The sequence below is a fragment of the Microcaecilia unicolor genome, chromosome 8 (assembly GCF_901765095.1).
Source record: "Microcaecilia unicolor chromosome 8, aMicUni1.1, whole genome shotgun sequence".
Classification (NCBI taxonomy): Eukaryota; Metazoa; Chordata; class Amphibia; order Gymnophiona; family Siphonopidae; genus Microcaecilia; species Microcaecilia unicolor.
In genome coordinates this window covers 28,701,560-28,845,738 of record NC_044038.1, presented here as the reverse complement: position 1 = coordinate 28,845,738, position 144,179 = coordinate 28,701,560, and the positions used below count along the sequence as shown (strand labels likewise).

General features: G+C 43.0%; 3 protein-coding genes across 4 annotated transcripts; all 3 read right to left on the bottom strand.

Moving 5' to 3' along the window:
- Positions 1–9,607: 9,607 nt before the first annotated feature.
- Positions 9,608–44,903, bottom strand: UMOD (uromodulin). Its single transcript, XM_030212067.1, has 15 exons — positions 44,789–44,903; positions 38,691–38,929; positions 38,476–38,598; positions 35,959–36,139; positions 34,790–34,927; positions 34,367–34,381; positions 31,667–32,455; positions 28,955–29,059; positions 26,973–27,181; positions 24,943–25,100; positions 21,016–21,261; positions 16,797–16,959; positions 16,609–16,687; positions 15,745–15,786; positions 9,608–9,915 (listed from the first exon to the last, which is right to left on the bottom strand). The coding sequence occupies exons 1-15, from the start codon at positions 44,901–44,903 to the stop codon at positions 9,848–9,850; spliced, it is 2,670 nt and encodes an 889-aa protein (XP_030067927.1). The 3' UTR covers positions 9,608–9,847.
- Positions 44,904–67,071: 22,168 nt separating this feature from the next.
- Positions 67,072–121,118, bottom strand: PDILT (protein disulfide isomerase like, testis expressed). The gene is made up of 11 exons (XM_030212057.1): positions 120,840–121,118; positions 106,019–106,225; positions 102,915–103,048; positions 98,139–98,276; positions 94,683–94,793; positions 91,446–91,571; positions 83,614–83,811; positions 79,487–79,607; positions 73,050–73,231; positions 71,288–71,377; positions 67,072–67,218 (listed from the first exon to the last, which is right to left on the bottom strand). Exons 1-11 carry the CDS (start codon positions 121,036–121,038, stop codon positions 67,153–67,155), a joined length of 1,572 nt encoding a protein of 523 aa, XP_030067917.1. The 5' UTR covers positions 121,039–121,118; the 3' UTR covers positions 67,072–67,152.
- A 9,285-nt stretch (positions 121,119–130,403) lies between these two features.
- On the bottom strand, positions 130,404–140,476 carry THUMPD1 (THUMP domain containing 1). 2 transcript variants are annotated; one of them, XM_030212782.1, is made up of 4 exons: positions 140,107–140,476; positions 138,782–138,944; positions 136,841–137,089; positions 130,404–131,729 (listed from the first exon to the last, which is right to left on the bottom strand). In XM_030212782.1, the coding sequence occupies exons 1-4, from the start codon at positions 140,320–140,322 to the stop codon at positions 131,452–131,454; spliced, it is 906 nt and encodes a 301-aa protein (XP_030068642.1). In that variant the 5' UTR covers positions 140,323–140,476; the 3' UTR covers positions 130,404–131,451. The 2 variants fall into 2 exon arrangements, with proteins under 2 accessions (XP_030068642.1, XP_030068643.1); XM_030212783.1 differs by having other exon boundaries at positions 140,218–140,476.
- Positions 140,477–144,179: the final 3,703 nt, after the last annotated feature.

The window sequence follows — 144,179 nt, the reverse complement described above, 5'->3', positions numbered from 1 at the left end:
CACATACTCTGAAATTGTAACTGTATGTGTACCAAGAGGATGTTCTATGCAATGTGGAGGCTGCGGCGTATCAGATTCTGTCTCACCACAGAGCTCTTCCGCACTCTCGTTCACTGGCTAGTTCTGCCTCACCTAGACTACTGTAGTGGGATATATGCGGGCTGTCAGGAGCACCTACTGAGAAAGTTCCAGACTGCCCAGAATACTGCTGCCAGACTCATCTTGGGAAAACCGCGCATGGTCCATGCGCAGCCTCTGCGTTTCAATCTACACTGGCTACCCATAAAAGAACATATCGCTTTCAAGGTCTGCAAGTCAACGCATAAAATAATTATGGATTAGCTCCGGAATACATGATTCCTTTAATAGCTCTACCCCCAAGAAATGCCGTAAAATCAGCTCGCTCCTATCTCCAGCTACGTTACCCTACTTGTAGGGGTGTCAAATACAAGCTTCTTGTTGCCTCGTCTTTCCACTACACCAGCCCGAAGACTTGGAATTCTCTACCTTTGGCCTTAAAATCGCAAGCCGGTCACCATCTTTTCAAGAAGCTGCTGAAAACGTTCCTCTCTGAAACTACATACCCCACCAGTAACTCTGCTGTTTAGTTCTTATTGCTGTTGTTAGCGTTACATCCTTATTCTTCAGTAGCGCTCATGTATTGTGCTTTTCTTCTTTTTTATAATTCATGTAAGCCACATTGTGTCTGCATTTGTGAGAAAATGTGGGGTAAAAATGAACCTTCAATAAATAAATATTTAATAAAATGTGAATATATATTTCAGCTCTTCCCTGTTCACTTTGGTCTATGCTAAAACTTATATTAATAAGTTTAATGTCCAAGTCAGTAAACATTTAACATGCACCTTATAATGTCAATGAACAAGCGATACAATTAGATTTAAAATCCACAGTCAAAAAAAAAAAAGTTCCCTGTAGCATCATCATGCAAAACTATAAAAAATGAATTGGTATTTCAGTGTCGAGGGAAGGAGTAACCAGTTTAATTTAATTTAGTTATATGCTTGATATACAGCCATCCAATAATATTGCAATCAAACAGGTTACATAAAATAAATCTCCCACAGATTTGCAGGGTATAGATCTAAGTATTTCCTTATATGGGAATATGACCTCCAGTAGTAGGCAAGCAGACTACCACTAGGGGCACCATTTTGATTGTGGCTCAGGACTGACCAGGAGTTGCTCCTGGTCTAATACTTCCCTCTGGACCCCCAAGGACGCCCCCCCCCCCAGACCCTCCTCCAGGCCACCAATGAGATAAGGTAGCCCTATGGACTGTATGTGTGTGTGGGGAGGGGGCTTATTCTTGTGGGGGACCCTGTACTGCTGGCACAGAAGCATTGGACCATAAAAATAACAATGTTTGCAAGTTGGCTCACAAGCAGCGTTATTCGTCCAACCTTAGATTCAGCAACCTACAATACCGGGATTCTGCACGTTGCTAAATACCACGGGGCCTCAAGGTGCAGTTAAGGGCTATCTTTTACCACACCTTGACAAATTAATTATTGCATTAAGGAATTTTTTTTCCCTTAATGCAATAATTAATTCTTCTTTGAGATCTGCTGAAAGGGGCGACCATTTGACCTTTACTGAAGAAGAACACCTTAGATCTAAAAATTCTTTGAAATTATCATCCAGTGTCTATCATAGCTAAGTTGATTGAGAAGGTTGTGTTAAATCAACTATGTTGGCTTTTAGGAAAAATGAATATTCTTGACCTATACCAATATGGCTTTCACAGTTGACATAACACTGAATCTCTTTTGATTTCCTCTGTTGATGTTGTTTGTCAACATCATGGTATTGATTACTGCAATAATTTTTTTTTTTGTATTTCTAGACATTTCTGCAGCATTCAATACTATGGATCATAAGATTCTATTGAATTCTTTGTAGGCATTTGCTGATCAAGTTTTTAAATGGTTTGTCTTTTTTGGAAGATGAGACACAGGAAGTATGCATAGTTGACTCTTTTTCAAAGCCAATTATACATAGAACTTCTGTAGCTCGGAGCTATGATTTTGTTTAATATCTATATGGTTCCTCTATGTTGGTTGTTAAAATCTTTGAATGTTCATTATAGATGATTTCCAGTTCTTTTTTTCCTTCATTTGATCGAACTTTTGCTGAAGTATATAATACTCTGTGTTCTCACATGAATACTATTTTGATATGGCTATGTCAGAATAAATTCTCAATATTGGGGAGACAGAAGTGATGGTAATTCATGGTTCCCCACTATTGATTGTACCAGACCAGATTAAATTAGGTGATTAGGAAATATGAGTTATAGATCAAATTAGGAGTTTGGGAGTTATTATTGATACAATTGACTTTTAAACCACCAATTCATGCCATGGTAAAAGCTGCCTTCTTCAAATTTAAGGTTTAAGTAAATTGAAGCCCATGATTCTTATGGAAGATTTTCGATGAGTCATTCAAAGAATTGTTTTATTTAAATGATATTGTAATTCTTTATTTTTATGACTTCCACAATCGAGTGTAAGACCACTTCAGATTGTTGTGAGGTTACTTCTGGGAATTTGATCTTAACTGAGCAGAATGGATGGGCCATTTTTACTAGGCTAAACCCAAGAATCTAAAGTCATGGGCACTGAAAAGGCAACAGCATGTATTATTGTGTGGGATTTTTCTTTTGTCAGACACCTTTAATCCAGGCACTGTCTTGGTCAAAGAATAAATGCTAAGATTTCAACCAAGTTCATAGAGGGAGATCAGATTGCACTGGAGTTATTTATGTGGGTGTTTCTTTATTAATTGTACAATTAAAGTTATGATACAAACCAAACTAAATCTGCTTAAGTAACTTATGACAACAACACTAAGTAAGTAAGCTGGTTTAATTTTGGGTGGAATTAATTTTATATATAATTAATTCAAATAAAGTTCTAGTCATACGGGGCCCTTTTACAAAGGTGGCCTGCGTAGTGTGGGTGCGTGTATTGGATGCACGCTGGACCATTCCTTCACCGCATCTGGAAAAAAAAGTGGGGGTTTGGTTGCTGGGAAAGGGACGTGCGGCAAAATTAAAACCAGCATGTGTTTATGGCCTGAGCCCTTAACGCCACCCATTGACTTAGCGGTAAGGGCTCATGCGTTACCCGTAAGGTAAGCGTCCAGCATGCGCCAACTGACGATTACCATTGGGAACGCCCCCATGGTAGAAAATAGAAAATTATTTTCTACTGTGGGTTTTTGGTGCGTGCCAAACTCCGAATTACCACCAGGTACACACCACCAGGTACACACACTAGCCAGACAGTAATTCCAATTTGACACGCGCTGCATTGCGCATAGGCCCTTACACACCTTTGTAAAAGGCCCCCACAGTCATTTATACTATCCTCTGGTTTACATATTCATTTTGACAAATTAATATCGCAGAAAATGGGAAAGCGACAAGAGATTATATAGTAAAATCGAAACTCAATTTGAGCAAAAAGACTGGCACAAAACAGATATGCTTTTTCTCCTTCTACCACCCTAGTGAGCCTTGTGAGCAGTTTTCAAAGACATTTAAGTGGGTAAAAGGTGTTGTACCACATATATCAGTCACCTAAAATTTGCCCTCCCCCAACATGGCTAAAAGTACACACAGAGTTTCACAATTTGTGAACTTTAAGTTGCACTATGAGGATAGGGTTACCATTCATCTGGATTTCCCCGGATATGTCCTCTTTTTGAAGGCATTCCGGGGTGTCCGGCGGGTTTTATCCGCCCGCCTGTTTGTTTGGATTTCTGGACAAACGGGCGGGCGAGCGGCGTCATGGGTCTCCCCTCCCCTTTCCTTACTTACTATCTGCCCTGGTGGTCTAGTGACCTCTTCGGGGCAGGAAAGAGCCCCATCCTTCCCGGTCTCAGCTAGGGATTCAAAATGGCCACTGAGAGTTGAAGTCTCGCGAGGCCACTTCAACTCTCAGCGGCCATTTTGAATCCCCAGCTGAGACTGAGAAGGATGCAGCGCTCCGGGCAGAAAAGAGGGGGCTCTTTCCTGCCCCCGAAGAGGTCACTAGACCACCAGGGCAGTAGATAGTAAGTAAGGGGAGGGGAATATGTGACAAGGGGGAGGGGAGGGGAATATGTGACCCGTGAGAGGGGAGGGGAATATGTGACAGGGGGCGGGATGACGATCTGAAAGGGTTGCGATGTGGGCGGGGCAGGGGGCGTGACATGCTACCTCTTTTTCAGAGGACAAAATATGGTAACCCTCTATGAGGAGGCATTTCTAGAAGCATCTTTAGGTTTGGGGAGAAAACTAATATGTACAGATTGCATTTTCAAATCTATTCATGTTATTTTCTATTTTAAAAAAGTGCCAGCACAAAAAGCAGATAAGAGTGTTGGCACTATTTTGTACCTGTGGCAAGTTTTTGACCATAGAAACAGTAAAAAGGAGGCAATTCTGTAACAGATGCCTCATTTTAGGTGCCTGAAGCCATGCAGTGAGAGCCTATGCTAAGCAAGTCTGCCGAGAGACAAACCTAAGCCCGCGGCAAACAACCTTCAAGGCCCAGCTGCTACCCCCCACCGCTGCCGCTGCTCCCCTGTCCCCCCCCCCCCACCCCCACAGCGAATGAGAGAGAGTGCTCTGCCAACTATACAGATCCTTTTTACTGCTTCATCCCGCCTCCTGTGAAATAACTTCCTGTTTCCACATAGGCAGGATGCGGCAGAAAGAAGGACCTGTGGCCAACAGAGAAGTCTCTTTTGATCACTGGTGCTGGGACCTCCTTGGAGACCAGACCTAGGGAATCTTGCCCCCCTGATCTTCCTCTCGGCAGCCCTGATTCTATAACAGTATTTGGGTGCCCAGATTCCGTAATAGAATACTAGCATAACCTGGCAATGGTGTGCTTAATATTTATGCACCCACTGTTACAACATCCACAGAGCTGGCATAACTGTGGTCCTATAATGTGGCAAGGGCATGCAAATCTGACAGTATTCTGCACATGAAAGTCGCTGCCCGGCCTGTGGCTCTCCTAAGCTCCACCCATGTGAATACCCCCCTTGCATTTACGTGGTATGCCACTTACAGAATAGTGCTTAGTTGCTTTGCTACCATACTTAGTTGCTTAAGTGCACACTTACCCAAAAAGTGCTTCTATTCTATGAATTTATGGGTGCAAATGGCTCATAAATGAGGGTTCTCAGCACTGTTCCCTTTAAGCTGAGTAGGCGTCCTCCACCTACTGTCCTGCCAGTAGGAGGTGCTGTTTCACTGTAAGGGACAGGCAAGCTCTGCAGAACTTCAGGGATCCTGCCTGTCCTTAGCCACTGAAAACACAGTATTGATGCAGTGCCACCTACTGGCAGCAATGCAATTGGAGGACTCCATCTCTATTTAGAGGGAACAGTGGTGCTCAGTTATAGACTTGCCCTTCACAACTGTATACCTTGTCTTTAAGAACTGGTGCACAGTCCATAGGTGAACATACTCGCAGATCTTGCCTAGTGTAAGCAGTTTTCAAAGCCATTTACCCCGCAGATTCTAGATATGGTGACTAAAGTTGTGCATGCAGATTTGGCAGTGCAGTCAAATTGCACATGCAACTTAATTGTTTAATGAACCAATTGGCACCAATAATTGGTCAATAACAATTATCGGCACTAATTAGAATTTACACGCACAAGTGGTGCATGCAAATTCTAATGCACTGATCTCAAAAGGGGTGTGGCCATGGGCGGGTTGTGGGTGTTCCTAGAAACTATGCGCACTATTATAGAATATACCCGAGCTGCGCCTAAGTTAGGAGTGGGCATTTATACCAGTTTTTAGTTGGTGTAAATGGTCATGCCTAAATTTAATCGAGGGTCTGGGCGCTACGCATATTCTATACACCATACTTAACATTATAGAATAGCGCTAAGCTTGGGTTTTTTTCTCGCCAATTTTTTCTGCGCAATATATAGAATCTAGTCCTTACTATATGTAAAAAAAAAAAAAAGTTATTCCAAGATGGAAACTGAAGATTTCAAATCTGCCACCCTCAATGTGGCTAAAAGCAAGTGATCATGGCTACTTTGATCTTGCAGTCATTTTCAAAATGAAAGTATGGATAAACATTCCCTTTGTAAACTGTTGAAAGACCTTGCACCAGAGCAGGACAACAGGTGAGCACTGATTATGAGACACTTTTCCATCTGCAAATGCTGGTAGACTGCAGTATTTCAGAATAAAAGATGGGTTGACCCAAAAAGCTTGCTTGCCTGCTGGTCTGTCAAAATGTTGCTTGCTTGCAGAAATCTGCACATACAAGAGGTTGCTAAATCAGGTGAAAAAGATTGTTCAACGTCATAGTAATTTTTGCCAGTGGGATAGGAATGGTTGTGATAGCACAGGGATTGTCTAGAAATTGAGGAAGGAAGCAGGATTATGGGAACAGTTAGACATTAGGGAAAGGGGAAGGGATTTAATATATCACCTTTCTGTGCTACAATGAAAGTGGTTTACATATTAGATACAGGCACTTTTTCTGTCCCTAGAGGGCTCACAAACTAAGAATCCAGAAATCACAGCTGTTTTTATTTCAAGGTTTGTCAAATTCTTCTCACACTGTGTGAACACTTCTTTTCTCCCAAATAGTATTAAAACTAGGGAGCCCTTTTACTTAGGTGCGCTGAAAAATGGACTGCGCTGGTGTACTCACCCACGTGGACTACTGCAATAGCATTTTCATAGGCTGTAAGGCCCAAATCTTGAAAAATCTTCAGACTGCCCAAAACACGGCAGCCAGACTCATTTTGGTAAATCACGATTTGAGAGTGCAACACCTCTTCGTGAACTGGCTCCCTATTAGAGAATGAATACACTTCAAGGTCCACACTTTGATTCACAGGATCATCCATGGAGACTCCCCGAGCTACATGACCAACTTGATTGACCCACCCACCAGAAACACTTCAGAATCCTCACAAAATTACCTTGACCTGCACTATCCCAACTGCAAAGGTCTCAAGTACAAATCTTTGTTTGATTCCAACTTCTCCTTCAAAGGTAGTCAACTCTGGAATGCAGACCTATCCGTTCTATCAAAGACTACCTACCCTTCAGAATATCTCTGAAAACCCATCTATTCAAGGAAGTTTATCCAAACGCCTCATCCTAACCCTATTATCCCATCTATTCATCACCTGATCCTGCAACAACGGCTATAACTCATATCACATTTCCTCTAATTTTCCCTATACTTACCCCGACCTTTCCTCTGATTATCTCTATCTAGCCTAAAACTAGCTCTTAATAATATTACTATTATTAATAATAATATTCCCTATTCATACACCTCCATTATTCTGCATCTCCATTACTCTGCTAAGATTTACCTGTTTTTCTCTACACTGCTTTGCTTTGCAATACTATTACTATGTAAGCCGCATTGCACCTGCTATGAGTGGGAAAGTGCGGGGTACAAATGTAACAAATAATAATAATAATAGATGTATGTACTGGATTCACGCAGGTCCATTTTTCGGCGTACCTGCAAAAAAGTTCTTGGATTCGTTTTGGCCGAAAATGGATGTGCGGCAAAATAAAAATTGACATGCGTTCATCTTGGGCCTAAGACAGTGGTGTGCTGGAGCCAGCTCGCTCTGGCTAGCAAGAGCCGGTTGTTAAATTCTGCTTGGACTTGCGAGCCGGTTGATGAAAAGCGCGAGCCGGCTCTCCCTCTCTCCTCCCTCCAGATCTGGTCCCTCACCGACCCTGCCAGCGCTGACTCTCCCCCGCTGCCGGTTCACGCAGGGCCGGTCTGCCACTTATCTGCCCGCCCTGGCGCCCTCTTCTCCCCCTTGGATCCTTTTTCTTTTATTTTAAATTTACCGGCTCCATCTGAGTCCGACTGCATGGGTGGCAGCGTCACTGGAAGCGCTCCCCTCCGTCCCGAGTCCCGACGTCGTTTCTAGCAGAAGCTTCCTTATTCGTTCTTTCTCAGTGTCCCGCCCTCGGTCGGACTCGGACGGAGCCGGTAAATTTAAAATAAAATAAAAAGGATCCTTGGGGGGAGAAGAGGGCGCCAGGGCGGGCAAGCAGTTGGACATGGGAGCGGGAGGGCAAGGGAGAGAGGACCATCTGGACATGGCAGGGCTCAGGGAGAGAGGGGAATTGCTGGATAGGGATGAATGGAGGGGGCAGGGGGCAGATGGGCATGGATGGATATGGATTGCAGGGCAGGGCAGGGCTCAGGGAGAGAGGGGAATTCCTGGATAGGGATGAATGGAGGGGGCAGGGGACAGATGGGCATGGATGGATATGGATTGCAGGGCTCAGGGAGAGAGGGGAATTGCTGGATATGGATGAATGGAGGGGGCAGGGGACAGATGGGCATGGATGGATATGGATTGCAGAGGTCAGGGAGAGAGGGGAATTGCTGGATATGGATGAATGGAGGGGGCAGGGGACAGAGGAGCATGGATGGGAGGGCAGGGCTCAGGGAGAGAGGGGAATTGCTGGATAGGGATGAATGGAGGGGCAGGGGACAGATGGGCATGGATGGATATGGATTGCAGGGCAGGGCTCAGGGAGAGAGGGGAATTGCTGGATAGGGATGAATGGAGGGGGCAGGGGACAGATGGGCATGGATGGATATGGATTGCAGGGCAGGGCTCAGGGAGAGAGGGGAATTGCTGGATAGGGATGAATGGAGGGGGCAGGGGACAGAGGAGCATGGATGGGAGGGCAGGGCTCAGGGAGAGAAGAGAAATTGCTGGACATAGAGGGGAGGGAAGAGAGATGAAGGAGATGAAATGAGGGAAAAGGAAGAGAGGAGAAAAACTGCACATGGATGAAGAAAATAGGCAGAAGCTGAGGACCAGAAATGAAGAAGAAAGGAGGAAAGAAAAGAAATAAATGGAAAGGAAGCCCTGGAAACGGAGTTAAGAGGACAGATAGCAGCAGAATCGGATACTGGGCCAGCATGATCAGAAAAACAAAGTCACCAGACAACAAAGGTAGAAAAAAAATCATTTTATTTTCATTATAGTGTTTGGAATATGTTCACTTTGAGAATCAGATGCTCAACATTAAAAGTTTATATTTATTTACTTATTTATGGTATTTTATCGCACATTAAACATGAATTAGATTGGAACCTGGGATCATTTCATTTTTTTTCCCTGGAGTAATGCATTGCCGCCACCCCCCCCCCCCCCCACCCCAGGCTCTCTCCCCGGCCATAGCCAGCTCTGCAATTTGGGGGGGGGGGGTGCAGAGGGGGACCGGGGAGAGAGCCTGTTGTTAAACATTTACCAGCACACCACTGGCCTAAGACCTTACCGCCATCCATTGACCTAGCGGTAAGGTCTCGCGTGTTAACCAGGCGGTAATGGTCTATGCACGTACAATACCAATTACTGCCCGATTAGTGCCACGCGCTGGAAATTTTCCGGTGTGTAGAAAATGAAATCACCGCCCGGGCCACGCCTAGGCGCATACGTGGCTTAGTAAAAGGTCCCCACAGAGCATTAATATTACATTCAGAATTAATCTGTGAAAATAAACTAGACATCTGTGAGAGTGATGATAGTAACAAGTAGTCACCATGCAAGAGATGAAAAGGCCACTGTATCTGTTAGTATCACAGCTCATTTGAAAGAATGTAAAGCACTAGAGTGCTGCCAATTTCTTAAGAAAAAAACTCTAGCTTAAGAATGATTCCACATCAAAATAAAACACAAATTGTACGTAGTCTGAAAGATCTAGCTATGTATGTATGTCTGTATGCCTGTGTGTAATACAGATACAATCACTACTATTAAGTGATATTTCCATTCAAGTCAGCTTTTCTTAGACATGGTCAGATTAGAGAATTATCCAATGGGCCAGAGTGATAATGGCAGATGTAAGGAGTGTCCAGGGTGCACATATGCCTGAAATAAAAAAAAAAACAACAGGGTAAACCCAGGGCAACCCACAGCAAGCTGCAGAATCATCTTTTTATGTTCTTTTGACATTTAGAACCTACACTGTTTCTGAAACTTTTACTTCATTCAGAACAAACAAGAAAATATTTTTCTTTCCTGGAGGAAGAAAACGAGCAGCAGTTATCTGCACGGTGTGCATGTTCACATCTAGCTCTCTCTCTCTCTACATATGTATGTAGTCGTATACATATATTTGCAGAGAAGCAAGGCTTCCCAATTCCAGAAATGAGATGTTAGGCCAGTCCTGGATTTTGGACAAATTCATCCTGATACATTTTGGGATCTGGAGCCTAGAGATTGGAAACACAGCATTGAAGCACCACCCGCTACTGGTACCAATGCAGTTGGAGGATACCTACTCAGTTTAGAGGAAACAGTCGTTCCAATATTAAAACAGCGAAAACAAAAAAAGGGGTGGGGAAAATAGGCTCTATTCAGACAATGGGGCAGACGTATAAATTAGTTAAAACAATGATTTTTATTGTGAATAGGTGACTCGACACAGCCGTGTTTCGGCGCTGTAGCGCCTTCCTCAGGAGTCTTCCGGAAGTGTTTCAATCTTTGGGGTGATTGGCACACTGGGGAAAAAACACTAGGGGATACACAATTCTTTCTTCCAAAGGAATATTCAATGGTTAGATGGGTAACACTCAGGAAGATAATGACATAAAGAAATGCACAGTTCCTCCTTGAGAGCGAGCGAGTGGCGATGCAAAAATCTCAAGAATATTTGCACATCCGATTGTGTATCCCCTAGTGTTTTTTCCCCAGTGTGCCAATCACCCCAAAGATTGAAACACTTCCGGAAGACTCCTGAGGAAGGCGCTACGGCGCCGAAACACGGCTGTGTTGAGTCACCTATTCACAATAAAAATCATTGTTTTAACTAATTTATACATCTGCCCCATTGTCTGAATAGAGTCTATTTTCCCCACCCCTTTTTTTGTTTTCGCTTTTTTTGTCCTGTGGGGATCAAGTGCACCTCCACACTCCGTGTGGTTTTTCTCTGTCCAATATTAAAACATACATACACACAAACAGATATCAAAAGAAAAGTACTCCAACATCTAGACTACTGCAACGCACTCTACGCCAGCTGCAAAGAGCAAATAATCAAAAAACTCCAGACAGCCCAGAACACAGCAGCCAGACTAATATTCGGCAAACCAAGATATGAATGCGCGACACCCCTACGAGAAAAACTACACTGGCTCCCACTTAAAGAACGCATCACGTTCAAACTTTGTACTCTAGTCCACAAGATCATCCGTGGAGACGCCCCAGCCTACATGTCAGACCTAATAGAACTACCACCCAGGAACGCAATAAAATCTTCTCACACATTCCTCAATCTTCATCCTCCCAATTGTAAAGGACTGAAATACAAATTGTTGCATGCATCTACCTTCTCCTATATGAGCGCTCAGCTATGGAACGCACTACCACGCAACTTGAAAACGGTCCATGAACTGGCCAATTTCCGCAAACTACTGAAAACTTATCTCTTCGACAAGTCTTATCACAAAGATTAGCACATGTAACTGTACAATCTTTAATATATATAGGAATGCCTTATAACGTATTTTGCTGTAATACAACCATGTACTTCACCACCATGTAAAACCCAAACCCTCCATAAACCAAATGTATATTCTCTTCTATTTCCAATATCCACAACGAATTGTAAGCCACATTGAGCCTGCAAAGAGGTGGGATAATGTGGGATACAAATGCAATAAATAAATAAATAAAAACACTGCATATTCGGCAAAACAAAATATGAAAGTGCTAAACCTCTATGAGAAAAGCGACTGTTCACGCTATCCAAAAATACTAGGACTAGAGGGCATGAGTTGAAGCTACAGTGTGGTAAATTTAAAACGAATCGGAGAAAATTTTTCTTCACCCAACGTGTAATTAGACTCTGGAATTCATTGCCGGAGAACGTGGTACGGGCGGTTAGCTTGACGGAGTTTAAAAAGGGGTTAGATAGATTCCTAAAGGACAAGTCCATAGACCGCTATTAAATGGACTGGAAAATTCCTCATTTTTAGGTATAACTTGTCTGGAATGTTTTTACGTTTGGGGAGCGTGCCAGGTGCCCTTGACCTGGATTGGCCACTGTCGGTGACAGGATGCTGGGCTAGATGGACCTTTGGTCTTTCCCAGTATGGCACTACTTATGTACTTATGTACTTATTGGCTCCCACTTAAAGGAAGCATCACGTTCAAAATATGCACCCTAGTTCACAAAATCATTCACAGAGAAGCACCAGCCTACATGTCAGACCTGATAGACTTACCACCTAGGAATGCTAAAAGATCATCCCGCACATTCCTTAATCTGCACTTCCCCAACTGCAAGGGTCTAAAATACAAATTAATGCATGCGTCGAACTTTACCTACTTGAGCACACAGTTATGGAACGCACTGCCACGCAACTTAAAAACGATTTACGAACTAACCAACTTCCGAAAACTACTGAAGACCCATCCCTTTAACAAAGCATACCACAAAGAGCAACAAATGTGAACATACTCCACTCCTCCACATATATTCAGAACTGTCTTATAATATCTGCTTGTTATACTACTATCATGTTCTATCATTATCATGTTACCCATGATTCTTCTGTAACACTAAATGTCTATTTTCTAATATATCTTCACCATTCATGATGTATTGTAAGCCACATTGAACCTGAAAAAAGGTGGGAAAATGTGGGATACAAATGCAATGAAATAAAATAAAAATATCAGTATCTCTTCCCCTGCTCATCCAGTTCCAACAATATCAGACTGACATAAATGCGTGCATGAAAAGATAGGTCTTAAAAGCTTCTCAAACTGTCTCACCGTACCACATAAACGAAGGTATCCAGGCATCTCATTCCATAAAGAAGCGCCTGCTACATGTAATGCCACGTCATATGGGTATTACTAGAACAGCAGTGATAGATTTTTCCAGAGGCCCCGGGGGTGGGGGGAGTCCTTTGCCAGTGGGAGGCCTTCCCAAGAGAGGGGTTGGCAGAGAAGTTGCAGAGAAAATTGGGTCCCTGTAGTGAGTCACAGCAGGGGTGGAGTTGGAAAATGATAAAAGGGATTGTAGTGGGGAACACGAGGTCTTTGGGTGCCCTGTATCCTCAACGGGACCCTTGGGAGCATTGGGGGTCTCCTGGAGTGCAGAAATAAACTCAGGCTGAAATAAAGGAGCAGTTGCTGCCCCTCTGAGTGTCAACTGAGAAAGAACTGGAGCTTCAGGTGGATAAGGAGAGTCCAGCCTGGAACTAGGAATCGGAGCAAGGGAAGCCTGTTCAAGGCCAGGCTGTAGCCCTGCAAGATGCATCACGACACTGGATGGAGGACAGCCAAAAGGCTCTGTGCCCGAGGGAGCTGGATTGGCATCAGGAGTAACAGGAGCAGCCTTGGGATTATTGCTGGCCCAACAGGGTGGGTAATGGACAGGAGGATGTGTAAATATGTGCAGTATTTTAATACACAAAGAGTGAAGTGGAGTGGCTAAGATTATCACGAATGGTCTTGGATAAACAATATGAATAAGGGAAAGGGAAATGGGACTTGATATACCGCCTTTCTGAGGTTTTTGCAACTACATTCAAAGCGGTTTACATATATTCAGGTACTTATTTTGTACCAGGGGCAATGGAGGGTTAAGTGACTTGCCCAGAGTCTCAAGGAGCTGCAGTGGGAATCCAACTCAGTTCCCCAGGATCAAAGTCCACTGCACTAACCACTAGGCTACTCCTCCACTAGTTCTGAAGTGTTTGACTGACAGTTACAGACGTTCCAGTAAAGTTGGTTGGCATTAAATAAAATCCTGAGAGTACAGAGTGGTGTTGGTGTGAGAACGAGGTCCTCTTCCCAATACCCTGGATCTCTATTCCGGACCATTAATCCACTCCCAAGCTTGACTGCAGGTGAACTGGGACTTTGAGTGTGGTGTGTGTGGTCTCCCTGCAACACCATGACGAAGACTGGTTTTGGCTTGTGGCCCGGGTCGGACTGAGTGTGGAACTGAAAGCCGAGCAAGTTGGAGCGTGAGACCCGGGTTACATACAGAAAAGGCCATTGTCCTATCAGAATGATGCATCATGGTGACTTGGCGAATGCCTTCACGGTATTATGTAAGCCATATTGAGCATGCAAATATGTGGGGAAAATGTGGGTTACAAATGTAACAAATAAATAAATAAACGTCCCATTACATAACTGCCTCCCTGCCTCAGATCTCAACCGTTGCTTTTAAAAATAAACCCCTGGATTCCATAAATCGCACTGAAATTTCCGCACAGAAATTGAGACGTATTCTCCAATAATGCGCTTAACCTAAGTGGTTAAAAAGCTAATCAGCATTGATAATTGGATGTTATCAAGCAATTATCAGCACTAACTGGCATTAATTAGAATTTAGGCAGACTACTTGCTAAGCGTATTCTGTAAAGTGGTGTGCGCAGTTTCTAATGTGTGCTGCCAAAAAGGGGGCATGGCCATGAGCATAGAATGGGAGGTTCCTGGGCATTCCAAATATTTAAACAAAAAAAAGCAACACTGGGCCTTCAAGGCTGGGACAACAGGAGTATTTTATTAAAAAGTGACCCGACAAGGGCCGTGTTTCGGCGTTAAGTAACGCCTGCCTCAGGGATCAGAGTTTGGTTGTAAATTATACAAGATGTGTAAAATGTCCAGTGCCTCTGAGAATGAAACTTCTGAGCCAAGCGATCCTGTCGAGAATGACAGTCACGGTAAACTCCTGTGTTAGCCGTTCCTTTGATAAAAACAATTTGCAAATTGAACGGCTAAAACAGGAGTTTACCGTGACTGTCATTCTCTACAGGATCGCTTGGCTCAGAAGTTTCATTCTCAGAGGCACTGGACATTTTACACATCTTGTATAATTTACAACCAAACTTTGACCCCTGAGGCAGGTGTTACTTAACGCCAAAACAAGGCCCGTGTCGGGTCACTTTTCAATAAATTCCTCCTGTTGTCCCAGCCTTGAAGGCCCAGTGTTGCTTTTTTTATTTGTATACTTTCTATGTATGCTGTATACCCTCTCTGTTTGTTTGTTTGTTTGTTTGTTTGTTTTCATTCCAAATCTTTTACATGCAGGGTTATAGAAAACCCCTGCTCTATGCCTAACTTAGGCATCGGTATATACACCAAGTTTTACTTGGCATAAATGGAGGTACCTGAAGATAGGCATGACCGCTGAGTATATTCTATAGTCCTGCCTAGGTCCATTCTCTAATCAGCGCCTAGATTTGGGCACTGTTTATAGAATGCGTCAAGGTGGTAAATTTTTTTTTTTGCTCCAATTTTTCTGGTGCCATAAATACAATCTGGTCTAAAAACGCATATGTGCATTAAATAACCCAGAAAATTTGTATGTGTGAAAGAGCTGTGTAAATCTAAACATATAAATTCTTTGGAGTAATTTTTCAAAATAGCAGTCTGTGAATACAGTCTTGAGGCAAACAGACCTCAGCTTCCAGAGCCATTTTCAAAAACCACTTCTGCTACAATAGACCAAGGTTGCTCAGTGTCAGTCCTCGAGGGCTGCTACACAGGGGTTTTCAGGATTTCCCCAATGAATATGCATGAGAGCTATTTGCAGTACTGCCTCTATTGTATGCAAATAGATCTCATGCATATTCATTGGGGAAATCCTGAAAACCCCTGATATTGAGCACCCCTACCATAGACCCACGCCATGCCTATTTTCTCTCCTCTTCTGATACATGAGAAGAAACTCACCAAAACTGCCAGATTGCAAGGGAAAGGGCGAGGGCAAAGCACCTAGAATACAATAGCAAATATGGTTAATATTGTTTTATTAAGGCTGCTTATCAGTCATCAAGAACTATATATACTACAGTCCATTTTATTATGCGGTATATATTTGTAGTGCATTGGTCACATGACTAATATTCAGCATTTGGCAGTCAGTGCTTTTTATAAGCGCTGATCCTCACCAGCTAAATTAGACCTGGATATTCAGTACTGGGTCATGTCCAAGCACAGGCACTGAGTATCAGTCATGACCAACCAGGAGCTAGCTTCCTCCATATATCCCAGTGTCAGCCAATATAAAGCTGGGATCAGCTTAAGACATTTATCCAAGTCCGGGAGAAATATTGACCAACACGTGGATAAGGGGACTGCCACTAATGTGACATGTCCTCCAGCTAATCCCCCCCCCCCCCCCTGCCCAACCTCCCTTGTAATCAACCTTCCCCATGCTGATCTTCTCTCCTCATCTGAACTTCATTGCTTTTAGATCCTCAATTCTGTCCCCAGGCTCTTCCTGTCCCTTACCCAATCCTCCCCAATCTACCTGACCCCCCCCCCCCTCCCCACGACCACCCTTAAGACTTACCCAGAGATGATCCCTGGTGTATAGTGGTCTCCAAACAGGATAGGCCCTTCCACTCCCCCCCCCCCCACCCCCCGTCCAGCTCTGGGTTTAAAAAGGGCAGTTCTGGCCCCTAGTGTTAGTCTTGTGAAACTATTGCTAGGGGTCAATCTTCCATATAAGGGCAAACTGGTAAAATATATTTAATATACAGTAGTTTCAAAACCTTTTATGCCCAATTATTCCTAAAAAAATTGTAAATTTACCTTTACGGACTATAGGACCCACCACGACTGAATAGTCAGCTTCCACGGCAGAACGACGAGACTGCAGTCCAGAGCAAGTCTACAAAACACAGGTATCAGATCACAGCTCACTCCCCACCCTTTTCAACAATGACTGTTCCGCTCCGTTAATCTTCAGCTCTTTGTAATGTTGGGGTGTACATACTTACAGGTGCACAAGCAGTCGCCTTTGTATCACAGAGATGAATTTCACAGTGCAGGTAAACCAAGTCGTAATCCCCAACAAACTTAAATAACTGGATGGAAAACCGGCCTTGAATGGACACACCATTCTCTGCTACTCTTATGGTTGGATCCTGTTTGTTTGGACAACTGGAAAAAGAAATTGTGCGCAAATGCTGAGTACAACGAAAATTAGAGAATGCAGAACTTTGAGCATACTTTACATTCCCATGGAAGGTGCAGCAGAATTAAAGGTAAAAACCTTAAAAAATTTGGGGCAGTTATCTTCTATTTTAGTGAATGAAGACTAGCTAAGTGTCTAAAGATATCGAGGTAAAATGTGCCAACCAACTCTTTCAGCTTCTAGACAAGACAAGTTTCAAGATGATACTATTTATTTATTTATTACCTCACTGAAAACAGCACTAAAGTGCTGCTTCTGATGGCTGTTTCCAAATTCTAAAACAAAAAGGCACACAACTGCTTACAAAACAGTATATAAAAAACAACAAAGCAGTGGAATCAAATGCATTTATTGGAACAATACCCGACGTGGCCACGTTTCGCCCTCAGGCTGCGTCAGGGGTATAAACTATCAAAAGTGCATATAAATATATCATACGCACAGTAATAGTGGGATGAGAACCGTTATTCCAAAAATCTAGTTCCACTTATCTGCTACTTCCAATGCATATCAGTTCAGTTGGAAGCAGCAGATAAGTGGAACTAGATTTTTGGAATAATGGTTCTCATCCCACTATTACTGTGTATATGATATATTTTGTGAGCACTCTGGAGGGCTGGTGCAAGGGAAAGGGGATAGTGGTTCTTTCAGCCGGCATCATCCCCGGTCATTCAGCCCAGCTAGGAGAGCAGGGCGCCCTCTAGGGATCAAACTGCCAGGGAAAGCTGTAATGCAGGAGAAAAACTACACTCCCCAGAAGCCAGTGCAGGGTCAGCTGAACTCCCAGGAGGGGGAGGGTGGAATGACTGATTGGGAGATGAGGTCTGATCCTGGAGATGGGGAACAGCTGGTGGAGCTTGGGGAGGAGGAGGAGATGGAGTGGAATAAAGAAGAGGTAGAAGGAGAAGGTAAGGGGGAATGTATGGAGGTGGGTGGTTTGGCTCTAACCCGTGCAGACAGGGTGAGAGCTTTTGTGGCCTCAGCATTGCCCTGGTTGTGGTTGGGGGAAGCTGGGAGCAAAGCAGTGGGGGAGCAACTGGAAAGCACAACTTGCTACCATATTGGCTGTTCCCAAGAGGTAGTGCTGTGGAAGGGGGGAAGGGTTTTAAGACAGAAAGGCATGTGCATTTTGGAACTTAAACTGTAGGAGGTGAAAGAGGAGGTTGGTTCCAGCTAAATCTCCAAAACTATCTGCTGTGAAGATAGTGCGGCTGGAGGTTTGGGGAGGGTTTAAAACAAAAGCCTGTAATTGGAAATGAATTGAAGTTTGCTGATGGTTGGAGGTGTTTCAATAAGGCTGACATCTGTAACAATAAAGAACTTGGATTGCTTTTACGGCTGGAGTGGGACTGAGTTTCTCAGCAGCTGGCAAGGTGGAGAGAGAGAGCGAGCGAAAGTGCAGTGGCTGGCTAGGAAAGTGGATGGAAGCCCGTGAAAGCTAAGCAGGGTTGACCCCGGCTCCCACCTGGAAGGGTGACCTGGTTACAATTTATATACACTTTTAATAGTTTGTACCCCTGACGCAGCCTGAGGGCAAAACGTGGCCACATCGGGTATTGTTCCAATAAATGCATTCATTTCCAAATTCTGCCACCGTAGTCCGTCTAGTGCCTGAGCAAGGTACTGAATCCTGACTTTTACTGCACCTTGATAACTACCCTCCTTAATCACTTTTGTGCAAATGTGGCAATGACCCTTTACAGAACACCAACTAGTTGAAAAGTGCACACCATGACAAGATGGCACAAACTTTGCTGGTAGCACGGCCAGGGGTAGAGTTTGGGCAGACTGTGGAAGAAGTACACCAGTACTTGCATGGGTTACAAACTACTATATTTATGCTTACATATGACAAATATTGGCACAGATGTATTCACGTGCCCAAGGGCTGGTGTAAATGTCCACATTTGACACTTATACTAGTATTTAAAAGAAAGATAGGCTCCTCCTTACCCTCCTCCCTGCAAAAAAGGTTTATTTATTTATTACATTTCTTTCCCACATTTTCCCACCTATTTGCAGGCTCAATGTGGCTTACATAATACCGTAAGGTGATTGCCAAGACTGGTAGAGAAAAAAATATAAGGTGAAATTACATTTGAATCAGATAAAATGGGGTCAAAGAGAGGGAAGGTTAAATAATGTCCAATACGATCGTAGGGTTTGCCGTGTTGCAGAATGTAGACATCTATGTTGGGTCAGTAGGCTATGCCCTTTTGAACAGGTAAGTTTTTAATGATTTCCTGAAGTTTAGGTGGTCGTAGAATTGTTTTCAGTGTTTTTGGTAGTGCGTTCCATAATTGTGTGCCTATGTAGGAGAAGCTAGTTGCATAGGTTGCTTTGTATTTGAGTCCTTTGCAGTTTGGGTAGTGGAGGTTTAGGTATGTTCGAGATGATCCGGTTCATAACTTCATAAAAACAAGGATGAGGCTTTCAGGAAATGATGGCATTTCCTTCCTATTATCTGGTGCTATCAATGACTGAAAAAATTAGCCCAAACTTTCTTCTGACATCAGAAGAAGGCGGGGCAGTGAGCAGCGAACAAGGGAAGGCTAGAGACGTCGGGACTGGGAGCGCCGCCTCCTTCACTGACGCTGCGCTGCCGGAGGAAGGTAAATTTAAAAGAAAAAAAAAAAGGAACGGGATCTTGGGGGGGAGAAGAGGGCGGGCAGTTCCTACATGGGAGCGGGAGGGCAGGGGAGAGAGGGGAATCGCTGCCTTGGAGCCAGGCAGGGGGGGGCGCCAACTGGTAGTCTGCAGGGGGGCGCCAGAGACCCTTGGCATGGCCCTGTTTATGTTTTATATTTGGCTTTGTAGGCTCCTTAAGAAGGCGCTACGTCGTCGAAACACAGCTGTGTCGAGTCGACCTGTTATAATAAACATTATACTTTTTTCAAATATACGTCTCCCTTATTGATTGGAAAGAGCCTACCTTCCCCCACTCTTCTCTTTTTTTCTATCCAGTCTGCCCATCCATGCCATCTACTTTCTCTCTCTCTTTAATTCCCTTAGAGATCCTATGTACTTCTCCCTAGCTTTCTTGAATTCAGATAGTCTTCATCTCATTCCATAAATTTACCAACCTTTCTGTGAAGAAGTATTTCCTCAGATTACTCCTGAGCCTGTCCCCTTTCATCTTCATCCTATGCCCCTCATTCCAGAGCTTCCTTTTAACTGAAAGAGACTCGCGTCCTGTGCATTTATACCATGCAGGTATTTTAATGTCTCTATCATATCCCCTCTCCTGCCTTTCCTCCAAATATACACATTGAGGGGCTCTTTTACTAAGCTGCGTAAGCATTTATGCGCGTCCAACACGCGCCAAAATGGAGTTACCGCATGGCTCTTGTAGTAATTTCATTTTTGGGGCGCATCTGATACTTGCGTCCGAAAAATAATTATTTTTGGAAGCGTGTATCGGACACGCGCCAAGTGGCATTTGACGCGTGTAGGTCATTACCACCCGGTTACCACGTGAGTCTTTACTGCTAGTTCAATGGCTGGTGGTAAGGTCGCAGACCCAAAATGGACACGCAGCAATTTTGATTTTGCTGCACGTCCATTTTCAGCAAAAGTTTTAAAAAGGCCTTTTTTACAGGCGCACTGAAAAATGGATCAGCGTGCGCCCAAAACTCACGCCTACACTACCGCAAGCCATTTTTCAGTGCACCTTTAGTAAAAGGACCCCTGAGATCTTTAAGTCTGTTCCCATATCCTTTATGACAAAGACCACTGACCATTTTAGTAACCACCCTCTGGACTGATTCCGTCCTATTGATATCTTTTTAAAGGTTCAGTCTCGAGAATGTACACAGTGCTCTAAATGAGGTCTCACCAGATACTTATATAGATACAGTATTTCACTGATTTATAGTTTAGTATCTTTTCATTATTTATTATTTTATTTGATTTTGCTGCTGTTGATTTTTATCGTATACCTTTTTACGTTTTTTGTTCGAGTATATTAAATTAATAAATGGAATGAAATTTTCACTTAATTGGTTAATGCAATTTCACCATACCTGTCTTTAATGATTAAATACTTCATAGGATCAGTAGAATTTCTTGTTGGGGTTGCATAGCAATTCTTCAGTACCAAGACAAACTGAGAGGTATCTCCCACCTCCAGGACAGCTCCGACATACAGGATGGCCGTTGTCGACAGCACCACTTCAGATCCTTCATATGGGGAAATATAATTCTGATCCTTGTAGAGAGCCATTCTTGCTATGAATTGCCCAGTGCCACCAACAGAAATGTTAACTGTACTGGAATATAAAAGAAACCTTATATTTATTTGATGTTCATATAAAAGAAGTCTCTTGCTTTCACTGATACTCTTTAAAAATATATCTCAATGATAAGTTATCTCAATAAGTTATGATACCGTGATTTTTTCAGCTGTCTTTAGCACTATACATAGCAGACATAATATTAAATCAATGTGTTCTGTGTAGATGCACCTTGTTACATGGCATTTTTATGCTAATAACGAAACAATACCCATGCAAAAATCTTCTAATGGAAGGGCAGGAATGGGACCAAAAGGAACGAAGACCTTCACATCTCCTCATGATCAACAAGGTGCCAATACACAAAGCTGACGGTGCTAGGAACATCCGATTTTGACCGGTTCAATCCAGTTTGGCATGCATGACATTCAGCAAGTAACGCACAAAGGGCTTCTACGTGGTTTTTACTGTTCATGGTAGCAGCAGAAGCGGAGCCAGGTTGACGGCGCGGGGGGGAGCGAAAGTGGCGCAAGAGCAGACTTCCGCCGGCGCACATTTTCAATGCAACACTGGCAGAACTCCGTTTGGAGAAGCAACCGCTCCCCTGGGGCCCCCCCCCCTCCCCAGCTACACCACTGGTTAGCAGCCAACGAGAATCGTATGCAAATATTGAGATGATTAGTATTAAAATTAACATTTCGAGTGATGCACAGCCGTTTCCGAGTGATGCAGAGAAAGTAGTGCCCTACCTTTAGTGAGCAAATTTTATGGAGGTCTGGAGCTGTCAAAGCATGACAGAAGCTTCTCTGTAAGAACAGTCTGCTGTCATATTTAAATAGTATTTGCGATATCGCGTTAATGCAATCATCTGGGTCCCCACTCACGGAACAGACAGGAGCAGCGCAGGAGAGAACAGAACAAGGGAGCAAACAGAAAGGTTCAGGGGCAGCAGCCTAGTGTGGGGGAGCAGGACTGCGGTGCCGCAGCAGCCCTGGTGGAAAGGGGCGAACGGCAGCCCACTCCTGCCCTGGGCCCGGCTGTGTTTCTCGGCGGCCCTGGTAACAAGGCAAGACAAACCAGAGCAGACCCCTGGGATGTGACTGAAAGAAGAAAGAAAACAAATCAAATAAGATAATTAAGTTAAAACAAATGTCTGAAGCAGTGAGGTTTTAACCTTTCTTCTAAGCATCATATATGAGTCAGAAGAAAAGAATATCTGAGCAAGCTCTTTCCAATGCTGAGCAGCTTGGAACGCTAAGGTGAATTTTAGCTTCCTCAGTCTCTTTCTACCCTTAGGCGAAGGAAAAGAAAACTAATGATTGCAAATTGTCCTCCTAGATCTAACAGAAGCTACGTGCCCCGGGTGATAATTCTAATTTTTACGTACATCCAAAATATGCGGCAGAAAATATTTTTAATCTTCTACTGTATGGTGCTAACCGGGCAGTAATCGGCAGTGTATGTGTGCCGACAATTACTGCCTGGTTAATACATGAGACCCTACAGCTAAGTCAGTGGGTGGCAGTAAAGTCTCAGGCCCAAAATGGACAAGTGTCAATTTTAATTTTGCTACATGTCCATTTTCAGCCAAATAAAGGGCCTTTTTATGCAGGCATGCTGAAAAATGGACCTGCGAGCGTCCAATACACTCACCTACACCAGTGCAGGCCTTTTTTCAGCATACCTTAGTAAAAGGACCCCAGATGCCTACTTTCCTGTCTTATATATATATATATATATATATAATCAGGGGTGTAGCAACGTGGGGCCACGGGGGCATGGGCCCCCGTAGATTTGGCCCTGGCCCCCCTGCTGCCAACCCTTTCGACCTCCCCAACCCCCGCCAGCCGAAGTCCTCCTCTTCGGCACGGCCGCGTTGCTGATCTGCAAGGGCAGGCTTCTGTTTCTGTGAGTCTGACGTAAATTCCATGAGGGCGAGACACAAGGAGGGAAGGAGGGCCGAAAGGAGGTGATCTGCTGCCCTGCTGCCTGCAGCGCTTTCACATGAAGGTGAGAGGCGCTGTGATTTCAATGCAGGGGGCTCAGCCCAGTCTCTCAGTGGCCCTGATCTTGTCTGCTGAGCCCACCCAAAACCCACTACACCCAACTGTGCACCATTGCAATAGCCCTTAAGGGTGAAGGGGGCACCTATAGTGGGAACAGTGGGTTTCTGGTGAGTTTTGGAGGGCTCACAGTTTCTGCCACAAGTGTAAAAGGTAGGGAGAGGTATGGGCCTGGGTCCACCTGTCCTCAGTGCACTGCACCCACCACTATACTGCTCCAGGGACCTGCATGCTGCTCCAAGGGGCCTGGCCATAATAGCTGGTGAGTACTGTTTTTATTCACATTTCTTTGGGGTGGGAGGGGTTCAATGACCGCTGGGGGAGTAAGGGAGGGGGGTCATCCCCGATTCCCTCCAGTGGTCAAAGCATTGAAGTTTTAGTCCTAGCCTGCCCAAGTGTTAGAGATGCCCTAAGCCTGCCCTAATCTCACCTCTACAGTGCCCCCAACATGCTCTCTTGTGATTTGGATGCATTGCAGATAAAATGCATAGATAAACATCTGCAAAACAGAGAAAAAATCCATTCAAATGGTGCTTTATGACTCTTTTTGGGCATTTTTCTCTTTCAAAAATAAGCCCCATAGTGTAGTTTTGAGGAGATGATATTTCAAATGTCTTAAATACACTGCCGAGAACTGTATTACACGTATAGCATCAGCATTCAATGTATATTCAGCTCAAATGTTTATTTGTATTTAGTGTTTACAAAAATGCAGTCGCTACTGGGTCTGAATATTGACCCAAAAGTTTTAAACCTTTTCTGAAAACCCAAAAGACTCCAATTTTAACTTAACTAGCGGGTATTTCATCAAACTACTCCAGCAATAGATATTACCCTCACATGGATGAAACATCTTTGCTGTGTATCACAGGGTCCTAGAATATATCAGGAGATATCGTGAGAGGCAGGGCATTGTCCAGAGGAAAGGGAGAATCCAACTGGCAGCTGGAAGGTAACCAGGATAGGATCATGCGTGTAGATACAGGCCGGGCCTGAGCAGTGCTTGCTGATGCTTTCCAAGTGACTGAGCAGATAACCCTGAGTGAGTGTGATGGGTGTAGTGAGTGGCTATAGTGATATTACATGGCCACTGATATTACTCGGAATTTCCAGCCTGAGGGGCCCTTTTTAATAAGCCGCATAAGCGTCTGCGCATGCCCAATGCGTGCCAAACTGGAATTACCACTCAGCTACCGCGTGGCTCTTGTGGTAATTTCATTTTTAGCGTGAGTCCAATACACGTGTCTGAAAAATCATTTTTTTGGACGCACTTATCAGACACACACCAAGTTGCATTTGATGCGCATAGGTCATTACCGCCCGGTTACCGAGTGAGATTTTACGCTAGGTTAATGGATGGCAGTGAGGTCTCAGACCCAAAACGGACGCATGGCAATTTTCATTTTGCCACACGTCCATTTTTGGAAAAATTTTTTAAAAAGCATTGTTTTACAGGTACACTGAAAAATGATTCTGCGCATGCCTAAAACACACATCTACAGTACCGCAGGCCACTTTTCAGCGCGCCTTTGTGAAAGGGCCCCTAAGAGAATTTTAGAACGGAGGTAGGGACTATTGGTTAGCAGTTTTCGACAAGACCAGTGAAACTTCCTCCCTGCATTCTGGAAAGCACCATCCTTGTAAAAGTGCATACCTCATCATTGGTCTCAGAGCAGTCTCAAGACTGAGTTTCATATCCAGCGGATAAGTGCAAGAGAAGCTAATTTTCACTTCCTTATCTCGAACTATGAAGGTATCCACTCTTGGTGGCAAATAAGCAATATTGGTATACGTAACATGTGTTTGATTTTTCTGTGGAATAGAAAGAAAGAGTTTTAATCCATCCTTGCACTCAGTAAATCTGGATTTAAAAAAATAATAATTATAGCAGTCACTTATTAGAAGTAACCTGCACATTTCTTCAGAAGATGAGCTAAACTTACATAAATAAATAAATAAATAAATAAGGGATCCTTTTCCTAAGCCATAGTAAAAAAAAAGTGGCCTTAGCCCACCTTTGAGAAGGTTTTTCCCTCTTACTGAGGCCATTTTTTTAAACAATTTAAATATTACAATTACCGTATTTTTCGGACTATAAGACGCACTTTTTTCCCCCAAAATTTGGGAGGAAAATGGGGGGTGCGTCTTATAGTCCGAAGGTAGCGTTTTTTGACCTCCGTTCCGTACTTACAGGATTCCATGTTCCCTGGTGGTCTAGTGACGTCGGGGCAGGAAAGAGCCCCCTCTTTCCTGCCCATCGCGCTGCTCTCCGTGCTTCTCAATGCTTTCCGACGGTCTCGGCGAGATTCAAAATGGCCGCCGAGAATCTCGGCGGCCATTTTGAATATCGCCGAGACCGTCGGAAAGCATTGAGAAGCACGGAGAGCAGCGCGATGGGCAGGAAAGAGGGGGCTCTTTCCTGCCCCGACGTCACTAGACCACCAGGGAACACGGAATCCTGAAAGTACGGGACGGAGGTCCAAAACCCGGACAAGACGCACCGGAGCACCTAGGTTTTAGAGGAGGGAAAGAGGAAAATTTTTTTTTTCCTATTTCCCTCCTCTAAAACCTAGGTGCGTCTTATGGTCCGGTGCGTCTTATAGTCCGAAAAATACGGTACTTCAAAACATATTCATCATTAGAAAAAAAGAAAAAAATGGATAGGAAATATACCCAAATCGAATAACAAATCCTAAATAACAGTACACAAAATAGATCTAGGATAAGAAATAAACACCAAGAATTAATTCCACAAAGCTGTGGCAAAAGGGGGCCTGTGCTAGCGTCCGTGTCTGTTTTTGACGCGCGCCGAGGCCCCCTTTTACCGCGGCGGGTAAAAGGCAGGTTTCCGTTTTCTTAAAGAAATGGCTGCCATTTCGTGGGGAGCACTACCCCCACCCAAGGAAGTGGTGGTAAGGGCTCCTGCGCTAATCCGGCGGTATCTGGGCAGCATATGGCACTGCCCGATTACTATAATGTGACAAAGAGAGGGAACCAAGTACAGAAAAAGACCAAGCAGAAAAAAACAGCACAAAAGGCCTTTAAAAACAAAAGGCAACACAGTTCTTTCATTAAAAAATCCTTTAATAGTGAACTTTGATTGAAGAAAGACCCGACACGATTACTGCCAGGTACACACCGGCGCTACAAAAATTGAAATATTTTTGCAGTGCCTTAAATGGCACGTGCTGGGGGAGGGAACTACCGCTGGGCTGCTGCAGTAGCCAAGTGGTACTTTCCTTTTAAGCCCACGTTGGGCTTACCGCTGCTTCTTAAAAGGGCCCCTAACAGTTGTAACCAAAACCTTAGGAAAACTATACAGTAATCTAACTTTCCTCCTTTGCAACTATAAATTCCAAAAGCTGTTTAGGGTCAAAGAAATTATATGTTACACCATTTTTAACTATCACACATACACAAGGAGGGGTCATTTTTACTGCAGCAGTAAAAATTGCCTTTTTCTATTTTTTGTGTTGCCATTAGCACATAGACATTAAAAAAATGAGTGCGTGGGCAGTTACTGTCTGTCACCCATTTTGTAGTGCTCACGAGTTATTCCTGCACTAATCACTCAACATGCCGTAACATAGCTGTGCTATTTAAACCATAAAGTCATAATTGAGTCCAGATGGGATCTGCATTGGTCACTGTTGAGCATATACGGACAAGATCAGAATAACTTACAACTGACTCTGTGCCACATTGTCTTTCCTGAATAGAAGTCACCAAGGAGAACAAATTTGTGTAATTTCTTTCCTCAAAGCCAACACAGGAGCTGTCTCTGAGATGGATGCTCTTGGGATTCAGTGCCAGGTTTTCCAGCTGGCACATAGGAAACGACACTTTCAATTCATTATTGCCACACTTCAGGGCTGGACGGAGATTTTCCACATCTAAAAAAATGTATCAGGAAAAATGTTTTCATCTATACGTGCCATTTCAAGTAGTGATTGTAAGGTTCAAGGTTTAATGTTGTTTGATATACTGCCTATATCCAAAATAGAGTCTTAGGGGGTCCTTGTACAAAGGTGTGCTGAAAAATGGCTTGCATTAGTGTAGGTGTGGGTTTTGGGCATGCGCCAAACCATTTTTTAGTGCACCTGTAAAAAAGGCCTCTTTTTTTGTCAAAAATGGATGTGCGGCAAAGTCAAAATTGCCATGTCTCCATTTTGAGTCTGAGACCTTACCGCCAGCCATAGACCTAGCGGTAAAGAATCTAGGCAGTAATGACCTACACGCATCAAATGCCACTTGGCGCGCATCCATTATGCACGCCAGAAAATAAAAATTATTTTCAGATGCGCGTAGCAGACGTGCACCAAAATTGAAATTACTGCAAGGGCCATGCGGTAACCGGGCGGTAACTCCAATTTGGCGCACGTTTGGCGCGCGTAGGCACCTAAGCAGCTTAGTAAAAGGGATCCTTAAGTAGTTTGCATCATTTTTTTAAAAGAAACAAAAATGGGGTAGAGAGGGAATGAGGTCAAAGCAAGACACCACCAGGACTAAATACAAGAGGAATGGACAAAGAGGAAGGATACAGTAATTACGCAGGGGGGAAAGTAGGGAAGAGAAAGACATCGGGGCAGGAAAAATGCCTGAACACTGTCCCCACAAGCCCTAAGAAGAGTTTACAATGTAACTATTCTGGAATAGATGAAAAGGCATCTGAAATGTAGAAAGACTTGAAATTAGAAAAGGAGGATTTCGATCTGAGGTAAAGCGGAAGATTAAACAACTGATCGGGGGCCAAGATGTTAAAGCAACACTGGTGAATGGCATCCCAGTAGACCTAACGATAGGAAAGAATGACCAATAACCATTGGTTGGAGGACCTAAGTGTTCTTAGGGGATTGTGAGGGACGAGCAGATGGATAAAAAGAGCGGGGGCTTTGTGGCACCATCTTTACCTCCTCCCTGGCTGACCATGCCACTCTTATGGCCACCCCCACAGTGGGGCAGACTAGGTCACATGACCGGGTTCTCATCTCAGGATGGAGAGACTATACATAATGGGGCTGGGTAGTGAGTGGCTCTGTCTTCCTTTGTCCATCCTACCTGTTCACACGGGCACCCCTCCATGTAGATTGATATAGCAACGATAGTGCTATTCAGTTCTGTTCTACCCAACTCATCACCCCTCAAACCCCATCAGTCCTTTAAACATGAGTCTCCTGCATTACTATGACTGAGTCATGATGCTTTTACCATAACTTCACTTTTAAAATAATCCCATTAAGTTGTCTGTTGCCCCAGGTGTCACACCTTTTGCTACAGATGTAACCCTTTCTGACCTCTCAAAAATGATAAGCAGCTTTGGAACAGACTGTTCTGGAACGTGATCACCAGACATATGTGAGAGTGAGAGTGAGATGGAAGAAGTTGTGTCACACATGAGCTGGTAGGGGGAGGCGGGGCTGGTGGTTGGGAGGCGGGGCTAGTGCGGGCAAGACTTCTACGGTCTGTGCCCTGAAAATGGCAGATACAAATCAAGGAAAGGTATACACAAAAAGTAGCAGATATGAGTTTATCTTGTTGGGCAGACTGGAAGGACACTGCAGGTCTTTTTCTGCCATCATCTACTATGTTACTATGATGCTTTATGCCTGAGTCTGAAACCTGCATGATATTCCTGGAACTGATGCATTTATTAATACACTACATACCATAGCTGCCATGATTGTTTTTGCAGTAACATCCCAAAGTTCCATTCACCAGCTTGCATTCCTCATCTGCAGTGCAGTGGCATGAACTGTCAGTATAGCTGGGATCTGTGTCATGGTATAAAGAAATGTAGTCATCGCTTTGCAAGCTACATTAAGAGACTCATAATCGAAGCAAAAAAAAGTCCAGAAAATGGCATAACCTTCAGATATACATATTTCTCACAGAAAAGCATCTAAAGCGTATAGTCAAACAAGAAAAAACCCATTCAAATCCACTAGTCGCTGAAAAGAAGACGTTATCAGAGGGGGCATTTCGTGGGCGTGACATGGGCAGTGTTACGTAATGAACGTTTTTTGGTAGCAATGGATAGCAAAATGACTTCCTGGGGGCAGAAAGGAAAACATCCGGAATTAGACCTGCTTTAAAAGCGTCTAGGGTAAGGCTAAAGCTGTCTTTGGACCCACGTGTGGTTTTGCTGAGTTGGAAAGTGGAGAAGTGGAAATTGTCGTTTTGTGAGGAATGGTGGAGAATTGCTGAGTGCTTTGTTACGTTTGTGTGTTTGCCTCTTTTTACTGTCACATTTCCTGTCTTGCCTCCTCTGTGTCTCACCTCCTCAACTCCTTTCCCACATCTTCTAGCCTCCCCACCCCCCCCCCCCCGCCCCAGCCACACCCTTCCCTTCCTCTATCTGGTTCCCCTTACCTCACTGCCCCCAAACACCCACACCTCATATTATTCCTCCCTACCTGCTTGTCTTCTGTCTCTCTTATTTGTCCTGTTTGTCCTGATTAGATTGTAAGCTCTGTCGAGCAGGGACTCTCTCTTCATGTTCAAGTGTACAGCGCTATAGAAATGATAAGTAGTAGTAGTAGTCTTTCATTGTTCCTCTGTTTGTCCACTCCTAATTTGTCACTGTGCTCTGTGCTGCAGTTGTGTGTATGCTGCGGTGGAAGAGTGAGTGCTTAGTGCTGCATCTGGGTGTCAAGACTGTTTGTTGGTGGTGGGAGAGAGAGTGTTTTGGGCAGCTGGTGTGTGTCTCACAACTGTGTTCTGGTGCTGGGTCTCACAAGGTGCAGTAGGTGGAGGTGTGCACAGTGGTATTTCTGGGGTCAGTGAGTTGCACCTGTGATGGTGAGACACCTGCACGTCAATCATGGATGTACTGAATGCTTTGGTGGCTCATGCCTCGCTGGAGGTGGATGAGATATCCAACCCGGAGGAGATATCCTTATTAGAGAGTATTCGGTCCCTGGACCTCACTGACCCAGAAATGCCTTACCAGGTTCCATTTGTGTGGTAAACCCCATTCAGCTTTGCATGTGTCCACCTATTCCTGGTGTTGAGGGAGGCCATTTTATTTATGTATTGTAATTCCCTAAAAAGTTAACACCCCCAATATTCTCAGAATTCCAGTATCTTTTAGCCTTATCCCTGTCCTGCCCCTCATGTTCAGTAGGCCCTGAGGTGGGCCCCCTCACCCTCTTCAGGGCTGTCTGCAAATTCACCAAGGGAGGGGACTGGATTCCTCCAGTAACTGTTCTTGCTCTTTCTCCCCTGCAGGCAGCTCCTGGCTGCTGCCTACACTATTCCCCTGCCCTCTGGCCTGCTGAACAGAGAGTAAACTCTAGCCTCTGCTATGGCCAAGCACACCTGCTGATTACTACCTGACTGGTTTCTCTTGTGAGGCAACAGACATGTGTATAACAGTTCCTTTCCCTCCTCGTGTATATATCCCCCATAGTTGTATACAGTTTGTTCCTTTCCCTCCCTCCAATATCGACCATTGCTGTAAATATGTAGATATGAAGCAGCTATTTGTTTGCATCTTCCTACGCCCTTAGCTATGTTGGTTGTGGGCAAGGAGGCATGCAGAACAGAGAGTAAAGTATAGTGTAGGCAGTGCCTATGCACACCTGCTGGTTGATACCAAATGGGTTGCTAGTACGAGACAACACACCTTTAGTTTGAGGAGCTCTATGCAGTCTGCCAAAAGGGTGTGGGGCCGCAGGGTGAAGGGGGTTTATCAAGCTGGTCTCCTGCTGCAAGCTGTCAGGAGCAGACAGCGAAATGCTTAGAATAGGCGAATTGTGGCCAGCATCAGTACATGTGGCACCCTACCTGGGACTAGCAATGCAAATGTCTACCTAGGATCCTTGCCAAGTGACACCTATGATAGGAACTTGGTTCCAGCCTCCAGCATGCCAGGCTTTCACCAAAGCTTATGTCACGAATCATGTATCCCCATGGCACACTGAAATTTGACTCCCTGCGAAGAGATATGATGACAGTCCACACTGAGGAACGGTTCCTCCATGTGCAGGAGGTATGCATGCATGTTTTGCTGTGGAGGGAATGTGCTGCCATTTCTGTGGATGTTTTCTTGACCCAGGGACCAGTACCACTGCTGCATGTTTTATGTAGTGTATTTCCAATTGGCAGAAAAAAAAATGTTTATCTCTGAACGTCTATGACATTTACAGTGTGTCCTCTTTCTAAACATTTTTGGTATATTTTTGAATATCAGAAAACATTTTCTTTCTTTCTTTCTTCCATTATGGACTTGCATTTTCAAATGTTTTCCAATAAATGTTTATTTCGCCATTTGAACGTCATATTGAAAATGCCCCTCCACATTTCTTTACTTCAAATAAGTAGAAATCAAGTTAATCAAACAGGCTCATATAGAATAGTCAGAAGTGAATCCTATTTACCTGTGCAATAGGTCAGGGAACAGACTGGTGTTCCATTTAATTTGTAGACGTGGTATCCACCAGGGCAAGATTTGATCTGCACAGTTGTTGACCAATGACAGCAGTTTCCTTTCCAATGGGCACAAGCAGTGCGATTAACTATGCCATCTGCATCCACTGGGTGTGCTCCCTTCAACCACACGGGGGCATGGGTATTACATGTATGTGTTGGTACACAGGACTCTAGCATGCGAGTTCCTCCACTGCCTGTGAACCTATACCATCCTTTCTTTCCATTGTCACAGTTTGAGCCAGCCCCATAAGAAGTGCTTCTCCAAAACTCATTAAGAACAGTGTGGTTGAAGCATGGATCAGAACAGAAATGTGAGCCAAAGGTTTTAATACACTCCTTTCCAAAGGCACAGGGCTCGGGTCTGCATTCATTAATTTCACAGTGATAACCATCTCCATAATAACCATTGGAGCATCTGCAAGTATAGTAGCCATTGTAATTTCTACAAATTGCTTGTGGGTGGCATTGGTTTAAGTCGGGACGTGAACACTCATCTATATCAATACATGTGTGTCCTGAGACCATTGTGTACCCAGTGCTGCATCTGCAATCATATGAGCCAATAGTGTTTACACAATAGCCCAAAGAGCAGTTGTAGGACCAGGAGTAGGCGCATTCATCAATATCAGAACAACTGAAACCATCACCGATGAAACCATCTTTACACGAGCATTCTCGGATGCCAAGGTATTCTTCACAGGTTGCATTGGTATGACACTCCGAGCAGTGGGCAGTGGCTGGTAAAATGCAAGAATGTACAGTATACTGGTCAATGTACTGCGCACAGGTTCGTAAATTAAGAAACATATCTAACACATGAAGATGCATATAGCTGATTTAAAACACTACTGTCACATTTGCACAAAAAGCTTTTGAAGAACAATATACTTGACTTACGCACTCCACAAAATCCTTATGGATAAGGTCATTGGGGATCCATGAAATTGAATGATTCTTTTCCAGGTACTATTTTAAGATTAGTTCCACAGCATCCATAAGGTAAAATAGAAGCGAGATTTCAGCAGAAAATGACCCTCAGCTTAGATTCTATGGTAATAGGCATGACGCAACAAAATACAGTGGGAACCACAAGACAAATGAGCAAATAGTCCGAAAAAAAAGCTCTTTATTGAAGGTTCACATATAGGATTAATTCATATGTAGGTCTCGACATGAGCTGTGTTTTGCACAACTGCCTTCCTCAGGAGTCCACAGAGCATAATGCGATGCTCAAATCCTACCAAGAACTACTGAGTTTAGTCAAATATAAAACCAGTAGTTGTTCATAAACGTAGCTCTGTGGACTCCTGAGGAAGGCAGTTGTACCAAAACACGACCTGTGTCAAGTCTTACGTATGAACTAATCCTATAGGTGAACCTTCAATAAAGAGATTTTTTTTTTTTGACTATGCTCGTTTGCCTGGTGGTTCCCTGTTGCTGTTTGCAGGTTGTGGGATCCTTTTGTTTTGTTTTTTTCTTTTGTGTTGTGGAACAGACATGAAGCCCCATTTTGTATGAGCCATCCAGGACATTTTCAATTTCCAAGGCATTTTAGAAAACTCTCACTGACGAGGATCACTTGGGGTTCTGCACACATAAATGATGACATTTACATGCCTAAGTGATGCTTTTGCAATGCAACTCCCTAATTCGATATAGTGTACCACAACTCAGGTGTCAATTAGGTCCCTAACTTTAGGTACTCATAAAAAAGTTAGGTGCCTAAATGGGGGTAATTGGAAGTTAACGTGCAAAGTGGTCATGCATGTCGGCGGGTCACACACTTAGTCGCCAAACTTATACCACTTGATACTCAAAAGTATTTAACCATCCAGAAATAGCACCTGGCCAGTTAAATACCCTCAAGCTGGCCATCTGCCAATATTCAGCTGGAGATAACCAGCTATCTCCTGCTAAACATCCCAGTCAGTGGCTATGTCACGTGACGTCGCTGGTTACCGCTGATTTTCAGTGGCTGACCAGTTAAGTTTAGCGGCCAAATAGACCCACTTAAATAGCTGGTCTATCTTTGGCCACTGGAACCTAGCTGGTCAGCCGATGAATATCGACTTAACCGGCTATGTTTACGGCTCTCTGCAGGCTTGAGCCATAGAAATCCAAGACACGACGGGGAAGTAGGAATCCTGCTGTAAGCACCACAAGAATTGCCAAGCTTCCGAGGGCCAAAAGAAAGCACTTGGTGGGCCAAGTTCTGGCCCTCGGGCTGTAGGTTGGACAAGCCTGTTGTAGTTCTTCCCTCCTCCCCTCTCTTTTCTACTCTGTCAACCTTATTATACTATTTTGCTGTTGTCTGTAAGCCACCCAGACGGTTGGTCTGTTGGGCAGGATAGTAAGTTCTGAATAAACTTAAAACTTGAACTTGAAACTCACGCACACCCTTATAGAATAGTGTTTCGTCGCTTTGCTGTCACTTACATGCACGAGTGTATACTTACCTGCGAAAGCGCCAGTGTTCTTACATTTGTGCACACATGTGGCATGTAACACGGGCACCCAGTTAGACAATGGCCCTTTGACTGCTATACAAGGCTACAAACTGATTTCATTCCATCCAAAGATAGATGCTGATGGACATTTTGGTTACGAGCAAATCTAGTAGACTATCGAGAACAAGGATGTGCACTTACATGATGTGTTAGCCGCTGCAAAAGAGAAAAAGAAAATTTATTTATTTATTTAATTTTTGTTACATTTGTACCCCGCACTTTCCCACTCATGGCAGGCTCAATGCAGCATTTGTGCTATTTATAAATAGCACAAATTAGCATTTGTGCTATTTATCTATTTAATTATTTCAGTTTGATGGCTTATATGTTCACCATTTGTTATTAGTGTTTTACTTTGAATGTCTATTATGAAACACATTTGTACTCTGTAGCTTTTGGCTGTATAGTAATAGTTTGTTACTTGCAGATTAATAAATAAAGTTGTTTTCTTTAAAAAAAAAAAGAAAAAAAAAGAAAGCAAGTTACGGAGAAAATGGCCTAAAATCCTGTATACATAAACCACTTCAACAGAGTGTACCATAATAATTAGACTGTTTGCTGTACCTGTAAAGCCTTCAACTCGAACAGAATGTGGGCTTCCAGCTTGTATATGCAAGATCCAGATCCCCTCAAGAGGGTTTTTCACAAGAGACATAGATCCCCAAGTTTCTGACACAGTCTGTTTGACTTGCGCTTCCACACCTAGCAAAATAAGACATTGTATATCCAACTTTCTGTCTCTATGAAGACTTTATCAATAAGTGTTAACTGCTGTCAACTTTTATCTAAGGCTTTACTAATAACATTAAACTTGCATACGTCCCCATTTGTAGAATATTATATAAAGGCCCCAGAACAGTCACATGCTCATCCCAGAACAGGGCGAATGTATAACATTTAACATGGTATACTTGTTACACACAGTAAGGTTACACCAAGAGCATTTATTATGAAACACTTTATGAATCCTGTTTGTATCATCATGGATAACATAATCTAATGGACATGATCACACGATAGTGCCCATATCAATGTGGGCAGTAATAACGATATAACATGTATCACTGCAGACATAGGTAATTTATGCTGCCAATATTAATTAGATGAACCACTGGTCTGGCCTAGTATGGCTACTCTTATGTTCTTATACGCTTATGTTGTTAACCAACATTTCACTCTTTTTAGGTAGACTGAACCCTAGTAGTGCCTCAGGATGCACCACAAGGGTCAAGTGTTACCATTTTGAATGATGGCACCTGAGGCAGAAGCAGTTAGGCATCACACTCCTGCCTTTTCACTTTTTGAGGTGTTTTTTAGGCTACAATTAAGTCAAGTATACTGCTACAAAGAAGACCTCTCGTGTTGAGCACACACTATTCAAATAGCTGTGATTCATTACTGTTCACCCACGTCTTTAGTTTCTTAACTCCTATGGTAAACATATATATTCGTCAGCCGAACAAATGTTGGACAACTTTTTTTTGACAGTATTCTGTCACTTTACATGTGCTGGAACATTTACATGATCCCTGAGGCAGGCACATCGCTGAAACATGACCCATGTCGGGTCTGCAAATAAAGACAGTACCTTCACACCAACTCTTGGGGCCCATTGTGTTTTCTTCTTATTGTGCTGTTACAATACGCCCATACTATTTCTTATTATTATTACACAGACGCAGGAAATGATTACTCTGGCACAGGAAACAGATCACACTGCAATTCATACCTACCATCAGGCCCTACAACTCGTATGTTAGGAATGAAGCCATCAGTGGTTATGATTAACGCATTGTACTTTTGTGCAACCTTAAAGGATTCTGAATGAGTTCCATTGGAGTTAAAATCTCCCGAGAACAAACGTATGGAACTGTTAACCGGCCTTGAAAGAGTGAAGTCCAAGTGATTAAATACCTTTAAAAAAAAGATATTTAGTAGGTGTTTATAGTTGACAGTTTATTAACTTGATATGCTGCTTTTTCTGCATAGAAATCAGTTTGCAATTAGAATAGGAAAAAAAGGAAAAATTAAAATGAAACTTGTATATAAAATATACAAGGAAAACTAAAGGAAAAAACTGGCATAACACAATAACTCATAAGCCTAGACTGAATAAAAAAAAAATCAAGGGCCCGATATTCAGTCCATGGTGGTCAGTGGTTTGTGAGGCTGAATTAAGCACCGATACTCAATGCTGGGCCATGTCTGGGCTACAGGATTGAATATCTGGGTAAACGTGGTCACTCAGAAGTTAACCAGGCACCAGCCGATGTTTAGACCGGTGCCTGGTTAACTTGGTGGATAAAATTAGGACAGACGTTTTTGCTACCTAACTTTAAGTGCTTATTTACCCGATGAGTGGACAGAATATCACCATTAAGTGGTCAAGTGCCGGCTTAACTCAAGCTCCACCCCTGGAGCACCCTGGACAGTGCTGCAGTGGTCAGAGGCAATATTCAGTGGCACTACCCAGATGGCCAGTTAAACACTTTTCAACATCGGGCCCCACAATATTAAGAGCCAATTCATAGGTTTATTCTGAGATGATTAGATATTTGAACAAACTTAAGTGTCAATACTGTTAGATTTGATTGGCTACGTTCTTAGCTTAAAGTCTTTATTTTAGAAGCTTCTACATGTGTAGATCACATGCATATGTAAACGGGATTTCAGAAAACTGTTATTTACACATGGAGTTCCATTCCACACTGAGATTTCAAGGCAGTGTAGTCTGGACTTGGCTTGGAGGGGCCAAAAATATACATGTGTATTCCCTGAATTATGATGGGAAACACATTTATAGGAAAATATGTTCCTGATGGGCTTTGCACCAGCTTGGAGGCACACATATATTTTGTTTTAAAATGCTTACTTCTGCCAGGGTTTTATAAGTGAAATTAAAGGAGTCATTTTCCTTAAGACCCATTATTTTTTCTACCTCTAGAATAAAAAGCAATACAAACTGTGGCATCTGTAATTAATTTGCACCACTTATATGTATAGGTTTGTAAAAAGAGCAGGTGACACATGGAAGAGGCACCACTTATACTGGAAGAGGCACCCCTTACACATAAATGGGGCACCACTTACACATGGAAGGGGCACCACTTACACATGAATGGGGCACCACTTACACATGGAAGAGGAACCAATTACACATGGAAGGGGCACCACTTACACATGGATGGGGCACCACTTACACATGGATGGGGCACCACTTACACATGGAAGAGGAACCAATTACACATGGAAGGGGCACCACTTACACATGGATGGGGCACCACTTACACATGGATGAGGCACCACTTACACATGGATGGGGCACCCCTTACACATGGAAGAGGAACCAATTACACATGGAAGGGGCACCACTTACACATGGAAAGGGCACCACTTACACATGAATGGGGCACCACTTACACATGGATGGGGCACCCCTTACACATGGAAGAGGAACCAATTACACATGGAAGGGGCACCACTTACACATGAATTGGGCACCACTTACACATGGATGGGGCACCCCTTACACATGGAAGAGGAACCACTTACACATGGAAGGGGCACCACTTACACATGGATGAGGCACCACTTACACATGGAAGGGGCACCACTTACACATGGATGGGGCACCCCTTACACATGGAAGAGGAACCAATTACACATGGAAGGGGCACCACTTACACATGGAAGGGGCACCACTTACACATGGATGGGGCACCACTTACACATGGATGGGGCACCCTTTACACATGGAAGATACACCCCTTACACAAAGAAGAGGAACCAATTACACATGGATGGGGCACCACTTACACATGGATGAGGCACCACGTACACATGGAAGGTAGGAGAGACAATTATTTGTGTAGTTTTGAATAAGTACCTTTCATTTGAAAAAAAAAAACCCATACACACACACACAAAAAAAAAGCTAGTGCAAATGTGTGAATGTACATTTTCAGAAGAAAAAGAATGTGTACATTTTTTCTACATTTATTGCACAAATCCCATAGGTAAAAGAATTACTCGGGGAGTTTGTTGAAATGTAGGCAGTTTGATTGTCTATCTGACAAGGTGGAAACCCACCATGAAATCACGAGTGAATATTTCTCACAAGCTCTCAGAAAAGGACCCAACAATTTAAAGTTCCATATGGGAAACAGTGGCTTCTGGTTTCTGGCTACACTGCTATCATTAAACATAGCTAGGAAATGGCTTCAGTAGCCCTGTCAGGAAAGTTTACTTACTTTGCCCAAATCTGAAAGGCTCACTTGGAAAACGTGCCCAAAGCTACTAGCCGCAATGTCTCTATAAATCAGGAACTGCGGGTCACTTAAGTCTGAGCAAAGGCCGGTGATTAAAAAGTATACCTAAGAAAGATTAACAACTGGTTGAATTAATTGGAATTTGCTTTCATCGTATGAGAAACGTTCTTAAGTATCTGTTAAAAAAAAATCCATACCTGAGACTGTTTTGTGTTTATTAGTGAATAGACATGGTTTACTGTGCTGCTTTCATTGTAATCTTTTGCAGAAGCATCTGTCAGAACAAGTATGAAGGAATGAGGTGGAGAGGTCTCTAAGGCCAACTCAAGGCCTTGAATTGTATATTCAGGGCAGTCACCCCCTCCGCTGGCGACAAGATCGTTGAAGAAATCAGCAAACTGTTTCCTTGATGATGTATTGTAACTGGGTCCAACCGCTGTCAAGAGCAAGTTACAAGGGGTTACAGTGGCAGTGATGGATTTTAAGAGAACCTATGTAACTTTGAGGCTCATTTTCAAAAAAGAGAAAAACGTCCAAAAAGTGACATAAGTCTGCATTTGGACGTTTATCTCACAAAAATGTCCAAATCAGTATTTTCGAAACCTCTTTTTAGACGTTTTTCTCTGAGCATCAGAAGGACGTCTAAATCTCAAGGGGGCATGCCAGGGACGTGTTCAAGACGGGACTTGGGCGTTCCTAAGACTAAGACATCTTTCAGCCATAATGGAATAAAACAAAAACATCCAGGACTAAAACTTAGACGTTTTGAGCTAGACCTGTTTTTATTATGAATAAGGCACAAAAAGGTGCCCCAAATGACCACTGGAGGGAATCAGGGATGACCTCCCCTTACTGCCCCAGTGGTCACTAACCCCTTCCCACCCCCAAAATTGTGATGAAGAACATTACTTGCCAGCCTCTATGCCAGCATCAGATGTCATATTCAGGTCCATTACAGCAGCATGCAGGTCCCTGGAGTAGTTTAGTAGTAGGTGCAGTGCACTTCAGACAGGTGGACCCAGGTCCCTACCTCCCTCTATCTGTTACACTTGTGGAGGAAACTGCGAGCCCTCCAAAACTCACACTGTACCCACATATAGGTGCCCCCTTCACCCATAAGGGCTATGATAGTGGTGTACAGTTGGGGGTAGTGGGTTTGGGGTAGGTTTTGGGGGGCTCAGCTCACAAGGTAAGGGAGCAATGGTGAGATGTGTACCTGGGAGCATTTTATGAAGTCCACTGCAGTGCCCCCTAGGGTACTCTATTGCTGTCCTGGGATGTCAGGGGGACCAGTCTACTAAAAATGCTGGCTCCTACTACATCCCAACAGCTTGATTTTGGATGTTTTGCACTTGGACGTTTTTTGTTTTTTTTTGGGGGGGGGGGGGGGTTCAAAAATGGCCCCAAAACAAAAACCATCCAAATCACAAAACGTCCATAGTATTTTTGAAAACAAAAGATAGATGTCTATCTTTTTTGAAAATGACCTTCTTTCCTGTTTAGAATTTGGATATTTTGTGCAAAACGTCCACATTCTGATTTAGATGTTCTATTGAAAATGCCCCTCCAAGTAACTCTATGAGCTTTCAAAATGAGCCTCCAGGGGAGAATTCCCCTTAACTCATCTGGTGAAAAGTAAATACCCAATAGTGAAGCTCTGAAATCCTGGAAATGTTTTGGTCAATAAATAGCAATAAATATAGTAAACGAAGGCCCTGCTTTCTTTGGAGGCTTTATATGGAATCAGGTACCAAGCATTCATAGCTAGGCCATCTTCCTGAGAGGTGATGACATGCATATATTTGAAATAATTAGGGCAAAACTGTTGTGATGAAAAGTGCTACATAAATGTAAGTTATTATCATTGCTAATCAGGAGGAACTGATTCAAACTTTTATTTCAGCACATTTTTTATTTTATTACATTTGTACCCCATGCTTTCCCACTCATGGCAGGCTCAATGCAGCAGGCAATGGAGGGTTAAGTGACTTGCCCAGCGTCACAAGGAGCTGCCTGTGCTGGGAATTGAACTCAGTTCCCCAGGACCAAAGTCCACCACCCTAACCACTAGGCTACTCCTCCAATCTATTTTACCCCCCCAAATCATATCCATATCAAATATACGCTGATACTCTCTTGAATTAAGTCTTGTGAAATGGGTCTGTATAGGTGGTCCATATGGGTCATAAATCATTAATTACTCAAAATAAAGTGAATTAACAGCAGTGTCTGACATCTTCCCTTTGGACTCTACTGCAGGAACTTTTTTCTCTCCCATTTTTGCATAACCTGTTAGGACACAGCACAAACTTCTCATTTGCTGCATCGTTGCTAGACTCTGTTACAATTAAATGGCAAATCTATCAATGTTTTGCAAACGTGAATTTGGTGTTCTCCTTTTGAGTATACTTGAAAGATTTCACTGATAAATCTATAACATTTTTGGCAGTGGACAAAACTAATTAATCCACCTCACATCACAGCAGGAATTCCATGCCCAGCTAAAAACATGTCTTTTTCTTACTTGTGTTTCAAGCTATTTAGCTAAAAGTATCTTCATGTATTCTGCAGAGGGGGGGGGGGGGGGGGGGGGGGGGGGGGGGGAGAGCTTATTATTGTAAGCAATTTATCTGTTTTCAACTGATTAAGGATTCCAAGTTGTTTACTCTCAAAAGCATCAATCATATCTCTAATTCCACCTCAATTTGTATTCCTCTAGGTAGACTCTGGCTGTCTTTTATCACAAATACGGAAATACAGTCAGTGATAAAAAGTCTCTCAACATGCAATTTCCCTTTAAATAAATGTCCTTCCTATTTATTTCTAGATGCCCCTATGCAAATTATATCTTATTTTATTAACCTTACTTTAAGCTTGAACTAGTTTTCACCTTTAATAAGGGACATTGTCTTAACTCTTATTTCCCAAAGCAGAAGGTTTAGATTTAACACAAACTGCCAGCTTTAGGCTCATTGCCAACATTCCTTTCATGACCAAGGGCACTGTTTACTGAGGTACGCTAGCACGTCTACAGAACGGCTTAGTAAACAGGGCCCCAAGATAATTGAATTCTTAGTTGACTTTTAATTGACTGAGTATACTGAGTGCCGTGGAGGGGCATAATCGAACGGCGCCGGCCAAATTGATGGGTGGCCATCTTTGGGGCCGGCTCCGTGAAGGGGCGGAGTCAAGCATATTTTCAAAATACGCTTGGCGCCGGCCAAATCGCTCGCCGGGGTTGGATGAGATGGCCGACTCTGATTTTCAGCCATAATGAAAACTGGAGCTGGCCATCTCAAATCTGGCAAAATGTAAGGCATTTGGGCGTGGGAGGAGCCAGCATTTGTAGTGCACTGGCCCCCCTGACATGCCAGGACACCAACCGAGCACCCTAGGGGGCACTTTAAAAAAATTAATTAAAAAAACACAATTAGCTTCCAGGTGCATAGCACCCTTCCCTTGTGTGCTGAGCCCCCCAACCCCCCCCCAAAACCCACTGCCCACAACTCTACACTATTACCATAGCCCTAAGGGGTGAAGGGGGGCACCTACATGTGGGTACAGTGGGATTTGGGGGGCTCCCATTTACCAGCACAAGTGTAACAGGTAGGGGGGGCTGGGTCCACCTGCCTCGAGTGCACTGCACCCACTACAAACTGCTCCATGGACCTGCATACTGCTGTCAGGGAGCTGGGTATGACATTTGAGGTTGGCATACAGGCTGGCAAAAAATGTCTGGTTTTTTTTTTATGTGTGTGGGAGGGGGGTGGTGACCACTAGGGGAGTAAGGGGAGGTCATTCCCGCTTCCCTCCGGTGGTCATCTGGTCAGTTGGGGCACTTTTTTGGGACTTGGACCTAAAAAAAAAGGGTCCAAATAAAACGGACCAAATTCTCCTGACGGCCGGCTTTCTTTTCTCCATTATCGGGCGAAGCCGGCCATCTCAATGCACACTCCCGTCCCGCCTTCGCTAACATGCCAACACGCCCCCCTTTCAACTTTCGCCGGGCCCGTGACGGAATGCAGTTGAAGCCGCCCAAAATCGACTTTCCATTATGCCGATTTGGGCGGATTCAGGAGATCGCCGCCCATCTCCCGATTTGTGTCGGAAGATGGGCGGTGATCACTTTCGAAAATGAGCTGAATAATTTACTATTGAATTCACAATATGGTTTTAAATGCTTTCATAGCACATACGACTTGCTAATTTGCTTAACATCAATGGTCAGGAATAAGTTGTACTGATACAGTAGACCAAGACCCACTGGATAGTTTTTCTAACAGTTTGGCCTTGCTGGTCCTGTGCTTGATTGGTTCATGGGTTTTTTTGAAGAACAGGCAATACCAGGTACTTAAAGAAAGCTCAGCCTCCAAATTTGGAGTCACCCTTGTGGTGTCCCTTAGGGGTTGCCTATTTCATCACTGTTATATAATCTTTCTATGATCTCTCTGTCTGATGTGCTTCTAGATTTAGGGGGAGCGCTATATTCATATGCCGATAATATTTTTTGGCTCGTACCAATTGATTTGACAATAACTTGTCCTTATAGTCCAATAATTAACGGGATTAATAAGATCACGATGTGGGTTTAAAGTTGAATACTGATAAAACCAAACTGCTATGGTTTGGTTTAAAGCCAGACTTGATTCCTGACTTCCTGTTTTTTTTTAATGATAATCTTTCTCTAAAAATAGATCGGTCTTCTAGGGTACTAGAAATAATTCTAGATTCTTCCTTGAGGGCCTCTTTTACAAAGCCACGCTAGCGATTTCCGGTGCGGCAAATGAGAAGAAGCCCATTTAATTCCTACGGTCTTCCTCTCATTTGCCGCGTGGGAATCGGTAGTGCAGCTTTGTGAAAGAGGCCCTGAGTATGGAACCTCATATTAATATGCTCATTAAAAAGATGTTCTTTAAACTTAAGCAGTTACATTTGGTCCACTCTTGTTTTTATACTGACCACTTCAGTTTCAATTAGTAACCCTTTCCCATCTGGATTACTGCAACTCCTTATATCTGGGCATTTCGTCTAAACTGATTCTGAAGTTGCAGTTGATCCAGAAGACTGTTGCTAAATTAATCTTTGGTAAGGCTAAGTTTGATCATCTGATGCCTTTATTGCTCGAGTTACATTGGCTGCCTGTCACAGTTAGAATAAGTTTGCTGTCTGGTTTACCAAATTTTAACAGGATTCTCTCCAGAGTCCCTCTTTAGTTTCGGTTCAACTGATTGGTACAACCAGATATGGTCGTAATAAAGACCGCTTAATTTTGGCCTTTCCATCTGTGAAAGATATTCGACTAAAGTCCTTGTTTGATAAATCATTTTTCTTTCTTCGATGAAATTTTGGAATTCCTTGCCATATTTGGCACGTTTAAATGATGATTATTTACGTTTTTGGAGAATCGATACATCTTTTTTTTTTACTAAATTTTTTGATTTGTGATTGTTATTTTAACTGTAATTTCTTGAAGTTATGCTTTGGTTTCTGTTTTGTTACCTGCATTGTAGGGATTAGGCGGGATGTAAGTGCATATTTAACATAACAATGACGATATTAATTATATCCATTTCAATATGTTTTGAACCCACATCTCTAAATGTGAACACATATAAATCCATATTTGAAGGCTTTAAATGTGATTGGCAAATGGTAAAAGGGAAATATGTCTTAATCTGAAACTCAGTCAGGCAGTTTCAGGATTAATGTGGAAAATGGGTGGAATATAAGGGTTGCTTCTTTTTGTTGTAACTCCTCCTTCTACAAAGCTTAACAAAAATGGCAAAAAGTCAAGAGGACTAAGAAAGAAAAACATGTATAATGTAGACATAAAGGTAAAATGAGACATATATAGATTTTAAAAGGCACAGTATCTCAGGGCCGCTGAGAGGGGGAGCAAAGTTCCCTGGGCCTGGTGCCGGGGTCTCTCTCTCTCTCTCTCTCTCCTGTTCCTGATGGGACCTGGGTGATCGCTTCCCGACAGGAGCAGGAGAGAGAAAACTCCAGCACCAGGACCCCACCTTGCATTGCCTGTCTAGCAGCTGCTGGGCCCTCAGGCTGCGCACGCTCACTTTTGAGACCGAGCATGTGCGACCTAAGGAAAGCAGCCGCGGGGGCAGGCAATGCTGAGCAGAGGAAGGAGCCGCGCTGCCTGCAGCTGGTGGGGTCAGCCAAGGTACTTTGGGCAGGTGGGGTGATGACAGTTCTGGGGAGAGGCGGCAGCCATCCTGGGGAGGAGCGGCGGCCCTGCCCCGGGCCCGGCTCACTCTCTCGGCGGCCCTGCAGTATCTCATACGTGGGTCATTGAATTCCACCATGGTGTACTGCCGGACACTACAAGGAAATCGTGCTGAGACTCGGTCCAGAAGCCATTCATTGACGATCTTCAGCTGCTGCAGATCATCAGACATAGAGCCAGTTGTATCCACAAGGTATGTCAAGGATGAGGACTCTACAGACAAAAATAAGAAGCTTAGAAACAGTCCAATGATTTCAGGAACATCTCAACGTAAACCATGTTTTACTTGTCTACTGTGAGTGGCTTCCTTTATTCTAATGTCACATAACATCATTTATAGAAGTAAAATGGCAGTAGAAAAGGGGCAACCAAAAAAATTCTCCAAAACATTGATGTTAAGTTTAATGGCCCTGAAGTATATGAGCAGAATGGACATGGTCTTCCACGAAAGACATAGATCAGTGATTCCCTCTGCTTCTTCTCTTTTATTTGCTTTCTTAGCCCTGTTTACTAAGCTGTGCTAGAGGCATGTTAGCGTTTTGCACACATTAACTGTGTAGGCACACGTCCATAATATTCCCATGGGCATCTACACAGTTAGCATGTGCTAAAAACACTAGCGCATCTTAGTAGACAGGGCCCTTAATGATAAATGTTAGCAAAACCCTGTTGCTGCATCATGGTCCAGGTCGAGTCAGATTGAAGAATTATTTATTAAAGATCTCCAGCCTTTCTCGTCCACTCTGCTGTTTGTCTTCTTGTAGCAGGACAAGCCCAACATCTGTCCTATAGATTCTGCTACATTGTAGTGTTTGTAGCCTCAAATGTACAAATGCCCAACATGACCCACCAAGTCCTCTCAGAATAGTGCTACAATAGACAGAATGAAAAGGCAGTATCCAATACCTGTAAGTGTCACACATGAACGATTAACTGGAGCCTGTGATGAATTGTAACTCCATAGATGATCTGTTGAAATAGATGCAAAACAAAATTCAAAATATAGGCATTCCTGTGTTTTCAACTGGAATCTTGTAGGTGTGTTTTGCTGTTCTAGGACGGAAATAAAAGCAAAGAAATGCAGAGGTGACCAAAACCAATGTTTTTTGTTTCAACTGAAACCGAATCAGCAGCTGAAATTCACAGCTCAGTTTCAGCCAGAATCGAAACTGAAACCATCATGCCTACCCGCCACCCCCCCTCCCCCCACCACCACCCCGGGTAGAAGATACGTTGCACCCTCCATGCAGAAGATAGATCCCTCTGGACCACTGCCACTACTGCTCACTGACAGAAACCTGGTCCTACGGGCCTCCTGACCACCCATAATCCTTCCCCGAGCCTACCTTAAGAAGCCCTGGTGGTATACTGGCCTCTTTGGGGGCAGTAATAAACCCCACTCATTCCTGCTCAATGCCACTGCTCAGTCAATATGGCTGCCAAGACTTTCATGGCAGCCTCTCCAGACTGCTATGGGAGGTCCTGGCAACCATTTTGAGATTGAAACCAGCATATGGAGGAGCAACAGGAGATTAGAACCAGCATAAGCAGGAGCAATCTCAAAATGGCCGCCAGGACCTCCTGTGGAAGTCTTCATGAGGCTGCCACAGGAAGTCTTGGCAGCTATTTCGACTGAGCTGTGGCACCAGTCAGGAATGAGTGGGCTTCGTTCCTGCCCCAAAGAGGCCATTAGACCACCACAGCTTCTTAACATAGGCCTAGGGAGGGGGCCAAGTGTGATCGCAGATGGGAGGGGAGAGTTTCAGTTTCAGCCAAAAATGCACAGGCATTTTTGGCCAAAACCCAAACCCAGATTTCAGGCTGATTTCTGTGCCAAATCCGAAACTGAAACTGAATTCAGTCAGCCTCTAAAGGAAAACAAGAAACTATCAAAAACGTCTAAAACTATGCCCAAGTTTGACTTGTCCTATTATCAACTAGGTTTTATATAAAACAGGCAGGTAATTAAATATGGATACCTATTGATATGGTTTACTGAGTTGTACAGAGGAGTAAATCATTTTCACAAAATAAATCCCAGTTAGAGTGAGTTCCAGACTCTACAGAGTTTATAACTCATTGATGCACACAAAATGGATATCTTTACACACAAAGACTACAACCTATTTATATAAAAGTGGTTTATTTTATACAAATATTGAAAACAATCACTCTTCCTGATTTTAATGTATGTCTAGCTGGGACTGGTGAGTATTCAAAATGGGGAGAATAGTTATAATGACAGGTCCTATCTTTTCCACAACTTTATAAGGACGTTGCCACTTACATAATAGTTTACTCTAAATGGCAACATCCTTATGAAGTTGTGGAAAAGACAGGACCTGTCATTATAAGGTGGCCCAACCTGATAAGAAGGATAAGGCAAAGATCTTCCACATTAATTTGTTGAAGAAGTGGGTCCCCATGACTGAGTATAAGGGCAAAATAACTGCTGGAAAGTTTGCTGTACTACCTTCTGGTTGTAGGCTCAGACTTGGGCTTGACCTACTTGAACCTTCTCCAGGCAAAGATTGACAACCTCACCAGCTTTCTTTAGCCTCACCTTTCCTTCCTGGGATGGGTTCCTCTTCCCAAGCTTCTCAAACCACATCCAGGATTCCTCTGGGTCTTCTCCTATATAACAGTTCAAATGGAATCCTGTTCAACTCTGGGGTACCTCCCAGATGGCGAACTGTACATATGGGAGTAGAAAATCCCAGATTTTCCCATCTTCAGCCTCAAACTTTTCAGTATCTGTTTCAGAATCTCATTAAAGCATTCCACAAGACCATCTGTCTGTGGGTGATAAACTAATGTCCCGGCATGGTATCTTCAATAGGCCCAGAGCCCCAGAGGTCACGGATCCGGCTTCCTTGGACAGGATAAGCTCAAGGATCCCACCACTGCCACAACATGTGATACCCCGGGCAAGGGTTGTGGAGTGGCTGCATAAATAATTTAGGATATGGCCTTAGCGTGTTTTGTGTTGGTGGGCCTGGAGTTACAGAGTTGTTACTTTTTTTCTATTTATATTTTGATGTGTTAAACAACACTATTCCTCCTGTGCTATTTTCTTGGGAATTTTTCTTGTATGTCTGCCTCAGAAGTGGCTGCCTGCTCGCTTCTGAAGTAATACAATTGAAAAGCAGAATGTGATCAGTTTGGTAGGCAAGCCTTTTTATTTATTTATATTGCTATACCATCTTACTAACACAAAAAGAAAAAAAATCAGTCAAGATGGTGTACACAATAAAACAAAGAATTATAAAAACAAGGTACTCAGCAAAGCTTATATCGGAGTCCATTGACCTAATAATAACTAAATTTCAGTCCTCAAGGGAATAAATATAGCGTCAATCTCTTTCTAAATGTCCCCAAATTAGTCCCCCCCCCCCCCCCCCCCCACAACTCAATTGGAAGGTTGTTCCAAGTCACTACTGTTGCAGTACTGAAGGTTCACACTTTCAACTTAGCCAACCACATCACCGTAAGTCGGGATCTGTAGATAATTACCATGAGCAAACCATAAGGCTCTAACTGGTACATTGGCAAACACCCCTCCAAGAAAATTCATTTCTTCATACTCAAAACCTTAAAATCTAGGACCTTCAATTTAAAAAAGCAACAACCTTTAATTGGGAGCCAATGCAAAGCTATCACTTTCTGATCTGTCCATTCCCTGCACCAACCTAGATGCTGCGTTTTGCGTTACTTGGAGCTTTTTGGTCTACTATAATTCAAATTCTTGTGCTAAAGACAGGAGAATGGGTTGTGGGGCAGGTTTCTATATGGAGCTACTCGTCACCATGAAAGACTTCATATTATGGTAAGACAGAGGCAGGTCAGTCCAGAAAACTGTACCCACAAATTCTACATCTTGGTGGTTTTGTAATATAACACTTCCTTTGCTATAGTTTTCTTTGTTTAACACAATTATTGGATCAGTCTTCAGGCTTTCTGTTCCAAGAAGCGAAGCAGACAATTGGGGCGATTTGGATTACCATCAATTGTGACCAAACAGAGCAGAAGTAAGACATTTTAAATGGAGGGCGGAGCTTTGCAGAATCTCAGGGAGAAAACTAAACTAAATATTTAAAACCAGCAAAGAGGATTAAATGAGAATGACAAAACATTAACACTTCATCTCACAATCCTCTGGCTTCAATTTAAAGACAGAACTACAGAGGATGTTGGATAAAAAAAATAAAAGACCGTCAGCTCATCTGTAGCTCCCTACTGTGCTGTCACAGGTCTCCTGTCACTCGTAGTCCTCTCCATCCCTCTGTGACTAGGGTCCATTACTGTCTGTCCCGTGCCTGCTTCAGTTCTGCTACTCTTTCGGCTCCTACAACCTCTGCTCATGGTGATACTAAGCTATGCTTCTGAGAAGGACATGACTCCTGTGGTGTGGTTTTATTGTCAGAACCAGAATAGGATTTCTGACTCCCTGAGAGAGGAAGTAATCAGAAACATCATCTGAGGAAAATGCATTAGAGTTTTCCTTATAAGACACAGCAGAATCATACACTTCACTTACAGTATGTATTGGACACTATCTCCCTAACTCTATATATGGCACTAATTGACAATAATTTGATTCTAGTCAATATTTCTAGTCAATATTCTATAAAGATGCGCATAACTTTTTATACGCGGATCTGATCTGAAAAGGGAGCATAGCCATAGGAGAGGCATACGGAAGATCCACGCTTAATTTAGGCACGATGATTTACACCAGATTTCAGTGAGTGTAAATCCTCACACCCAAAATTTGGTGCAGATCCCAGTGCTAAATGCTATTCTATAAACCACGCCCACCTTTGAGCACCATTTATAAAATAGCGCTTAGTGTTCATTTTTTGGCACCCAAATTTAGCCCTATGGAGGGGGCAATTCTGAGGTTGCCTCCTTTTAGGTTTTCCAGTGCCATGCGTTGAAAGCCTATTCTAGAACGACAACTGAGCAGTGGCGTAGCTATGGATGGGCCTGGGTGGGCACATGCCCACCCATTCTTGGCTCAGGCCCATCTTGTCTGGCCTCCAAAATAGTTCAACGGTGGCTGCCTCACTCCCTCTCCTCCACCTCCGGATCTGGCATTTACTTCCCGCTTGCAGCTCCACAGCACCTGCCTTCTCTGTTCTACCTCAGCACCTTTCTCAGCAGCAGCCACGATGTATGTCTCTGTCACATTTAGATGCTTTCTTTTGCCCTGCCCTCACTTCCTACCTGGCAGGACGCGCCAGAAGGAAGCCTGCGGGGCTGGCCAGGCAGTGGATGTACATTGCTGTTGTCGAAAGTACTGAGGTATGAGGGAAGTTTCAGAGAGGGGAGAGATGCTGGGCCTCAGGGAGCGGGGAATGCAGGATCTGGGAGTGGAGGAGAGGGAGAAAAAAAGCCAGCAGATCAATATACCAAACAAAAAGATTTTATTGAAGATACCGTGTATGAACAAATCGCCCGACACAGGCTATGTTTCGCCCACCTAGGGCTGCGTCAGGGGCTACAATGAACAAATATACAGTAATTATAATAGATCGCCTGTGTCGGGCAATTTGTTCATACACGGTATCTTCAATAAAATCTTTTTGTTGTTATATTGATCTGCTGGCTTTCTTTTCCATATTGGATTTTGCAGATCGTTTGCCTTGTTGTTTTTTGGAGAGGGAGAAAGATGCAGGATAATGGAGGGGGGATTTGGGAAGGCCCACCCATCCAAATTCTGGGCCCACCCAAAATGAAAGGTCTGGCTACGCCCCTGCAACTGAGTGACCAGATCCCAATCTAGAATATTAGCGTAACCTGGTGTCAGTACACCTTACCTTTAGGCATGTGCAGTTACATCAACCGTAGACCTGGTGTAACTACGGGCACCTAAATGCAATGGGTGCACAGGTAACTTATCGGGGCTGATATTCAGACCACGCTGACACCTGTGGTCATTGCTGAGCTTGGATAATCAATGCCTCACCATTTCCAGTGACCGACATTGAATATCCAGCTGTTTTTGGCCAGTTTCAACTTAACCAACCAAGTCAATACTCAGGACTGCTCGGTTAAATTGAAACTGGCCAAAAATAGTCCTGCTATTTTGGCAGCCCAATTTAGCTGTGGACAAACAAAACAGCAGATCAAGATAAACGTGAAGATTTTATTGATATCATATACCAGAATATTGCCCGACACAGGCCGTGTTTCGCCCAAAAGGGCTGCATCAGGGGCTAAATTATTAACTGTGCAGAACCGATGTTCCAACTGGAAATATGATTTATACACATCAAACATAAAGGACATATACTAAAAAACCAGCAAGGTGACCACAACTTTTGTATAACGATCAATCAAACACCCCACAACTCTGAGTACTGGAAAAAAAAGAGTTAATAATTTGAAGGTCCTGGATTTCAAAGGAACTAACTTTGCCGAGACGGGGGAATTTCTCAAGGAACAGTTAGTGGGATGGGAACAGCTGAAGGATGTAGAACAGCAATGGACAAGACTGAAAGGAGCTATATTAAAGGCAACTAACCTTTATGTTAAAAAATTACAGAAGAGGAATAGAAGGCATCTCTGGTACTCGAATATAGTAGCTGAAAAGATAAGAGTAAGGAGGCTAGCCTTTGCACGTTATAAGACGACTCAGAAAGATGAAGACAGGAGAGAATACCTAAATAAGCGAAGAGAAGCTGGAAAAGCTATTAGGAAAGCGAAGCGGCAAATGGAGGAAAAGATAGCTAATACGGTAAAACTGGGTGATAAGACCTTTTTCAGATATGTAAGTGACAAGAGGAAGTGCCATAATAGCATTGTGAGGCTCAAAGCTGAGGGAGAGAAATATGTGGAAGATGATAAGGATAAGGATAAAGCTGAACTGCTGAACAATTATTTTAGCTCTATGTTCACGAATGAAAGACCGGGGGTAGGGCTGCAGAAAACAAAGGCTAAAGGAGATGGATGTACGGTAGACCAAGACCCGTTTACGGAGGACAGTGTTCATGAGGAGCTTGCCAAACTAAAAGTAGACAGAGCTATGGGGGCCTGATGGGATACACCCGAGGGTGCTTAAGGAACTCAGAGAAGTTCTGTCGGCTCCGCTGACGGACCTCTTCAATGCTTCCTTAGAAACTGGAGTGGTCCTGGTGGACTGGAGAAGGGCGGATGTGGTTCCTTTGCACAAGAGTGGAAGTAATTACAGACCTGTCAGTCTGACCTCGGTGGTGAGTAAGCTAATGGAAACGCTTCTAAAGAGGAGGATTGTGAGATTTCTTGAACTAAATGGAATGCGGGACCCGAGGCAGCATGGCTTCACTAGTGACAGGTTGTGTCAGATGAATCTGACTGTCTTCTTTGACTGGATGACCAAACAGGCAACCGGTCTGCAAACTCCAAAATGGAAACACAAAAGAGCAGATCGATAAGAGAGAAATATTAATTTATTAAATAACAAAAATATTCAGAATCAGCCCGACACAGGCCGTATTTCGCCCAGCAGGGCTGCGTCAGGGGCTATATAATATTCCTTTACTGTCGAGGAAATATTGGTATCACTGTATAAACTGGAAAAATATAAATAATCATTAAAAATAAAAAATGGATATTAAAAAATTACAAAGTGGATATAAAGCTTTTGACACGGTTCCGCACAGGCGACTGATAAATAAATTAAGTGCCCTCGGTATGGGACCTAGAGTAACGGATTGGGTTAAAAATTGGTTGAATGGTAGGAGACAGAGGGTAGTGGTAAATGGAGCTTGCTCTGAAGAAAAGGATGTCGTCAGTGGAGTACCGCAGGGATCGGTCCTAGGGCCGGCTCTTTTTAACATCTTTGTGAGCGATATTGCGGAAGGGCTGTTTGGTAAGGTTTGTCTCTTTGCGGATGATACTAAACTCTGCAAAAGGGTGGACACCCTGGAGGATGTGAATAACATGAGGAAGGACCTAGCAAAACTGGAGGAATGGACCAATATTTGGCAACCAAGGTTTAATCCCAAAAAATGTAGGGTCATGCACTTGGGTCAGAAGAATCCGAAGGAACGGTATAGTATAGGGGGTGAAGTGCTTCAGTGTGTGAAGGAAGAGCGGGACTTGGGGGTGATTGTGTCTGATGACCTTAAAGCTTCCAAACAGGTAGAAAAAGCAACGGTCAAAGCCAGAAGGATGCTTGCGTGCATAAAGAGAGGCATCACCAGCAGGAAAAGGAGGTGATAGTGCCGTTGTATAAGTCTCTAGTGAGGCCTCATTTGGAGTACTGCATGCAGTTCTGGAGACCACACCTACGGAAAGATATAAACAGGATGGAGTCAGAGAGGGTGGCTATGAAATTAGTAAGCGGTCTTGAACGCAAAATTATAGGGACAGGCTTATGAACCTCAACATGTATATGCTGGAAGAGAGGAGGGAGAGAGGAGACATGATAGAGATGTTTAAATATCTCATGGGCATTTATGTACAGGAAGAAAGTCTTTTTCAAATGAAGGAGAGCTCTGGAATGAGGGGGCATATGACAAAGTTAAGAGGGAATAGGCTTAGGAGTAACCTAAGGAAGTATTATTTCACAGAAAGGGTGATGGTGGTGTGGAAGTCTAGGACTGTTCCAGAATTTAAAAAGGCATGGGATAAGCATGTGGGATCGCTTAGGAACAGGAAGAATTAGGGGTTACAGAGGATGGGCAGACTGGATGGGTCATACAGCCTTTATCTGCCGTCATGTTTCTAGGTTTTTGACCAATGATTACGTTAACGTCTTTTGAGACTATAATCATCTATAACAGATAAAAGTCTACAGACAGTTTCTGAGGTCTTTTCGTCCGGTTCAATAATTTAAAACATATTGTTGTGTTAAGAACTATATTCATTCAAAAAGTTTTTTTAGAGTTATTATATAACTTGATAGGTTCTTTGAATGAATATTCCTTTTTGACAACATTACTTGTGCCAGCAAGCAATAATCAGTGACTCCCAAGACACACAGAATCTTGTGATGTGGGTGAAACGGGGACCCCACTGGGTATTTTTATCAACAACGAATTTTTAAACTGCACTCTGGGACCTGCTCTTTCTTCATCAGTAACAGTTGTCTCTACATTTATGTGTGTCAGTAGTGCATAAATATGCATGCCCTCTTATGAATATGGATGGGCTGGAGTGTAAATTTTAAGGGGCTTCGACGTTAGCTTCAGAACTTAGTACAAGAACAGTACTGGGCAGACTTCTACGGTCTGTGCCCTGAGAAAGACAAGGACAAATCAAACTCGGGTATACATATAAAGTATCACATACCATGTAGAATGAGTTTATCTTGTTGGGCAGACTGGATGGACCGTTCAGGTCTTTATCTGCCATCATTTACTATGTTACTTTGTTACTCTTTGGGGTTCTACATGGAATGTTGCTACTAATTGGGATTCCAGAATCTTGTAACTCTTTAGGATTCCAGAAGCTTCAGAACATTTAGTACAAGAACAGTGTTGGGCAGACTTCTACGGTCTGTGCCCTGAGAATGGCAAGGAGAAATCTAACTCGGGTATAAAGTATCACATACCATGTAAAATGAGCTTATCTTGTTGGGCAGACTGGATGAACCATTCAGGTCTTTATCTGCTGTCATTTACTATGTTACTATATGCTATTATGTTATAGAATTGCCCTTAACGGGGGTAACATAACATAACAAAATATCTGGTCTTATATCCCGCTTACACCTTGCAGTTCAAAGTGGGTATCAGTAGCATCAAAAGCCAGAACAACCAACCCTCTGGGAGGACAGTTAAAAAAATAGTGACAATTAAAATTATGGTTAAAAACCTTTTTTAGCATAAATTTCTGAAAGAGCTGAGTCTTATTATTCTTCCTAAACGACAGATAAGAATGAGATAACCGAAAAGTCCCAGCAAACTCCTTCCAATCTCTGGTGGCTTGAAATGCCAGTGTCGTTTCCTCTTGGCGAAAGAAAGGAAAATACAGTTGGGCAATTTAGCCTTCTGTCTCTTAAGGAGACAGCAAATAAGAAATGGGAGTATAAATACTTTGGCGCCAGTCAAAACAGGCCAGTTTAAAAAGAACTCTAGCCTCAATGGGCAACTAATGAAGTTTAATATAAAATAAAGAAATTCTGTCATATTTAGTTAAGCCAAAAATCAAGCTTACTGCTGTCTTCTATACAGTCGTTTCAGTAGACCCCTTAGTACAGTCCAAGATTACAGTAATCCAATCGCAAGAGTAAGTTTGAAGTGACCTTTCTCAAAGTAATTATATAATGAAGGTGCCAAATTTAGGGCCCCCTTTACAAAGTGGCGGTAAGCCCAACGCGGGCCTACCACTCGCTGAAAAGGAAGTACCGCTGGGATACCACAGTGGCCCGGCAGTAGTTCCCACCCCCAGCGTGCGTCATATCCGGTGCTACAAAAATATTTTAATTTTTGTAGCGCCAGTGCGTACCCGGCGGTAATCGGGCAGTGCTGTGCACTGCCGGGTTAGCATGGAAACCCTTACCGCCAACTCAACGGGTGGTGGGGTAAGGGCTCCCCCGAAAAGGACACGCAGCAAGATCTTCACTTGCTGTACAGCATGGTAAAAAGGGCATTTAGGCACTAAAAACATGTTCAAATGACCAGAATACTAGAGCATATGAATGTATGTGTGCACATATGTAAAGGGTAAAGGGTTATGGATTTGATATACCACCTTTCTGAGATACAACCAAAGTGGTTTACATTACCTGCAGATCCATACCAATATGGATAGCAAGAAGTGTGAAGGTGGGGGAAGTCTGGGCAGAGTATGGGTGGGTCCAAGAAAACAACAGGCAACCGGTCTGCAAACTCCAAAATGGAAACACAAAAGAGCAGATCGATAAGAGAGAAATATTAATTTATTAAATAACAAAAATATTCAGAATCAGCCCGACACAGGCCGTGTTTCGCCCAGCAGGGCTGCGTCAGGGGCTATATAATATTCCTTTACTGTTGAGGAAATATTGGTATCGCTGTATAAACTGGAAAAATATAAATAATCATTAAAATGGATATTAAAAAATTACAAAGTGAATATAAAAAAATGGATGTGATGAAGTATATCATCAACTAAAAAATAAACTTTCAGCATTTCAGAGTTGTGTAGGTGCAGGACGGACCTTGCGTCGCTCCCTTTTATGACTTATCCAGTATGCTGTTTTTTTGCACAACCCTTTGAATATATATGCTTCCACATCTTCTAGACATGTGAATTTATTTTTTAGTCGCTGATATACTTCATCACATCCATTTTTTTATATCCACTTTGTAATTTTTTCATATCCATTTTTTATTTTTAATGATTATTTATATTTTTCCAGTTTATACAGCAATACTAATATTTCCTCGACAGTAAAGGAATATTATATAGCCTCTGACGCAGTCCTGCTGGGCGAAACAAGGCCTGTGTCGAGCTGATTCTGAATATTTTTGTTATTTAATAAATTAATATTTCTCACAGTATGGGTGGGGCACATAGTTATACACATAAATTATAGAAAACTATAATTTATGTGCATTATCCTCCTAATTCTATAAAAGTCACCAAAACTTGCATGTGCAAATTTGGGCATGCGCCCAATTTGTGCACATAATTTAATTGAATAACAAGCTAATTAGTAACAAGCAATTATTGGCACTAATTAGATTTAATTAGAACTTACACTTGTAAATTTAGGTGCAGGATCCATAGATTTCGGTGCGAGTTTTAAAAAAAGGCAAAGAAATAGGAGGTTCACGGGTGGAATGGGGGCATTCTTAGCATTTATGTGTATTGTTAAAGAATAAGGGGGGTAGGCACTTAATTTAGGCACGTACGTTTGCACTATGTTTCAGTAGGTGCAAATAGCTGCACCTGAAGTTAGATACAATCCCTGGGCATAAGCGCTATTCTATTAACCGCTCCTAACTTTAAGTGTCTAGCTCTCAGTATTTACACCAGCTCTATGGCTGTTATTAGTGGTTGCACCTAAATTATACACCCATATATTTATCCATCATGTTAGTTTACTATGAAGAAAACTAGGTATCTACTTTCCCTTATAGAACTGCCATCTTGTTAATCTCAGTCTGGAAAACTTGACCATTCTTACAAAGAGGTTTCTGTAAAGCACTCTCACCCCATCTATAAAGTAACCCAGGGGCACAAGTAAACAAGCCAAAGAAAGCTGAAAGAAAAGTCTGAACACTGAGTTCTGAAACACAACTGCATTCCACCCCATAGAAACAGACTGGATCATACTGTGATGGAGCCACTTTTACTTACCCCTCAGGGCTATGGTTGTTGTCTGTGAAGCCCAAATGCAGGAAGGTAGCAGCATGGTAAAGTAGAGAAGGGTCTGCATGCTTGCTCAAACACTATTGTTAATATCAGAATGACTGACTTTTCATGGTCCTGAAATGGCAAAGACTCGGTTTAAGTGATGCACTTAAAAGCAATTCCTCCAAAGCCCCAATTAAGCTGTGCACCCGTAGCAAAACCACTTTTGCATTACATTCTAAGCTGAAACATGTTCGGAAAGAGTGAACTCATGTAGCATCACTTGTCTACTAGAATAACAACAAGCTCAATATGCTCCCACTTCCATCTTTTTTCTCAGTGACAGTAAAACAAATGTGTTATTTAAGATTTGCGCTATGATTGAACACTAGAATGTAAAAGAAATACTTACCCTACCTGGGACAGCCTGAGACAGCAGCAGTGGTGGCAGTTACACTCCTTATAAAGCAGCCTGAGGACAGACATACTGGAAGAGTTCCCAAGTCTATTGTTTGGAGAAATAAATGTCTAACTATATCCTTGTCCAGGTGTTGTGTGTTTATTCCTGAATTCTGCTGAGTAATCCAATAACACCATAGAGAGACAGCTTCTGGGATGGTAAAGTGGGACTTTGAGGAATTCTAAAACCTGAATCTATCAGCCAAGGCAGTGGTTCCCAAACTTTTTCAGCTCACGGCACCCTTCGTGTCTGAGCAATTTTTTGCGGCACCCCTTCTCCCCGCCTGGCCATACCGATCTTTGCCCCCCCCTCCCGGGCCACACAGGTCTCTATCCACCCACCCCCTAGCCACACAGGTCTCCATCTTTTTCTCTGCACATATATAATAGTACTAGGGTGTCCTTATAACCAGCCCCCCAAAATGACAAACTAATTACGATTTATAACAAATGACTACTCTACCTATAAAAAGTTATTCTGTTATTATACTTCCTTTTTGTACATCTGTATGCTGCACAAACTAGCATGTTTAAAAATATAAGTGAGATTAAATTAAAAAAATGTTTCCAACAATAAAGAATGACAACTTGCAGCAGCTCATAGGTTTGATTGCTTTGTTTTGAATGAGAAGGGAAACAGAGACTGACCCATTGGCTTCAACTTTTTGACTTCATCCCGTCTCCTGTTTTCATCCAACCTCCTTGGCAGTTGCCTCTGCGAGTCCCAAAGGCTGTCAGCTCACTGTCCCCCAGTGGCCACGACAAAAAAAAAACCCAAGCGTGGGGCTGCAGCAGCCATCAGGCATGGGCTGTTGGCTCTGCCGGTCCTCTGCCCCCGCTGACGTCAACTTCCAGGTCCAGGGGAGGAGGACCGGCAGAACTGACAGCATATGCTTGAAGGCTGCTGCAGCCTTGCGCTTACTTTTTTTTCTTTTGTTTTTTTGCCGCTGCTGTCTGTGATAGTTCGGGCGGGAGGGAGGTCGAGATTTGCCACGGTACCCCAGACAGTTCACTGCGGTGCACCAGGCTGCCACAGCACACAGTTTTGAGAAACACTGAGCCAAGAGTTGTGTGTTGTCATTACATTAGAAACATAGAAACATGACGGCAGATAAGAGCCATATGACCCATCCAGTCTGCCCATCCTCTGTATCTGTAACCCCTAATTCTTCCTGTTCCTAAGCGATCCCACATGCTTATCCCATGCCTTTTTAAATTCTGGAACAGTCCTCGTCTCCACCACCTCCACCGGGAGGCTATTCCACGCCTCCACCACCCTTTCTGTGAAATAATACTTCCTTAGGTTACTCCTCTTAACTTTGTCATATGCCCCCTCATTCCAGAGCTCTCCTTCATTTGAAAAAGGCTCTCTTCCTGTACATAAATGCCCTTGAGATATTTAAACAGTGCATTTTTTCTAGCAAAAAAAGGTGCCGGTACTGAAATGCTAGGCCGCCCTTCAGGGGTGGGGATGATCACTGAGCGACCCACCCCACAATAGCCAGGCCCCCTGCAACCAGTCACAGAATCTATGACAAGGCAGAATTGGTGTGTAGAGCCTGAGCTCTTTTATTAAAACTTTGGCTCCATGGGTCAATTTTATCAGTCAATGGAAAAGGTGCTGGTACTTAGTACCCCCAAGTACCCCCTCAAAAAAAGCCCTGTATTTAAACGTCTCCTCTCTCCCTCCTCTCTTCCAGCGTATACATGTTGAGGTTTCCTAAGCCTGTCCCTATAATTTTTGCATTTAAGACCGCTTACTAATTTCGTAGCTGCCCTCTGGACCGACTTCATCCTGTTTATATCTTTCCGTAGGTGCGGTCTCCAGAACTGCACGCAGTACTCCAAATGGGGCCTCACCAGAGACTTATACAATGGCACTATCACCTCCTTTTTCCTGCTGGTCATGCCTCTCTCTTGCATTCCTTTTGCTTTTTCATTGATATAAAATATAAATAAATAAGGGGCCCTTTTACTAAGGTGTACCCAAAAGTGGCCTGTGCTGGTGTAGGCGCGTGCTTTGGACTTGTGCTGATCCATTTCCTCAACGCACCTGGAAAAAAGGCATTTTTTGTGCCGGAAAATGAACAGGCGGCAAAATGAAAACCAGCATACGTCCATTTTCGGCCTAAGACCTTACCGCCACCGCAACCCATTCAACTCCGCTCATTATTTTATAGACCTCTATCATAGCTCCCCTCAGCCGCCTTTTCTCCAAGCTGAACAGCCGTAGCCGCTTTAGCCTTTCCTTATAGGGAGCCTTGAGGTACTCCTTGTGCCATTCACCATTCACTTGAACCTTTTCCCTGCCAGTTTACTTGGATGGCTCAGTATTTCAAAAAGCCAGTAAACCAATTTAATACATTGCCAATATCACTCAACGTATTCAACAGGCAACTGATGTACCAAATCAAAAGCTGCCGACAAATCTAATTGTATTAAAAATAGAGTCCCTTTATCTAAAGCCAGCCTGGCTTCAGTCAGTAGAGCCACCAAAACTATTTTAGTACTAAATTGTGACTTAAACCCTGACTGCAGAGGGTCTAATATTTGATGACACTGCCATGATTTCCAAAGATGTAGAAAGTACTTTCATGACTAAATAACACTTTCTCCCATTCCTTCTTGCTCCTACTGGAGTATTTCTTTGCCCATGCCAAACTCCTCTTTCTCTAGTCATCTGTCAGCAGTAGCTTTGTCCTTACTCTGCAATCTCTCAAATTCCAAGCATCTTCTCCTTATAGTTGAAGTGCAATCATCAACAGAGCATTTCTCATTCCATTCTCTGAGCAGGTGAGGAGAGGTGAGTTTCCTGTTGCTCAAGAATACCTTGACCAACAGACAATCTTCTCTTTTTGTGAACTTCCTAGCCACCCACATTGATACCTGCCCTTCATGTTGCCAATTTCCTTATGCTTTTGTATGATTCTTAAGGCTGTACTTTGATTATGTCAAACCTTTGCAGCAATCTCTCGTCTAGAATACCACTCCTTGTGCAAAACTACCACACGAACCAGGTCTTTGTGAGGTAGATGCAGCCTCCACTTTGAATTTGTTTTCATCTTTTTACCAGACTGGCCAACAAGCATTAAGGAAGCAGGTGAAAGCTTGACTCTTCAACCAGGCCTTTAATGGAAGAAGTAACTAACTTGTTAGTCTCACTCACACACACAAGGAGGACTCAGGCTGCATATACTGCAGCAGGACATGTTTACCCACTCCTACCTTAACTAAGATAGCATTTAACCATTTCTTTGACCTCATGTGCAACTTTATTTAAATCAATCACCTTACTTTCTAACTCTTCCTACTTTCTTACCCTTCTATATGTTACATCTTTGCTTTACCCTTCGCTATCACCTATAATGTTCTATTAGTATTGTGTTGACATTGTAAATAGTAAACCATGCCATATTTTGTATTGTTTTTTAATATTTTACTGCTGTAATTGTCTATTGCTCATGCTTGATCTATTCTTACTGTACCCCTCCTTGAGTGAATTCCTTCAAAAAGGCGGTAAATAAATCCTAATAAATAAATAAGGGTCCTTTTACCAAACTGTGGTAAAAAGTGACCTTAATGCATCCCCATGTGCTAAGATACCTGTTGCTGGTCAGGTAATACCAGCATATGCATTCCTAGTGAGAGACATGTGGAATTAGAAAAGGTACAGAGAAGGGCGATGAAAATGATAAAGGGAATGGGACAACTTCCCTATGAGGAAAGGCTGAATCATCTAGGGCTCTTCAGCTTGGAGAAGAGAAGGCTGAGGGGAGATATGATAGAGGTCTATAAAATAATGAGTGGAGTGGAACGGGTAGACGTGAATTATTTGTTTATTCTTTCCAAAAATACTAGGACTAGGGGGCTACAAAGTAGTAAATTTAATACGAATCGGAGAAAAGCTTAGTGGGCTTCCTAAAGGAAAAGTCCATAGACCATTATTAAATGGAGTTGGGAAAGTCCACTGCTTAATTCTGGGATAAGCATCATAAAATGTACTGAACTTTTCTGGGATCTTGCCAGGTATTTCTGACCTGGAATGGCCACTGTTGGAAACAGGATGCTGGGCTTGATGGACCTTTGGTCTGTCCCAGTGTGGCAATACTTATGTACTTATGTATTTTTACTGCTGGGGTAAAATGGTTGATTTTACTATTTTCCCTGTTAATGGCCACACACCAATTACTACAGAACACACCCACTCTCTTCCCCAGACCCACCCCCAGTGCTAACAAAAAATTGTATTTTTTAGCACATGGGTAGCATGCACACATCCAAAAATATTATGAGACGTCTAGCACACTCCACCGTAAGCTATTTTTTGCTGCAGTAAGCATAAGCTAGTGCTTACTGCAGCCTAGTTAAAGGACCCTAAATGTTTCGGTAATTCCCACCAAAATGTATACTGTCTGAGCTGTGCTTCTAGCTGCAGTGTGATTGGCTAAACATTCTGCATCTCTTTCGGAAGACATTCTTATTATTTTGATTGGTCCATTTCAGTCCTAGTTTGGCACAGAATCCTTGCTTTCTACAAACTCTATAATACATCTAGTACAACATGTATAAAGTAACATAATATTTCATAAAACTACTCAAAATGAGTGTAATATTAATTTCTGAATGAAATGATGTATGCTAATTAACATGCATTGGGGCTCATTTTCAAAAGAGAAAAATGTCCAAAATGTGTCATAAATCTACCGTTGGACGTTTTTCTCACAAAAACATCCAAATTGGTATTTTCCACACCAAGTTTTAGATGTTTGTCTATGAAGTCAAGGAACGCATAAACTTCAAAGCCCACACAATGATCCACAAGATCCTCCATGGCAAATCCCCAAGCTACATGACCGACTTGATCGATCTACCAACCAGGAACGGGTCCAAATCTTCTTGAACATATCTCAATCTCCATCTTCCCAATTGCAAGGGCCTCAAATACAAAACCTACTATGCATCCAACTTCTCCGTTATAGGCAGCAAACTCTGGAACGCAATAACTCGACATATCCGAACAACAAATGAACATCTACCCTTTCGAAAGCTGCTGAAAACTTACCTCTTCAAACAAGCATACCCAAACAACCCAACCTAATTCTCGAACCTGATCCACACCACTAACACTACCCATACTCCAATCCTTTCCCCCACATCTCTTCCTAGTGTCCTACTCTCTATAACTGGATTATCTCCTGATACTTCAGTCCTTCAGAAGTACTTTCACAAGGGGGAATGTCAGGGGCGTGTTAGGGGCAGGATCTGGGCGTTCCTAATACTTGGATGTTTTTCTGCTATAATGGAACAAAACAAAAACATCCAGGGCTGTAAGTTGGATGTTTTGGTCTAGATCTGGTTTTTTTTTTAACAAATAAGCAACAAAAAAAGTGCACTAATTGACAAGTGGAAAGAATCAGAAATGACCTCCCCTTACTCCCCCAGTGGTCACTAACCCTCTCCCATCCACCCCAAAAATGTGATTTAAAACATTACTTACCAGCCTCAGATGTTATCCTCAGGTCCATTAGAGCAGCAGGTCCTTGGAGTAGTTTAGTGGTGGGTGAAGTGCACTGCAGACAGGTGGACCCAGGCCCATACCTCCCCCTACTTGTTACACTTCTGGTGGAAACTGTGAACCCTCTATAACTCACCAGAAACCCACTGTACCCACTTAGGTGGCCCCTAAATCCATATAGGCTATTGTAGTAATGTACAGTTGGAGGTGATGGGTTTTGGGGGGCTCAACAGACAAGATAAGGAAGCAACGGTGAGATGTATAAATTATGTAGAACAGAACTTAGAATAAGAGATAAGGTCAAATAAAAGGGTAGACTCACTGTATATTAAATATAATCCATCTTGGTTTGTACTATGTAGTTAATTCTGATTTGCTGTGCTTTCCTGTCATGAATGGAATTCCTTGTCTGTCTATTTGTATATACAATTGTATTTTTTATATATGTAAACCGTTCTGGTTTGCAGTTGCAATAAGATAAAGATACGGTATATAAATAGATATAAATAAATAAATGTGTTTCCTAGGATCATTTATTTGAAGTGCACTGCAGTGCCCCCTAGGGTGCCCCGTTGCTCTCTTGGGATGTCTACCAAGAAAGCTGACTCCTCCTACATCCCAATGGCTTAATTTTGTGCATTTTTCACTTGGACTTTCTGTTTTTTTTAATGGACCAAAAAGATGAATGCACAAAGCACAAAAACATTTAGCAAATAGCCATTTTGGTGTGTGTGTGGGGGGGGGGGGGGGGGGAGATATACATTTTTCTGTTTTGGAAATGGCTATATTCCCCACTTGAATTTTGGACGTTTTTAGCAAAACATCCAAAGTTGGACTTAGATGTCATATCAAAAAATGCCCCTCTTTGTGAGCCAACTAAACATGTAAATATGTCGTTTTTTCAAGAATTTGCTCCCACAAATAGAGAACAAGCCAAAAAATATGTTCCTTAGGATGTAGAGTTTAACCTAAACATTCCCACTGTTTCCCATACGCATTATTCAATGTCATTCTGAACAGTATGAGGCTATGCACCCTCTTATTTCAGATGCTCCAACCTGAGTACCCTCTCTTAGCAGCAGGGAAAACACTATCATTTCCCTCTTTGGGCGATTGACGTTCCTCCTGGACTTCCGCCACTGAAGGTCAGAGATGGAGGCAATGACTTTCAAGGGGCCAAAGATTTTAATTCTTTACAGCTACAGACCAAGGTCTCCACACCAGTGAGTTAGAGTTCCCTGCTGTCCCCCTAGGAGTTATGCTCTTCCTGAGTCCTTTCCCCCCCAGTCCTATCTCAGGCAGTTCTCCAGTTCTGATTTCCTCAGCCACCAAGTTCACTCATAGCACAGGCTTTGTGCAAAGTCCTCTCTGAACTGCAAGTCACCTCTGTGCAGTCAAATGGGATTCTCTCCTTCTTTGCTAAGGTCTAGGTCTAGTGCTGTCCAACCTTGCCCAGTCTTCCTTACTAAGCTTCCTTCTTCAAATCTGAGAATTACTTTTCACACTCTACCCCAGCCAGTAACCCTCCAAGACCAATCTGCTTTAGTTTTCCCTCTTTTTGACATGCCAGGTTTACTCAGGGAGCAGAAGAGAAAACTCCCCACCTAGTGCTTTAAGCAGACTTGTATCACTTTCCCTGCATACCACCACCACCTTTTTCTATATTTTATTTATTTGGATTTTGCTCACACCTTTTCTATAGTAGTACAAAGTGAATTACATTCAGTTACAGTGGACATTTTTCTGTTCCTAGAGGACTCACAATCTAAGTTTGTACCTGAGACAATGGAGGGTTAAGTGACTTGCCCAAGATAGCATGGAGCAGCAGTGGGATTTGAACCGGCCACCTCTGGATTGCAAGACCGGTGCTCTAACCACTAGGCCACTCCTCCACTAGCAACATTCCATGTAGAATCTCAAATAGTAGCAACAGAATCTCAAAGAGTAGCAACATTCCATCTAGAATCTCGAATAATAGCAACATTCCATGTAGAATCTTCAATATTTATTTAGATTTTGCTCACACCTTTTTCAATAGTAGCTCAAGGTGAGTTACATTCAGGTACTCTGGATATTTCTCTGTCCCCGGAGAGCTCACAATCTAAGTTTGTACCTGAGACAATGGAGGGTTAAGTGACTTGCCCAAGATAGCATGGAGCAGCAGTGGGATTTGAACTGGCCACCTCTGTATGTCATGACAGGTGTTCTGTCCACTAAGCCACTCCTCCATTCCATTCCTTCTTCCTAACTCATGGAGTTTAGAACACTTTGGAATTTTTAAGCTGCTGGTTTATCTTCCAGCTTCCTCCCCTTTTCTAGTTTCTTTTCCCAGCTGATCTTTCTCCTTCTTCCACTTAGGTGCCCAGCTTACAGAACACTGTATATTTACATGCACCCTTGCTGCATTCAGGCATCTGCAATTACTCCAGGTCTAAGACTGTCAGAGATTCCCTCATATCTATCTGCTTTACTGTCTCCTCAGGTTCCAGGCCACCCTCTTCGATCGCTTCCCAAGCTCACCTTGAATCCACCTATCATTCTGCCTTTTTCTTTCTTGACCCTATGTTATGGAATGCCCTACCGGTAGAAGCAAGGACAGCATCATTCTATAAAGATACACCACTTGCTATGATTTATAAATAATCTATATGTTAGGACAAACATATGGATATGGTCAATATAATTAACTGGATTTCTTTCTCTATTGACCTTGTTGCTCTTTTTTGCACAATTTATTTATTTAGATTTTGCTCACACCTTTTTCAGTAGTAGCTCAAAGTGAGTTACATTCAGGTACTCTGGATATTTCTCTGTCCCAGGAGGGCTCACAATCTAAATTTGTACCTGAGTCAATGAAGGGTTAAGTGAGTTGCCCAAGATCACAAGGAGCAGCAGTGGGATTTGAACCGGCTACCTCTGGATTGCAAGACCAGTGCTCTAACCACTAGGCCACTCCACTCTACAAGGCAAACATTTTACCCATGTTTTGTTTTTCTGTTACTGTTACCTTTTTTGACTCCTCATAGTAATTCTAATTGTGACTGTATTTATATTATGTTGGTACCTTTTATGCTTTTTTACAAAGCTATGGCCCCCTTTTACAAAGCTGCGAGGCAATAATAACACAGCCCATTCGAAGTGAATGGGCAACAGTGGCATTACCACACCGCCAGCCGCTAGCACGGCCTTGTAAAAGGTGTGTGTGTGTGGGGGGGGGGGGGGGGGGTTATGTTTTGATATTATGTTTTACTGTAAAAACATTTATATATATATGTTTCTGTTTTAGACTCCTGATGCAGGCCTAGTGGCCAAAACATGGCCCGTGTCAAGTTGAACCTTGCGTATATTAAAGACTTTTATCAGCAATTTATCACACTAGCATATGTATTTTTGTCTCCTTCGCCGTGTTTCTTTGCTGCTACCCGTTGGATTGTGAAGGTTTGTTCTTCTGTGATTGTGTCTATGCCCTACCGGTCCCACTTCTTAAGGAATTATCCTTGAAGAAATTTAAATCCTGCACAAAACTCTTCCCCCACCCCCACCTCGGCATTTAACACTTAAATCGGTCACAGATTGGATTTTGGTCAGATACACTAAGTTCCTGGGTTGAGCGTCTTTCTGTGTGTGTGTGTGTGAATCTTTCTTATGTTTTATGGAGTTCCAGTTTTCTAAACTTTTTCCACCCAATATTTTGCGCTGTTTAACCAGCTATCCGCCGATATTCAGCAAGGGATAACTGGCTATCCTCCACTGAATAGCCGCTGGTGGATAACCGGTTATATCATGTGACAATATGCTGTCCGCCGATTTTTAAATCGGGTTTGCCAGTCATATTTGGCCACGTCAAACTCTGGTATATCTTCAGCCAGTTTTAAGATAACCTGCTACGTCTGAATATCGACATAGCCGGTAATCTTCAAACCGCCTTAAAAAAAAAACCCAGATATTCAATGCCGGTCACCAGAAATGGCCTGGCATTGAATACCCAGATTCAGCACAGACCACAGAAGACAGCCCGGCTATCTGGTTGTAACACGACAAGTTACATTCAAACAGAGTCCAGTGGCAATAAAGCGGCACATTTGGTTTGGACTTTTTCTTTTATTGTTATATTATCAATAGGCCTACGATGAAAGAACTGAAACTTTGTTATGAGGAATCACTTGCAATCTTCAGAAATTTAAAGTTCTTCTTTCTGTGGCTTCTCTTGCTGCTCGTTTCCTAAGTCCTCTGTACTAGAACGGCTCTTTGAAAACAAAACCAAAAAACATTAATAAGTGATAAAGCAGGTTTCCCAAGTTAACTCATGGATAGTACCGTCTGAAATGCATCACAGAATGTTATCAGGGGATTGGCTTTTTTATTCATTTTTATTGTTCAGTGACAATAAATCCTCCCCCCTCTCTGCTCCAGTTCTTTATTACGATACCTACCGGGGCATATGCAATGTTCGTGAGTGGGCAGTTGGGCAAAATTCAGAAAAAGACACAGAAAAAGAATTTGTCTTCCTCAAGTAAAGATAAGCCTGATCATTTTAAGGAGAACATTGTTCATTAAGGTATTGTGTTGTTTATTTATAAATTTGTAACTCTTCCAAATGTCATAATTCAGAAAATGATTTCACTTTTCATCACAATTCTGTTAAGGGTGTGTTATGTGAATGCAATCATTTAATTTGTTAACCATGAATGTCACATTGAGTCAACTGATCATGCTGCCTTCAACTATGCTGTGATTACCTAACACCTCAAAAAACTTCAGCAGACCCTACCTGCCATGCAAACTACTTCCAACATTGCCTTGAGTTTCTTGAATTCCAAGCTATCCTTGACCCACTCCATGCCACTAAGAAGGTCCTTGCTAAAGTTTCTAGTGATCTCTTTGTAGATAAGACCAGTGATCATTGTTTACTTGGTCCTCCTCAGTCAAAGCAAATGCTTCCGATACCACTTGGAGTCTGGGACTCCATCCTATCTTGGTGCCACTCCTATAAGAACATAAGAATAGCCATACTGGGTCAAACCAATGGTCCATCTAGCCCAGCATCCTATTTTCAACAGTGGCCAATCCAAGTGACGAGTACCTGGCAGAAACCCAAATAGTAGCAACATTCCATTTTACCAATCCCAGGGGGAGCAACGGCTTCCCACGTCTGTCTCAATAGCAGACTATGGACTTTTCCGCCAAGAACTTGTCCACACCTTTTTTAAACCCAGATATGCTAAGCACTGTTACTACATCCTCCAGCAAAGAGTTCCAGAGCTTAACTATTTGTTGAATGAAAAAATATTTCCTCTTATTTGTTTTAAAAATATTTCCATGTTACTTCACTGAATGTTCCCTAGTCTTTGTACTTTTTGAAAGAGTACAAAATCGATTCACTTCTACCCATTCTACACCACTCAGAATTTTGTAGACCTCAATCATATCTCCCCTCAGCCATCTCTTTTCCAAGCTGAAGAGCCGTAATCTCTTTAGCCTTTCCTCATATGAGAGGAGTTCCATCCCCTATCATTTTGGTCGCTCTCCAAACACACCTACAGGGGGAAATTCTATAACAGGTCACCAAAATGTTAGTGTCTACTTTATACAAGCTGTAAACCTACTCTATAAGAGTACTTACACCTGTTATATGTTCTTGTAGAACACTAGTATAAACTGGCATCAATGCACCTATATTTAAGCTCACATATACCAAGTCTATGGTTGATGCCAATATGAGTGCCTAAATGTGACATTTTTTTTGTTACATTTGTACCCCGCACTTTCCCACTCATGGCAGGCTCAATGAGGCTTACATATTGTATACAGGTACTTATTTGTACCTGGGGCAATGGAGGGTTAAGTGACTTGCCCAGAGTCACAAGGAGCTGCCTGTGCCTACAGTGGGAATTGAACCCAGTTCCCCAGGACCAAAGTCCACCACCCTAACCACTAGGCCACTCCTCCACTGTTGCTACTATTTGAGATTCTACATGGAATGTTGCTATTCCACCAATGTGGCCGCGCAGGCTTCTGCTTCTGTGAGTCTGACGTCCTGCGCGTACGTGCAGGACATCAGACTCACAGAAGCAGAAGCCTGCGCAGCCTTCTACATGGAATGTTGCTAGTGGAATAGCAACATTCCATGTAGAATCTCCAATAGTAGCAACATTCCATGTAGAATCTCCAATAGTATCTATTTTATTTTTGTTACAGTTGTACCCCACACTTTCCCACTCATGGCAGGCTCAATGCGGCTTACATGGGGCAATGGAGGGTTAAGTGACTAGCCCAGAGTCACAAGGAGCTGCCTGTGCCTGAAGTGGGAATCAAACTCAGTTCCTCAGTTCCCCAGGACCAAAATCCACCACCCTAACCACTAGGCCACTCCTCCACATTTATGAGCTGAAATTACAGAATTGTATAAACTACGCATGTAAATGTTGACCTTGCCTATGCCCCTCCCCAGTGAATGACTCTTTGCATTTGCATGCTACGATCATAGAATAGTGTTGAGAATGTGGCTGCCCTTTACACACAAAAGTGTGCACGTATGTGCGTGAATAGCAGCATTCTAGAAATGTAAGCGTGCAAATGGAACTTAAACATAGGTCCCTTATTATAGAATTAGGGGGTTAGTGTTTATCTCTTTCTGGGTCTTCTTCCACTGCTATATACAGTTATCAGTCCATATTCATGTCCTGCTTAAAGGCCTTCCTCTTTGAAACTGCTTTTAAATCCCCAAAATTCTGAGACTCCTCCTGATCTTGGCCCTCTCATATTAAACATGTTTAACTGTAATGCTTAACTGAGTACTAGAAATTATTTGTCAGATCTGTGTGAATTAGATTGTAAGCTCCATGGAACATGAACTGTCTCTATTTTTGTGTATCTGTATAGAGCAGTATATGCCTTGTAGCAATCTATATGTTTTAAGTAGCAGTAAGACTATTAATAATAGGCCTTGGATCAAACAAACAATGGGACAAAAATAAATAAAACAATACTTTAATTTATATACACATAAAAAAGCCCATTTGTTGCTGTAACCTTAAACACTCAGCTGTTGCATGAAAGACAACACGGCGCCACGTTCAGCCCATAAAGCCTGCCTCAGGACTCTTACAGGTGTTTGTCCATAAAAGTCAATATAACAACTACAATAATTTTGTGTTGGTCTTTTACGAGACCTTGAAAGAAAATGAAATCAGTTTCCAGTAAATCTCTGAAACAATAGCAGAGATGAACACTCCTCTGTAGTCGGAACGCACTGCTTCACATAGGAACGCGGAACTGTGTCAAGTCTTTTATGCAACTGCTGAGTTTTTGATGCTACGGCAACAAATGTTTGTCTGAGCCTTCTTCTGTTTCTTACTTTTTGTTTCCTTATTGCTCTTTTCGTGGGATTTTTGTGTTCAGCCATGTACGTGGCTTTTGGATCTGAGCAGCCCAAGGGAAATGATACGACTGGACAAAAGTTTCAAAGACAGCCAGTGGCAGAGCTGGTATAAAAACTGAGGTGCAAAAAGATCAAAACATTCACCCAAACTTCTGCAGAGAATAATTTGCAGAGGACTGTGTTCAATTCAGAGATTTCTGTTGATTCCTAGTGCAGGAAGGGCTATGACCGTCTATGCCTCTTCTCTGAATAATATAACCTGATAGACTTTAAGTATGATTTGCCAGAAATTAGCACATCTACTAACTGTTCTGCTTTGCAAGCCACTATCGAACTCAGGCTGAAAAAAAGTGCTCTTTTTTCTGGCGGAGATGTAGGGGTCAGATTGGTATTGAACAGGTGGATGATGTGAGTCACTTTTGAAAATTCTTGAGAATGATCGAAAATGATAATACCAGACGCAGCAAAGGTGACGAAAGGCAGTAATCAAGGTGGCAAGGTGTAGCAATCAACTTTATCAAATGGCAGAATCAGGACTCTATAAAAATTGTGTTTTGGCCATGAGGCCTTCCTCAGGAGTCTTCAAGAAACTGCCACAGTATCGCTAAAAGTTGGCACCATGATTTAAGTACTCAAATAATATAGGAATGATATCACGAATCCTAAATAACAGTCAAGTTAAACCACAGCAAATGGAGGCGACAAATGCCGCACAAACAGGTCAAACTCTAACTGGGAGTTGGTGCCTTCCGTCACCTTCTCTGTGTCTGGTATTCTTCATTTTTGCAGAGGACAGTTCTTCTGTGTTTTTCTGTTAGAAAATGATAATAAACATTTATCTGCTAATACCAGTTACTAGGGCACCATACAGAATAGGCTTTTGCTTCGTAATGTCTGAAAAGTCACAACAGTTTGAAGTAGTAAAGTTCTTCACCTTTTTCTCTTCTTCATCTCTTGCTTTACTTTCCTTTTCTAAAAATTCACTAAAAGCTTCCAAGGTCCTTTCTCCAGTATAGCGTATAGTCTGTCAAAAGAGGAAAGTGATCAGATTACTGAAACGCCTACAATGAACCTAGAGCCGACTTCCCAGTGAACACCTTTCTGTCCAGGGTAGGAAGCCAGTGCTGAATTACTGAGGGACCCTTTTACAGAGTGGTGGTAAGCCCAACGTGGGCTTACCGCTCACTCTTCCAGGACTACTGCCGGCCCAGTTAGGCCACTGGCGGTAGTCCCGCCCCGAGCGTGCACCATTTCCGAGGGAAAAAGAAAACCCTCAGAAATGGCTTGTGTGGCAGTAACGTGGCACTAATCGGCCATTGCCACTCGTTGCCCTGGTTACCACCGGGTTAGCACAGGGGCCCTTATTGCTACCTCAATGGGTGGCAGTAAGGACTCCCCGCAGAAAATAACAGCCCAAAGGGCCTTTAAAAACAAAGGGAACACAGTTCTTTCATCAAAAGAATCCTTTAATAGTAGAATGTGCTGTTTTTTCTGCTTGGACCTTTTTTGTACTTAGTTCCCTCTCTCTGTTACAGTAAGGACTCCCCACCACATGGCCATGTGTGTCTAGGGGCTTTTTTACCCTCTGTGGAAAAAAAGGGTCCTGGTGCATGGGAAAAATGGCCCCGGCCACTAGCGCAGGGCCCCTTTTTCCTGTAGCTTGGTAAAGGGGCCCCTGAATGTTTGAATGTTCTTAGCCTAACTGAATAAACCGAGCTTCTCTCTGAAACCACTTTTGGTCCATTATTTCAAAATGTTCTCCGTGATCAGACATTAAATCATTTCCTGTTTGTCTTTGTTTTATGTGTTTGTGTGTGTGTGGTTTTTTTTTGTTCTGCTTTGCACACTCTAGTCAAGCTCTGACATCAAAATAAGGAACCTCTAAGTGCACACATTGGATTTTGTCAAGGAGGACCATTACTACAGTACAACATTAAGATCTTCATAGAGAGATGGTGTTGTACCAAGTTCTAAAGTACGATGGTTCCAAAAGTCCATGCCATGACAACACAATTCCAGCATAAACATGAAAGGTTACTGAGTACTCCAGAGCAGTGGCATAGCTACGTGGGGCCACGGGGGCCTGGGCCCCCGTAGATTTGGCCATGGACCCCCCTGCCGATGACCCTCTCGACCCCCCTCCCGCTGACGACCCTCCCCTGCTGCCGTGGGCTACCTTTGCTGGCGGGGGATCCCAATCCCTTCCAGCCGAGGCCCTCTTCTTCCCGTGAAGAAGAGGACCTCGGCTGGCGGGGATTGGGGTCCCCCGCCAGCAAATGTAGCCCAAGGTGGTGGGAGATGGTTGGCGGCAGGAGGGGGTCGAGAGGGTCGGCGGTGGGAGGGGGGTCGAAAGGGTCGTCGGCAGGGGTCATCAAAGTTGTTGTTGTTGGTGGTGTTGGTGGTGGTGGTGGCGGCGCCGGGGGGTGGGGCTAAAATGTGCCCCCTCACCTCAGGTTCTGGACCCCCCTCCTGCCGAAGTCTGGCTACGCCCCTGCTCCAGGTTAAAGGTCCAGGTGTTGTGGGTTTCATTAAAGTAAATAAATTTAAGACCAGAATCTACAATATCCCAGAGTAATGACAATGTTTCAGTTCCATGTGGGAATCTGGACCACTCTTCTCCACACTAGAAGAGGTAGTGATAGAAGGAAGCCTGTTGGTTCAGGATATCACCCCCTAAATGAAGAAATCAAACTAACCTGAGTTTCTGATCCAGCAGGAAAGAGTCTAAAATACGGATAGCGATCCAGCACCATGAGCTGGATGTCATTTGCTGCGCAGTCTATCTTGGCTATAGTAATATTTTCATGTTGGTCATACTTCCTGCCCAGTTCCTCCCAAACTGGAAAGAGCTCATTACATTCACGGGACCAGGGTGCATCTGCAGTTAAGATAATAATATTAATATATCACAGGGGCAGTTCTATGACAGGGCGCCACAAGTTAAGAACCAAGATGTAGCATCAATTGAAAGATTATTTGCTATGTTTAGCTTTTTCTGCTTCTGAAGGCCATTGATGTTTTTGTCATTTGCCTAGAGTTGCCGTGATTGCTTTTTTAAATTATTTTTGACTGCTTTGCCTGGATGTGTTGCTGGTCGATCATGTTTTTTTATATCGTTTTTTTTGTTATGTATGTAATTTTTATGTAAGTTTCTTTTGTTCGCCGCCCGGGGGAAGGGTGAGTTATAAATAATAAAAAATCTAAATCTAGCATGCTAAGTGCAAATTTTACAACAGCATCTTGAGATCTACATGCCTACAAATAGGTGTATCCATTTTCACCATGACAGCAGGCATAAATGCGCACACTTAAATGTGACACTTGAGCATGTCACTTACAACTTTCTGTAAGTTACGTGCGAAAATGTTGGCCCCCGTCCATGCCCTGTCTATGTCCTTCCACTGTGAATGTGCCTTTGCATTTACACGCTAAGGGCTAAATTCTATATATGGTGCCTGAAAAATCCACATGGTAAAAAAAAATACACCTAGGTTTATTCTCTAAAGTACACCTACATGTTATAGAATAGGCTTAAAGTTCCACGTGGTAGATTGAATAACGCTGAGTGTCTCTCCACACAACCAAATTTGGTCGTGCCCATTTCGGCCATGTTTTACGTTGCATAAAACCTGATGCCTAAGTTAGGTGCAGACCAGGTGTACTCTATAACAACGTGCATAGACAACACAGTGTTTAGCTATGAGTAAAACGCCATTTCTGATGGTCTCTGTTTTTACCATCTATATATTCTGGGGAGTTAAGAATATGAAAAATAAACATACAATAGGTGCATTTTTAATACACAATTTTCAAATTACCTTTCATAATAGTTAGATGCTTTCACAATGACTCAAGAGGCCCAGCCACAGATATAAGCTAAGCCATTGACATGACTGCAAACAAAAACGCACAGTCCTTCCTGTCTCATCCCTGTCGAACCCACTAAACCTTCTACCTTCACCTTTCCACTAGGAGTTCACTTGGGTTTACTTGCTTTTAGTGGCTTTCAGCAAATGGAGAGCTACCAAGTTAACCATTCCAGGAGGAAGACTTTTTGGCCAGTCCTGGTTTTAAACTTACATCCCAAAGCAGGTAGTATTTGTAGTCCATGATTCTACCTTTGAAATCAGTGCTGCAGGTCCCATAATGCACCAGGATGAACTTGACAGAAATCCAGGACCGGCCAAAAAGTCTCCCTCCTGGAAGGGGTAACTTGGCAGCTCTGCAAATGAGTCATTCAGTCTTGCTCGTAGAATTGCATTGAATTTCTTATTCTACCCTGTATTTCCTTGTCTGAAGTAAAACTATCCTTCTCTTAATCTGCACCTTTTATTTCCATCAGATATTCACGCCTTGGAATGATTATTGTCATTTAATTATAGCTGTAGAGCCTATGGGGGAAAAGTATTTTAATGGTAAGTTTTTTGCTTCCTGGAGTTAGTGTTTCCTGATCAGAACTCTACAGAAAGTTCTAGCTCGCAGATGCAGACCGCAAAGCTTCCTTACGCAAGAACGCCATTTAGTTTACCTTCTACTATGAATAGAAATACAGAGGGCATAGTTAGGTTAAGCTGGTTAAGAATTAATTCCCATAGCACTACTGAATCCAAATATATTATACAAGCTTCAGGGGCCTCAGCAGGACAATTGTCATCGATTAGTACTTCCAACGCTTAACATAAGTCAAGTACGCTTGAAAAACAGAAGAAGCAAATGCTGCAGAGTCAATATATTATTCATATTAAATTATCTTTTCTACTGGAGCCAGGGAAGGTAGCAATTCTAGGAAATGGTCAATAGCTTTAAAAATAACAATTAGGTCCTGATTCATCAAGAACTTTTCCCAAAGACAGAGAGTGGGAGAAAAATCAGTAAATCTGACCCTCTGAGGGAAAAGGGCCTCCATGAATCAGACCTTAATGGCCTTTTAGTCACAATAATAAGCCAACAGCTTTGGGAATCTGAACGCAGCAAGACATTTCCACAAACACAAACTGAAGCGTCGGAAGAAGCTGTTGACGTTTAACTGAGCCGGCTGTAGGTAAACCAGTACTCGGAACAAAAAGTGAAACTGTTGCTGCTCCCTTCAGGAGTAGAAAATTCAGCACATCGCCCCCGTTGGTTGTGGTCTTGATCCAACAAGTATCCTCCTTTCTCATTCTCCTTGTAGCCGCATCGCAGTTCTCTCTCGCCCATCCTTTTCCATCATCAACCCCACCACTGCCACATTCTTCTCTCTTCCCTTCCCCCCAACATAGGGTTACCATATTTTGTCCCCCAAAAAGGACACATGCCCCGCCTCACCACACACCCCCACCACGTCCCCTTTCACACCCTGCCCCACCCCCTTTCACACCCTCACGCCGCCCCCTGTCCCATTTTCCCCTCACCCCTGTCACACATCTCGTCACTCCCCGTCACCCCCCTCCCCTTACCTTACCACTGCTCTGGTGGTCTAGTGACCTCTTCGGGGCAGGAAAGAGCCCCCTCTTTCCTGCCCGGAGCACTGCCCTGCATGCATCCTTCCTGTTGCTGAGCTCGGCGCCGATTCAAAATGGCCGCCAAGAGTTGAAGTCTCGCGAGGTCACTTCAACTCTTGGCGGCCATTTTGAATCAGCGCCGAGATCAGCAACAGGAAGGATGCATGCAGGGCAGTGCTCCGGGCAGGAAAGAGGGGGCTGTTTCCTGCCCCAAAGGCGGAAGAGGTCACTAGAGCACCAGGGCAGTAGTAAGTAAGGGGAGGGGAGGCTAGCAATCTGCCTGTTTGTCTGGATTTCTGGGCAAACGGGCAGGCTGGCGGGCGGGCCGTCCTATAGGACGGCCCGCCCACCAGCCTGCCTGTTTGTCCAGAAATCCGGACAAACGGGCAGATTGGAAAAACCCGCCCGGTTGCCCGGACATGTCCTTAAAAAGAGGACATGCCCGGGTAAGTCCGGACATATGGTAACCCTACCCCAACACATAATGCTGAAGAGCACTGGGAGGCAACATGGTAGCTTGTGGCTATGCAGGTTGCACAAAACAAAATGCCAGCCCTGAGGCGTGACCGGATTTCCTGCTGGTAGCCTCATGATTAGAGCAAAACCTACTGATGCTCCTTCTGACCTTAAAGAAGTCACTTGGGGCCCTTTTACAAAGCAGCGGTGAGCTCAATGCGGGCTTACCGCATGCTATTCCGGAACTACTGCTGGCCCAATGCGGCCGTCGGCGGTAGTGCTGGCTCGAGCGTACGCCATGAGTATGGCGCTAACCCACCGGTAATTGGGCATTGCTGCACGCTGGACAGTTGCCGCCAGGTTACCATGGGAGCCCATACTGCCACCTCAATGGGTGGCAGCATATGCTCCCCTGCGCATCGCCATGCAGTAAGAGTTCTTACCGCATGGCCATTTTTTTAGGGGCTTTTTACCCGCTGCAGTAAAAAGGGCCCTGGTGCATGGGAAAAATAGAAACAACAAGTCAAGCGGTAGATATTCAGAAGGACCAGACTGAAGTCACAGATGTTGACAGTCAAAAGCCTGCAGCTTAGTAAAAGGACCCCTTAACCCTCTATTACTTCAGGTATAAAATTAAGGGGTCTTTTACTAAAATACATTAAGCTTTTGGCTTAACACACTACAGCACTGAATTTTAACATGCAGCTAGCCCAAAACTAACAGTGCATTAAGATGGGGGGGGGGGGGGCGTTCCTATATTTATTTATTTATTGCAGGTCATCTGTTAACCTGCTCCGACTGAACACAGGAGCACTTCCTGCCTCCTATTTAGGAAGTGCTAACTGCTCTGTGTTAGCCAGATAGCATGCAGTATATTTGAGGGTCCTTTTACCAAGCCATGCTAAAAAGTGCTGCAGCGCTCACAAAAACAGCCCCCCCCCCCCCCCCCATTAGCACAGGGCCCTTTTTACCGCAGCAGGTAAAAAGGCCAAAAATGGCATGGCCATGCAGTAAGAGTTCACCTACCACGTGGCTATGCAGGGGGAGCAGTTAATGCCACCCATTCAGGAGTGGCCTAGTGGTTAGAGTGGTGGACTTTGGTCCTGAGGAACTGAGTTCAATTCCCACTTCAGGCACAGGCAGCTCCTTGTGACTCTGGGCAAGTCACTTAACCCTCAATTGCCCCATGTAAGCCGCATTGAGCCTGCCATGAGTGGGAAAGCGCAGGGTACAAATGTAACAAAAATAAAATAGATACTATTGGAGATTCTATATGGAATGTTGCTACTATTGGAGATTCTACATGGAATTTTGCTATTCCACTAGCAACATTTCATGTAGAAGCCTGCGCGGCCACATTGGTGATCTGCAAGGGCCGACTTCTACATGGAATGTTGCTAGTGGAATTGCCCCAGGTACAAATAAGTACATGTATATAATATGTAAGCAGCATTGAGCCTGCTATGAGTGGGAAAGTACGGGGTACAAAAAACAATCTGGCAGGGTAACTGGGCAGCGTGTGGTGCTGCCTGATTACCACTGGGTTAGCGTCGCGCTAGAAGATAGCTAGCTATTTTCCCTCGCATGGCAAATGTTGCGTGCCGGGACTGGAACTACCACCTATGCCCGCATTGGGCCAGCGGTAGATCCAGATTAGTATGCGGTAAAGGCCGCTTTGAGCTTACCACCGCTCTGTGAAAGGGCCCCTGAATGCATACAAATAAATGAACAATCCTCAGTGCCAAATATCAGGTAGAAAACACAACCAGAAAATTACTGTCCCACAGGATCTTTATTCTTAAAAACAGAGCGTGGTTAGGACTGTGGTGGAGCCTCTCAAATCTAAGCCAAATGTATCGAAAGCTGAACAGCAAGCGGCTGTAAAGTCTAAATATTTAACTAGAACCACATCACCACCGACAAATGAGAATGCCAGTGCATGCTTTATGCTTCCCTGGCTTTCAACTAGACATTATCAATATGGCATTGTACTAGAATCCTCCACAATGTGTGGTGTTTTTCTTATCTTGTGTCCATTGTAGATTTCATTCCACCAACAATATTCATTCAAGGCAAAAAAAAAAAAGTCCGTGTGCATTGGTTTATCACGGTGAATTCTTCTTACAAGAACATTCACTGGAACTGACAGAAACCTTTAGAGAGTATCCAGGGCTTTTTTTTTTTTTTGAGGAGGGTACTTGGGGGTACTGAGTACCAGCACCTTTTCCATTGTCTGCTAAAATCGACCCATGGACCCCAAGTTTTAATGAAAGAGCTCAAGCTCTACACACCAATTCTGCCTTGTCATAGATTCTGTGACTGGTTGCAGGGGGCCTGGCTTTTGTGGGCTGAGTTCCTCACTGATCACCCCACCCCTGAAGGGTAGTCTAGCATTTGAGTACCGGCACCTTTTTTTGCTAGAAAAAGTGCACTGAGTGTATCACATCTTAAAATGCTGTGATATACCCAGATTTCAGTGCTCATACCAAGTACATGAAGTTCTACCCAGAACAAATGAAGTCTGTTCTGGGATACGTCCTTGTACCCAGTCACAGTTTACACATATGCAAGGATTTAAAAGACTTGCCTATCAGAGACCTCATGTCCTCCATGACATGTCCTGAAAATTTGGTGTGGATAAGACACCAAGGGCTGGATTCTATATATGGTGCCTGAAAATTCCAAACGGGAAAAAAAAATACGCCTAGGCTATTCTGTAATGTTCGCCTACATATTATAGAATAGGCTTAAATTTCCTTGTGGTATATAGAATAACGACAAGCGCCTTTCCACATGACCAAATGTAGTCATGGCCATTTACACCATGCCTTTCTTGGTGTAAATCTCGACGCCTAAATTAGACATGGAGTGGGTGTATTCTATAACAACGCACATAAGGGTCCTTTTTACTAAGGTGCGCTGATAGTGTAGGCGCAGGTTTCGGGCACGAGCAAAATCATTTTTCAGCGCACCTGTAAAAAAGGCCTTTTTTTTTATTTTTGCCGAAAATTGACGTGTGGCAAAATGAAAATTGCCGTGTGTCCATTTTGGATCTGAGACCTTACCGCCAGCCATTGACCTAGCAGTAAAGTCTCATGCGGTAACCGGGCGGTAATGACCTACGCACGCCATGTGTGTATACCAAATGCAAAGTAATATGACAGTGCAGTCAGCAACAAATGTGGAATTATACTTACAGAACATTACAAAAGTACTCTTGGACTTGCTGAAAGCTACTTTATTGAAGTTCTTGCCCACCAGCACTTTAACAGGACCTTTATCCCAGTCTTCTGGTATTTCTTCGCTGTCCAGCTTTGGCTGGATGGACATAGAAGCAGAGATACAAGTCAGATGCATCTGAGGAACATAGGACACATGTGGCAAGCCCAGCATGAATCAGGTAGAAACTATGAGGTCGACATTCATTCACTGGCAGTCAGCATTTTTTTTGGCCGCCCCTGTAGTTTCCCAGGATATTTAATACCAGGTCGTGTGCAGGCACAGACATTGAATATCTGGTTACACATAGCCAGATAACACTTATCCGTAGAACTCAGCGGTAAGGTCTCATGCGTTAACCAGGCAGTAATGGTCTACGCATGTAGAATTCGTTTTACTGTCCGGTTGGCGCCATTTGCCAGAAAATAAAAAAATTTTTCTGGCACTTGTAGTGGACGCACGTAAAAATGAAATTGCCACCCGGGTCACGCAGTAGCCGGGCGGTAATTCCAAATTGATATGCATTGGGTGCATGTATTCATCTGCGCGGCTTAGTAAAAAGGCCCCCTAGATAAATTAACTTATCTGGTTAAGGGCAAATATCAGCACTTAGAAACAAACAACAAAATCAATGAGGAAGAGAATCAAAAATGTCAAACCATACAAAAAGAAAAAAAAGATTCTCTATATTCTTATCTGTAAGCAGTGGAAAAATTGGAAGTAGTAATAATAATAAACAGGGAAGAAAAAGCCTCAAGAAGCTCCCAGCTCATAACTGAAAGAGCAGGACTTCTTCATCACTGGCAAAAACAACCTCCCTCATTAGTGTAATCGCAAAATCGTGAGGTGAGCTGATACAAACTTGTTCCAAAAACAACTTTAAATACTTAGCTGTGGAGTCTCTTTCTTCCAACTAGAGCACAAACAGACCGTGACCAACGATGGCCAGAGTTTCATAGAGTTGCATCAGAGTCAGTCTGTCAGAAAATTTAAACTTTGTTCAAAAAAGCTGGCAGAATTATTCCGTCATGGTCTACTAGCTCCAATTTTTCCACTGCTTACAGAAAAGAATATAGAGAATCTTTTTTTTTTCCTTTTTGTATAATATCAGCACTTAACCAGCTAAAGGGCCCTTTTTACTAAGCTGCGTAAGCGTCTACGCGTGCCCAGCGCATGCCAAAGTGGAGTTACAGCACGGCTACTGCGTGGCCCTTGCGGTAATTTCATTTTTGGCTCGCGTCCGCTACGCACACCCCCAAAATATATTTTTTTATTTTCTGGCGCACATCAGCTAAGCGCGCCAAGTGGCATTTGGCGCACATAGGTCATTACCACCCAGGTACCACGTGAGACTTTACCACTAGGTCAATGACTGGAGGTAAGGTCTCAGACCCAAAATGGACGTGCGGCAATTCTGATTTTGCCGAACATCCATTTTCAGCAAATAAATTTTAAAGGGCTTTTTTACAGGCGCACTGAAAAATGGATTGGCGCGCTCCCAACGCCCGCGCCTACGCTACCACAAGCCATTTTTCAGTGCACCTTAGTAAAAGGACCCCTTAGTGCAGACTCTGCCCCGGACCGCCCACAAATGGCTTGGGTGCTAACCTGGTGGCACCCAGTCATAACAGCCCTGACAAAATAACCCCAACAAAAAAGCCCTGACAAAACAGCCTTGTAACAAAATAACCATGGACATTTCACACCCTAACAAAATAGCCCTTGACAAAATGGCCCCTCACACAAAACAACACTTGACAAAAACAGCCTCTACACAAAATAGTCCCCTTAACAAAACAGCCCCCTAAGAAAAAATAATACATCACAAAAAATTTAATAAACTACAACTGAAATCTTCACTGATAAAGACTCCTACCAGCATTCAATTGCATAAAGCATATATAAATAAAATCCTATAGCTACAAACTGGTATTCAAGTTCTGTTCTGCTATTTAAAGAAGCTAAAGGTATTAATCCGCAAACTAACCTTTTCCGGAGACGGGAAGGCGGTAGAACTAGAGGACATGAATTGAGGTTGAAGGGGGGCAGACTCAGGACTAATGTCAGGAAGTATTTTTTCATGGAGAGAGTGGTGGATACTTGGAATGCCCTCCCACAGGAGGTGGTGGAGATGAAAACGATAATGGAATTCAAACATGCGTGGGATAAACATAAAGGAATCCTGTTTAGAAGGAATGGTTCCGTGGAATCTTAGCAGAGATTGGGTGGTAACGCCGGTAATTGGAAACAAAACGGGAGCTGGGCAGACTTCTACAGTCTACGCCCTGATCGTGACTGAATAGATAGGGGATGGGCTGGAGTGTAAATTTTAAGGGGCTTCGATGTTAGCTTCAGAAATTAATACAAGAACAGTCCTGGGCAGACTTCTACGGTCTGTGCCCTGAGAAAGGCAAGGACAAATCAAACTCGGATATACATATAAAGTATCACATACCATGTAAAATGAGTTTATCTTGTTGGGCAGACTGGATGGACCATACAGGTCTTTATCTGCCGTCATTTACTATGTTACTATGTAATTAAATATATATATATATATATATATATATATAGTCATCATTTTCATAGTCTTGCCAACCTTATCCTGTTTGACAAGGTAAGATTATTCGGAAAAAATGCAGTCCCATATTCTGGGCAGCCTGCTTGGGTCCTTTTGTCATGTGGCTAACTTGTCAAGGGTTATAACTGTGGGCAGGCTGTTTTGACAGTGGCTGTTATGTCAGAGACTATTATGTTGGGAGCTTTTTTTGTTTGGTGCTTTTTTTGTCGGGACTATTTTGTCGGGGCCATTTTGACCAGGTACCACCCTGGAGCATATGTTTTCGTAGCTTATGTGTAAACTATCAGAACACTGGCCAAGATAGGAAAAGATTTTCCTTGGAACACTGTGAGATTCCTGAGCTTCGCCACCAGGCCCAAACCAGGTCTTTGTTTGTTTCAAGGTGATGCACATTGTGCATGTGGGGCCGGAAGAAGGCGTTCCCTAGTGAAGATTGTAACTGACTTGCAAGAGGCTTTATTTTCACTATTAAGTTACAATGCCTGTATATTGCTTTGTTTTATGCTGTGGTTTGGCTGTGTCTATGGAAGCTCTGTGCCCCAAACTCACTCACGCTATCACAGCCAGTCATACAAATGTGTTCCTACACAAGTAAGATATTTGAACACACTTGACTGAGTCTGGCTAAAATTTGCACGTAAAGCTAGTGGAGAAGAAGGAAGCCTTCAGAAAGGACTTATGCACTGAGAAACAGAAACTTCAAACCCTCATTTCCGATAAAGAGCAAAGTAGCAGAAGGGGATCCATGTCCTACTGTCCCTTAGGTTATGAGTGTTTGCTCTTGAAATTTACAGTGCTACTTTAAGATTGAGGCATACATTTTATATTAACTGACTATAAGCTACGCTTCCATGTTTTTGCATAAACATACTAATTTAAATGCTGTGTTAATTAAACCTCTTGACTGCTCTCAAACTATCACTTCTTAAAGAGATTATGTATCAACATTTCAAGGGTAACTATTTTCCTACCTCATTTGCACACATCATGACCAGCTATTTGTCACCTGGTCCAGTGGCAAAGGTTGCGCATGAGCACTGAATTGTCTCCTTAAGACAGTCACTATAGGGTGACAATGAAAGTAAGTTTAAGTTTATCAATTTGATGTACCGCCTCTTTCGAAGCACGAATCAAGACGGTTTACATATAACTATTCAGGTACTTACACTGTCCCCGATGGGCTCATAATCTAAGTATATTGTACCTGGGGCAATGGAGGGCTAAGTGACTTGACCAGGGTCACACAGAGCTGCAGAGAGAATAGAACCTGATTCCTCAGGATCTTAACCCACTGCCGACCGTTAGGCAGCAGTGGGAATCGAACCTGGTTCCCCAGGTTCGCAACCTACTGCACTAACCATTAGGCCACAATTATTGTACGGTCTTATTACTCCTTATCTCTTACAAATCTCTAGTAGACACTACAGTGTGCTCTGTCCCTGTTCCACAGCATTCTGATGTTGCTGAGGTCCACCGTTCAAATCTTTGAGATAATTTTGTGAGTCCGAGTTATATATATAGTACCTTAGCCTTTCCATCCAAGTAATCCTGACAGAAACTCCTCAGGTTCTCAAAGGTCACATCATCTGCAGGCATCCTATACTTCACATCACTCGTCAGGTTCAAAATACGAATTGCTGGGACATCTACCTCTGTGATGCGGAAATACTCAAAAATGCGTCCATTTCTGGTTTCCTCCGTATCAACAAAAACAAACACGATCTGAAAAATAACAACACAACAATGAAATTACAGCATGATACCTGACCATTTAATAATCCAGCTATATATTATATATATATATATATATATATATATATATATATATATATATATATATATATATATATATTACATGGTGCTTTCCTTCTTTGTTTCACAAAGAGGTACATTGTGGATGCGCCAAGCCAGAGTATTACATGCAAACTACCCCACGGGGAAATTAACAAGAATGATAACTGTACTTGAGGAGGTTATTTAAAAACACCTTCTTGTGTAAGAAGAGGCATTTACATGTGTACATCACAAACACATGTACATGGCAATTTCAAGAAGCCACTATTTTACAAATGGAGACCACGCCACACAGAGATTTCAAGGGAACTAACTGGCCCTGATTTGGGTGGGCCAAAATCTGCATGTGTATTCTCCACATGAGAAACAATTTTCCCATCAGGTTTTGCACCAGCTCAGAGGCACACAGATTTTTTAAGGGTTCATTTCAGCCATGGTGGGGAAGTTGTCAACATAGGCTCCCATTAAGGGAGAAAAGTATTGATGTGGGCTACCAATAAGATCGGTTATTTTACCACGAGAAACAAACTCAAAAGGAGGAAATAAATGTCAACTAATCAGAAAATGTACAACTCAAAAATTATCAAATAGTGAACCGCCCACCAGAAAATAATAGAAAATTTTATATCTTTATTATTATGTTTTTCATGAATTTTCTAGAAGGAAAAAGACCTTAGCAAGTCAAGAACATATACAGTAGGAACACAAGCCATGCATGCTCATATACAGACCTCCATTTGTAATCATTGGTCAAAAAACAGCCTGCAATCAAAAAAATGTGTGGTGCACCAAATTAATTGCCAAAAATGGAGTGGGAATGGGATCAGGCTCTTCAAAACAGACTAGGGACTCTCGATATGTAGTCTGAAACTTTTATTGGATGATGACTCGAAAAGGTACCATGTTTCGGCACATACTTACCTGCTTCAGGAGTCTGCACAGATATAAACAATCACATATATAAATAATCACAAATATAGGCATATAAATACAATACAAAAAATCATAAAATGTAAATAAAACATTAAATAGTGGTGTGAAGTAAATCAACATAAAAACAGAGACAATGAATCATAAAATGAAGCAGTTGAATGACGTGAAATGTATTATAAATGGCAAGTGAAGGGTATAATATCTTTTTAAATGCTTAATGCAAATAATAAAGTGAATGTCATATGGGATAGACAGTATTTAGAAAAGGCAAGTAAATAAATAAAATCAGATGTCTAATGAAAGAGTATTAAAACTTGAGAGACTTTATCAAGAATTATACAGGTAAAGATAAACAAACCTTGTTAGATATGTTTGACAATCACAAATATTTTTGGCAATGTATCTTTAGATCAAACTGGTCTGAAAGAGTAAAGGTGACAGGATATGAACTTTATACATGAGCAATCTTATGTAGAATAAAAGTATTTATATAATGTAAAGTAAAATAAAAAGAAAGAACTAATATGTAAAATAATTGATTGGCAAACTGAAAAATTAAATTAAGCATAAGCCACTTTAAATATACGCTAAACGGGACATATGGAGTAAGTGCGATGAATATTGAAAACACAGCTATAAGCATAAGCCGCATTGGAGAAATGCTTACTGAGGCATATTAAATGAGTGCGGAAAGATACAAAAGGTGAAAACCGTAGATGCTAAATATCAGTGGAAAAGTGCTGTGTGGATAATAAATGCTATGGGATGCTTGTAATCATCCTGACCGAGTTACCTATTCTTGAAAAAAAATCGACTATCATGGCGCTGTCTTGTTGGATCTGAAATGCATTCTATCATTGTAGCATTCTATTTGACGTATCAAAAAAGTACGTTTGCCGAAAAGGGCTGTGTATTTGAATTGAGAGTGGAATTGTTAGTGAAAGGAATCAACTTTCCTGGCGCTGTCTTGGTGGATCCGAAATGCATTCTATCATTATAGCATTCTATTAGACGCATCAAAAAAGTATGGGGTCCTTTTACTAAGATGCACTGAAAAATGGGTTTTGGGCATGCGCCGATCCATTTTTCAGTGCGCCTGTAAAAAAGCCCTTTTTTAAAAAGTTTTGCCAAAAATGGATGTGTGGCAAAATCAAAATTGCCACTCATCGAATTTGGGTCTGCAACCTTACTGCCAGCCATTGACCTAGCGGTAAAGTCTCATGTGGTAACCAAGCGGTAATGACCTACGGGTGCCAAATGCCATTTGGCGTGCGTCCGATCCACACATCCGGAAAAAATTATTTTTCTGCCGCACGTATCGAACATGTGCCAAAAATGAAATTACCATAAGAGCCACGCGGTAGCCAGGCGGTAACTCCATTTTGGCAAGCGTTGGGCGTGCAAAGAGCCTTCTGCGGTTTAGTAAAAGGGCCCCTATGTTTGCTGAAAAGAGCTGTGTATCTAAATTAAGAGTGGATTTAGTGCAGCCTGGTTCATGCAAAAAAAGGGGCTGATTGCATACATAAAACTATGTAAGTGTAGGATGTGAGACATGCACTGCATTAGGATAAAAAGATCAAAAAGATAAAAAGTGCACATATAAAGAAACCCACATGAAAAACAGAATAAGTATGGAAGGCTTATGTATAGACCGGTGAGTCTGACGTCGGTGCCGGGCAAAATGGTAGAGACTATTTATTAAGAACAAAATTACAGAGCATATTCAAAAGCATGGATTAATGAGACAAAGTCAACATGGATTTAGTGAAGGGAAATCTTGCCTCACCAATCTACTACATTTCTTTGAAGGGGTGAACAAACATGTGGATAAAGGGGAGCTGGTTGATATTGTGTATCTGGATTTTCAGAAGGTGTTTGACAAAGTACCTCATGAAAGACTCCAGAGGAAATTGGAGAGTCATGGGATAGGAGGTAGTGTTCTATTGTGGATTAAAAACTGGTTAAAAGAAAACAGAGAGTAACGTTAAATGCTCAGTATTCTCAATGGAGAAGGGTAGATAGTGGGGTTCCCCAGGGGTCTGTGCTGGGACTGCTGCTTTTTAACATATTTATAAATGACCTAGAGATGGGAGTAACTAGTGAGGTAATTAAATCTGCTGATGACACAAAGTTATTCAAAGTCGTTAGATCGCGGGAGGATTGTGAAAAATTACAAGAGGACCTTACGAGACTGGAAGACTGGGCATCTAAATAGCACATGACATTTAATGTGAGCAAGTGCAAAGTGATGCATGTGGGAAAGAGGAACTCGAATTATAACTACATCATGCAAGGTTTCACGTTAGGAGTCAAGGACCAAGAAAGGGATCTAGGTGTCATCGTTGATACGTTGAAACCTTCTGCTCAGTGTGCTGCTGCGGCTAAGAAAGCAAATAGAATGTTAGGTATTATTAGGAACGGAATGAAAAACAAAAATGAGGATGTTATAATGCCTTTGTATAGCTCCATGGTGCGACCGCACCTTGAATATTGTGTTCAATTCTGGTCGCCGCATCTCAAAAACAATATAGTGGAATTAGAAAAGGTGCAGAGAAGGGCGACGAAAATGATAAAGGGGATGGGACAACTTCTCTATGAGGAAACGCTAAAGCGGCTAGGGCTCTTCAGCTTGGTGAAAAGGCAGCTGAGGGGAGATATGATAGAGGTCTATAAAATAATGAGTGGAGTTGAACGGGTAGATGTGAAGCGTCTATTTACACTTTCCAAAAATACTAGGACTAGGGGCATGCGATGAAGCTACAATGTAGTAAATGTTTCTTCACTCAACGTGTAATTAAACTCTGGAATTGGTTGCCAGAAAATGTGGTAAAGGCAGTTAGCTTAGCAGAGTTTTAAAAAGGTTTGGACGGCTTCCTAAAGGAAAAGTCCATAGACCATTATTAAATGGACTTGGGGAAAATCCACTACTTCTGGGATAAGCAGTATAAAATGTTTTGTACTTTTTTGGGATCTTGCCAGGTATTTGTGACCTGGATTGGCCATTGTTGGAAACAGGATGCTGGGCTTGATGGACCTTTGGTCTTTCCCAGTATGGCAATACTTATGTACTTATGAAAGGTATGAATATGAATTCTAAAGCCGAACTGTGCAAAGGTTTAAAAATGGAAGAAAAATTAATCTCATACTAGGTAACGAAAAAGGTGTGTACAAGATAAATAGGAGACCAAGTATGTGGGAAAATGTATTGTGCATCAAAGACACAAAGAGATACACTGTATAAAAATATATTGAAGAGTAATGTATATATAAAGATATGTTATTAGATCTAAGATCAAAGAACTATAGTTATTTATACCTAAATCAATGCAATAAAGAGAACGTACTAGCAACACTACTCCTTAAATCCATTAACGGTCTTTTTAAAGGGGAAAGGGAATGGGACTTATATACTGCCTTTCTGTGGTTTTTCCAACTACATTCAAAGTGGTTTACATATTATATACAGGTACTTATTTGTACCTGGGACAATGGAGGGTTAAGTGACTTGCCCAGAGTCACAAGGAGCTGCAGTGGAAATTGAACTCAGTTCCCCAGGATCAGAGCCCGCTGCACTAACCACTAGGCTACTCCTCCACTATCTACTTTTAGCTAGTAAGTTCTCTTTATTTATATATGTGATTGTTTATATCTGTGCAGACTCCTGAAGCAGGCACGTAGGTGCCGAAACATGGTATCGTGTTGAGTCATCATCAAATAAAAGTTTCAAACCACATATCGAGAGTCCCTAGTCTGTTTTGAAGAGCTTGGTCCTGTTCCCACTCCTTTTTTTGTTCTTTGCACAATTTCAAATTGGCAGGAGGTTTTTTGACTAATGATTACAAATGGAGGTCTGTATATGAGTATGACTGGCTTGTGTTCCTATACACTCTTGACCTGCAGAGGTCTTTTTCCTCCTAAGGTGTCTGAAAATTTATGAAAAACTTACAATAATCAAAATATACATTTTTCTATTATTTTCTGGTAGGTGGGGTCACTATTTGATAGTTTTTATTTTACCACAAGCCCTGCTATTTTAGCACAAGGTCTCATTGGATAAATTGGGACCCTCTGCTAAAATAGCACAACCTGTGGTGAAATAACGTATCTTAGGGAAGGAAGCTATCAACATTACTCTTCATTATCCTAGCTGCAAGAAATTACTTTACAAATCAATTCATACTGTGGGTTTTACATACCATAGTACAAAGAAATGGAATTCCTTACCCAAACAATTTAGGCATATAAATAATTATATGATGTTTGGATCGCTCTGGAAAGAGAACATGGAACCTGTATCCACACAGGTGTTATCTACAGACCTCCGGTACAAATGGAGAAGCTGGACAAGGTTCTGATAGATTATATCCATAAGCTTGGTATGAAAGGGAAGATGCTGTTACTGGGAGATTTTGGATCATCCCGACTGCAAAATCGGAAAGAAGTAGGGAGATCGTGGATGCCTGTCAAAGTGCCTTGTTCAGACAAATGGTGATGGAACCCACAAGGAAAGGGTTGACACTGGATCTAGTGCTCACAAATGGAGGCAGTGCTTCCAATATTCGAATGGGTGTCCACCTAGGCAATAGTGATCATCATACGATATGGTTTGATATAAGAGCAAAAACAGAGTGCGGACACACAAAACTCAAAGTACTGAATTTCAGACATGCTGATTTTGGTAAAATGGGGAAATACATGAAGGAGGAACTGATGGCATGGGTAGGCATGGATGAAGTGGAAGCGCAGTGGTCCAAGATGAAAGCTGCTATACATATGCCAACTGATCCTTACACAAGGAAAGTAAAAAACCCAAGAGAAACAGGACATATATGGTTCTCCAAATAAGTGGCTGAAAAATTAAGGGCAAAAAAGGCTTTGTTCAAGAAATACAAAAGAACGCAACAGGAGGATCATGGAAGAGATTATCGGCTTAAATTCAAAGAAGCCCTGAGGGAAATACGGCTAGCGAAAGCGACGGCAGAATCAAAAATGGCTAAAGATGCAAAGAGAGGTGACAAGACCTTTGATAGGAATGGAAATGTAAGACTGAAAGATGCTGAGAATGGCTTTGCGGAGAGTGATGAAGATAAAGCAAACATGCTGAACAAATACTTCTCTTCTGTGTTCATGGAAGAAAACCCTGGAGAAGGACCGCGGTTGACTGCCAAGGGTATATCTGGGAATGGAGTGGATATTACGCCGTTCACGGAAGAAAGCGTTTATAATAGCTTGAAAATCTGGCAGTGGACAAAGCAATGGGGCCCGATGGGATACATCCTAGGATACTGAGGGAGCTCAGAGAAGTCCTGGTGGGACCTCTTAAAGGACTTATTTAATAGATCTTTAGAGACAGGAGAAGTTCCTAGGGACTGGATAAGAGCTGATGTGGTCCCTCTTCAGAAAAGCGGGGACAGGGAAGAAGTGGGAAACTACAGGCTGGTAAGCCTCACGTCGCTGGTGGAAAAAATAATGGAGTCTCTGCTGAAGGAAAGGATAATTAATTTTCTAGAAGCCAAGGCCACATGGCTTTACCAAAGGAAATTCCTGTCAGATGAATCTGATTGACTTATTTGACTGGGTGACCAAAGAACTGGCTAAAGGACATTGCTAGATGTAATCTACTTGGATTTCAGTAAAGCCTTTGATAGAAGACTCAAGAATAAGTTGAGAGGAAGTTGAGAGGACTGAACTTAGGACTCAAAGTGGTGAAATGGGTTGGAAACTGGTTGACCGACAGGCGACCAAGGGTGGTGATAAATGGAATCCACTTGGAAGAAAGGAAAATGAGCAGTGGAGCACCCTCGGGGGTCAGTGCTGGGCCGATTCTGTTTAATATATTTGTGAGAGACATTGCTGGATGCTTTCTGTTGCTTTCGAAGTAGGCGCTCCAATTATTGACACATCAGAGACTAGGAAATTACTTTCAAATCCTATAGAGCGCTGAGAAGTTATATATTTACACTTCACAGGGACTCCTGAAGCACGACTCGTGTCGATCCATTATATACTTTGAATAAAGCTTGAGTCCGTTGGACGTTTTCTTCTGCATCATCTTTGGTGTCACCTTCGCTGTGTTTGCCTGCTTATAAAAAAGGTGCTACATCTTGGTAGCAAGTGATAGAATTGCCCTAAGAGCTTTTATTAATGAGATTCCGAAGTGCTTGGCAATTATACATTTGAAACTATTTAGCATTTCTGGCCATGACACCACAAAACAGTCCAGTGATTGGGCATTATGCCAATGCTAGTCAAACTGATTCTGGAGGGGAAAAAAAATACAGTCTTAGGAAATTGTGATACCTTTTATGGGACCAACAAAAAAGGATGTAGCAGTACATGAATCTTCAAGACCCCGTCCCCCCATGGCCTCTTTTTTAGATGTGACATCTGAGCGGGGGGAGAGGGGGAAGTCTTGAAGATTTGAAAATGAATTTCCTACACAATACAAATATTTTACCTTATACAGAAACGATATATTATTTTTCCCATTGGCAAAGAAGAGAATTTAAGTCCTTTCTGAATAAGGGCTACAGCCTACTATCTATACCTCTGAAATTAGCTTACTCTGATAATTCAACATTATTAATGGCCATTTACAGACAGAGAAATGATAAATAGTTTTTACAAACCTTTCCTCTGAACTCCACCGCAGCAGATTCATAGTTTTCATAAATCGTGCTGAACGTCTCTGAGCTCTTAGCGGCAAACAACAGGATATGATTATCGATGGGGACATCAAAAATTGTCACGGACGTCTGGAAAACAAAGAACTCAGCATCTGCTCAGCTCTTGCCAAATGCAGCAGGGAGATCAATCTTAGCTGCACACGTGTGCTCGCTATTAAGTTTCAGTGTGGAGATTTCTGCACTTGTAAATTTAAGAGAGATTAGCCCTTTCCCTCTCAAACTTTGCCACTGTTAGAGAATGCTAGCACAGTTATCACAGTCTGGCAATACAATATCATTTTAGGCAATGCATTTTATATGGATGTATTCTGTATTACACTGTAGCTTGGGTAAAGCCCAGATATCAATATTGCGGTTCAGTAAACGAAAATATATTATAAGAAATTAAAGAGAGGCTGTTGTACTAAGGTAGGTCAGAGTTCACAAAGGCCACTTAGTGGAATTCTAAGTGCTATCCCCGGATGGGTGCAGATCACAGATCCACTCACAAACTAATTAGCTAATTAGATGAAAACAATCAATTATTTGTGTTAATAAGCACTTAATTGGCAGTAATTACGAGTTAAATGCAGATCTGCCCTACGTCGCCTTCTTTAACATGTGTACCTAAATTTCATAATGTGCAACTCCAAAGGGGTGTGGCCATGGGAGGAGCATGGGCAGATCAGGGGCGTTCCCAGGATTTAGGGGCGGTGTTATAGAATACCTGCATTTGCATGCCTAACTGCCTACCCTAAATTCTCGTGCCCAAAGTTAGGTGCCCAATGCACACTAAGGGGGATATTCTATATATGGTGCCTAAAAAAGCGGCGTGGCAATCAATGCCGACTAAGCATATTCTATGAGCAGCGCCTAGATTTAGCCGCGGTATATAGAATACGCTAAGTTGATATCTCAGTGCCTAAAAGTATGCAACTCCGCTTACACCAACAAAAACATGGCATAAATCCCAGCGCCTAGGTTTAGGCGCACTGGGCCACATTCTTTAACTACATGCATAAATCAGAACGCCCGTGAAATGCCTATTTTCCCACCTATAACCACGCCCCTTTTTGCCTGTGCACATTAGAATTTGGGCGCACTGCATTACAGAATGTGCTTAGCGAGTTGTGTGCATAAATTTTAATTATTGCCAATTAGTGCTCATTATTGCTTATTAAGAGCTGTTATCAACGCTGATTAGCTGTTAAGCCAATTAAGTTATGTGCATTCTTATAGAATATGCTTGGATTTCAGTGCAGATCTCTGGGCACACTATATAGAACTGGGGGAGGGGGGGTGAGTTAGTATTCTGTAAAGGCTACTCTGTGCAGATCACCATTTACAGAAAACTACCTTAGTATGGATCGTCCCGGTACATAACTGGGTGTCGTTTATTGAATTCCTCCCTATTTGCCACTTAATGCAAGAGATTTAGGAGTCCTTTTACTAAGGGAAGGGAAATGGGACTTGATATACCACCTTTCTGAGGTTTTTGCAACTACATTCAAAGCGGTTTACATATATTCAAGTACTTATTTTGTACCAGGGTCAATGGAGGGTTAAGTGACTTGCCCAGAGTCACAAGGAGCTACAGTGGGAATCGAACTCAGTTCCTCAGGATCAAAGCCCACTGCACTAACCACTAGGCTTTAAGATGCACTAACAGATTTAACGCATGCTAATGTGTGAACTAAGGGCCCCTTTTACCAAGCTGAGGCAAAAGGGGGCCTATGGCTGGCATTGGTGCATGTTTTTCATGCACGCCAAGGCCCCCTTTTACCGTAGGGGTAAAAGGGAAATCTCTCTTTCCTGCAGGAAATGGCCGTGTGGCAAGTAGGCCATTTCGGGGGGTAGCCCTTACCACCACCCATTGAGGTGCTGATAAGGGCTCCCGTGCTAACCCAGTGGTAACTGGTAAGTGTACCTGGCGGCACTGCCCGATTACCGCCAGGTACACTCTGGCCCTACAAAAATAAATATATTTTTGTAGCTTCAGAGATGATGGTGCACTAGGGGTGAAAAGTACTGCTGGGCCTGCTTGCAGTAGCCTAGCAGTACTTCCTGTTTAGTGAGCGGTAAGCAGCACCCTTCCCAGACCCATCTGTTAGCCTCCCCCCCCCCCCCCCCGAGCCTGCGTACGCCTTGTAGCGCTATAGAAATGCTAAATAGTAGTAGTAGTAGTACTTAAACTTAAATCCGTGTGGTCTAGTGGCCTAACCGGTGCAGGAGTGATCTCCAATCACTCCTGCCCCTGCCATCACTACCGTCAAAATGGCTGCCGAGACATTTAATGGCAATCTAGGGATGTAGCCAGACTTCGGCGGGAGGGGGGTCTAGAGCCCGAGGTGAGGGGGCACATTTTAGCCCCCCCCCCCCCGGTGCCGCCGCCCCCTGGCACCGCCACCACCACCAACTTTGAACCCCCCCTGCCGACGACCCTCTCGACCCCCCCTCCCGCCGTCGCCTAACTGCTGGCGGGGGACCCCAACCCCCACCAGCCAAGGTCCTCTTCTTCCTTCGTTTTGTTTCTGACATCCTGCATGTTGTATGTGCAGGACGTCAGACTCACAGAAACAGAACAAAGCTGTTTCTGTGAGTCTGACGCGTGCAGGACGTTAAAAACAGAATGAAGCCTTGCACGGGAAGAAGAGGACCTCGACTGGCAGGGGTTGGGGTCCCCCGCCAGCAAAGGTAGGTGACGGTGGGTTGGCGGCGGGAGGGGGGGGGTCGAGAGGGTTATCGGCAGGGGGTCCAGGGCCAAATCTACGGGGGCCCAGGCCCCTGTGGCCCCACGTAGCTACGCCACTGTGGCAATCTCATCTAAGCCTTCTAGCACTGCTAGATTCTGGTGACTCTACCTTCCTGGTTTAAGTGCAGGTCAGTATACAATACTGTTCACAAAAGTGTAGCTATAATTGCACCACTGCCAGGGAGCACTAACAGCTGTTTCAGAAGACACAAGAGCCATGTCTGGAGTGAGGAAACCACCAGGACTGGGTGATATGACCAGTATACATTTTCTAGAAACAAATTCACTCCCTTTCCAAACTTCATTAACCCACATCTGACTCAGAACTACAGTGTCGCTCAGCAGACTTCACAGAGGAATTTTCCAAGTCACTGAAAATCTGAAATCATCACCTGAAACAGCAACATTTTTAATTTACTTTTTGAAAGTAAATTGAAAAGTGGACATACCTCCAGGTTATACTCTGTGACCAGATCCATGTTATATGTTCTGATCAATCTGATCAAATCCAACGTGCTGTGTATGTCTTCTTCTGATATTTCATAGTATGCTGGTTTTCCCTTGGGCAACAGCAAAACAAAATATTTATACTTTTGAAACACACGAGCAAAACAACAAACAATGAAGAGATACTTCAACACAACATCAAGGAGAAGCACAAATAAATCTTTTGAGCTGATGACCTTCATGTCACCCTTATCCTGCCCACTAAAAAAGAGCAATTATAACCATAGTAGGTAATTCATAACAGGTTCCTATAGGTGGATGGGCATTGTCGATATGACGTCCAAGTTTGACTTTGGTTGTTTTTGTGCTCTGTGTGTTTATCTTTTTGGTCCATTTTGGAAAAAAAAAAGTCCACGTAAAAAACACACAAAATCAAGCCATTGGGATGTAGGCGGAGCCAGAATTCTTAGTAGATTGACCATACAGACATCCCAGCAGAGTAGTGAGGCATTGCAGTAGACGTCACATAAAAGGTCCCAGGTACACATCTCACCATTACCTCCTTATATTGTACTAGCCATTAAGCCCGTTAAAACGGGCGCGTATTGGAATGTTTTTTTCCCAAGGCCCCCCTCCCGTTGCAGCTGCAAGGCCCCCTGCCATCCTCCTTCCCTGCCAGCTCCAAGGCCCCCTCTGTCCCTCCCTCCCAGCTCCAAGGCTCCAGTCCTCCCCCCTTCCCAGCTGCAAGGCCCCCTGCCCGCCCTCCCTCCCTCCCAGTTCCAAGGCCCCAGGCCCTCCCCCCAGCTCCCAAGGCCCCCTTCCCTCCCTCCCAGTTCCAAGGCCCCCTGCTCTCCCTCACAACTGTAAGGGGCCCCATTCCCTCACAACTGTAAGGGCCCCCCTGCCCTCCCTCCCAGTTCCAAGGCCCCCTGCCCCCCCCCCGTGCCTTCTTCCCAGCCAGCTGGAAGGCCCCCTTCAGTCCAGCCCTCCCAGCTCCAAGGCCCCCCTCCTTCTGAGACCTCCCATGTCCCCTCCCCCCCAAGGTAGCCGTTACCGCCCCCCCCCGGAGTCGCCCCCGCCCCCCCTTCACCCGGCCCGGGCCCTCTCTTCGTTATTCAACTTACAGCAGCGCCAAAACAGCAGCAAGCAGCAGCTCCCATTGGCCTTCCTTCACTGCCTATGCCTCGCCCTCGTGTGACGTCACGTCGGCGAGGGCGGGGCACAGGCAGGGAAGGAAGGCCGACGGAAGCTGAAGCTGAGCTGCTTGCTGCTGTTTCGGCGCTGCTGTAAGTTGAATAACGAAGAGAGGGCTCGGGCCGGGTGAAGGGGGGGTGGTGGCGACTCCGGGGGGGGGGGGCGGAAGCGGCTACCTTGGGGGGGGAGCGGGTAGCGACGTCAGCGGTTCCCTCCCTCCCCTTCCGCGCAGTTTCCCTCTCTGTCCCGCCCCCCTCCTCCCGTCATCACGTCTTGACGCGGGGGCGGGACAGAGAGGGAAGTCTCTACTGCGCATTTGCAGGTGAGTCGGTCACTTGCCATTTATAGGTTTGATGGGGAGCCCTCCAAAACCCTACTGTACATCACTATAATAGTCCTTATGGCTGCAGGTGTCACCTATATGTGGGTACAGTGGTTTTTTGGTGGGTTTTGGAGGGCTCACACTTTCCACCCCAAGTGTAACAGTTAGAGTGGATTATGGGCCTGGGCCCCCTTCTCCATAATACACTGCACTGACCACTAGGCTACTCCAGGGAACTACTTGCTGCTCTAATAGGACTGGCTATAACATCTGAGACTGTCATAGAGGCTGGTATATACTGTTTCGTTTACATCTTTGGGGGGGGGGGGTGAGAGGGGGTCTTTCCTTTATTCCTCCAGTAGTCATTTGGTCATTTAGGGAACTTTTTTGTGGCTTTGTCGTTAATAAAACAGGTCTAGCTCAAAATGTCCTAGACATTTTGTTCCAGTATGGCTGAAAAATGTTCAGGTCTTAGGAATGCCCAAATCCAGCCCTTAATATGCCCCTGACACGCCCCCTTCAGATTTGGGCACACTGAAGATGAGCTGTATAGAAAAACGTCTGGAAAATGGGTTTTGAAAATACTGATTTGGACATTTTGGTGAGAAAAACATCCAAATGTTGTTTTATGTCACTTTTTAGATGTTTTTCTCTTTGGAAAATGAGCCCCAAAATACGCAAAAAGATCTGTTTTACAAAGGCAACATAGGTGTCTATGAAATTAGCTTGTACAGTGAAAATCCTCTCTCACACATTTATACCTGCACTGAAAAATGTGTTGATGCATGCATCTATTTTATGAATGTTTTACAAAATACACGTGTACTTCACCATGACGATCCACCCAGGAGTACCTGCACACAGGTCATGCAAACGTAGGTGCAATCCCTCTGTGCACTTTTATGTATGTATAATTGTAATGCAATTTTATAAAAGCCATTTTCTGCCATTAAACATGCCTTACAAGTAGATAACACTTTAAGCGGAGTGGAGAAGTGGCCTAGTGGTTAGTGCACCAGTCTCGACATCCAGAGGTGGCTGGTTCCAATCCCACTGCTGCCTCCTTGTGATCTTGGGGGAGGAGTGGCCTAGTGGTTAGGGTGGTGGACTTTGGTCCTGAGGAACTGAGTTCAATTCCCGGCACAGGCAGCTCCTTGTGATTCTGGGCAAGTCACCTAACCCTCCATTGCCCACCACATTGAGTCGGCCATGAGTGGGAAAGCACAGGGGAAAAATGTAACAAAAAAAAAATCCATTGTCTCAGGTACAAATTAAATTGTGAGCCCTCTAGGGACAGGGAAATACCCACTGTACCTGAATGTAACTCACCTTGAGCTACTACTGAAAAAGGTGTGAGCAAAATCCAAATAAAGAAATAATATCATTTATCTCACATTATTATATCTATTGCAATGCCTGGAAATTTTCGAATGTTTGAGCCAAGCTATAAGCAATTCTTAGAGGGAATAAAACTGCCACACTATCAACTATTCAATGACAATTTATTGTTCAGTCACACAATGCCCAGCAGTGTGGAGGAAAAAATACACAGTGTTGGTTTTGGAGAACACTGAGGATTACATAATACGTTCTCCACTCCTGATCCTTGTAATCCTACTTGCCCCCTTTAAAAACGCGTGGTTAGACTCTGGAACTCATTGCCAGAGAAGGTAGTGACGGCAGCTGGCCTTGCTGAGTTTAAAAGGGGTCTGGACAGATTCCTGAAGGAAAAGTCCATTGATCGTTATTAAATTTTGGGATTTTGCCAGGTTCTTGGGGCCTGGATTGGCCGCTGTCGGAGACAGAGTGCTGGGCTTGATGGACCTTTGGTCTTTTCCCAGCGTGGCAGTGCTTATGTACTTATCCACAAGTAATGACAAGTGAGATCTTGATTTCCAAGACAAATTTCATCAGGATCAACATTTTCAGAAATTGTTCCTACCTTTTTGAATACAGCAATAATGTTTTTGATGACGCCGTAGTTGGCAAAGATATCTTCACTGCCTACCACTCCAAAAGGAATCTCCGGAACATCTTTTGCAGCCTCGTAGAACAGTGCTGCCGTCTCCCCAAGAAGATCCTGTTCAGAAGATGTTCTTTTAATAGTAACTGTTAGTAATGGCTTGTGCTCATGAACTCTCTATACTCGACTACCAAGGTCTACTCTACCACGAATGAACTTTAACGCAATACCACTTTATCTCTTATTCCGAATATGAACTCTTTATTTATTTATTTAATACATTTATACCCCACATTTTCCCGCTAGTTGCAGGCTCAATGTGGCTTACACAAATCTGTAGGAAGGCTACAGAACAGAAAAGTACAATTAAACAGTGTAAAAGTAAGATAGTAAACATCATTTAAACAACAATATGTAGAAGATAATAAAGATAATTAGTGTCCATGAATCTTGTTGAACTGGGAGTTAATCAGAATTATGTTGAACCTAATTATGTCAGTTACTTGACTATTTAATCTACTATGTCAATCATGATCTTTAATGTAATATGACTTGTATCTCTCACTCCGGAAATGGCGATCGCCATGACGGAACAATGTAAGCCACATTGAGCCTGCAAATAGGTGGGAATATGTGGGATACAAATGCAACAAATAAATAAACACATCTCCTAATTAGCTTCATTCTGAAGCTGGCACCCTTATAGGAAGTGATGCAACTGTGTAGGGTCTGAAAGTATCTACGTTATAAATTACCATTTCAGGTCACAACAGCTGACTCACTACTAGTCAATCAAAAGGTTAGTATTCATAAAAAACACTAAAGTGTAAAGTAATGTGTCCTATTCACCAGCAGGATAAAATTTAAAGCCAGCATGATACCCAATTAAGACATTTCCCATTTTTTGTTTCGTTTCTAGATTATCGTGATTTTTAGCATTAGGGTATATTCTAGTACTTTGGACTCTGTTTGCTGCTTTGTATAGGTGGAAAGTGGGGGCTGGACGATAAATGATCTTTAATATTTTTGGGAAGGTGGGTGGGGAAGAGTAGGGCGATATAATAGTAGATCATTTTAACAGTTTTTGTTAACTTGTAAACAGTATATAAAAATGTAAACTAAAAAAGTAAGAATTATTTGTAAAGTGCTACCAGGTATATGAATTAAAGTTTTGAGATCAAAGAAAATATTTAAAATTGATAAATGTATGGTTACTTGGAATTTATTATAATTCATTATATACTAAAGAAACCACCTAATGTCACTTTAAAATTCTTTATAGCATGTTTATTTAAGAAATCATTATAAAATCACCCCCCAAATTTTATTCTCTTCACCAAACCCAATATTCCCAACTAAACACTTCCTGTGTAACTGCTGTCAGTAATACATCTTACTACTGATGTTATTCTCAACTTACATAAAGTTCAAAGTCCTACTTAGCAGCTCGTTGCCCACTATTAATTTCTCGAATGATCAACAAGTCACTCAAAGCTGGTATTATCCAATTGAACAGTTACACTCAGTGTAGCAAAAGTCCATTAACAGCTATATGGCTGAAATTGTACACACCAATTTTCCATCAAAGTTACCAAAAATTGGTCCTGTTCAACTGTAATCCATGTTCAACTTTCCAAGGGGAAAAGCACTTGAAATTCCAGGGTCAGCAACAGAGTCCATTTAACCTCCACATTCGTCTGGACTTACATGGTACCATGTTTCGCCTTGCGATGTCACCAAGAGTCAGGACTCATACGAGTTTTCTTAAACTTCTCAGATTACCTCAGGGTGGATAATGACGGTGCCACCCTCACCCACTGGAGTATTGCCTACTGGATCTCTGCATCAATAGTAAGATATATTATTAGCAGTGGTTACTCAAGCAGTGATTAGTTGGGAATACTGGGTTTGGTGAAGAGACTAAAATTTGGGGGTGATTTTATAATGATTTGTTAAATGCAGATGTTATAAAGAATTTTAAATTGACACTAGGAGGTTTCTTTAGCATATAGTGTGTATATAATTGTTATTACTTTATGTGTAGATTATGAACCTGGATCCAGGTAAGATGCATATTCATTAGGAACATCCTGAAATCCTGAGTGCCTGGTGAGCCCCCAGGACAGTTTTCAGAACCACTGACCTTGAGGGCAATTTCATCACAGGTTGCCTAAGAGCAGGCAGCTAGCAGGGGCGGACTGACCATTTAGTCAACCGGGCAGTGCCCGAGGGCCCAGAGGCTCTAGGAGGCCCAGACGCTCTGTCCAGTTGCCGCCACCGCACACTACAGTCCCCCCTCCCCCCGCTATTCTCCCTGGTAGCACCACTTTGTTTACAAAATGGCTGCTGAGACTTCCACGGTAGTCTTACCCTGGGAAGTCTCAGTAGCCATTTTGTAAACATGGCTTTGAGCCGGGCAGAGTAGAGGCAGCGAATGGGCAGGAAAGAGGGGATTTATTTCCTGCCCCCAAAGAAGTCACAGTCACTAGACCACCAGGGCCACTAAAGGTAGGGGGGGCAAATGGCAACTCGTTGGGAGGGAGGCAGCACGGCGGGGGTAGGGGCACTGGTGGTGGTGGTGGTAGCAGCGGCAGCAGCATGGCGGGAGGGCCCAGAGTAGTCTCAGTGCCTGGGGTCTCAGTGTACTTTCAGTCTGCCCCTGGCAGTTAGCATGCACACAATAAGCAGTGGAGGAGTGGCCTAGTGGTTAGGGTGGTGGACTTTGGTGCTGAGGAACTGAGTTCGATTCCCACTTCAGGCACAGGCAGCTCCTTGTGACAAAACATACTTTCCCTTATAAAATAAACCTTAACCCCCCCTCCCCCTATGCACAAACTCAGTAGCCTACCCCTTGCAAAGTGCACCTTTGTGCATGTATATTTACACGTATACTTTAGCACACAGAAAGTAGGTGCATGAATGCTCTCCACCTCCCTGAACATTTACCCCCCCCCCCCCCCACACAATATTCAAAGCGATTTAAACGGGCAGGAGAGGCACTTGACCACTTAAATTGCTCTGGGATGCCCCAATATTCATTGGCACTTAACTGGGCAGTGCTGCTGAATATCGCCTCTGAGTGGCTCCAGAAAATGTGGGCAGGTCAGGGGTAGTACTGAGGAGGCATTAGGGAGGAGCCTGGGGTTATGGGCTTGCTGGCAATACTCAGTGCTGGCACCCACATAGGTAAGTGGGTTAATTTAGAACAGCTCAAAAGGTATCCTAAATTAACCCACTTAGCTATGGGGGCCCCGGCACTGAATGTCGGCCAGGACCCGCATAACTAATTTCATCCAGGAGAGCCCCCCATCTCCTTTCTAGCCTCCCAAGCAGCCCCCCTATTCCCTAGCCTACAGGAAAGAAAGTCCCTCCCCTCATTCCAGGCTGGGAGAAGGGGAGTTGTTTGGGAGGCCAGGAGAGGGATCGAGGGTGATTTCCTGGACCAAATTAGTAATGCAGGTCCCAGGTGACTATCGGCTAGGCCCACATAAGCTCTGGCGGCCATCCCCATCCAAAATTAGCCCCCGATTTTCAGTGCCAGTGCCCAGACACGGCCCAGCACGGAATGTTGGAGGCTAATCTAGCCGGTGATATGTGTTTAGAAAAAAAACCACTGACCACCGCTGGCTGAATATTGTCGGGGGGGGGGGGGGGAGGGCTAATTTTTGTGTGCATAAAAGTATGTTTGCAATTGGGTCTGCACAGAAACCCTAGGCAATGTTATAAAGAGTGATGTCTGCATGTAACACACTGGTTTACATTCAGGGCCCGATTCAGACCTCGGGAGATAGCTGGGCTGAGGCGAGAAAGACAAGACCCCTGAAGAAGGCCTCTTGGCCAAAACACGGACCGTGTAGGGTCTTAATAAACCATTGTTTTTGACTGTCAACATCTGTGACTTCAGTCTGGTCCTTCTGAATATCTTCCGCTTGACTTGTTGTTTCTTTGTGTGTTTTTGCGGGAGAATTGGACTCTCTTTGTTGTTCCCCGATATTCGATGCCAGGCCATTTTCAGTGAGCAGCATTGAATACCTGGTTTATTTTTGGCCAGTTTCAACTTAACCGGCCAAGTCAATATTCATCTCTGGCCAGTTAAGTTGAAACCAGCCAAAGACAGGCCTGCTTTTTCAGCAGCCCATTTTGGCCGCCAAGCTTAGCCTGCGATATTCTGAATAATAGCAGATAGCCAGTTATCCGCTAAGCGCTGACCAGGAATATTCAGCAGAAGATAACCAGCTATCTCCCACTGAATATTCCCGAAAAGCCGGTAAAGCGCTATTTAACCGGCCAGAAGCCATTCTTGGACAGTTTAAATAGCGCTGAATATCAGACGGTCAGAAATTGATTATAAAATGATTCTTTGCAACTTACAATCTAGTCAACAACTGATAGACTAGACATCAAGATCAAATTAGAGGCTCTGAGTTAAGACAGCAAGGCCATGACAGAGAGGATTTAACTGAGAAAAGGGAAACTTTAATGAAGCATCTTCAAATATGAATAAATCAGGAAAATTAAAGGTAGAGTATGTAAATAAGAGAAGTAGGCATGAGGAGAGGGAGGATTTTCCTCAATATTTGCACAGTTCTTCTCTCTGGAGTCATTTTCAATTTGTCAGTTTTTATATTTCCCTATCATTTGCAAAAGAAAAGAAATAACAATGAAGATAATTTCCCCAGAGAAAGAGACGGATCTTACCAGGCTCTAATTGCTAGAGCAAACTCCTTGCAGCTGGCACATACCACAGAAACGTACCTTAAAGAAACCAACGACTGCCATATTTTCGGAGTGTATGAAAGATTGTGCTTGGTCAGTGCTGTTGATAAGAACTGCACTGGGACCGATTCTCCTGTTCATCCATGTAATAAATGCTGGTGCACTTCTAACCCCTGAGGCACGAGAAAAAAAAAGATGGCAAGTTAAGTAGCAGGCGAAAAGACGTGCAGGGCATTTTGTGCTTTGCTCTCCAACTTTCAATTCCAATTTTTACAGAAGCATTTCACTATATGCCAAGCAATAGGCAGCTCGGCCTAAACGCTCCCATCTGGATGTATTGCACAGAGTTTTCAGTACTGTACTGATGAGGGCTCCTGAGGGCTTCAGGGAATCCCTTGTAAAATTATTTTGGGGCCCTTTTACTAAGCCACGTAGGCGCCTACGCGCGCCCAACGTGAGCCAATTTGAAGTTACTGCCTGGCTACCGCGTGGCCTTTTCATTTTTTATGCGCGCCCACTACACATGCCCGAAAATATATTTTATTATATCAGGCGCTAGCTTAAAATCAGGCGGTAACGCAGACTCGATGTGCATAGGCGATTACAACACGGTTAACGTGAGAGACCTTACCACTAAGTCAATGGCTGGCGGTAAGGTCTCAGACACAAAATGGACGTGCGACAATTATTATTTTGCCGCACGTCCATTTTCGGCAAAACTTTTAAAAAGGCATTTTTTTGCAGGCGCGCTGAAAAATGGATCTGCGTGCGCCCAAAACCCGCACCTACACTACCGCAGGCCATTTTTCAGCACACCTTAGTAAAAGGACCCCTTTCTGAAGCAAAGAATATCTCATGAAGCAGAATGGAGCAAAGCTGGTCAGGGCGTATTGATGGAATGATAATACCTCAAATAATTTTTTTGAAAGCTTTCTCTGTCCTCAAAGTCTGCTTATGACAGAGAGATAATAAGCAATGTTAGTAAAGAAAAATATTCTAGAATATAAAGCTTGCAATGAAAATAAACAAAATCACTAAAAGATCCCTCTTTTTATTTCCGACTTCTACTTAATTCTCGAGAAGGCAGCTGTTGTTTATTCTGCCTGGAAGTTAGCCTCGTTTCACTGTTTCCAACATTGTTTTCAGTGGATAATGAGGTTCTAGTACTGTAGGTCTTATACTCCATACACATATATAAAAACAAAGAAATAATTTATTCAAACCAAGATAAAAGCAGTACCCGACGTGGCCACGTTTCGCCCTCAGGCTGCGTCAGGGGTAAAACTACAAATAAAAACATAAAAATAGTGATAACATCATCTCAAGTTATGTACATATATATATATATATATATATATATATATATATATATATATATATATATATATATAAAGTCATAACAGCAAATGATAGGAGACAGAGGGTAGTGGTAAATCGAGTTTACTCTGAGGAAAAGAATGCTATCAGTGGTGTACTGCAGGGATCAGTCCTTGGGCTGGCTCTTTTTAATATCTTTGTGAGTGGTATTGCAGAAGGACTGTCTGGTAAGGTTTCTCTTTTTGCGGACGATACCCAAATTTTGTAATAGGACAGACACCCCAGAGGGCGTGGAAAGCATGCAGAGGGATCTGGTGAAGCCTGAAGAATGGTCCAGCAGTTGGCAACTCAGATTTGATGCTAAAAAATGCAGGCTCATACACCTTGGTTGCAAAAATCCAAGGGAATGGTATAGTATAGGGGGGGTGAACTACTTCTGTGGGTGGAGCATGGGCGGGGCAGCACTCTAACTTACACACACCCTTACCACATTTAGGTGTTTACAGAAGAGGTGGAATTTTTTTTTACAGGGGGTGCATCTCACCCCTGCCCCTCTGCACTGCCCCCCCAAGAACCTTAAAATCTGCTCTGCTGTAGTCTTCCCCTGGGCAGTTCAGGGAGGAAGTCCTGGTGCAGGCTGCAGGAAGCCTATGAGTGCCACTGCTGCTGCCCGGGTGAAGACTGCAGCAGAGAGGATTTTAAGGTGGGGACTGAGGACCGGGTCTGACAGGGGGTACATACATAATACATGCACTTAGTTTAAATACACCACTGGCCCACAGTTACACCAATGTAATTACATGAGCCTAAATGTAAGGTGAGCCGAAGCCAGGTAGCTCCTGGGCTCCCAGATGCCATTATAAAACAGGTGCTCCCTGTGCTGCATTGGGACATCTAAAAGGATGCACCCACTTAAAGAGTTGCCTCTCCTCCAAATGTCTACAGACATATAACTCATGAAAACACATCAAAGTACCTCAAGGACCAGATCTGAAATCTGCTTCCCTAGACCAGTGTCCTGAAGTACTCCTGGTCACCATGGGAACCTTTTAATAAGGCGTGTAAGCGTCTACGCTTGCCCAACGTGTGCCAAAATAGAGTTACTGCCCGGCTACTACGTAGCTTTTGCGGTAATTTCATTTTTGGCACGTATCCGATACGCATGGCTGAAAAATATTTTTTTTTATTTTCGGGCATGCGTAATGGACGGATAGGTCATTACCACCCGGTTACCACGTGAGCCTTTACCACTAGGTCAATGGCTGGTGGTAAGGTCTCAGACCCCAAATGGGACGTGCGGCAATTTTCATGTTGACGCACATCCATGTTCATTTTGCCGCACGTCCATTTTCGGCAAAAAATGTTTTAAAAAAGGCCTTTTTTTACAGGCGCGCTAAAAAATGGATCGGTGTGGCCCACAACCCGCGCCTACACTATCGCAAGCCATTTTTCAGCACGCCTTTGTAAAAGGACCCCTATCCCCTCTAAGCTGAGCAGAAGTCCTCCACCAACAGTACTGACAGAGGGGGGGTGCTCTTTCACTATCACATTTTCAATAGTGAGGGACAGGCAAGCTCTGCAGGACTCCAGGGGACCTGCCTGTATCTAGCAATTAAAACACACAATATTGAAGCATTACCCCCCCCCCCCCCCCCCCCCCCACTCAACTTAGAGGGAACAGTGCTCCTAGTCAGTCTGGTTTTCAGGTTTCTTACAATGAATATGCATGAGAGAGCTTAGCATAAACTGCTTCCCTGCTAGCCAATCTTCTGGGTTCTTTGGACAATGCAAATACCATCATCGAGGTACAGCTATCAAAAAATTACCTTTACAGTCTATAGGATTCTTCCTATCACCATTAACAAACAGCTTCAAAGTAGGAAACTCTTGTATGTTAAATTCTTTTCCAAGGTCTTTTTCTGCTGTGATATCTACTTTGCCAAATCTGATTTCAGATGATCTCTCAATAAGTTGTCCCGCTGCTTTGGAAAATTCTTCACTTATTGTTTGGGATGGGCCAGATAATGCAATGTCTGAAAAAACAAAATCATCAAAATTTATCAGATTGCTTTAGAGATCCTTTTACTAATATGTAGTAAAGTTTGGCCTTCACTAGGCAGCAGTGGGTCAGTTTATTGCATGGTAACAGCAATGCCTCTGCAGTAACTGTTGGGAGGTACTCCCATCATCTGTCCATATACTGTACTTAACGCAGAGGTAATACTCTCACCACATGTTGGGCTAGATTCAGAAAGTAACTAGACTCTACATGAACTAGACAAAACCAAACTCTTTACACTAGACTGATAACCTTCGTTGCTACTACTGAAAGTTACGCAACACGCACTACCACTTTATTTCTCATGCCGAAATGAACTTTCTATAGCTGATTATCTAACTTATTTTATAATTCACTCTATCATTCAGAAACTTCAATGCAATACCACTGTATTATTCTACTCTACCATTTATGCACCTTAATGCAACATCACTTGTAATTCTCTATCCGGAAATGGCGATCGCCATTAAGGCATAATGTAAGCCACATTGAGCCTGCAAATTGGTGGGAAAATGTGGGATACAAATGCAACACTTATGTAAGAAACACAAAGAGGGAAACCAAAGTACAAACAACAACAAAGCACCAGGGGCCTTCAGAACTGAGGAAAGCAAACAAATCTTTATTTTCTGACCCGACAAAGGCCAGGTTTCAGCAATTATGCCTGCATCAGGGGTCATTGTCATAGCTCATTAAAAAAGAAAAATGCTTTCCAGAAGCTGATGGTCCAATGGTTGAAAAGTTTCCAGAGAGGTCACAAACAATTCAACATGTATTTCCAAATGCGTCAGAGATCTGGTTTGTGCAAGCCACGCAGTCCATAGCGCGCAGGAACTGTGTGGTGTACCGTGACTTGCACATGATGGACCAGGCACAGAGAAGGTTGTTGTAATGTTTAATCCAAGAGTCCGAAGTCCGCCACTGAAAATGCACAAGCGTTTGCTGAGCATAGCGCCCTTGGCAGCACATAACTTGGCAAAGCAGTAAGCAAATAAAAAGAGGAACCTCGATACAACCCTACAGGAAGCCAGCGCAACAAAGGAGAAACATGATCAAATTTCAAGAGACCATACAACAGACACGCAGCAGAATTCTGCACCGTCTGCAATGCCTGTAAGCATGAAGCAGGCAAACCCAAATATACAATATTACAATAATCCAAAGTGCTACGTGCTTTGCCAGTGGGCATGAGTCTGGGCAGAGTATAGGTACATATGCAAATTATAGAATTCTATCATTACACATGTATGTGCTTAAATCTAATGCAGGCATTTACACCAGCTATATTCTGGTATAAGTGATGGTGCATTCATGTCCATGTGTTTTAGACATAAGACATAAGCATCGCCACACTGGGACAGACCAAAGGTCCATCTAGTCCAGCACCCTGTCTCCGACAGTGGCCAATCCAGGTCGCAATCACCAAACAAGATCCACGGAGCAAAGCATTCTGTACTGCTTTTCCCAGGAATAGTGGATTTTTCCCTACGTCCATTTAATAACATTCTGTGGCCTTTTCCTTCAGGAAGCCGTGCAAACCTTTCTTAAACTCTGCTAAGCTAACCGTGATAGTATTGTGATAGTATTCTATTAAAAAAAAAAGTAGGATCAATTATTCTTTACAGAATAGGCTTAAAATAGGAGACATAAGCAGAATCTATAATAGGTGTCATGTTTTACAATTACTCTCTTAATATGTGAATGAGCACATGCTAAGAGTCAAGCCACTGTATCAATTGTTAGTTATGCCAGCAGAGTACGCTAATTCACACTTTATGCACATTAGTAAAAGACACCCCCCCCTAAATTTGCATGAGATTTAAAAAATACAAACTGCGCCTCAGACTTGTGATATAGCAGTAATAATCTAATTTAACAACAGTTGTGGACTCTCTATGGTTAATACGGAGGGCATATGTTGATAACGCTGAAATATCAAATCTTATCACTGCCTCTTTGCTTACTGTACATTCAATCTTTCATATAAAAGAAACTTGTGGGGCCCGACATTGATTCTCCTTGAATTATTATTAGAACCATTCATAGCTTTATCAGTAAACCTCTCAAATAAGGCAAATGCACTCTGTACTGCAACCACTTTATTCCATTTATAGACTGGAAGGAATAACTGTACGATATTTTATCACATTGAGTAAGATGTGTAGGAAAGCTTTCAAAAAACAGCAGCTATCAAGCCAAGTGGCGACACAGGGACGGACTGACCATTCGGGCAACCAGGCGGTGCCCAAGAGCCCAGAGGCCCTGCACAGATGCTCCGCACACTATAGCCCTCGCGATCCTACCTTTTAAAGGCATGCCACTGGGCCTCTGCGGGGGGGGGGGGGGGGGGGGGAGGGAAACATGTTCTTTCCTGCCTTTTGTGCTGCTGCTATTCCTCCTGCCCGGTGATGCCATATTTTAAAAATGGTGGCACCGAGACTCCCTGCGGAAGTCTCGTGACACCGTTGAGACCCACAAGTCTACTGCGGGAAGTCTCGGCTGCCATTTTGAAAACATGGCAGCGTTGGCAGGCAGGGGAATAGCAGCAGTGCAACAGGCAGGAAAGAACATGCTCCCCCCCACCCCCGCAGAGATCCCTAGACCACCAGGGCCCTTCAGGTAGGACCAGGGCAGGAGGTCCGGTGGCTGCAGCGGTAGGGGGTGTTGGGCAGCAGTCAGGAAGGGGGCCCAGACCACCCTGAGTGGCTGGGGGCCCAGACCACTCTCAGTCCACCCCTGCGGCTACACATTGCCAAGGGGAATATCTGGGTTTGATTCCCAGGGTGAGCCGCTGCTTCCTAGATTGGTAGTGGGTTGAGAGACCATGGGGGCAGCAGACAGCCCTTGGGAACAGCATAACTCCGTCAGCTTGATCGCCAGCGGTAAAACCACGAGATTACAACAAGGGGTCAGAGACGCCATTTTGAACCCTGGCACCCAACAGAGCAGGAGTAACTGGGATTGCTCCTATTCCCCATTAGCAAACCAGGGACAGCCCCCAGTATGAGCCGGGAGAATTCAGAGAATGGGGGTATGGATTGTGCCAGAGGCGCTTCCCAGGGGTGGGGGTTTTATGGACTATATACAGTGGTGGAAATAAGTATTTGATCCCTTGCTGATTTTGTAAGTTTGCCCACTGACAAAGACATGAGCAGCCCATAATTGAAGGGTAGGTTATTGGTAACAGTGAGAGATAGCACATCACAAATTAAATCCGGAAAATCACATTGTGGAAAGTATATGAATTTATTTGCATTCTGCAGAGGGAAATAAGTATTTGATCCCCCACCAACCAGTAAGAGATCTGGCCCCTACAGACCAGGTAGATGCTCCAAATCAACTCGTTACCTGCATGACAGACAGCTGTCGGCAATGGTCACCTGTATGAAAGACACCTGTCCACAGACTCAGTGAATCAGTCAGACTCTAACCTCTACAAAATGGCCAAGAGCAAGGAGCTGTCTAAGGATGTCAGGGACAAGATCATACACCTGCACAAGGCTGGAATGGGCTACAAAACCATCAGTAAGACGCTGGGCGAGAAGGAGACAACTGTTGGTGCCATAGTAAGAAAATGGAAGAAGTACAAAATGACTGTCAATCGACAAAGATCTGGGGCTCCACGCAAAATCTCACCTCGTGGGGTATCCTTGATCATGAGGAAGGTTAGAAATCAGCCTACAACTACAAGGGGGGAACTTGTCAATGATCTCAAGGCAGCTGGGACCACTGTCACCACGAAAACCATTGGTAACACATTACGACATAACGGATTGCAATCCTGCAGTGCCCGCAAGGTCCCCCTGCTCCGGAAGGCACATGTGACGGCCCGTCTGAAGTTTGCCAGTGAACACCTGGATGATGCCGAGAGTGATTGGGAGAAGGTGCTGTGGTCAGATGAGACAAAAATTGAGCTCTTTGGCATGAACTCAACTCGCCGTGTTTGGAGGAAGAGAAATGCTGCCTATGACCCAAAGAACACCGTCCCCACTGTCAAGCATGGAGGTGGAAATGTTATGTTTTGGGGGTGTTTCTCTGCTAAGGGCACAGGACTACTTCACCGCATCAATGGGAGAATGGATGGGGCCATGTACCGTACAATTCTGAGTGACAACCTCCTTCCCTCCGCCAGGGCCTTAAAAATGGGTCGTGGCTGGGTCTTCCAGCACGACAATGACCCAAAACATACAGCCAAGGCAACAAAGGAGTGGCTCAGGAAGAAGCACATTAGGGTCATGGAGTGGCCTAGCCAGTCACCAGACCTTAATCCCATTGAAAACTTATGGAGGGAGCTGAAGCTGCGAGTTGCCAAGCGACAGCCCAGAACTCTTAATGATTTAGAGATGATCTGCAAAGAGGAGTGGACCAAAATTCCTCCTGACATGTGTGCAAACCTCATCATCAACTACAGAAGACGTCTGACCGCTGTGCTTGCCAACAAGGGTTTTGCCACCAAGTATTAGGTCTTGTTTGCCAGAGGGATTAAATACTTATTTCCCTCTGCAGAATGCAAATAAATTCATATACTTTCCACAATGTGATTTTCCGGATTTAATTTGTGATGTGCTATCTCTCACTGTTACCAATAACCTACCCTTCAATTATGGGCTGCTCATGTCTTTGTCAGTGGGCAAACTTACAAAATCAGCAAGGGATCAAATACTTATTTCCACCACTGTATAGCAGGAGGGGCTTAGGGACAGGGGGTGATATCATGCTGTCAGAGGGATTAGGAGGTGGGCTATATCGGAAGGGTTTGGGGATAGAGAGTGATCTTATGCTGTCGTGGGAGGGAAGGAGGAGATCTGTAAAGGTGGGTAGAAGTGTAGATAACAAAATCAACACATGGGGTTACCGGCACCTCCATGTGTAAACCCCTGCAGAACTGTGCTCTTTTTATGCGTATCCATATTTATAAAATCTCTGTGGCCCCTAATCATAACAGCAAATATACATACATATACTGGCACTTATATAGGAATTTACAAAAGGGCCTGTGCTTGACAGAGCCTTTAGTAAACTCGTGGGGGACTTGAGCCTGTCCTAACCTGAAAGTCTCAATTCTACTCTCCACGACCTCTTTAAAATGGGCCTTCACATGTGCTATTAGGAGTTAATCTGGGGAAATCTCTAGGCACCTATATTGTCTTTATAAAATAGTAGGGGGATTTTTCCTCTGAAACATTTGTAGGCATCCTGTGATGACATTACCCCATATTATTTTACTGTATAGTGTTTCATTTTCATTTGCAGTAATAAGAATTACATCAAGAAAAAAGGCATGTCATTAGTGACACATGGGATGGGCAGAAGCTTGATCTAAAAGGCTAAAGAGCCTACACATAGGCGCCCCATATAAGAGGCTTGGGGAGGCTAAGCCTCCCCAGCCCAACTGTGACCTTCTTCGCCTGCTGCCCCCACCCGCGACGAGCTGCAGGCTTCCCCGCTCCCCAGGTCGTCCATCCCGTCTGCCCTCAGCTCCCCCCTAGCCCTCGTTTGCTTCCTGCCGCTGCCCTACCTTTAAATATTGCATTTTTCTTCCAGTCGCAGCGCCATTATTAAAAGCAGAAGCAGGCTCGGCTCCAGCCTTCCCTCGCATGGCTCCGCCCTCTTCTGACGTATTTCTTGTTTGCGCGAAGGCAAAGCCATGCGAGGGAAGGCTGGAGCCGAGCCTGCTTCTGCTTTTAATAATGGCGCTGCGACTGAAAGAAAAATGCAATATTTAAAGGTAGGGCAGCGGCAGGAAGCAAACGAGGGCTAGGGGGGAGCTGAGGGCAGACAGGATGGACGACCTGGGGAGCGGGAATTGGGGGGGGGCTGGAAGTTAACATTGCTGGATGGAGGGGAGGGCAGGGGGGAGAGGAGGGTTGCTGGACATGGGAGGATGGAGGGGAGGGCAGGGGAGAGAAGAGTTATTGGCTTGACATGGGTGGATGGAGGGAAGGGCAGGGGAGAGGAGAGTTGCTGGCTGGACAAGGGTGGATGGAGGAGAGGGGAGAGGAAGGTTGCTGGACATAGGTGGATGGAGGGGAGGGCAGGGGGGAGAGGAGGGTTGCTGGACATGGGTGGATGGAGGGGAGGGCAGTGTTTGGAATATGTCCACTTTGAGAATCAGGTGCTCAACATTAAAAGTTTATATTTATTTACTTATTTATGGCATTTTATCCCACATTAAACATGAATTAGGGTGTTTTCTGGCTGTACATGAGAATTGTGATATTATGATCCCTTGTTTCATATTGTTGACGGTCTGCATTTTCCATATGGGTGGTATATTGGTGTATTAGGTTCTACCCAGTGTAATATTTATGGTACAGTAAGGTTCTGAGTGTGTTTTTGCACAAAGTTGTGCATAGTGTTTTCCAGTTGAGCGATTGTGGTTAGTATATGCTTTGAGCAACCACTTTATTCTTTGACATATGATACATATCTAATATCTAAATTTAATAAAAGGTATTGTGACTTTTATTTTTTTTTTTCTGTGTTATCAGACAATTATGGATTTAAGCCCCACCCCTAACCCCGCCCCCTTTAGCCTCCCCAAACAGTTGGGCCACCGACCGCCTATGAGCCTACATGACAATTAACAACTGTTCAGAGTGCTGAAGAGGGCAATTTTCAAAACCATTTACCTAGGAAATACCGATTTATCTTTCTGAGAACTGCTCACCCTCCATGTAACTAAAGTTTTGTGCATTATGAAATATTGGGAAAGGGTGGGGATGGGGTTAGGTCAGGGGAGGCAACGGTGCATCAAATTTCATACAGCATTTTCAAAAAAATATACGGTGTTTCTGAGTGAATATGTACTTACAGGAAAAAAAATCAGGTGCTAATTTCTGTGGGAACTTTTACTTTAGGCAAATTTTCAGCTGAAAGGGGGCTTATAAATCTTTATCTTTATTAACAATTTATACATCGCTTTTACTTCAGTTTACAAAGTTCCAAACAAAACACCCTTTGAGATCTGGTGCAGAACTCACCAGTGAAAGTAGGCCACAGACTTTGTACCAATGCACACGCTACTGAAAAATTTTCTTTCTAGAGACTTCTGTGAATTTTAGCACCTGTATTTTCAGTACCCTGATTATATTTTGTAAAGTGAACAGCTGCAAACCTGCTTAACTGCATGTAAAATCTGCACATAATTAGCTTCACGTAAAAGCCCTAACCATTTCTACTCCGTTCTTCATTTCAAATGACTTACTTTTGCATGACGCACATGTTGAGATAAAATGCTAGCAGTATACAGCCAGTTATGGTGCAAACAGAGATAAAAATACATTTGATAACCAGAGTTAATGCTTAATCAACTGTTTGATGTTACTTTCTATTGCTCTTTGAAACGCCACTGTAGATTTATATATAACATTGGCAGAGCCGGTTTAACTATTAGGCAGAATAGGAGGTTGCCTGGGGTGACAGCTTATACTACTACTACTAATAATCATTTTTATAGTGCTTCTAGATATACACAGTGCTGTACGCGTTATGGGCCAGATTCTATATTTGACGCCAAAAAAGTCAGCGCAGATGAAAAACACGACATGTATTCTATAAACTGCACCTAAAGATAGACAGGGTTTACAAAAATGCGTAGTGCCATCCACATGACTAAAATTTAGGCGCAGTCAGTCATTTACAGCAATGAAAACCTGGTGTAAATGCCAACGCCTCACTTTAGGCGTGGAATGGGTTATTTTATAACACTTTGCATAAATTTTAGGAATGCCCACATTCCTCCCGTGGCCATTCCTTTTCAGATCTGCAAGGTAAAATTTATGCAGACTACTTTATAGATTATGTTTAGCAAGTAGTGCGCGTAAATTCTAATTAGTACCAATAATTGCTTGTTAACACCCAATTGGTGCTGATTGGCTTTTTAACCAATTGAGTCGCATGTGCAAATCAGAATATGCTCAAATTTGCACGCGCAACTCAAGTCGCACTATATAGAATGGAGGGGATAGGTGTAAGTACTTTCTCTGGCCCTAGTAGACTCACAATCTTAAATTTTGTACCTGGGACAACGGAGGGTTGAGCTGTGGTGTTCCTTGGTCGGCTGCCACCCGGACTGGATCTCAGCCGCACACCCCCTCCCCCAACCAGGTGCAGCATTGTCCCCCTCCGTCGCTTCACCTCGAAACACCCCCCCCCCCCTCCAGGTGCTTTGCTCTTACCTCCTGGGGTGCTTGGAGCAGCCACGCAGCTAGACTCCACCAGTTCCCTGCTCCCTCTGCCCCGGAACAGGAAGTAACATCAGAGGGAGCAGGGAACCGGCGGATCCGATAGCTGCGTGACTGCTATAACTCACACCAAGTTTCTATGCTGCAGAAGCTAGAATTCATATCCCTATAGAAAAGCAATAGGCCATATGAGGGGGGTGGGGGGTGGGATATGTCTGTGAAATCCTTAGTTCAGTTTGGCTCATTTTGAAACTCAATCTGTCTTTCTACAGTTTGGGCCATTTTAGAAAGAAAAAAAAAAGCCATCCAAGTGCAAAAATCAAGCCATTGGGATGTAATAGGAGCCAGCATTCTTAGTAGACTGGCCACACAGACATCCCAGCAGAGCAATGGGGCACTGCAGTGGACTTCATAGAAAAGCTCCCAGGTACACATCGCACCGTTACCCCTTATACTGTATGTTGAGCCCTCCACAATCCACCAAAAACCTACTGTACACTGCTAAAATAGCCCTCATGGGTGAGGGGGTGAGGGGGGTACAGTAAGTTTTGGAGGCATGTGGGAAGACACACACTTTCCATCACAAGTGTACCAGGTAGATATGGGCCTGGGTCCTCCTCTCTCTAGTGCACTCCACTGACCACTACAATACTCCAGGGACCTGCTTGCTGCTCTAATAGACCTGGCTATAACATCTGAAGCTGTCACAGAGGCTAAAAATATGACTTACCAGCCTCTATGACAGCCTCAGATGTTAGTCAGGACTATTAGAGCAGCAAGCAGGTCCCTGGAGTATTGTAGTGGTCAGTGGAGTGCACTAGAGAGAGGACATCTTGGGGGGGGGGGGTCAATGACCAGTGGTCATTTAGGGCACCTTTTTTGTGCCTTATTCATTCTAAAAACAGGTCTAGACCAAAACATTGAAGTTTCAGCCCTAGATGTTGTAGTGGTCAGTGGAGTGCACTAGACAGAGGACATCTTTGGGGGGGGTGGGGGGGTCAATGACCAGTGGTCATTTAGGGCACCTTTTTGTGCCTTATTCATTCTAAAAACAGGTCTAGACCAAAACATTAAAGTTTCAGCCCTAGATGTTGTAGTGGTCAGTGGAGTGCACTAGAGAGGGGACATCTTTGGGAGGGGTCAATGACCAGTGGTCATTTAGGGCACCTTTTTTGTGCCTTATTCATTCTAAAAACAGGTCTAGACCAAAACATTGAAGTTTCAGCCCTAGATGTTGTAGTGGTCAGTGGAGTGCACTAGAGAGAGGACATCTTTGGGGGGGGTGTCAATGACCAGTGGTGATTTAGGGCACCTTTTTGTGCCTTATTCATTCTAAAAACAGGTCTAGACCAAAACATTGAAGTTTCAGCCCTAGATGTTGTAGTGGTCAGTGGAGTGCACTAGACAGAGGACATCTTTGGGGGGGGGGTCAATGACCAGTGGTCATTTAGGGCACCTTTTTGTGCCTTATTCATTCTAAAAACAGGTCTAGACCAAAACATTGAAGTTTCAGCCCTAGATGTTGTAGTGGTCAGTGGAGTGCACTAGACAGAGGACATCTTTGGGGGGGTGGGGGGGTCAATGACCAGTGGTCATTTAGGGCACCTTTTTGTGCCTTATTCATTCTAAAAACAGGTCTAGACCAAAACATTGAAGTTTCAGCCCTAGATGTTGTAGTGGTCAGTGGAGTGCACTAGACAGAGGACATCTTTGGGGGGGGGGGGGTCAATGACCAGTGGTCATTTAGGGCACCTTTTTGTGCCTTATTCATTCTAAAAACAGGTCTAGACCAAAACATTAAAGTTTCAGCCCTAGATGTTTTCATTTTTTTTTCCATTATGGCTGTAAAACGTCCAGATGTTAGGAACGCCCTACGCCTGCCCTAAACCCTCCCCCCAACAAATCCCCTTGTGATTTGGATGCCCTACAGATGAATTGCATAGATAAACATCTATGCAATATGGGTTTCAAAAATACCGATTTGGACGTTTCGAGAAGAAATTCGTCCAAATGCTGCTTTATGACTCTTTTTGGACGTTTCTCTCTTTCAAAAATGAGCCCCTTCGTCTCATAGAAATGCAAGGGCCATTTTGTTATGGGGGAGGAGAGATTATTTCTCTGCAACCTCCAGTCCAGTTTGGTCCATTTCCAAACTTCTTATGTATTTTTCCAGTTTTTCCCTCATGCCTTTCATTCCCTTCTGTTAAATTTTCAGAGAGTTATTTTGCCCCTAGACAGACAGTAAAATAGGCAGACATTCTCAGCTCCTTTTGTATAATTCTTTCCAGCTTTCACTGGCTTAGATAGAATAAAAAAAAGAAATACATTGGGATTTAAAACATTTAGCATTTCATTTTTTTATAGACATACGCAAACTTCATCAACAAACCTGGAAGAATTTTGATCACCGATGAAGGTGTTTCTTGGACGTTTTGAGAGAAATTCAAAGCAGATTTGAAAAGTTCACTTCTAATATTTAAAAAAAATCCCAAATACATTTGATCAGATTGTGGATCTACATTGGGGGACAAATATTCCACCACTGGTGGTGAGCGTTTTACTGACCGCTGCCTGAGTTATTTCCAGATATTCAATGCTGGGCCATGTCTGGACTTTTGCACTGAATATCCAGTTTTAGCAGAACCAGCTAACACATTAGTTGGTTAAATCAATATTCAGAAATTAAACAGTCATGGGTTACTACTTGAATACTGTGTGCAATTCTGGTCACTGCATCTCAACAAAGATATAGTGGAATTAGAAAAGTTACAGAGAAGGGCGATGAAAGTGATAAAGGGGATGGGACAACTTTCCTATGAGGAAAGGCTGAAGTGGCTAGGGCTCTTCAGCTTGGAGAAAAGACAGTTGAGGAGAGATATGATAGAGGTCTATAAAATAATGAGTGGAGTGGAATGGGTAGACGTGAATCATTTGTTTATTCTTTCCAAAAATACTAGGACTAGGGGGCACGCCATGAAGCTACAAAGTAGTAAATTTAAAACAAATCAGAAAAAATATTTCTTCACTCAACGTGTAATTAAACTCTGCAATTCATTGCCAGATAATGTGATAAAAGCAGTTAGCTTAGTGGAGTTTAAAAACGGTTTGGATACCTTCCTAAGAGAAAAGTCCATAAGCTATTATTAAAATGGACTTGGGAAAATCCATCGCTTATTTCTAGGATAAGAAGCATAAAATATATTGTACTGTTTTAGGATCTTGCCAGGTAACTTGTGACCTGGATTGGTCACTGTTGGAAACAGGATACTGAGCTTGATGGACCTTCGGTCTGTTCCAGTATGGCAACATTTTTATTTAGTCCCATTTATGCTGTTACCTGGCTGGTTAACTGCTGACTCCGCCCCTGGAATGCCCCCAAAATAGCCGGTTTTCTATTAGGTGCTAACCACTAATTTTTCAGCAGCGATAATCAGTTAAGTGTTAAAATTAGTGGATAGCCCCAACAAGCAATTTAACCAATCAGCATCTATTTCTGGCCAGTTAAATGAATAGACTTCCTGAGCCACTACGTCAAGCTCCATCTCTGGCCGCCTTCAAATCCGGGCTAAAGGCCCACCTGTTTGATGTTGCTTTTGACTCCTAACTTTTCACTTGTTCGTAACTTTTATCTTGTATTCCTCTCTTCAATAGTCCCTTTTCCCCACGTGTCCTATCTGTCTGTCCTACCCTTACCGCAGAAGCAAAGGGGTTCGCAGTTTCCACAAAAATTCAACGACAGAAGGAAGTGGAAAACACAACTTCAAGAGATCAATCCGAGACACCAGGGTGAGATGTTCCAGAAAAACACGGTCCGTGTTTCGGCTTTTAAAAAAGCCTTCATCAGGGGTCGATCAGTGGGTGCACAAAGTATATACTGATTGACAGTGGAGCCAATGAAATATCGTCTCTAAATAAAATGAAGTATACTGCCTCGCACCAACAGATTCAATTTGTCCTACCCTTACCCCTTATTTGTCCTGTCTCTTTGTCCTGAATGAGATTGTAAGCTCTCTTGAGCAGGGACTGTCTCTTCTTCATGTTCAATTGTGAAGTGCTGCCTTCGACTGGTAGCGCTATAGAAATGATTTGTAGTAGTAGTAGTTAAATCGTTTTGAATATTGACCAATAGATTTTTTTTTTTAACTATTTGAAACACATTTTTCAAATCCACATTTTTTTTTCAATATTTTCCCCAAAACCCAATATATTTCTCCAGCAGATCGGGAAACAGTGGCGTACCAAGGGGGGGCGGTCCGCCCAGGGTACACGCCGCTGGGGGGGGGTGCCGCGCGCCGGTCAGCGTCGTTGGTTTCCATGCTCCCTCTGCCCCGGAACAGGAACTGTTCTGGGGCAGAGAGAGCATGGAAACCAACGACGCTGACCGGCGCGCGGCACACCCCCCCAGTGGCGTGCACCCAGGGGGGTTCTTTCGCCGGGGTGGGGGGGTGTCCCTTCGCTGGGGGGGGGGGTCGCGCTGCACGGGGGAGGGGCGCTGCACCCAGGGGGCGGGGCACATCGGCGATCCGCCCCGGGTGTCAGCGCCCCTCGGAACGCCACTGTCGGGAAAATCAGAAAATTCATCAAAATCCAACCAGCTTGAGGCCTACCTGAATATACGTAACCGCTTTGAATGTAGTTGCAAAAAACCTCAGAAAGGCGGTATATCAAGTCCCATTTCCCTTTTCAAATAGTTGTTCATCCAGTTGTACTCAAAGAGGCACATTGCTAATAAGGATGTGCACTGGAGAAAGTTTTTCACTTCACTTTTGGGTTTTTGGCCTTTTCTCAAGTATACCTGAATGTAATTCACCTTGAGCTACTACTGGAAAAGGTGCAAGCAAAATCTAAATAAATAAAAAAAGAGGTAAGGTAGCCGTGTTAGTCCACTTTTAAAGGTAATAAATAGAAATAAAACAAAACAGAGAAAAGAAAATAAGATGATAAGTTAGTCCAATAAAAAAAGATATCTTATTTTCTGTTTTATTTCTATTTACATCCTTTTCTCCTAACATTCAGAGTTTGTTTCACATATTCATTGTAATAACTTTTTAATGCACTTTAGAAATGTTTAACATATACAAATTGATTTTATGTGTATTCTTTCATAAGTTAATCCCTGCAAAGTTGATTTGTCATGCAGTAACATTTTTAAGGGGTGTTAATAAATCAAAAGACACAATGCCTTATCCTTTCATCGCAATTTAACAAGAGTAAATTTACCACTATAAACACCCCAAACCATACTCTACCTGTTTCAGACACCTTGAAACTCCTGGGAGTCACAATTGACAGAAATCTCTCACTTGAAAGTCATGCGAAAAATGTTACAAAGAAAATGTTCCATGCGATGTGGAAACTAAAAAGAATCAGACCTTTCTTCTCCAAGGGAGGTATTCCGCAACCTGGTGCAATCAATGGTGCTGAGCCACTTAGATTACTGCAATTCCATCTACGCAGGATGCAAAGCACAAATCATCAAGAAACTCCAAGCTGCCCAAAACACTGCAGCTAGACTCATATTTGGAAAAGCGAAATACGAAAGCGCCAAACCCCTTAGAGAAAAATTACATTGGATCCCATTAAAAAGATCGAATTGTATTCAAAACATGTACCCTGGTTTATAAAATTATTCATGGCGAGGCTCCATTATACATGTCAAATCTCATAGACCTACCAGTAAGGAACACTAAAAAATCATCTCGCACTTTCTTGAACCTCCATTACCCCAGCTGCAAAGGTCTTAAATATAAATCAATTTATGCATCTGGCTTCACTTATATCAGCACAAAATTGTGGAATGTTCTACCAACTGCCACAAAAACTATGCACGTTTTGACAGACTTCCTTCTTCTCTCTTCCCTTACTTAATCTCTGCCCAATACTAAATGTATCTGTTATCCTGTAACGACAATGTTAGCAAAACTATGTAAGCCACATTGAGCCTGCAAATAGGTGGGGAAAATGTGGGATACAAATGCAATAAAGAAATAAATATTAAAGACTCACTTTTTCAAACAGACTTACCTAAAGGATCCCTCATAAATGACCAGACATCAAAACTTTATCTAAACAAGTTAACATTGAACTCTTTTTGTCTACTTATTCACATTATTACTGTAGAATGTTTTACATTCACCCTTGATCTTCACTGCTTGAACTGAACTGTATATTTACTTCTTATGACTTATTTCATCTCTGTACTCTAAATGTAATATTACTCTGTATTTCTCATTCCGGAATGGCGATCGCCATTACGGTATAATGTAAGCCACATTGAGCCTGCAAATAGGTGGGGAAAATGTGGGATACAAATGCAATAAATAAATAAATAAATAAATAAATGTACACCCTAGGTGGTATATTATCATTACATCACACAGGGGAAAAAGGAAGACCACTTACAGAATTTGACAAGTAGATACTTATTTTCTTGAAGGGCTCTGGCAAAATTGCTTGATTTGAGCACCAAAACATTGGCCTCCTCTTTAATTTTGGGCCGATTGTGTTTCTTAGGCTTCGCTGCTTTAGCCTCCTTTCCATCTTCTGTGAGGAGCAGACAGAAACGTGGCAAAATCAGAAGGAAGATCCACAGTGTTCTCATGCTGCGTTTCTGTTACTTTGGGTGCTGGGGTTGCCAGAGATGTAAGAGGGAGAAAAGAAATGTACAATTCTCTGGCTGGATACCTGTAACTAGAATGACCATTACCTTATCAACGCTCCAAATGCTTTGCTCTCAAATCATTAAAACTGATAAGAGCTCTTACAAACAGACTGTGCAGTGTGCACTTTTTGAATCAAATGAACTGCTACGTATTTGATCTTTTTCTCTTTCTTTTTTCAGTTTTGACAAGACGCTATTATTGTAAGATTTGCATTGCTATTTATTTGTTATCATGGATGCCCTCTCTACTACCAGATTCTAGAAATGGGGGTCTTCCAACACTGATCCACTTGGACTTTCGTTCTTTGGATTCATAAACTTAGGGAGCCTGTTTACTAAAAGTGCAAAAATTAATGCACCGTAAGCGTAAAGCCAGTGAAATACAAAATAATGTGGTTGTTATGGAATAGGCTGGTGGTGAGAGTTCGCTTTATAACTAATTATACACTATTGCATAAATTGCTGAAAACATTTCTGTTTCAAAAATGTGCATTGCTGGAATCACAGGGTTCAGATTTTAATTGTGAAAACAATGTTAATTCCTGGGTATGCCTAGTTACGTTAATTTGTAAAACTGCATTGAACCATCATAGGTACATGCAGAATATAAGTATTTAATGCAGTGCTAAACTGTTGGGGACGTCCCCATCATATTCTCATTCAGTTACGACACAGAAAAGTACTTTACTGCGCAGTAAGTAGTTTCAGTAAATAGCGCTCAAAAGTCAACAATGAGCAAAATTGGCACTCAATGCCATTCTATAATGGGTACTTAAATACGAATGCATTGAGTACCAATTTCAGCAGCCAAAGAGGCAGCTGGAACACAAGACTGAGGCTTGTAACACTCATTGGTCGAATAGGGAATACCATCCAAAATCCACGGGAGCCTATTGGGTGGGGTTGGGAGGAAACGGAGTGCTGCAAGTAAAGAATAGCATTGACTCCTGTAGGTACAGGTGGGGATGGAGGAAATTAATTATGGGGATGGGTGAGGATGAAATGGATTTTAGCGGGTACAGGTGGATATGGATTAGATTCCATAGGGGATGGGTGAAATTTCTGTCCCCATGCAACTCTTCACTTCGAACTGATCAGAAGATAACCTTAAGTTTTGCAGCCTAATTTACATCTTTCCTTACCCCAAACAATGTGTATTCAGATCAGGCAAGCTCCCACAGGTCTGAGATCAACAGTTATCATTTCCTGTAACTTGAAAGGCAGGATGCTTTCTAAGAAATAATACCCCAAAGAAGAAAGTGCATCTTCCATCATCCATCACATAACTGAGCCTTCATTGACAATATGAAAAAAGCTGAATTTGAGCCAAAGGCTTTTTATCTCCTTGGCTAATAGAATTAATGTGCATTAGAAGAGTTTTCTTATGTAGAACAGTTACAATTTATCCATTATTCCCCATCATAATCTTGCAGCTTGGCTACAAGTTCATTTTTTAGGCATTCTGTATGGATTGTAAAAGGGTCATACATGAAGAGGCTTGTTTTTCATATCTCAGGGCTGGTTTCACCACTAGAAGAGAGAGCAGACCACCAAACATAGACTGGAGTAGAAGTTTAAAGGCTATTAGAAGGGAATTCAATCAGCATTAAGCACTATTCCATAGATGGTGTGTGCCTTATATAGAATAATATTTAGCATGGATCACATGCCAAAATTTTTGGCACTGGACTTATACCTTTTGAAACTAGGTGTAAATGAAGTTAGCTTAGCAGGGTTTAAAAAAGGTTTGGCTCATTTCCTAATGTGTTCCATATTAGTAATCTATGCAGGGCCATCTCAAAGGCTTTACTAAAATCATGGCTTCTTTTCATAAGTACTTAAGTATTGCCATACTGGGACAGACCAAAGGTCCATCAAGCCAGCATCCTGTTTCCAACAGTGGCCAATCCAGGTCACAAATACCTGGCTAGATCCCCCCCCCCCCCCCCCCCCCCCCCCCCCCCCCCCCCCCCCCCCAAAAAAAAAAGTACAAAACATTTTATGCTGCTTATCCCAGAAATAGTGGATTTTCCCCCAAGTCCAATTTAATAATGATCTATGGACTTTTCCTTTAGGAAGCTATCCAAACCTTTTTTAAACTCTGCTAAGCTAACCACCTTTTCCATTTTCTGGAAACAATTTCAAGAGTTTAATTACACGTCGAGTGAAGAAAGATTTTCTCTAGTCCTAGTATTTTTGGGAAAGCGTAAACAGACACTTCACGTCAACCTGTTCCACTCGTTATTTTATAGACCTCTATCATATCTCCCCTCAGCCGTCTTTTCTCCAAGCTGAAGAGCCCATTTCATTCCAAATTGGCAGTCACAAACTAGTAACAGAATATTGGCAAAACCAATTAATTCATAACAACCTAAAGTGAGAACTAAAACAGCATGAAGAGACAACACCAATCCTAAAAACAATTATTCTACAGGTGTCATTTGAGAATGCTAAATATTTAACATCTGTTATTACACACTAGCAGAATCAACTGGTGTGTGTTGTGCTTTTGAATCTGAAGCAGGGATATGGTTGTATGTATCAGGTAAAGAGAGAGAGAGAGAGAGTGTGTGTGTGTTGTTTTTTTTTTTTTTTTTTATGTGTGTTTGTTGTTTTGTTTTTTTTAACGTGTTTTAGTGTGCCTGCAAGTGACTAAAAGAGGGAAGCTGTGTGCATCTAAGTGAAACTGTCTCCTTGAATGAAGCCCTTATCACAGACCTTCCAAAACTGTCAGTCAGGATCCCGAAGTCACGGCCTCCCAGGCCAACAAAGCAGGGTTTCCCCTTACCCCAGCTGAACACACTCCCACCACCACCACGGGCATACACCCACAGGGGCTACCTCCAATGCACTGGTGGTCTCTTTGGGCAGGATCAAGGTCCAGTAGCTCCTTCTCAGACTACTGCAGTGGTTCCCAAACTTGGTCCTGGCGACACCCCAGCCAGTCAGGGTTTCAGGACATCCACAATGAATATTCATGAGAGATTTGCATGCAATAGAGGCAGTGCATGCAAATCTCTCAAGAATATTCATTGTGGATAACCTGGAAACCTGACTGGCTGGAGTGCCTCCGAGACCATGCTTGGGAACCACTGGACTAGTACCGTCAGGAAAATGGTGAAACTATCACTAGGGGTCATTTCCTTATAAGGAAGCACAAGCCCTAGTGGTAGCCACTACTAGGGATGCTATTTTCCTGAAGGCACCAGAATGGGCTTGAGTGACTGGGCCTTGCACCTGCCCAAAAACCACCCTTAGACCACCATTGCATTAAAAAAATAGGACCTGTGGACCCATGTGTGGGGGGGGGGGGGGGGGAGGCTCTGCTGGCCCAGGAACATCAGGCCATGGCTTTCCATGAGATAATGTAATAGCGGATCAAATCTGGAATACTTTTCCATCCACAGCTGAAGAGGTTAGCTCTATTAATAAAGCTGGCTCATTCTCATTGTGCTTTATTTCTGGCAGGGCTATCTTTTCTTGTTGAAAAGGAATCTAGGGTATTATTTTGGATCCTTGATCTTGAATCACAAATTAATCATCTGTGGCAGAAAACATTTTTTAAACTCAGAAAGTCTCTCTTTTTGTGTATAATGTACAGCACTGCGTATGCCTTGTAGCGCTATAGAAATGATAAGTAGTAGTAGATCTTATTTGGATTCAAGCACTTTTGGTTTCTTAGTTCAGGGTGTTAGTTCTTTCCCATATTGATTATTGCAATTCTCTGTAACTTGGGATTATCAGCTAAACTAATAACTAAACTCCAACTTATCCAAACTACATCTGCTCATCTAATTTTTAGGTTAAAAAAGTTAGATAAGGTTACTCCCTCTTTGCAGTTATTACACTGGCTTCCTGTATGGATATGGGTATTATATAAAGAATGGCCATTTAACCCTACCCCGTTTTTCTGTCCAATAACCAAATCCCTAAAGCATAGGACATTGCCTCCTATCCCATGACTTTTTAATTTTCTCAGGAGTCTCTCATGAGAACTTTGTCAAAAGCTTTCTGAAAATCTAGATAAACTACATCAACCAGCTCACCTTTATCCACAGGCTCAGTAGTAGGCTCACCTTTATCCACATTTTTTTACACCTTCAAAGAAATGAAGCAAACTGATGAGACAAGACTTCCCTCAGCTGAACCCATGCTGACAATGTCCCATTAAACCACGTTTGTCTGTGTGTTCTTTAATTTTATTCTTTATAATAGTTTCCACTATTTTCCCTAGCACTGAAATCAGGTAATCAGGCTTATCGGTCTATAGTTTCCAGGATTACATCTGGAACTTTTTTTTTTTTTTTTAATTGGCATTACGTTGGCCACCCTCCAATCTTCAGGTACTACGAACAATTTTAACAACAGGGTACAGTTCACCAACAGATCAGCAATTTCATGTTTGATTTCTTTCAGTACCCTGGGGTGTTTACCATCCAGTCCAGGTGATTTATCGCTCTAACTTATCTGTTTGGCTCAGTACATCTTCCAGCAGTTTCCAGAGAGGAAGATTTAAGTTATAAGGGTAGCTGAGTTGATTTAGACTAGGCCTCTGGTATAAATGAATGTTTGTTAAAGTTTCATATAGGATTTCCTGGTCTTTTCTTCACTCCCGCCAGTCTTAGGTGGTCTAAAGAGGATTTGCATGTTTTCTTAAGTTTTATTTCTTATTTTCTTGGCTGGGATTGTCTTCTATATAATGATGCAAGATCTCTTACGGGTGTAACTTTGCATTTTACTTAAACAAGTGGATACTTGTTCTGTAGCTTACTCTTGGTTCAAGGTCTGAGGTATTAGTCTGAATCATTGTGTTGCTTGGAGTGCCATCTTCTGGACAAATGTTAAATAGCTCCATCGTACTACGTGATCATCAAGGTTTACATGATACCCGTTTTTTTCAGGACTAGGGAAATTAGTCAACAAAGGCTGTTGCATTAAGAACTGTCAAGGATTTAAAAAAAAATCTAGCTACAAAAGCACTCCTCTGCCTAATAATAATGTGGCATAAAAAAATGATCATTATAGAAGAAATTAAATTTCATTGCTTACCTGTTTTTCTACCTCTACAAATCTCTGCCCTCACTAAATGGCAAAACTGTGTCATTCATGGGGCCCCTGTGGAATAAAAACATCTCCAAAATAGTAGCTGGTGCACTCCTTCCAGGGCTGTAAGACCCTCCACAGGTGTGGCAGCCATCTTCCTTCTTCCCTTCTTGGTCTACACACACCATCTCTGCACCATGCCCAGGCCTGACCAGGAAATGTAACATTAATTTCCTGGACCAGTCCCACCACATCCAATTTATAACAGTTTTACTACATGAACAAACTGAATAGCTCTGAATGTGCTCATGTTTTTCATATAAACCAACTTAACATGACAGATACATACCAGAAAGCATTCAATACGGAGAAAAGTTTTTTTTTTAATACACTTGTTCCTGATATAAACATAAGCTAGTATGCTATTGTACAATTACAGTTGAAAAATTGTTGCATTTTAGTGTAACTTTGCACTGAGGTGTTTTTGTACTGTTTGTCACCATTCAATTAAAAATCCTACACTGTACTTCACACTTTTTAAAAATATTTTGTTCATGTGAATTTCAGAAAACTGATACATCAACAGTATATCTGCTCTCATCTTTTCCTACACTCATACCCCATGAATGGAGTTCCTGAGAAAGTCGCTTATTGGTGCCCTTCTCCTCTACCACAACTCCAGACTCTGTTTCTTCCACCTTGCTGCAGAATATACCTGAATAGACCTCCTCAGTTATGGCACCATCTCATAAGTACATAAGTATTGCCATACTAGGACAGACCGAAGGTCCATCAAGCCCTGCATCCTGTTTCCAACAGTGGCCAATCCAGGTCACAAGTACAATACTTTTTATGATGCTTATTCTAGAAATAAAGCAGTGAATTTTCCCCCCAAGTCCATTTTTAATAATGGTCTATGGACTTTTTTCCTTTAGTAAGCCATCCAAAACTTTTTAAAAGCCTGCTAAGCTAACTGCTTTTACCACATTCTTTGGCAACAAATCTCTGGCCCTAATCAAAGAGAGGCTAATCTTAACACTTTAAAGACTGATGTTTTAATCATTCCCATAATAAACAAAACTTCCTACTCTCGTATTAGCCTTATTTACCATGAACAAATCGTACGCCCTATCAAAAAGGGCTTGTCTAGTACATGTCTGACTAGAGAACTGTCTAACTGAGTAGTACTACAGAAATAAGTAGGAATAGTAAAGCAACTACATAAAATATTTCAAAGAATAACAAGACTAGTGTAGATTATCTCTGAATCATCAAACCATATTTAAAAGTAATATATATATATTACCACTGTACCGGCTGCAATTACCGATTAACCTTCCTCCCTCAGAAAATATGAATTTGTAAGATTAACCACTTGGTGTTTTTCTTATTTTCTTTGAAATTGTTTTCCTGATCTTGGATTCCCCCAATTGTGGACAATTATATATATTGTTGAGAGAAAATGTTTTTTTTCTTTTTCCTTATATTGATTTCTGTTTTTCCTTACATTTACGTGATAAATGTGAATGTAATTAAGTAAAATGATAAATAAAATTTTTTTAAAAAAAAGTAATATATATATATAGTAATATAGTAAGTGACAGCAGATAAAGACCTGAATGGTCCATCCAGTCTCCCAACAGTGACATTCATGAACGTGATATTATAGGGAGCTAATCTATGTTTGGCAGGCAACTTCTTTCAATGAAGCAGAGTAGCACACTCTATCTTGGAAAAAAAACTACTTTTATGCAAAACCATTTAGGAGAAGGAACTCCCGAAATTAAAATAGTCTCTGGCTAAAACTGAGGAAAATGTAGACAATTCAACAACTTCAGCATTGCTCTGCAAATGCAACAGATACAGGCTGCAAAAAAAAAAACATTTAAGGTGAAACCAGTGAACATTTTGTCTCAATATCAGGCAATATGTGGTTTAAAACCCAGCAATCAACCTAACCCCATTCCTACAGTATAGTGTGGTGATGGCACATTTAGGTAGTCAGGATGCTTTGCAAGAAAAGGTGGTTTGGATGATTGTGAAGATCAAGGGATAGAGGCAGACTCTGGAGGAAAACAATCTACCAAAGGCCTGAAGTAGACGGTCCTAAGCACATTGCTTGTGGAACTGCATTGGTCTTCCCCTTTCATTTTTGCTCTATGCCTTGATACGCAGGGGTTGTTCTCTTCTTTGTGTCCACATCGTATTAGAACCACATGGACTGCTACAAATTCATAGAAAATTCATCACCGAAGGATTAAAATTACAAAAACCTTAAACATTTCTTCAAGTAAGGAGGAGGTATAAGTAGTATACCTCACCAGCTTTTGTCAAAGCTAATTTGCATATCCTGACACGTGGCCACACCCACTTTCCATACATCAATCAATCCAAATCAAGGATCAGACAGGCCTGCACACTCTGCCCAAGCCCCCCCACCCCATTTTTATATCTGTCATGTTATCATGTGTTGTCCTTTCGTGCCCCCTTATGGTGGTAGGCTTGTCCAAACATGTCATTCAACGTGATCTACTTCTGATCTCCCTATTTCAATTGTAGATTTATTATTATATTAGATTAATTTATTGCATTGGTGTTTGCCTCTGCGGTGCGATATAAGCCACATTGAGCCTGTGGGGTATGAGAGAATAAATAAATAAAATAAATCTCTAAAAACAGATGTTTTTCTTTTCAGCCTGGCCATAGAAAAAAAAAGGGGGGGGGAGGGGAAGTGATGGGAGACAGGGACAAACTTGTGAGCTATGAAAGTGTAGTCCCTGAACAGTTTGTCAATAAAAGGACCCAATGAATTCAGAGAGGCAATTCAACCCCCCTTGAATTCTCACTCATGCTCACAGTAAAGATTTGTTGCAAAGACATAATTGGAAATGTGTAACCCAGTCTCTCCTGCATACATTCACATTCATAACGATATACCTTTCGGATGTCTTAGGCCGAGCCAGCAGTCATATAGCATAAATGTTTTTTTGCTTTTCAGTAAAGGATTACCACCACACTGCAGACATTTGCATTTGTGCTTTTTTTCTACTTAAGACTCACACATTGCAAAATATTTTAGAAATTCATTCTCTCTTTTTGGACATCAGGGGGTTGTATGCTGTTTTTAAACATTCCTTAAAACAGCATTACGGTCTTCATTTAAGGCACCTCTCTCTACCACACCGTCTGAACCGTACACGTGTCTGATCAGATGGCAGCATAATTTGCATGTGTGGTTACGACTATAAGGCATTTCACAATATTTACCAATAGAAATCAAACAAAATAAAACATGGATAAGATGATACCTTTTTTATTGGACATAACTTAATACATTTCTTGATTAGCTTTCGAAGGTTGCCCTTCTTCGTCAGATCGGAAATAAGCAAATGTGCTAGCTGACAGTGTATATAAGTGAAAACATTCAAGCATTACTATCACAGTCTGACAGGGTGGGAGGATGGGGGTGGGTAGGAGGTATGCATGGGGACATCAAAGCATATCATTGATATTCTAACAGGATAGGTGTGGATAGGTGAGGGGTGGGGCGATCAACAGAGAAATACATCACATGAACAATACTGGTGCCAGTAGGGCTCCCACCCCTGTTGGTCAGCATTTTACAGGACCAGGACACTGTACCAGTGACTTCACAGTGAGAATCCTGAAAGGTAACTTTAAAACCATACAAGAACATAAGACCTTTGAAGTCAGAATGATTGAATATTTTAACACCCAACAGAAAGGACTTAACAAGGATCTGGGGTTCCTAGCCCATTATAAACCATAAAGCTGTATTTCTCTGTTGATCACCCCACCCCTCAACTATCCACACCCATCCTGTTAGAATATCCTGTTAGTGATATGGTTTGATGTCCCCATGCATACCTCCTACCCACCCCCATCCTCCCACCCTGTCAGACTGTCACAGTAATGCTTGAATGTTTTCACTTATATACACTGTCAGCTAGCACATTTGCTTATTTCCGATCTGACGAAGAAGGGCAACCTTCGAAAGCTAATCAAGAAATGTATTAAGTTATGTCCAATAAAAAAGGTATCATCTTATCCATGTTTTATTTTGTTTGATTTCTATTGATAACCTTAAGAGTGGACTAACACGGCTACCACACTCCTCTACAATATTTACCAGAAATTTTTCTTACTGTAAAGCAAGAACATAACAGCCACACTGGTGCATTCTGCCAGGATTAAAGGTTGTTTAGCAGTTTCTACACATGGATAGAAAAGACACTGAACTTAACTCCACAACCTTAATTTACTATGAATAATGTAGATTTTACAATGTAATACACTGTATCAACACATTCCAAACCCAGAAGCATGAGTTCCACAGAAAGATTCTGATATAGGGTCAGAATATAGTCATTGGCTTCTTTAACCAAACAATTAAAACGCTGTTGCTTTAAAGACTGCAAGATGAACAGTTAAGGTGTAAAAGGTACTATCACCGAATTTCACATGTACTGACAGCCCAAATTTTTATTCTGAAAATTTGTACCTTATGAAGTACATGAAAGATGTGTTACATGTACTGCCAGTATTAAAGAAGGAGATTAGGGCAATCAACTAATATACATTAACACCCCCCTCCCCCAAACTTTGTAATACAGCAATAAAATGCCCCAGGAGCAGCACAAAATAGTGGGTCAAAAGATAAATAAATTTTAAAAAAACACCCGGTTCGTTCCCCAAGACTGAAGTTGGGTACTTCAAAGAATGTTATAAGGTTTGTATGTATGCTACCATTAAAAAAACACACACACAAACTAGGAGGGCAATAGACTGATATACCATCTGACTGCATGTTAAGGCAACCGAACCACTCCACTATCTCATATAGGTATGACACCGATGCAAACCCAATACTACCCTACGCCACCTACAGACTTAGCTGATATATGCTGTTGGCCACTTCTATTACATAAAAGTAGCACTGCTTGCAACATTAGCTATCAAAACCATTTGTTTGCATCCTGTACCAAACACTCAGAAGAAAACAGCATACAGAATTGCAAGCAAATTCAAAGCTTTGGTCACCTTTTAAAATGCATATTGTTTTATGTACCCTGCTCATCCGCAGCACTTTGGAAAGCAAACTATAAACACTATAAATGAAATGTAAATATAACATTCTTGTAAAGTTCAAACATTAAAAACTTCAAGTCCCACATGTTTAAAAATAAAAAACAAAGCAAAAACTCTGAAATGCAGTTGCACAACCCAAACAGTTCCATGACAGCTTTCCAGGCTGTTTGGTTTGGAGTCTTCCACTCAATGTTACTTCTGTCAAGCATCATCTACACTTAACTTATGGTGCTGGTCGGCTTTAGTTTCCTCTTTTGGCTTTACTTCTGTTATTTCTTCTTCTTTGGTTGGTATGGCTGATTTTTGCTGCAGTTCCTCCTTGCTGCATTTAACCACTTCTTGCAGGTTATATTTTCTGAACAGTACATAATCTTCCACTACGCTCAAGCAACAAACAGTTTTTATAATTTCCACCACTATGGTATACTCTGGATTATTAAGATCCACTTTGTTTTCAGGATTTAGGCTTCCTACAATACCTGCAGAAGACAGACAGGATTAAAATGGGAAATTATTTTACTTTCCTGCTAGATGAGAGGGCTGGTGAGCAATCACTTGTCATTTTGAAACTCAAATCTACAAAAAGGAACATCAAAACTAAGACACCATTATTTTTTTTAAAGATCAAGATGTAGTTTATTTCTAACAAAATAGGTTAACTGTATACAATGGTTCAGTCTTTACCTTAACTTGCATATTTAAACAAAACAAAGATACTTTAGGTGTGGGCCTTATACTTCTGCTAAATAGAGGTTCAAGTGGCACAAGTTCAGAGGTGAGGCACTGCATAGGTTTCAAAATAACCATGCTGATTTTGATAAACCATTTATCTTGGGTGGCACTACCGAGCTTAGATGGCCCCTTAATCAGAGATGATCTCACCAAGAGAGAGAAAAATGCTCCATTTGCTGTTCAACAGCAGTGATTTCACAGCGTAGCACGCTTCCATATTTCGACTGCACCCAGAAGCCATGTGTATGAGAGAAACACCATCTTTGCAATACAGCACTACTAGGAGATCTCTGCTCCAGTGAAGAGGCGGCGTATGCCTACAATAAAAATCGTGGGCAAGTCACTTAACCCTCCATTGCCCCAGGTACAAAATAAGTACCTGTATATATGTAAACTGCTTTGAATGTAGTTGCAAAATACCACAGAAAGGCGGTATATCAAATCCCATTTCCCTTTCCCTATTTGAGATTCTACATGGAATGTTACTATTGGAGATTCTAGATGGAATGTTGCTACTCTTTGAGATTCTGTTGCTACTACTTGAGATTCCACATGGAATGTTGCTATTCCACTAGCCAAAACACAGAAGAAACCAGTCTTCGCAAAAAAACAACAGTTATCAAAAACAGCGAAGATGACACAAAAAAGAAAAAAATTGAAAAAAATGAAAAGTAAAAAAATAAAAAGTAAAAAGAAGAAACAACAAAGAACAAAAAAAACAAGCAAATAAAAAGTAAAATCAAAAACAGACGACACAAAAATGATAAAGTATGAATTTATTAAGGTGATATGACTCGACACAGCTGTGTTTCGGCCCAACTGGCCTGCGTCAGGAGTCTGTTACACCATGTATCTGTTCTCTGGTTGTATCAATATTTCTGTGAAGAGTGTTCTGTCAAACGCTACCTTATTCTAATCACTCTACCTTAAAAAAGGCTGTGTGTGCATTCTGGCAACAATCGCTATGGAGAACTATAGCCAAAAACTTCTCACTGGAGTAGCTGCAAATCAGCTTCACATTCACTGACAATTAAGGTAGAGTGATTAGAATAAGGTAGCGTTTGACAGAACACTCTTCACAGAAATATTGATACAACCAGAGAACAGATACATGCTTGTTTTTTTTGTTCTTTGTTGTTTCTTCTTTTTACTTTTTATTTTTTACTTTTTCTTCATTTTTTTTCAATTTTTTTCTTTTTTGCGTCATCTTCGCTGTTTTTGATAGCTATTCCACTAGCAACATTCTATGTAGAAGCCTGCCCTTGCAGATCAGCAACGCGGCCACGCAGGCTTCTGTTTCTGTGAGTCTGACATCCTGCACAAACTTTGTCCCCGTGTCATTCTTTACTTATAACCATACATCAAACAGCAAACAAAGGAAATCAACTCTAACTTGAGAGCCACACTGTGGCCTCTTGCCCAAAATAAACTCTTCCTACTGCTGAACAACCGATATTGGAAGAATGGCAGCTTAAATGAGGAACCATACCTAATTACAGCGAGTTATGGGTGGGTGGGGGGAGGGGAGGGGAGTGCGCCACTCTCCGACAGGGAATTTACCCATCTATGTTTAGCATCCTTCCAACACTCGGGGGAAGCAGCCAGCCCCGGACCATCAACACCCGGGGGGAAACCAGGCAACAGCGCATGGTCAGACACCTGCAGCAGAGCTCTTTTCAGCATGAAGGTTTTATGCATTAAAATCGCAAACGCCGGGGAGAAAAACTCACCCTGACCCTCCGTCTCCGAATTAGGAGTAGGAGCTCCTCTGGTAGCCTCCAACCGAGGCGTCCCCCTGCCCTCAAACTCCTCCGCAACAGCGAGGGTCGAGACATGCAGCGCTTCCAAAATGGTGCCCGCTGCCAGCTCCATTGAGCGGGAAGAATCATCGCTCATCATGCTCGTACTAGCTCTAGCGTCTAAAGAGCACGTCTTACAGAGCCCCACTACTGATCTGCGTTTACCACAACGGGAGCAGCGTTTAACTGCTTCAGCAGCCATTGTCCGACCGGACGGAATTATATAAGTAAAATGGCGGCTTTGCGTCAAAACTTACCCGATCGGAACAGCGTCCGCGGGACCTCCCCGGAGGAGATGGGCACCACTCTCACCTCAAAAGACCGAGTCAAACGAGCTCCGGTCAAGCTGCACATTGAAAATAGTCTCAGAATAGCTACGCAGAACCAATGCGTACTCCTTTTTTTATTTTTTTACGCTGTGAGGAAAGTTGGAGGCAGGCAGCAACAGAGGTACTCCGGTAGGCAGGGGGATGGGTAAGGCAGGGAAAGGGCGAACCTATATGCCTTCAGTGGGCACCACCAGCCACAACACCCCAGCTTCAACTGGCAAAGCACAGGAGCCACCCCAGGCAGAATTTTTCCAGGAGCTGATCAAGCTACGTCCACACCTGCTGGGAGACAGAGAAATACTGAAGGCAGATGGAGCTAGCCATCCATAGAGCACTATGGGTTTTCAGTGTTCTCTATCTCCACCTGCTGGTAGGCGGACATAACCCATCAGTTAATGGATTCATCTGCTGCTGATGACAAGGAAGCTTTAATTTTTGTCCCCTCTTAAACCCAAGGAAGAAATATTTAATCTTGACACTGTTTTACGAAACAAAATGTTCAGATTATCCTTTTCTCAAGACTGTAATACATGGATTAAAATCTGTGGTAAAGCTCATATCTCAAGATCCCTATCTCCATTCACTCCCATCTCAGCTATATAATTTGTTAGAGAAACAGGGCCACATACTAAAACAGCTAAGATCAGGGAAACCGATTGTATTCTCCACATTATTTTCCAAACAAACAGTACTGAACCAAAAAGATATTGAAAAAATTATTAGTGCTTCCCTCTCTATTTTCAGCTGAGAAATTTCATCTCTCTAAAATCAAATAAATCAACTAATTGGGAAACTTTACATTTTGAGAAGTTTGTGTTTATACAATCACTGAGCCCGTAAAAACGGGCTATTATAGGAAGAGGGGGGGGTTGAAAGGCCCGCCCCTCCCCCTCCGAATTCGCACCCCCCCCCCCCCCCCCGTCACCACCCACCTTCCACCCGGCCGGGCCCTCGCTCCGCTATTGAAACAGCAAGGATCCGGGAACGCAGCACTGAGCTCTGCTGAGCTGCCGACGTTGGCCAGGCCTTCCTTCTTCTTCTCTGCCTGTCCCGCCCTCGTGTGACATAACGTCGTCGAGGGCGGGACAGAGGCAGAGAAGAAGAAGAAGGAAGGGCGATGTCGGCAGCTCAGCAGAGCTCAGTGCTGCGTTCCCGGACCCTCGCTGTTTCAATAGTGGAGCGAGGGCCCGACCGGGTAGAAGGTGGGTGGCGGCAGCGACTCAGGTGGGGGGAGCATTAGACGGCGGTGTCCCTCCCTCAGAAATGCGCAGTACAGACCCTCTCTGTTCCGCGCCCCGTCATCAAGTATTGATGCGGGGGCGGGGCAGAGAAGGTCTCTACTGCGCATTTGCGAGTGAGTACGACACTCGCCTTTTATATATATTGATGATTACAGGTTTGAAATGTTACTCCATGCCTTAAAAAGGAGAACTGGCTTCCTATATAGCTTTGCAAATTCCGTTTCAGATTTCGATATTCACTCAAAATCTACTATTTGGAGCAGTCATGTTTATATCACTACATAATAGCTTATGCCTCTTCTCATGTACTCAGAATCCTGTCAACAAAATCTGTTGGCAATTCCTTCTTTTCAAATCATTCGTTTGGATACTATTCATCAAGTAACACTTTCAGTTACTGCTCCTACATTACACAACCAGTTGCCTGCAGATGTCTCTCTCATGATTTAAAAATGGACTGAAAACTTAATTTTTTTCAAAGACACTTTTTGACTTGGGAAATTAGTATTTCTCAGAAGAAGTTTTGGGAATGCATGACGCTGGGAGCAGCCAGAGGCCGGAAGACATTCATTTGGAACTAACTATCTCTGTTTTTCTCTTTTTATATATTACTAGCCGTTGAGCCCGTAAAAACGGGCTAGTATAGGACTGGGGGGGGGGGGGGGGGGGTTTGAAAGGCCCCTTCTCCTCGCCGCTGCAAGGCCCCCCCCCCCCGGAGTCACCGCCACCCTTCGCTATTGAAACAGCGCGTGAACACAGCACACAGGGAAGGCAGACGGCAGCTCAGCTGAGCTGTGTGCTGCATTGACGCTGTTTCTATAGCAGAGCGAGGGCCCGGGTGGAGGGTGCGTAGCGGCGGCGACTCCGGGTGGGGGGAGTGGTGGCGGCGACCTTGGGGGGGGGGGGGGGGGAAGTGGTAGCGACGGCGGTTTCGTCCCTCCCCTTGCGCAGTAGAAAACCTCTCTGTCCCGCCCCCGTCATCACGTATTGACGCGGGGGCGGGACAGAGAGGGTCTTTACTGCACATTTGCAAGTGAGTTCAGTCACTCGCCGTTTATATGTTTGATAGCTTATTGCCTATCCTTAGGAAGTATGAATTTCTTTAATTCTATATTTTAAGTTACTGTAAAACACTCAGATGTCCTGTCATCAGTACATCAAAAACAAAACAAAAAAAAATCCATAACCCATAAATAACAAAACATGCATATTCAGTCTCAGGCACTTAACAGTCCCAGACTCAAACCAACCCTCCCCCACTTCAATGGCAGCAGCATCCTGTATGCCCCATCTCGTCAATGCCACTGTCTCCCTCAGCTGACCTGCACAGGCCAGTGATGCCATCCCTACGGTTTACACAGTAGCCTGGGCAAGTTTTCCCATCCTGTCTTAATGCCACCCACTTCTGCACGGAATAAAAGGTGCACTTCCCTAGTTACCAAGACACTCCACTGCTAGGAGATGAAACACTTATATTGAAGCTCTGTACCTGCCAATTCTTTAATGACTTCTTCCCTATTCATGTGGCTGTTGTTACGAGCTTTGTATACAATCTGGAAGGTTCCCTTGTTAGGTGTTTTAAACCAAGGCACAAAGAAGGTCTCAGCATATTTCTTCATATCCTCCACGAAAGCCTTGCAAGTGCCAGAGAAGGGAAGCATTCGCAAAATAACTCTTGCCTTCTTCTTCTTAGTCGTGTACATGTCTTTTAAAATATGATGCACCAACTTCTCAGGTTCTGCATAACACACATAATTGGCAGAATAGAGTACAAAGTTAGATTTGTTTCATAAATACAAGCTATTCAACCATCTTACCAATCCTCAGTTTTCAATTCATCTAAAGAATGGACTTCTGAAGTACCAAAAACTCATGTGCAATTTCTTTGCATAATTCTTCTACGGGCAAACACCACTAAAATCTCAACTGAGACAATTTAAGAACTCTCTTAAAAAAAAAAAATTACCACTCTCTATGTTACACTGAATATTGAACTGTTACTTCATCCATTAACATTAAGAACGTATCTTCAGTTCCCAAGTCTGGAAACATCTGTCACAAGTCAGTGGCAGCGAAATGCTTTTATATTTTGGGGGGGGGGGGGGGGGGAGAAGAGGGGTCAAATCAAACCAGCTATCAGCAATCTTCTGCTACCTCTTCCCTCACTCCACTTCTCTGTGTCCATATCCCCTACCCTCTTCTCGCCTCTGTTCCCCCCTTCCCTTATCCTTTTTGGAATAAGCAATTTTAGTGATCAGTGCTAAGAAGAGAGGAGGGGTAGGGAATGGCAATGGGATGAGCATCAGAGGGAGAAAAGAAGAAATGAGGGTCCAGGACAAGGGGGTAAATCCACTCACATCCTTGCCCCCAATGCAAACATACACCCATACACACTCCCTTCCCACTACATTTCCTGACACTCACTCTTCCCCCCCCTCAAAAACAAAATCTCAAACACACACACTACACAACCCTTTTGATCCCTTTCTGACAACACCAACAGCCCATTTGACAGCTCACCCTTGTAATACTGCCTCACTGCCAATCCCTTATTTCCATCAGCCAACATCTTAAATCCTCCTCACTGGCTGCCAATCCAAGAAGACTAACCTATCAGGGACAGTTCTTTGGTGGTTTCTTTTACCTCTACATGCACTGGTGTGTCACACTTATAATCACACAGTGAATGTGGATCAGTGGAACATTCAAGTCCATATGCAGGAACTGAGAATACTAAATTAGGACAAGATCCACAGCCAGTGGATATAGGGGCAAGAGATACACTGGTTGCCGATTATGGTACTGGTGTTACTGCTCAGTTCTGCTTCACCTGCCATGGTGGGATCCATGGATACAGAATTGCTGGACATTTCTGTTTGTCATCCCCCCCCCCCCCCATTTCACTACCTATGTACTAGATGCCTACAATTTGGGACTTGCAGTAGAATTGCAAGTTCACTGTCATCTACTGCCAGCAGTAGGGTGCCATTGCTATGCCCAGGAAGAAGCTGAGAGAGAAAAGAGGAAGATGAGTGGGGTGGATGAGTAAGTGCCTGGAGAGAGTGAAAGGGATATGCTTAAATTACAGGAACGAGGCGTGAAGGAGACTCAACATCTGTCAATTTACCTCATGCACAGTTATTGATATCCTGAAAAATCAGACCAGCTGAGGGTCCCCCAGGACATATTTGGGATGCCCTGCTCTACAAAGTGACGTTAATGCTATAGTCCGATTCCAACACATTTATTCAAACCATCACTCACCTCACAGAAAGCTACAGAGCAGGGGAACTGGATATTTGAAGCAAAAGATGCAACAGGATAACTGTATATGACAATTTTGCCCACTCCGCAATGATTTTGCCATATGCTTGACAAGAACCTAATGGCTCTCCACACACACACTTTTGTTGCACAATTATATTCTCACCCACACTGAGGGTCCTAATAAAGACCACATTATTAGCACCACTCTCCACTGACTGAAATCGTCTCAAATTCTTCTCTGTTGATGTACGAATTTCATCAACTTCTTTCTTCAGGGCAGCTTCAACGTCATCTTCATCACTTTCTGATGAGTGGTCGTCTGTAAACTATTAAACAAAATACCTCTAAATACTTTTGCTTCCAATTCTTGGCACCAAGCATCTACTTAGACATTAATGTTCAATCATTTTTATTAGCCACATTGCTGGATTGATACATTACGTAATGTATAACATGACAATTCTGAGAAGAAATAGCAATGGTGTTTTAAACAACAAGTATAACTAAGTCTAAACTTCACCTTCCCAACTTCACTTACTTAGACATTAATATATCTGAAAATCATGTCAGCCAGCATTTTTTCAATATGGCAAAAGTGCAACAAAATATAGTTATCATGCACCTTGCTTTGGAGGCAAGTCACCAGGACTCAGCACCTGTCACATATGTTAATAGAACTTGCGATGAACACATTATTTTTAATGACCATTCAGTAAAAACACTTGTTAACATGTGTTATAGGTTACCATGGATTAGTGCAGGGGTTCTCAACCCAGTCCTTGAGACACACCAAACCAGTCTGATTTTCAAGATATCCACAATGAATATACACAAGATAATTTTATATGCACTGCCTCAATTGTATGCAAATCTCTCATATGCATATTCATTGTGGATATCCTGAAAACCACACTGTTTTGGTGCGTCCCTAGGGGACTGTCCTTCTTTGTTAAACTGTACAGCGCTGCGTAACCCTAGTGGCGCTCTAGAAATGTTAAGTAGTAGTAATTAAGAATCCCTGGGTTAGTGAATGTTACTACCTGTACTTTACATGTTAGAAACCGTGGTTGATGTTTTTACAACACCTGACAGTTTTTGTGCTCACAATATGTACACAATTGTGCTTAAAATTTGTCATTGGATATTCTGGAGAACGTTCTGATTTCATCAATGCTTTGTTATAATTTATTACAAAAAGACAACCTTTATTACAAACAAAAAACCCCAAACTAATCTGCACTGCTACCACATCTTGCGCTGCTTTGAAATGTTTTCTAAAAGGTTACCAGATGTGTGTGGTAAAAATGTTACACAGAGAAAAAGCCCACGGATCTGTAATCACGCACCCGGTTCAAAGAACAAAAACATGGTCACCACCTGCTGACGAACAGAGCAGAAGCCTCAGTCACACAGCAGAATCAAAGAGGTTTCTGGACCCCACTGCAACGGTGCCTGCACGTGGGATCTGTTCCCCGCTCCGGAACCCACCTTCTCCGGCCCGTACAACTGGTCGGCATACTCGTTCAGCAGGCTGTACGCCTCGCCCACGCACTTGCGCTCGTTCATGTTGCAGGTGATGAGAATGCCCTGCATGCCCACCTCCAGCTGTTTGCACACCTTCTGCCGCTTGCTGGCGAAGCCTCCATACTGTGCCTTCTCGCGCTTCTTCCCCGCCCGCTGCAGCGGCTCCTGGTCCGAGCTCATGGCCTTCGTGGCTCCGTGGGAACTCTCTACTTTATTACTACCATTAAATATTTTCAGTACTAAAAATGATAACAATACAATTTTTAAAAAGAAACCGTCTCAAACGAAGGCCTAACTAACGTCACCTGACCTCCCGCCGCCCTCCCCTCCTGTAACCTAGGGGCGGGACAAAAGAGGTTAGATTTAGAATAGGAGGCGGCATGACGTCAAACACCTGAAGCCGATTAGGTTCGTCTCCCTTTCCTTGCGCAGCCGTCATCCCCAGGAGTTGCACTGAAAAAATAGGTTCACAATGGTCAACTGTCTGGTACATGCGCACAAGCGTTTTGCGATAAGTGCAGCGCTCTATGCATACTCCTGGAAAACCCGTAAGCAAAGCACACATCAGCTTTCAGCACCGTTCTTCTGGGCTTTTAAATATAGGCTTTTCAAAATATTTTTTCCACCTGAAAAGCTTAAAAACAGGCACCAATGTGTGATTTCACTTTCGGGTTTGCTCTGACTCATACACATTTGTCTCTCACTATTAATTCATGCTTCCTAGGGTTTGTTTAAAAAACAAAAAATCACTCACAAATGTTGTGAAGAAAATCCAGACAAGGCAGGGAATGCACGTCCCTGTATGCAGTCACACTTTTATGGTATCTTGCTAATCTTTGTTCTGGGTTTCAACACAATATAGAGGAAGGGAAATGGGACTTGATATACTGCCTTTCTGAGTTTTTTTTAAGTAGAGGAGTGTGGTAGCCGTGTTAGTCCACTCTTAAGGTTATCAATAGAAATCAAACAAAATAAAACATGGAAAAGAAAATAAGAAGATACCTTTTTTATTGGACATAACTTAATACATTTCTTGATTAGCTTTCGAAGGTTGCCCTTCTTCCTCAGATCGGAAATAAGCAAATTTCCGATCTGAGGAAGAAGGGCAACCTTCGAAAGCTAATCAAGAAATGTATTAAGTTATGTCCAATAAAAAAAAGGTATCATCTTATTTTCTTTTCCATGTTTTATTTTGTTAGATTTCTATTGAGTTTTTTTTGCAACTAGGTTCAAAGCAGTTTATATATATTCAGATACTTATTTTGTACCAGGGACAATGGAGGGTTAAGTGACTTGGCCAGAATCACAAGGAGCTGCAGTGGGAATCGAACTCAGTTCCCCAGAATCAATGTCCACTGCACTAACCACCAGGCTACTCCTCCACTAGCAACATTCTATGTAGAAGCCTGCCCTTGCAGCAGTGGTGTTCCTAGGGGGGCTGACACCCGGGGTGGATCGCTGATGCACCCCGCCCCCCCCCCCCCGGTGCAGTGCGCCCCCCCCCTGGCGAAAGGACACTCCCCACCCCGGCGAAAGAACCCCCGGGTGCACGCTGCTGGGGGGGGTGCCGCGCACCGGTCAGCTTTGTTCGTTTCCATGCATGGAAACGAACGAAGCTGACCGGCATGCGGCACCCCCCCCAGCGGCGTGCACCCGGGGTGGACCGCCCCCACCACCCCCCCCTTGGTACGCCACTGCCTTGCAGATCACCAATGTGGCCACGCAGGCTTCTGTTTCTGTGAGTCTGACGTCCTGCTAGTGGAATAGCAACTTTAACATTCCATCTAGAATCTCCAATAGTAGCAAAATTCCATGTAGAATCTCAAATAGGGAAAGGGAAATGGGACTTGATATACCGCCTTTCTGAGGTTTTTGCAACTACATTCAAAGCTGTTTACATATATTCAGGTACTTATTTTGTACCAGGGGCAATGGAGGGTTAGGTGACTTGCCCAGAGTCAAAAGAAGCTGCAGTGGGGATTGAACTCAGTTCCCCAGGATCAAAGTCCACTGCACTAAGTACATCTATATATATAAAACTCACCCTCAACGTTCTATTGTCTGCTGACGTCACTGAAGCCAGTTCGTATGTACGAAGCTCTGAAGCCACGAAAATCACAGTCTGTGGGCCCCGCCCTCGCGTCAAACGTTATGACGTTGAGGACGGAGCAGATTCTCACCTCCAATGATCTACTCAGGCCACAAACTCCGGATTTCCACACTGTAGCTCTGCTCCGCCCTCGCGTCAAAACGCGATGATGTCGAGGACGGGGCATGAAAACCGCCACCCACACAGAGCTACAACGGAAACAGCAGCACTGCATGCCATGAACCAGGTAAAACCGCGATGAGCCATGCAGCCATGAAACCCTTGCTAGCGCCCGTTTCATTGCGCTCAGAAACGGGCCTTTGTTTACTAGTAAGTACTTAAGTAATGCCATACTGGGAAAAGACCAAAGGTCCATGGAGCCCAGCATCCTGTCCCTGACAGCGGCCAAACCAGGTCAAAGGCACCTGGCAAGCTACCCAAACGTACAAACATTTTATACATGTTATTCCTGAAATTGTGGCTTTTTCCCAAGTCCATTTAGTAGCGGTCTATGGACTTTTCTTTTAGGAAACTGTCCAACCCCTTTTTTAAACTCTGCCAAGCTAACCACCTTCACTACGTTCTCCGGCAACGAATTCCAGAGTTTAATTATGCGTTGAGTGAAGAAATATTTTCTCCTATTTGTTTTAAATTTACTACACTGTAGTTTCATCGCATGTCCCCTAGTCCTAGTATTTTTGGAAAGCGTGAATAGACGCTTCACATCCACCTGTTCCACTCCACTCATTATTTTATATACCTCTATCATGTCTCCCCTCAGCCGTCTCTTCTCCAAGCTGAAAAGCCCTAGCCTCCTTAGTCTTTCTTCATAGGGAAGTCGTCCCATCCCCGCTATCATTTTAGTCACCCTTCGCTGCACCTTTTCCAGTTCTACTATATCTTTCTTGAGATGCGGTGACCAGAATTGAACACAATACTCAAGGTGTGGTCACACCATGAAGTGATACAATGGCATTATAACATCCTCACACCTGTTCTCCATACCTTTCCTAATAATACACAACATTCTATTCGCTTTCTTAGCTGCAGCAGCACACTGAGCAGAAGGTTTCAGTGTATTATCAACGACAACCGCCAGATCCCTTTCTTGGTCCGTAACTCCTAACGTGGAACCTTGCATGACGTAGCTATAATTCAGGCTCTTTTTTCCCACGTGCATCACCTTGCACTTGTTCACATTAAACGTCATCTGCCATTTAACCGCCCAGTCTCCAGTCTCGTAAGGTCCTTCTGTAATTTTTCACAATCCTCTTGTGAGTTAACGGCTTTGAATAACTTTGGCCCAGATGCATCAACCATACGTTAAAAAATCAAAAACGTAAAAGTCCTTACCGAAGTTGAAAGAACGAAGAATGCACTAAAAACAGAAGTCCCACATGTTCGGTTCGGTATTTGTAAGTCGAATGCATTACAGTAGTGTAAACCCCATCATTAATCTGCCCGTAAAGCATGTGCAGAGCAGCCAAGCGTTTTGCTGGCTGCTCTGCGCATGCCACAAACGTCAAAACCCAAAACAAAAAAAAACACGTTGAAAATAAAAGGGGCAAAGGCGCTCGTCAGGAGCATCCTGTATGGATGCCCTTGCCCCCCCCCCCCCCCAAGGTCGCCGCTGCTCCCCGCTTCTGCACGTATTAAATAACAAATAAAAACAACATATTCAACATACAGGACTATTTTACATGCTCATCTTCCAATGTGGTATATATCATTCAGTGTAAAAAATGTAATGAAGGATGCTATATTGGAGAAACAGGCCAGATGCTTAAGACAAGATTCAATCTGCACAGACATCACATGAAAATAGCCTGTGCCAGTCAAGGCCCCACCCCTGTGGGCCAACACTTCACAAGACCAGAACACTGCACCAGTGATTTCACAGTAAGAATACTGAAAGGTAATTTTAAAACAATACAGGAACGTAAGACCT

Coding starts and splice junctions, on each gene's coding strand:
- UMOD (XM_030212067.1), bottom strand. CDS start 44,903: ATGTCTGATGATCTGCAGCAGCTGAAGATCGTCAATGAATGGCTTCTG. Junction 38,930..44,788: donor GGTGGAATTCAATGACCCAC/GTATGAGATACT, acceptor TGCTCTTGACAG/CGGTTGGACCCAGTTACAAT. Junction 15,787..16,608: donor GGGTCCTATAGTCCGTAAAG/GTAAATTTACAA, acceptor ATTGTATTCTAG/GTGCTTTGCCCTCGCCCTTT.
- PDILT (XM_030212057.1), bottom strand. CDS start 121,038: ATGAGAACACTGTGGATCTTCCTTCTGATTTTGCCACGTTTCTGTCTG. Junction 83,812..91,445: donor CGGTGGAGTTCAGAGGAAAG/GTTTGTAAAAAC, acceptor GTTATTTTTCAG/ATCGTGTTTGTTTTTGTTGA. Junction 67,219..71,287: donor GAGATGAAGAAGAGAAAAAG/GTGAAGAACTTT, acceptor TTGTTTTCAAAG/AGCCGTTCTAGTACAGAGGA.
- THUMPD1 (XM_030212782.1), bottom strand. CDS start 140,322: ATGAGCTCGGACCAGGAGCCGCTGCAGCGGGCGGGGAAGAAGCGCGAG. Junction 137,090..138,781: donor TATTAGGACCCTCAGTGTGG/GTGAGAATATAA, acceptor TGTGTTATGCAG/AACCTGAGAAGTTGGTGCAT. Junction 131,730..136,840: donor AGTCATTAAAGAATTGGCAG/GTACAGAGCTTC, acceptor TGTCTTCTGCAG/GTATTGTAGGAAGCCTAAAT.